General features: G+C 48.0%; 1 protein-coding gene across 5 annotated transcripts; it reads left to right on the top strand.

Moving 5' to 3' along the window:
* Positions 1–27,188: 27,188 nt before the first annotated feature.
* Positions 27,189–110,842, top strand: LOC142566711 (cysteine/serine-rich nuclear protein 2-like). Of its 5 annotated transcripts, none has more exons than XM_075677548.1 (5): positions 27,189–27,472; positions 39,066–39,357; positions 63,534–63,706; positions 76,111–76,380; positions 105,401–110,842. In XM_075677548.1, exons 2-5 carry the CDS (start codon positions 39,114–39,116, stop codon positions 106,058–106,060), a joined length of 1,347 nt encoding a protein of 448 aa, XP_075533663.1. In that variant the 5' UTR covers positions 27,189–27,472; positions 39,066–39,113; the 3' UTR covers positions 106,061–110,842. The 5 variants fall into 5 exon arrangements, with proteins under 5 accessions (XP_075533663.1, XP_075533662.1, XP_075533664.1 ...); XM_075677547.1 differs by having other exon boundaries at positions 27,191–27,472; positions 39,104–39,357; XM_075677549.1 differs by lacking the exon at positions 27,189–27,472 and adding an exon at positions 33,893–33,984 and having other exon boundaries at positions 39,104–39,357.
* The last annotated feature ends 33,337 nt before the right edge of the window (positions 110,843–144,179 follow it).

Below are 144,179 nucleotides of genomic sequence, written 5' to 3'. Positions count from 1 at the left end.
CCTCTGCGTCAAGCGGGAAACAAGAGACGGTTCATTTGGTATGCAGCAGCATAAACAACCATCTTGCTCAGTTATACCAACGGTGTCAGTGACAGCATGCGCGTTTTCGCGAAAGAACAACCCGACCTAAAAATGAGCACTTAATTTATGCGAGCACAGTTTTCTCTAATACTGTTTTATGGCACGCGCAAACTGTAAGTATGATGGAGTTACAAAAAAGCGAGAATGAGAAATAAACAGCCCGTAATATGTTATCTCAATCACAGTTTCCGTTCTTTAAGTGGATCCGCCGCTCATATTGGCTCGTCTCAGGGTGGAACAACACGGCACATATGCGCAGATATGTATGTTTCGCTACGTTTTGACATTATTTCATATCAGCGATGCATATCTTCCATAATATTTGATGCTAAAAACAATCTGCGGCTGTAGATGTCAATGTAAGCAAGTGCACCGCTTTGATAAATCCGGCGCGGAAGGCTGCGCTCGAAGACTTCTTGAATATGCGAAATGTCTAAATAATGTTTAAAAAGAATACAAAAACAAGCTCCAAGTGCAGAAATCAGCGACAACAAACTCAAGACATCCATGTCGGCAAAGGGAACTCAGCGCGCCTTTATCGGCCGCACTGTTTGCACAACACCGCACTCAGGCCTGCTTACCCAGTAGTTATTGAGTGCTTCGTGGCTTCCAGGAACGACATTGTGGCCCGGAGAAGCTATTATTACGATATTATCGGTAGATACCCGAGAGACAAGCCGCCGCGAGAGCGACGACGAAGTGGGTCTGTGCCCTTGGCGCGAGAAAATGTCGGCCTGGCGCTCTGGCTCCAGTCCAGTGTAAATAGCTTGTAAATAGCCTCTTCCGTCTTTGTATTTCTACACGTAACATTCTGGTGGAGGTGAGCGATCCCCGTCCTCGCCACGGAACTCCGGAGGGGTCGTTACATTGAGCTTGTCACCATGCCTCCCGGTGACGAGACCACCTCTGCAACGGCTTCGGCTTGTCCGACTGCTCCCGTCCTCACGGTTGCCCAACATCGCGACCCTGGTGTGTTCTCTGGTCTGGAGGGACAGGACGTTGACGAATGGATCAAGCTATATGAACATGCCAGCGCTAATAACAGGTGGGACCCAACCATTATGCTCGCCAATGTCATCTTTTATCTCGGCGGCACCCCACGCGTGTGGCACCAGACGCATGACGACGAGATAACCAGTTGGGACAATTTCAAAGAGTAGCTACGGGAACTGTTCGGTGACTCCATTGGCCGCAAGGTTGCTGCCTCGTGTTCAGACATCTACAGAGCCGTACGTTTCATACATCCTCGACGTCTTGGCTCTATGCCGAAAAGCTGACGACGCTATGTCTGAAACTGATAAAGTGTCACATGTCCTAAAAGGCATCGCCGACGACGCTTTCAATTTGCTTGTTTTCGGCAACGTCTCGACAATCGACGCCATCATTAAAGAATGCCGTCGCCTTGAACAGGCTAAGAGCCGCCGTATTACACACCACATCACGCGGCTACCCAACACTGCTGCTACGTCGACCTGTGAAGGTCGACCGCGTCAGGCTACCACCTGTGGACGTCACCCGTATTGTTCGCCGCGAGCTCGAGGCCGCCTGTTCGCCAGCTTTCGCCGTGACGCCTCCCGATCCGCCAGCAACCACGATTGCGATGATTCAGGCCGTAGTCAGACAGGAATTTGAGGACATGGGTCTGAACTCCGTGTGTACAACGTCTCAACGCAACGTTCCCCAGTTCTCTACCGGCCCTCCTCGTCCTCGGCAGTCCTTTTCTGCCAGATCTCGCCGCAACCCGTCCTAATGGCGTACCCCTGATGACAGGCCGATCTGCTTCCACTGCTGTCGCATCGGCCACGTCGCTCGTCACTGCCGCAATCAATGACCACCACCTCCTCGGACATACGCCGCCACTTATTCCCGCACTTTTGGACCTTCTGTTCCCTATGCCACCCGCCATGAACCCACTGTTGCTGATGCCCCTGCTCCGGACCTTCGCTACAGCCGCTCGCCCTCACCTCGACGCCATCAGTCTCGTTCGCCCCAACCCCGCCGCTTCTCTTCGCCGCCTATCGCCTCCCGGACCCAGCCCGAAAACTAGGCACTGCAGCTTCTGTAGGTGAAGCTGCGTTGTCGACCCTGCCCTCAAATCCTCTGCTCACGTTACCAACGAACCAAAACCTTCTTGACGTTGACGGTTATCCTGTCACTGAACTCATCCATACAGGCGCACATCTTTTTATTATGAGTGCTGCCTTCCGACGACGACTCAAAAAGCTCCTCACCCCAGCGTCGGCACGCGTCGTCCACGTTGCGGATGGCGGTACTGTGCCTCTCATCGGCATGTGTACGGCACGAGTCAGCATTGCCGGCCGCCACACCCCTGTACTCTTCACCGTGATTGCTCATTGCCCCACGACCTAATTCTCGGCCTCGACTTTCTCTCCGCGCATTCTGCCCTTATTGACTGCTCTGCCAGTACCCTTCGCCTTGAGTTGCCGATTCTCGCAGAATCTTCTGACGCACCCCAGTGCCGCTTACGCCCCACCGGCTTTCTTCGCCTGCCGCCAAAATCAATAGCCTTTATTGAACTGTCGTCTTCCCCACCAGTTCCTGATGGCGAGTACCTCGTCACTCCTCTGCCCGACATTCCACTACATTATGACGTTACCGTGCCTCACACTATACTTACTATTACTGCGAACCGCACTCGCATACCTATCTTTAACTTTGGATTGGCAAAGCAAATTCTACCGCAAGGTATTTGCCTTGCCAACGTTGATTGTCTAGGCGACCATCATGTGGCAGCGTTATCAACCGATGGTTCTTGCGAGCTTCGCAGGCCCCTCGCGCCAGCCTTGGGCGCCGATCTCAACATAGAGAAAATGGTTGCGACGGACTGTCCTCCGCGCAGGCTGAAGACCTTTGCCAAGTATTATCGTCCTACCGAGATATTTTCGACTTCGGCGATCGCCCTTTAGGCCGTACGCTCGTGGTCAAGCATCGGATTCTTACTGGCGATGCTGCGCCTATTCACCGACGGCCGTATCGAGTTTCTGCGTCGGAACGCCGAGTAATTCAAAGTGAAGCGAACAAAATGCTAGAGAAAAACATCATTGAGCCTTCTTCAAGTCCCTGGGCGTCACCTGTGGTGTTGGTTAAGAAGAAGGACAGCACATGGCGCTTCTGTGTAGACTACCGTCATCTGAACAACATTACTAAAAAGGATGTCTACCCGCTCCCACGTATAGACGATGCGCTTGACTGCCTGCACGGTTCCAGCTATTTCTCGTCTATTGATCTGCGTTCTGGATACTGGCAGATTGCTGTTGACGATATGGACAGAGAAAAAACCGCGTTCATCACACCTGATGGCCTATATCAATTTAAAGTAATGCCGTTTGGATTATGCAACGCCCCTGCCACCTTTGAGCGCATGATGGACTCCTTGCTCCAAGGTTTCAAATGGTCCACATGCCTCTGCTACCTCGACGACGTCATCGTCTTCTCGCCAACGTTCGACACTCACCTTGAGCGTCTAACAACTATACTTGATGTATTTCGCAAGGCGAAACTACAACTTAACTCGTTAAAATGTCGTTTTGGTCACCGTCAACTTACTCTTCTGGGCCATCTCGTTGACGCTTCCGGAGTACAGCCTGATCCCGACAAAACTCGCGCTGTCCGAGATTTTCTGCTTCCGAAGACAGCCGCAGACGTCCGACGTTTTGTAGGACTATGCTCGTACTTTCGTCGTTTTGTTCCAGATTTTGCGACAATTGCTAGACCCCTCACTAATCTTTTGAAGAAAGGCGTACAATTCTCGTGCGGCACTTCAGAAGCCGCCGCCTTCTCTCGTCTCGTCACTCTTCTAACCTCACCACCCATTCTCGCCCACTTCGACCCTGATGCCCCTTGTTACGTTTCGCCTCCGACGTGCGGTATAGAGGCGCGGATGCAACGGACGCCGGGGCTTCGTTCACAGCGGCGGACATTTTGGCCAGTTCAGCGCTGTCCCAACGCCTCCTGCTGAACGCGTCCAGGCATGTTTCAATGCCACGTGTCTTCGTGTGTGTGTGTGTGTGTGTGTGTGCGTGTGTGTGTGTGTGTGTGTGTGTGTGTGTGTGTGTGTGTGTGTGTGTGTTTGTGTGTGCATGTTGGTGCCCACGCTTGTCAAAGCGCGGCAGCCGGGGAGAGGAGCTCCCCAACTGTGAAGCGAGGAGGTCTGACCGGCGCCGGCCCGGCGGATACGTCACTTCTTGTCACAACGTGTCCGTGCGCTGCCGTGACGTGCGCCTCTTGCGAGCCGTTCCTTCTTGCCCTCGCCTCCGAGAGTATAAAAGCAGCTGCCCCCGGACGCCAAGAGAGAAGCTTCGATTTATTCAGTCGAGTAACGTGGTCTCCCGTTTTTCCACTTCGGTCGACCTGACCGGCCGCTCTTTTGCGATGCTAGAATAAACAAGTTGTTCTGTTAGCAGTCGACTCATCCTTTGCCAGGGCCTTCGGATGCTTCCAGCTGTGCCCCAGGCCGCCAGGCCAACGCTACCCTTGGGGCTTGCGACCCATTTGCAACACCCTACAGAATTGCGTACAGATGCCAGCGGTCATGGCGTAGGTGCCGTCTTAGCCCAGCGTCAGCGGGGCCAAGATCGCGTTATTGCTTATGCGAGCCGCCTCCTAGCACCATCGGGGCGCAACTATTCCATTACGGAACGAGAGTGCCTTGCTGTTGTCTGGGCGGTTGCGAAGTTCCGTCCTTACCTTTACGGTCGCCCTTTTTCCGTAGTCACTGACCATCACGCTCGCTTCTGGCTCTCATCGCTAAAAGATCCTACAGGCCGGCTTGGTCGATGGGCTTTGAGGCTACAAGAATTTTCATATTCCGTGGTCTACAAGTCTGGCCACCTGCACCAAGACGCTGACAGCTTGTCGCGTTACCCTGTTGACGATCCTGACTCCTCCGATATTACCAGTGCTGCTTGCGTATTCTCTGTATCATAGCTGCCTCATTTCGCCGACGAGCAACGTCGTGACGCCTACATCAGAGCACTCATCGACCGTTTGGAACACTCTCCGGCCGATGCCACTCTACGCCTCTTCGTCCTCCACGACGGTACTCTGTACCGTCGCAACCTTCATCCGGACGGCTCTGAGTTCCTACTTGTCATACCTAAACACCTCCGCTCAACCGTTCTAGAAGAGCTTCACGACGCACCAACGGCAGGACACCTCGGCGTATCTCGAACCTATGACCGTGTACGTCACCGTTTTTTCTGGCCGGGCCTTGCCCGTTCCGTACGACGTTACGTCGCCGCTTGTGAACTTTGCCAACGACGGAAGAAGCCTTCCCAGCTCCCCTCTGGTTACCTGCAGCCGCTCGACATCCCTGCCGAGCCCTTCCATCGTGTTGGCTTAGACCTTCTCGGCCCATTTCCGGAATCTACATCAGGAAACAAGTGGGTTGCAGTGGCGGCTGACTACGCGACCCGCTACGCCGTAACCCGCGGACTTCCTTCTACTTGATATCATTTTGATGCATGGTGCTCCGCGTCAATTGCTAACAAACCGTGGCCGTACGTTTTTGGCGAAAGTCATTGACGACATCATGCGGGCCTGCTCCAATCAGCATAAATTTACTACCTCCTACCACCCTCAAACGAACGGCCTCACTGAGCGTTTGAACCGCACCCTTACAGACATGCTATCCAAATACGTTTCAGACGACCACCGCGACTGGGACCTGACTCTACCCTACATTACCTTTGCACACAACTCTTCCCGTCTCGAAACTGCCGGCTTTTCCCCGTTTTACCTCTTGTATGGCCAAGAACCGATGCTACTACTAGACACTGTGCTTCCGTACACCACAGCTTCAACTAGCGCTTATGCCCGTGATGCAATCGCCCGTGCTGACCATGCTCGTCAACTTGCGCGCGTTCGTCTACAAATCTCTCAAGACAAACAGAAACGACGCTACGACCTCCGTCACCGTGATGTCCATTTTGCGCCCAGCACCCTCGTGTTGCTTTGGTCACCATCGCGTAAAGTTGGCCTTTGTGAGAAACTGCTTTCCTGTTATACCGGCCCATATCGCGTGCTCTGCCAAGTGAGCGATGTCACCTATGAAATTGTTCTAGCCACGCCCACTACGTCCTCCGGTGTGACAACCAGTGACATTGTCCACGTCACCCGACTCAAGCCTTACAACTCTCCACGTGCCTTGGATATTTAACAGCACCGTGACGGCGCTTTGCCGCCGGGGGGTAGTATTACGATATTATCGGTAGATACCCGAGAGACGAGCCGCCGCGAGAACGGCGACGAAGTGGGTCTGTGCCCTTGGCGCGAGAAAATGTCGGCCTGGCGCTCTGGCTCCAATCCACTGTAAATAGCTTGTAAATAGCCTCTTCCGTCTGTGTCTTTCTACACGTAACACTATTAATAATGATTCGCGAACCACGAAACGCAAAATTGACGCGGACTTAACGTGGGCGCATGCACACAAAAGCCGGCGAAAGCCCCCGCGGCCTTCCAAAACGTTTCCAGCTGCGTGCGGCAGAGGACAGCACAGGAAAATGAAGAAGGTGGATTTCGCTGCGAACGCTGACACCGATTACGCACGCACGCTCTTATAATGGTGCTTGATTCCAACTGCAAATTTATGTTGGCACCTTGTTGCTACGTATACATATTTGTGACATGGGGGGCAATACACTCCGACGTAACGCGCGCGCGCGCGCTCCCGTCATGTCGACGTTACGTTGGCGAAAACACGACCCTCTACAGTCTGGCGGCATCTGGCGCCGACGCGATCGGCGGCATTCAGCGCGCTCAGACGTCGTCCGGCGCCGAATGCAACCGACTGCATTTCGCGCCGACTGCGCCGAGCAAGTTAGTGCTCCTGTATATGCTCCCTGCGGGAGCAGGGACACTAGAGCAAGTTAAAATCCCTTGATAATTCGAAAGTAGCGACACTCTTTGAACTCTGCCGCCGCCGCGCGACCTCCTCGCCTCTTCCTCGCCCCTTGTGCGTTCTCTCGCCGAGGCTGTCGGCCTCGCCGACCGCCTTTAGCTCCATCACATTTCAGCGGCGTGCTGCTGTTTCTGGTGCTCTTTCTCTCCCCCTACTTTCATTCCCTACCCCCTGTGCAGCGCGGTTGAGGTGTCCTCTGCTGAGAGACAGTTACTGCGCTGCACTTTACCCCAACCTTTCCTTCCCATATTCAAGAATCTCCTTCTCTCCCGCGGCAACCAGTTTTGCCCCCGTTCTTATGGACGACGATTGGTCTCCCTGCCGTTGCCCTTGGAAACGCGCGGATCTTGAGTTTTGCTTGTGTTTTTCTTTTTCGTTCGCACCATTTTCCTCCTGAGCGCGGCTGGCTCGGCGCTTTAGCTCGGCGTAGCGAACGTTGGGCGCTGTGTTTCCTGCTCTAAGTGCTAGCGCTATGCCGGGCTCTTGCGCATGTAACTGCAGCAAGAAGCCTGAAGATGGTTACACCGTTTTTATGATACCACAAGGAAAGCGTGACGGCTTGCGCAGGACACAGTGGCTGCATAACATTGGCCGAAAGAACTTTGTTCCGGCAAAGAGCAGCGTTGTTTAGGAGTTGAGGCGTCTTTCTTATAGCTCGAAGCAAAGCATCCCGTAATACTGCTTTTTTTTTTCATTCTTCCGGCCTCCTCACCAGCGTTTTTGTTGCGGTTGTCTTGTTGTGGTCGTTGCATTTTGTTGCGGTTGCGGTTGTCTGAAAAAATTAGTGGCAAGTATACCCGTAGTATTGCAGGTGATGAGCGTTAGGTAGTCAACATTTAGCTTTTTTTTAAGTTTTAATGCGAAAGCTTGTAGGTCTCTATGTTTCAAGGTCGCGTTGTGAACTGGAAGTGTCACGTGACGCAAGGAAGGCCTGAGGTGACCCATAGCATGTCCACTCCTGTATAAGAGAATGATTACGGAATTAATGAATCATTAGTGGTTGACATAAAGTGGATTAGGGAGGCTCAGTGGCGTAGCCAGAAATTTAGTTCGGGGAGGGGGGGGAGGGGCTCAAGTTGCAACTCGGCCTCCTCCTTAAGAGGAAGCCTTAGCGCCGGTGCTCCTATCTAAATACATGTAGAAGGTGAATTCGTTTTTCTTGGCAACCACTGCATCAAATTCGACGAGATTTATTGCATTTAAAATGAAAATTTAAATTATACTGATTTCTGGTTTCGAATTTTTCAATTAGTTTGTCAATTCTTTATTAAAATTAGCAAAATATCGCAAATTTTCAGAACACGAAACTATCACGTTTAAAACTCTAACTCAGCAATGAAAAATAATATCACAATTCTGCGTATCGCATTTAATAGTACATCTACAGCGGAGAAAATTGATATGTTACAAATGAATCTAAAGAAAATCTAGAATTATCGAAATACGGCTTTTCCAGAACCCTTGTACAACACGTAACCAATTTACGTAAGGTACATATTGACATACCAAATTTGTCCGCTTTGACTCTTATAATAAATGCCGTTTGAAAAACTGCGATATCTGTTCTTGATGCGGAGCTATTAGTTTGTAAACGTCGTGCGTCTATTTTTTTCGCACTTTCGAATTTTTCAAAATATTTTAAATAAAATTCGCGCCCTAAATCGAAATTCCGCTTCCAACAGATACTAGAATTTAACTTTCTCTCTGAAATGCAACAAATTTCATTAAACGTGATCCAGGGGTTATCTCAGAAAAGCGTTTCTGCGTTTTACATGTATTTGACTAGGCCGCGTCGGAGTTTGGCCCGAGCTAACGCTTGCTCTTAAACAATTTGTCGAGAGATCAAATACATGAATAATAACTGCATCGCCATTGCCAAAGATGCTGCAAACGATTTCTTGAACGCTACGCACTGTCAAAACAAGTAATTTATGCATTTTTTCATAAAAAGATATACTCGTATGTGCCAAATATTGTGCCCAGCATAACTGACATCAATGCTTCCATGTTTTTGTCTATTTAATAAGTAAATAAAATATCACACGATCGTTAGAACTATATCAGTTCGAAGCCAGCAAAGCAGTGCATGCCACAGATATGAAAAATGTAAAGACCATGAAATGAACAAGTTGAGGACTAATATGTTAATGAAACTTCCTCATTCAGGAACCTTGTTTACATTTTTGTACATATGCATGACGCTGTCATTTATTCCAGTGTATTACGCAGGAGCAGCTGTCACCGGTTGTGTATCGTAACTGTACCGAAATTATTGTCCCAATGGACAGTACGTATATAAAGCCGTTCTGCAAAATATGCGAGGGCGAGTCAAATGCAAGTGAGCCAATGCGAATATACGACGAACGGGGCACTTTGTTTAAAAGTAGTCTCCATGATCATTTAGACATTTGTCCCATTGACTAATGAGTCGGGTGACTCCCGTCTCATAAAACTCCTTGGATTGCTGCTTCAAAAAATCTGCAACTGACTCTTTCACGTAATCGTCCGACACAAATCTGTTTCCTTTGAGCTGTTTTTTTTTCATTTGTCCCAAAATTTGGAAGTCGCAAGGCGACAGGTCTCAGCTGTCAGCTGCATGGTGGATGTTGCAGCGTTTCGCACTTGCACTTTGCCAGTTTTATATTAACCACATCATTGACGTGGGGACGGGCCTTGTCGTGGAACAATTAAAAATTAAATTATGGGGTTTTACGTGCCAGAGAGAGTAAAACATCTTTATTAATAATATTTGAATGGCGAGAGCAGTGCGGGAGGAACCCTCAGTCCAGGGTGCCTAAGATGATTCCGGCGATGTTTCGAGCCCGTTGTATCACTGCTCGGAGGACCTCGGGAGGTCCGTCGCGGAGGGCATCGTCCCACAGCTCTTTGTTGCGTAGGGGGTAAAGGAGAGTTGGCAAGGGAGGAAAGAGGTTTGCAGTGCGCTCAATCGTGACGTGGAAGATTGTGGGCGAGCTGCCACAGCTAAGGCAACGATCTGCATAACAGTGTGGGTAGAATTTATTGAGAGAGACAAGATTTGGAAAAGTTGCGGTTTGTAACTGGCGTAATGCCACTGCTTCCTCCCGCGAGAAGGACGGCCGTGGTGCGGCATGGGTGCGACGAATGCGTGTATAATAACGGAGTATGTCTTTGTAACGGAGCAAGGGACCCTCCCACTCTGAACTAGTCGCCTCACCACGCCGAGTCGCCCGGAAGGAAATTTCTCGGGCAACCGCATGTGCGCGTTCGTTACCCGGCAGCGAGGTATGACCAGGGGTCCAGAGTAAGCGGATGCGGGTAGGTGTGGCTGGTGTATTTTGCGGGATCTGTTTGAGAATTTGGTTCGCCGCTCTCGGGATACCATGTCCTGATAGGAACGCCCGGCATGCCTGTTGCGAGTCCGTCAATATATACACTTCCTCAGGAACACGGATGGCGTGTCGAATTGCAAGAGCAACACCGAGAATTTCTCCGTAAGCGGCATTTGTTCCGCGCATTGCAGCAGAGCCTCTCAGGGATTCGGTGCCATCCAAAACTACCGAGGTATAGCCCTCTTGAGTGTGTGATGTGTCCGTGTATAAATTATGTGTTTCCGGGATGTTTGCAAGCATGCGGCCAATGTATCGTACACGGGCTTTGCGCCGCCCTTTGCCATGCTCGGGGTGCATATTACGTGGCAATGGATGAATACTTAGTGCTTGGCGTATCGCTGACGACAAGATCGTTGGACGTGTTTCAGACTCAAGGGGTGGGACAGAGTATCCTAGCCGTGTGAGAAGATGGCGGCCAGTAGGAGTGAGTAGGAGGCGCTGACGATGGCTGACCCAGTGTGCCTCTAGCAGCTCGCCTAGTGTGTTATGTGTCCCTAAGTTAAGGAGACGGCGTGTGGAAGTATAATTCGGGAGGCCATGGGCTAGCTTCGTCGCTTTGCGAATCATTGCGTCTATGCGAAGTTGTTGCGCTTGGGTCAACCGCTGAAATGGGAGATGGTGTGTAAGGCGGCTGATCACGCATGCCTCCACCAAGCGCAGCAGGTCCTCTTCTCGAAGGCCCGAGCGCCTGTTGGAGACCCTCCGGATCATGGCGAGAATTTGATCAATCTGTCTGGATAGAATAAAAATAATAATAATATTTGGGGTTTTACGTGCCAAAACCACTTTCTGATTATGAGGCACGCCGTAGTGGAGGACTCCGGAAATTTTGACCACCTGGGGTTCTTTATCGTGCACCTAAATCTAAGCACACGGGTGTTTTCGCATTTCGCCTCCATCGAAATGCGGCCGCCGTGGCCGGGATTCGATCCCGCGACCTCGTGCTCAGCAGCCCAACACCATAGCCACTGAGCAACCACGGCGGGTTTGTCTGGATAGAAGGGAAACAGTGTAGTTTGACCTGTCATCCGCTTGGACGTGTAGGCCGAGGATGCGAGCACGATTAACCTGTGGTATCGGTGTGCCATCCACGTGCACAGTGATAGGGGGAGTAGAGGAACGGCTCCGGGGGCGAATGATTATGAGTGCCGACTTTTCCGGAGCACACCTTAAGCCGCATTTTCTCGCGTACTCGGAAACTGTATCGACTGCTTGCTTGTCGGTCCTGGATGGCTCCGTCGGAACCCCGTGTCGACCAGATAGTAATGTCGTCCGCATAAATAGCGTGCGCGACATCAGGGATCTGGTCGAGTAGACGGGGGAGCCCTGCGAGCACGATATTGAATAGAGTAGGGGAAAGAACTGAGCCCTGGGTTGTCCCACGTCTTACAAGGCGAATCGTACCGGATCGATGCGGTCCCATTCCTACGGTGGCTGTGCGATCTCGAAGAAATGCGCGGATATAGTTGTACATACGAATTCCACAGTGTGAATGTGCAACATTGCGAAGGATGAGGTCATGTTCAACATTATCGAATGCCCCTTTTAGGTCTAAGGCGATGAGTGCTCTCGTTTGGGCGGACGACGGAGGTCCTATGACTTCCTCCCGCAATTGTAAAAACACATCTTCGGCAGACAGATGAGGCCGATATCCGAATTTTGAGTTAGAAAAGAATGATTTTTCTTCGAGGAAGGCCTGCAGACGCCGCAAGAGTACATGCTCCATGAGCTTACCAATGCAGGATGTTAGGGAGATGGGTCGTAAGTTTTCAACCTTAACAGGCTTGCCCCGTTTGGGGATCAGTGTGATGTCGGCGTGTCGCCATGCTTGGGGAAGCATGCCCTTGCGCCAGCAATCATTGAAGATATGGGTGAGGTGGTTAATATCCGCGTCACTGAGGTTACGAAGGGTGGCGAATCGGATGTGGTCGGCTCCCGGTGCCGTGTTGCGGCGTAGGTCTTGTAGGACCACCCGCACCTCGTCAGATGTGATGTCTGCATCGAGCAATTCGTCCGCCTCGCCTACATAAGGATAGTCAGGGTACTGCGGCGGCGGGCCTGTGGGTATGAGGAGTGTCGAGGAGTGTCTCTGAGGAGTGTCGAGACATCGTCCCTGTACTCGTGCATTAGGATGTGCAGCTGTTGAAATGTTTTTCCCTTTGTAGTGGTGGGATCTGTGCGTGAGCGAAGAATCAACCACGTTTTTGCTGTGCTCAATGTGCATGAGAGGCGATCGCAAAAACCTCGCCAGTTATTACTCGTAAAGATCTCTGCGTACTCTTGAGATTCCCGTGTAATTTGATCTATACGTTTCCTAAGTTTGCAGTTGAGGCGTTGTCGTTTCCATCGTCGTGTCAACCCTCTGCGGGCGTTCCAAAGATGAAGTAAATGCGGGTCTATGTCTGGTGTCTCAGTTGTGGTGCGCAGTGTGCTCGTCGTGGCCTCTAGATCTTGTGCGAGAGAGTCAAGTCAGCGTTCGTAGCCCTGACCCTCAGGTGGGTCCTGGCGACGTTCCCTGAATTTCGCCCAATCCGTTATACGCACATTTCGCTCGGGCCTGCGCGCACCCCGTAATGACAAGGTGGTCGCCACAATGTAGTGGTCACTATCAAGGTGCTCCTCTAAAGGCCCGTGAGCAACGACTGGGCCAGTATTGCGCACGAAGGTAAGGTCAGGGCAGGTGTCACGAGATACGCTGTTGCCCATCCGAGTGGGGTGCTCTGGGTCGGTAAGCAGTGTGTATCTCATGTTACAGATGGCATTCCATAAGCGGGTCCCTTTAGCCTGCGATTTAACGTAACCCCATGCAGTATGCGGAGCGTTAAAGTCGCCGGCCACCACACAAACCCGTCCAAACCTACCAAATTCTGTTAGTAGGTGCTGAAAACAGTGCGTTCGCGAACGGGGGAAACTGTATGCATTGAGTATAAACAGACTCTCGCTGCGTTTACCTTGCGTAATTATTTCCAATATTTGGTGAGGAATGGCAATGTTAGTGGTATGCATGCGACATGTAACATGTTTCGAAACTAAGGCTCCCACAAGAGGAGAGACACCCCAGAGCGTGTTGTAGCTGGATAAAGAAGGGGTGCAATTGACTCCCTGTAAGAGGATGACATCGGGAGGGTTCGTGGATGTGGCGATATACTGCTGTAGGGAACCTCGTTTTCTGCGGAATTCCCTACAATTCCACTGCCACACCACTAGCTGCTCCGCGTTACGCTGCGCCATCATCATCGCGAGAGGAAGCAGGCGGTCGTGCATAGGGATGCGGGCGCCGGGTGCCCACACTTGAAAGTTGCGGCCGAGAGCCTTGGTCGGAAAGCGCGCTTTCGTTGTTACTGCTAAGCTCAAGAACTTGCATGCGTGCGGAAGTGCACTCTATACATGATTTAACTTGCTCCGTAATCCCTATCTGAAGGGCCTCCATTTGGCGTTCTATCCTGTCCAGAGCCGCCTGTATACTAGTGCTCATGTCTGCCACCAGCGCGTCCATTTGTTTTTGCATGTGCTCACAGCGCGCCTCCATGTCACGACGTAGGCGGGCTATTTCTATTAGAGGATCGGGATTTCATAACGAATTGGTAATAGGGGAAGGGGTAGGGAGAGATTTACGGGGCGGAGTGAGCTGTGGGGGACCCTCCGCCTGACTTACCTCCCGAGGCGCCTCCATTGCTGTTTTCTTCTCCGGGGTGCGCTGCACCCCCGAAGGGACCAGGGTCACCTTGGCTGGGGCGTTGGTCTGCAGGGCCTTCTTGTAGGGTTGTTGGGAAGGTGGGGAAGGAGGGCGCCTCTTTGGGAGGCGTACCGATGCCTCGCGGGATCGGGACCGAGCCTTGGGGCGGGTCCGGAACTTGCGACGGGATCTCGAACGGGTCTCCGACCGGTCTTGTCTGGTCTCCTTCGTTGGGGCGCGCGACGTTCGGGTCTCCGCCGTATCTGTGGTAGTGGTCGAGTCGCTGGAGGGTTGAAGTTCACGCTGCTCTTTCTCGAGAGCTTTCCGCACCCAAGCTTTGTTCAGTGTCTGCCTAGGACGCCGCGGGCAGTTTGGATCCGCTGTAGGGCGGGTCCCGTCACAGGGTCTGCAGTGTGGGGTGCACGGATGTGACGGGGTGGGGTTGTCAGTCCCGCACGTCGCGCAAATGACCACGTGCGGCGTAGGACAGTAATCAGCCCAATGGGCGAGCTTGTGACATATCTTGCAGACCAGTTGGCGGGGTCGATGGGGGTAGCAGCGGAGTTCTGCACCATAGAAACGCACGTAGCGAGGCACTTTAAGTCCTTCAAATGTTACCAACGCAACGTTGGTTTGACCCATCATTCGTGCTTGAAGTATTTGAGTTCCAGGCGCCAAAAGCTCATCCACTAGCTTGGAAGACGGTGTACCGGGCAAAAGACCAGGAACAATTCCCTTGCATGAGTTGTCTGGGGCCGCAAAATATGTTGTAATGGGATAGATCCGCTGACCAAGGTTCAGCTCCCTCACCTTGTACAATGCGTCGGCTACGTGTGACTGGGGTGTGCTGATGATTGCGAAGTTCTGCTGAGGTCGCAGTCGGTATATGATGTCCTGACGATCGGTGGTCAAGCCGGCTGCACTTCATAGAGCACTGGCGAGTTCTGGGCGCGTCCACTTATCGAGGCAAAGCCCTCCGTGAGGCCGTGAGGCAGAATTATCTTTTAATCGTGCAAAGGAAGTTGAGGCAGGTTCTGATTCCGAATGCGCTTGCGTACGGTAGGCTGGGAGTCGTCCGGAATGCCCAAGATGTTCTCGGAGTGTTGCGTCTTAGCGTGTGTTTGACGGATGCGTCGCTTATGTATGACTGTCTTCCAACAGCCACCTGTGTCGCCGTCAGTTTTGTCGTCGCAAATGTTCGGGGCAGCATCTTCCATCCTTTTCCCCGTCGGAGTGTCCACCTCTCGCTGTTCGGAGGGAAAATTGGCGACGATGGGATCGGCGGCCACTCCCGCGGTATCCACCTCGGGCGTCTTCGTTGTTGTCGAGGAACGCGCGGCGGCGTTCTCCGTCGCCGATTGCGTCTTCTGCTCGTTGGAAAATGACGTTGCGGTAGATAAATGCTCCATCGAAACAGAGCGGTGAATTGGCCGAAGGCCCTTTGCACGCCCGTTTAGAACATGGGCCTCGGAAGAGCTGGTCGCTTGGCGCTCTTGGTTCATGGTGTAGAAACGCCAAGGCAGCTATGGCCCCGGCAGGGGCAGCCGCGTTGGAACTGCTTCAGAGCTGTAGAGGCGCGGGGAGCGGCAAAAAAGTCGCCGGGAAGAAAAGGCAGTCGGTGGGAAACGGCGAGAAAGCCGCTTCCCATACGACTCCTGGCGAAAGCGGCCCGGGCAAGGGCGGTCAAGGGCGGTTGGTGAAGGTCGCGTAACCACTTTGTGATCATGAGGCACGCCGTAGTGGAGGACTTCGGAAAATTCGACCACCTGGGTTTCTTTAACGTGCACCTAAATCTAAGTAAATGGGTCTTTTCGCCTTTCGCCCCCATCGAAATGCGGCCGCCATGGGCGGGATTGGATTCCGCGACCTCGTTGCTCAGCACCCCAACACCAAAGCCAGGTCGTGGAACAAGATGACCCAGTTCTTCAATTTTCCACGTCGTTTGCTCTTGATTGCGACACGCAGCCGATCTGGCCTTTCACAATGTCGGAAACGATTGATAGTCTCTCCGGCTTTAGCAAATTCTATCACTAATGGCCGCTGACGATCGAAAAAAAAAGTCAACAACACCTTTCTGGCGGAAATGACGGCCTTTGCTTTCTTTGGGGGTGGTGAATTCGAATGTTTCCACTGTAAGCTTTGTCGTCGTGTTTCAGGCTTGTAATAGTGGCACCATGGTTCATCCCCGATCACAATTGCAGAGAAGAAGTCGTCACCCTCATTGTGATACCGGATCAGATGACTCAAGGCAGTGCAGAACCTTCTTCTGGCAGTGGTTCAAAATCTTGGGCATCCATTGCGCACACAAGAGTCGATAACCGAGATGTTCATGAATTATGGTGTGAACCGAACCGTGGCTGATGTTCGGACGCTCCGTCAATTCATCGATGCTTATCCTCCGTTCTTGTCGCATCAGCGCATCAACCTTTGCAATTTTGTTCGGGGTGATTGCACGATGGCTTTGGCTTGGTCTTGGATCGTCTTTCCAACTTTCACGTCCTTCTTTCAACCGTTTGCTCCGACGCTTCACAGTGGCCAATGAAATGCAATGCTCAAGGTAAACGGCAGCCATACGGCGGACTAATTTCTTTTTGAGAAACACCTTGAGGTGTCAAAAACCTCACGGCATCGCGCTGCTCAGCTTCGGAAGCGTCCATTATGTCACGCAACCATGTTCAACCCAGTGTATGAGAGCACAGAAGAACATTTACGCTCACACCTGCGTGTCACTTTTGTAAATGAGAAATGCCTGTGTGCTACGCGCATGCCTTACAGATAAAGAACCGAACCATTTTGCGCGGGCTGGGTAGGCTCGCTTTCACTTGACTCGCCCTCGTTCATTAGAAATGCGAAGATACAATGGAATACACAAATGATTGATAAAGGGCAAAAAAGTGTCACCGGAAAGAAAGTTCACTGCACGTATACACAAAACCTCGCAACAAGATATTTAAATATACGTATAAGTCGCCAATACATATATATATGCGTATCCAAGAAAAATTCACTGTATATAATGCGTCAAACAAGGCAAATAAACATGTTACGCAATCACAGATTCACAGAACCCTAGATCCCGCCCCCATCCATTCCATCCACTCCACCCGATGTATCGCGCGCGACGGAAGGCGACGCGCTTGCTCCCCGCTTTTTTGCTAGCGCACACAAGACTGAGCCACCATCGTCGGCTCACCCATTCCCTACGCTTTCACTCGCATATACAGCACGCAGCACGCGGTCACGACGTTATCGCCCTTGGACTTCATACGAAACATGAGGGCGACGGTGACAGCAGGAATGCGGCGTCTGGAGTGTGTGTGTCCCCTCCCCCATATAACTGCTATCGCAATAATATAATAATGGAATCCGCCAACTGAAGCGTGCCGTGGCCGATTACTTTCCGCAAAAGGAGAAATAACAAACTGTCACCATGCGACAATTCGCTGCGTCGCAGCAATGTATTTTCTTTTTTTGTATTGGGGGGGCGGGGGTGCACCGAAATGAAAAAAAAAACGCAAAGGAGACTATGTTGGCCAGAATCCAATGCCTACTTTGGGCACCTAATGTGGCTACCGAATGAATATCGAAGAAAACGTGAGACGCTTGGTCCACCGAGAACCATACGCATACTGCTCGGTATCCTACACCGGCGAGACAAGACTTTCCGGAGAGGTTGCGGTCAAGCGAACGCGGTGCAATCCGTCGAGCCTTCGCAGTGATGACGGCGAGCGACCATTGTTTCTTTCTTTCGACTGCTAGCCAGAAGGGGTCCAAAACTCTGCCAGGCGAAAATCCACTCGGCCAGAGAAAACCAAACGCGCACCGAAGTGCGCCGCGCGGTGGTCGGGGCAACACGAGAACTTCTCCTAGAACTGAATAATAAAGATCAAGCAGATAAGCTGTCTGAACTTACCTGTATTGGCGAGGCGACAGTGACTGTTTCAGCCCACAGAACACTTAATACAAGCAGGGGAGTAAAATCTGAAGAAGACTTTATTGGTTTAAGCGACGAGGAACTGCTGGAAGGTTTCCAGGAACAAAATGTTACCAAAGTACAAAGAATAGTAATCCGCAGAAACGACCAAGAAATCCCCACCAAACATGTTATACTCACCTTCGGAACAAGCGTAATGCCTACCTCGCTCGATGCAGGTTATGTTAAAGTCAATGTAAGACCATATATTCCAAACCCCAGACGATGTTTCAAGTGCCAAAGGTTTGGACATGCTTCACATGCATGCCGAGGACAAACAACTTGTGCTAAGTGCAGCTCCAATGAACACCAATCTGAGAATTGCACCTCTTCCCCACATTGTGTTAACTGCAAAGGAGATCACCCAGCTTATTCGCGGTCCTGCCCTGGCTGGAAAAAAGAAAAAAAAAGTAAATGCTCTGACTGTCAAAGCAAAAAATCTCGTTCTATGAAGCCAGAAAGCGGCTATCGTACCTTCCTCGAAGAAGCTACGCCGATGTGACGCAGATGGGGGCAGCGTCACAGAGCTCTCAGGAGTCCTCCGAGACTACTCACAGTGGTCCCGCCGTGATCCCTCCCGCCCCCGTGGTGGAAGCAGCCGGCGCTGCTCCATCCTCTTCAGAGGCCCTGCAGTCCCGCAGGGCCCTAAAATCAAGCGAACTCCAAAGTCCGAGACACGTGTCTCGGCGCCAAACTCTCGGTCCTCCAGCGCCTCAGAGAGAGCGATCCTGCGACGCAACAGAGGGTGCTAAGAATCCCTGGCTCCGGACAGGCCGCCAACGTTTAACGCTAGAACGTCATCTAGTGAGGCGAGTCTAGCAGTGCTATTGGAGGAATTAGAGGGCAGTAAATGGGATATAATAGGGCTCAGTGAAGTTAGGAGGCCAAAAGAAGCATATACAGTGCTAAAAAGCGGGCACGTCCTGTGCTACCGGGGCTTAGCGGAGAGGCGAGAACTAGGAGTCGGATTCCTGATTAATAAGAATATAGCTGGTAACGTACAGGAATTCTATAGCATTAACGAGAGGGTGGCAGGTCTTGTTGTGAAACTTAATAAGAGGTACAAAATGAAGTTTGTACAGGTCTACGCCCCTACATCCAGTCATGATGACCAGGAAGTCGAAAGCTTTTATGAAGACGTGGAATCGGCGATGGGTAGAGTGAAAACAAAACACACTCTACTAATGGGCGACTTTAATGCCAAGGTAGGCACGAAGCAAGCTGGAGACAAGGCAGTGGGGGAATATGGCATAGGCACTAGGAATAGCAGGGGAGAGTTATTAGTAGAGTTTGCGGAACAGAATAATATGCGGATAAGGAATACCTTCTTCCGCAAGCGGGATAGCCGAAAGTGGACCTGGAGGAGCCCGAACGGCGAGACTAGAAATGAAATAGACTTCATACTCTGCGATAACCCTGGCATCATACAAGATGTGGACGTGCTCAGCAAGGTGCGCTGTAGTGACCATAGGATGGTAAGAACTCGAATTAGCCTAGGCCTGAGGAGGGAACGGAAGAAACTGGTACATAAGAAGCCGATGAATGAGTTAGCGGTAAGAGGGAAAATAGAGGAATTCCAGATCAAGCTACAGAACAGGTATTCGGCTTTAACCCAGGAAGAGGACCTTAGTGTTAAAGCAATGAACGACAATCTTGTGGGCATCATTAAGGAATGTGCAATAGGAGTCGGTGGTGACTCCGTTAGACAGGATACCAGTAAGCTATCGCAGGAGACGAAAGATCTGATCAAGAAACGCCAATGTATGAAAGCCTCTAACCCTACAGCTAGAATAGAACTGGCAGAACTTCCGAAGTTAATCAACAAGTGTAAGACAGCTGACATAAGGAAGTATAATATGGATAGAATTGAACATGCTCTCAGGAACGGAGGAAGCCTAAAAGCAGTGAAGCAGAAATTAGGAATTGGCAAGAATCAGATGTATGCGTTAAGAGACAAAGCCGGCAATATCATTACTATTATGGATGAGATAGTTCAAGTGGCTGAGGAGTTCTATAGAGATTTATACAGTACCAGTGGCACCCACGACGATAATGGAAGAGAGAATAATCTAGAGCAATTCGAAATCCCACAGATAACGCCGGAAGAAGTAAAGAAAGCCTTGGGAGCTATGCAAAGAGGGAAGGCAGCTGGGGAGGATCAGGTAACAGCAGATTTGTTGAAGGATGGCGGGCAGATTGTTGTAGAGAAACTGGCCGCCCTGTATACGCAATGCTTCATGACTTCGAGCGTACCGGAATCTTGGAAAAACGCTAACCTAATCCTAATCCATAAGAAAGGGGACGCCAAAGACATGAAAAATTATAGACCGATCAGCTTACTGTCCGTTGCCTACAAAGTATTTACTAAGGTAATTGCAAATAGAATCAGGAATACTTCAGACTTCCGTCAACCAAAGGACCAGGCAGGATTCCGTAAAGGCTACTCAACAATAGACCATATTCACACTATCAATCAGGTGATAGAAAAATTTGCGGAATATAACCAACCCTTATATATAGCTTTCATTGATTACGAAAAAGCGTTTGATTCAGTCGAAACCTCAGCAGTCATGGAGGCATTGCGGAATCAGGGTGAAGACAAGCTGTATGTAAAAATACTGAAAGATATCTATAGCGGCTCCACAGCCACCGTAGTCCTCCATAAAGAAAGCAACAAAATATCAATAAAGAAAGGCGTCAGGCAGGGAGATACGATCTCTCCAATGCTATTCACCGCGTGTTTACAGGAGGTATTCAGAGATCTAGATTGGGAAGAATTGGGCATAAGAGTTAATGGAGAATACCTTAGTAACTTGCGATTCGCTGATGATATTGTCTTGCTTAGTAACTCAGGGGACCAACTGCAATGCATGCTCACTGACCTGGAGATGCAAAGCCGAAGGGTGGGTCTGGAAATTAATCTGCAGAAAACTAAAGTAATCTTTAACAGTCTCGGAAGAAAACAGCAGTTTACGATAGATAGTGAGGCACTGGAAGTGGTAAGGGAATACATCTACTTAGGACAGGTAGTGACTGCGAATCCGGATCATGAGGCTGAAATAATCAGAAGAATAAGAATGGGCTGGGGTGCATTTGGCAGGCATTATCAGACCATGAACAGCAGGTTGCCATTATACCCCAAGAGAAAAGTTTATAACAGCTGCGTCTTACCAGTACTCACGTACGGGGCAGAAACCTGGAGGCTTACGAAAAGGTTTCTACTTAAATTGAGGACGACGCAACGAGCTATGGAAAGAAGAATGATAGGTGTAACGTTAAGGGATAAGAAAAGAGCATATTTGGTGAGGGAACAAACGCGAGTTAATTATATCTTAGTTGAAATGAAGAAAAAGAAATGGGGCATGGGCAGGACACGTAATGAGGAGGGAAGATAACCGATGGTCATTAAGAGTTACGGAATGTATTCCAAGGGAAGGGAAGCGTAGCGGAGGGCGGGAGAAAGTTAGATGGGCGGATGAGATTAAGAAGTTTGCAGGGACAACATGACCACAATTAGTACATGACCGGGGTAGTTGGAGAAGTATGGGAGAGACCTTTGCCCTGCAGTGGGCGTAACCAAACTGATGATGATGATGATACTAGCGAAACGGGAAACTTCACACGACAACTGAAAGAGACCAAATGCAATACGAAAAATGATAGCCATGTATCTGACGCATTTACAGAGCATGTGCAGAAAAGTCATCACCTCATCAGTTGGGACAATGCTGCAATCAGCTAAAAAAAGAAACATGACGACTAGACTGCTCCTTCAATCTCTACTGACACAGATAACACCGTACTATCAACCAGACAGAGAGAAATTTGCGCCACGTTTACGTCCACCCATTGCGTCACATACAATGCATTTAACCGAGCAACACCGCTTGTCTGCTGCATTGTAAACAAGGAAACCATATGAGTTTTGAAATGTCACCTAACCCTTTTGGTCAGTGAAGTGTGGTATCTTCATTTCTAACGCGCTACCTCACCAGATAAGTAGATTTTGCCACAAATTGTATTATTTTAGCGCGAGCAGCAGCCGCATGCGTCTCCTGCGGTTGCCCCGCCGCCGACGGAGCGCGAAGTGGCGTCATATCACGCTTGGCACCCACGTAGTATTGGCCTCGAGCTCCACCACTGGAAATGCTGGCGCCACCGTCGGCGTGACGTGCTATTAGGGATCACGTGGACATAGCGGCCGCGTCGGCGGCTTCGGGAGCGCCGAAGCGAGTTGAAAACGAGAGTTTGAATTCCCTCGTACACTGCGCTCCTCATTTAGTGGCGAGATTTTCCCGCTTCGAGTGTCTCCTTTACAACGCTTGAAAGCACTCCAATAGGTAGTGGCTGCCTTCGAAGGCGCGCAACATGGTAGGCTACTGCTCGGTGCCGCAGTGTCGGACGTATGCAAGGGAGCCCGGTGTCAGCCTTATTCAAACGTAGCCGCAGGACAAGAAGCTGCGTGAAGCTTGGCTCGTGAAACATAAAACCGGCAAACAGTCATCGGCTACAACTCGGGTATGCAGCAAGCACAGCGCGAGGAAGATTTCTGCTGCGGCGCCCGGTCTGCGATGTTTTGAAAATGCGCACTGAGACGTTCGCCCGAGTCCGCTGCCCGACTAATGTCATGAAGGTTTGGTCTATGAACTTGTCGATGCTATAGATACTCGCAAGTTCAGTGGAGTGGAAAGGCAGCGGTAAGAAGCACATTTAAAAAAAGCATGGCATATGGTCATGTTTGTGTTATGGATTAATGCACTGGATTACAAAAAAGGAGCAGCGGGAAATTGCACGCTGAGAACACGGATAAACATACAGTGCGACGCAACTCGAGAAATAATATTGAAAGGTCAAAGAATTTAGAAGAAAAAAGAGATTGAATCGTCGCGACGGGACATCACAGTCCCCGTAGGCGTCGAAGTCTCTACAATGAAATTATTTTTGAACAGCTCCGATAGCGCCCACGCAACAATGGTTGCTTGTATGCTGTCGAATGCTCATATTCTGCGGCCTAAAGCTCATGGCACGGTGCGAAAACGCGCGCGCGGAGAAAGCGAAACAGTGCGCGGACAAGCATGCAGACGCGCAGTCGGTCGCTGCGAATCTGCGCGATCGCTGCATTGAGGCTTCGTTCTATTACGCTCAATTTAGTTATACAAATACTATAAGAACATATTTCACATAGTTTGCTCTCAGCGTTTAACTACCTTTCACGCAAGAAGCCGGTTAGGGAGACTCCATCGCGGCGACCGTGCGCAATGGCGTTCACTGTACGTATTCGGTAAGGAGATAGCGTCGGTAAACGATTGTGTGCTTTCAGTTTGCCCAAGATTATTATTTAGACAGTAAGAAACTTCTCTCGTTTCGAAAGTACTTATAGAAATGTCCGGGAGAACTCGCGCGTGGTGTTTTCAGTGAGCGCTGACAGCAAAACCTATGAGGAGCGCGCCGCATGATCCCTCATACTACGCCAGCGAGGCGCTTCCGATAGATGGCGACTCCGTAACTCCTCGCCGCCAGAGTGCCGTTGGCGCAGAGAGTAGGGAGGGGGGACACTTGTCCGCGCGTGTCTACACGCGCATTCAGGCACCCCCTGTGTCCCTTGACCATTCTTGATGATAGTGATTTAAAGATGCGAAAGACGCTTGTTGAAATACCATCGCATAAACCTCTAAACGCTTGTTTCATGCGAAGAAGAGACCTATTTGAAGAGAAAATGCGTTCTGAAGCGTCCGCGAATCTCTAGCGCAGTTCTAATCGCCCACCCTCCGATCGAGGAGTGGTGACGTCATGGTATCATAGTGACGTTGCGCCGTCGCTAAAACGGCGCCCGCAGACGGCGCTACGGCTTTTCTGCGCAAAACACAAACACGGGGCCAGAAACAGCCAAGACAGAGCCGACAGCAGCGCGAAAGCGGAACTATGGTGGCTCGCGGAAGGGAAAGCGCGCGACGATAAGCTGGTTCTTTATGACACCAACTTTGACGCTCGTTGCAATGGACGACTCTGACAACGACACAATGGCTCGCTATGCTGGGCTAGACTTCAGCGATTTAAGCACTGATGAACGTGACCTGCTGCTGAGGGCTCGCGCTGCCGGCGTCATTGCGTACTACTACGACGGCAACTGTATGTCAGGGCTGTACATATTCGCACATTTGTAGCTTTTCCTTCGTGAAAACCAAATGCCGCACTCACCGCCCCGTCTTCGACCTGCAGTTGTTCTTGCACTTCGTAGAATGCAGGCAAGACCAACGGAACAGCGCTACGGGAAAGCATTGCTTTGAAAGGCACTCCACACGACTTCAGTAAGTCGGCGTTGAACTCATAATCGTCTGGACGAAAGTGCAGCGAGCACACTATGCGATTTTTCGGCACTTTTCCAACGCGCTGTGGCAGAGGTACGGCACCCAACCACTTTGAACGGAGAGGTTCACTCGTTGGCACACAGTGATAAGTAACGTTGGATTCGCCGATGCAGCTGCCCTTGGCCAAGTTCCGCGGACCGTTCGCGCATCCCACGACATCACATGGACGTGGCATTCTCGCTGCTTGTTCCAAATGCAAGTTTCGCGAGCCAGCAGAACCAGCGCAGCACGACGCGATAATGAAACAACTGAAACTCCAAAGCGCGCGCGGGGCAGAGTCGAACGAAAACGAAACCTTTCGACCACCTATACTACTGAAGGGTAACGTCAAAATGTTTTTTTCTTAGAATCGAAAGTAGCAATTCCTTCCGTCTTATAACCTAATGAAATGATCTTTTTATACGAGTAGTTGAGTACTAGTGACATAAATTATGATGAGGAGTGCCTTCGTCATCGGGCTAGTACCGGAATGTCGCTGGGGGGTCTCAAATCGTGTCATGCGTTTACCTCAATTTCTGGGTTACTAAAGCTCTGTTCACGATTATATTGACGCCTTAGACGTTCTAGATTATTGCTTCATCACTTTAACTTAACTTCATAGCAACCTTTAGTGTCCCTTTAAATAATGGTCATTTTCTCTATTTCTTTTTGCGCAGTTCCAACACGACCTTAATAAGGCCAGTTACCGACTGGCGAAGCAAAACCTCGCCTCAAAAACTGCTCCACAGGGCTCGAACGAACTTTTCCGTGGATTTCGTCCGGTAGCGTGTTAGCCGTCGTCTGCTACGCCAGGGCCAGCATAGGCGGCGCCACTGTCGAGGCCGAGCCGAGCCGTTAACCCCATATGTTCGTAGCGCTTCCTCTCTTCATAGGATGCCGCTGTGATATTGGCGGCGAGGAGTTACGGAGTCGCCATCTATCGGAAGCGCCTCGCTGGCGTAGTATGAGGGATCACGTGGCGCGCTCCTCATAGGTTTTGCTGTCAGCGCTCACTGAAAACACCACGCGCGAGCTCTCCCGGACATTTCCGTAAGTACTTTCGAAATGAGAGAAGTTTCTTACTGTCTAAATAATAATCTTGGGCAAACTGAAAGCACACAATCGTTTACAGAGGCTATCTCTTTACCGAATACGTACAGTGGAACGCCACTGCGCGCGGTCGCCGCGATGGAGTCTTCCGAACCGGCTTCTTGCGTGAAAGGTAGGTAAACGCTGAGAGCAAACTATGTGAAATATGTTCTTATAGCGTTTGTATAACTAAATGGAGCGTAATAGAACGAAGCCTCAATGCAGCAATCGCGCAGGTTCGCAGCGACCGACTGCGCGTCTGCATGCTTGTCCGCGCACTGTTTCGCATTCTCCGCGCGCGCGTTTTCTCACCGTGCCATGAGCTTTAGGCCGCAGAATATGAGCATTTGATACAAGCAACCATTGTTGCGTAGGCGCTATCAGAGCTGTTCAAAAATAATTTCATTGTAGAGACTTCGACGCCTACGGGGACTGTAATGTGTCGTCGCGACGATTCAATCTTTTTTTTTTCTTCTAAATTCTTTGACCTTTCAATACCATTTCTCGAGTTGCGTCGCACTGTATGTTTATCAGTGTTCTCAGCGTGCAATTTCCCGCTGCTCCTTTTTTGTAATCCGGTGCATTAATTCATAACACAAACATGACCATATGCCATGCTTCATTTCAATGTGCTTCTTACCGCTGCTTTTCCACTCCACTGAACTTGCCAGTATCTATAGCATCGACAAAGTTCATAGACCAAACCGTCATGACATTAGTCGGGCAGCGGACTCGGGCGAGCGTCTCAGTGCGCGTTTGCAGAACATCGCAAACCGGGCGCCATAGCAGAAATCTTCCTCACGTCTGTGCTTGCTGCATACCCGAGTTGTAGCCGATGACTGTTTGCTGGTTTTATGTTTCGCGAGCCAAGCTTCACGCAGCTTCTTGTCCTGTGGCTACGTGTGAATAAGGCTGACACCGGCCTCCGTTACGAGCGTCCGACCCTGCGGCACCGAGCAGTTGCCTACCATGTTGCGCGCCTTCAAAGGCAGCCACTACCTGTTGTAGTGCTTTCAAGCGTTGTAAAGGAGACACTCGAAGCGGGAAAATTTCGCCACTAAATGAGGACCGCAGCGTACGAGAGAATTTAAACTCGTTTTCAGCTCGCTTCGGCGCGCGCGAAGCAGCCGACGCAGCCGCTATGTCCACGTGATCCCTCCTAGCACGTCACGCCGATGGTGGCGCCAGCTTTTCCAGTGGTGGAGCTCGAGGCCAATATTGTTTCGTATAGCACATGCCTCTAGGCCCTTGTGTTTCAAGGGCTTTGGCGAGGCATTTGTGCTTTAGGCAATTTGAGCATTTCGCAAATTTTATTTATTGCATGATTCTTTCTTAATGCATTTTAGTGATCATAGTACACGTCATTAATCATTGCCATAATTTTATTACGTGTAGATTTTATGCAATTTACATCAGCTCTTTTAGGCCCCTTTACAGCCACGTCACATTAAATTCACAGAACCTATCAGACCACTTCGAACACATTAACACTAGCATGGCGCTCTTTGGTCATACCTGGCCACGTACCTGGCCCTTGCGCCATTAAACCTCAAACATCAATCAATCAACAAAATCGAATCTCGAAGGCAATGATTTTCTGCTTTGCAGGCGCCAAAGCGATTGCAGTAGTTGAGAACATTTCGTGCATAGAGTTCCTTACGAAACTCTATGATTTCGCGACCATGATTGCCCCTTACGACATCTATAGATGGCGCTACCATACACAGTGAATCTAGACGTAACGATGACTTCTGCTTATCCACAATATCTTTCCAGACTCTTCCAACGCGTTATAGCTTACAGCAGTTCTGTTCCCTTTAGGTATGTGTTTTCTACTGGCGAACTTTCGTGATACGGTCGCCATTCATTCCCGTGGAAGCTTAAACCCGTGAGGTGTTAGTAGTGACCCATTTATGCGTCTACCAGTCTGATCACAACCTTTTTTCAATCTCATGATCCCATACATCGAGGCCACAACCAAGGTGCTGGGAAAGCCGAAGATGCACTTTTAGAAAGGTGAGTGGATCCAACGGTTCGTGCCGTTTTCCAGCGGTCGCATTTTGGCCTCTAGGAACTGCTTTTCGTACGATTGAGTCTCGGGTGGCGCGAGCGCGGATCGTGTTCGCCTGTAGTTTGTCCACGCTGGTTTCGTGTAGGGTTCGAAAGGGAGCGGCTCGTGCGACGATCGACCAAGCCGAAGCGCTCCCTTCCCGCACACACGGGCGCGACCATAACAGTGGTGAGCTGTCGAACAGCCCAAGGAGGGCGAGGGGTGGCGGCGGATGTCGCAGCTTTCCGCTAACTTTTCGTACGCATGGCAATGAGGCCAGTATAACCGTGGCTATACGAGCCTCCTGTTTTCGTGCTGAAAGCGAGAATCGCGACGTCCCGGTCTCGATCGTACGCCTCGCGCGTTCGGAAGCAACGAGCTTGAGTTCGTGTACTGCTCGGCGAAGTCCATCGCCGAGGATAATTCGAACCGTTGTTCGAGCTCAGTCGTGATTTTCAAGTGTGCGATTGTGTCTCTACCCATGGAGCGCCAGCTGATTGCGACATTCTGACCGTGGGACGCTGATATCCTGGCCATCGGTCGGTTCTCCCATCGGTTGCCAGCCGATTGCAGTGAACTTGGGACGCTGATCCCAGTCATCGGTTGGTTGCACTGATCGTACTGTGATGTCGGTATACCTAGAATCCCTAGGCATACCTGCCGATGCAGATGGTGAAATGCCATCGTATGCTGCGGGTTTCGTTGCAGCGAGTGACGGTGTAGTCGCTGACCAATCACTTTATTGAAGTGTCGGGACAGACGCATCGGCAGTCGGTTAGCGGCATCAGGGTGTGTTCAGTAACAACCTACTATTTCGGGCGAAGCGCTACAAAGGTATTCATGCCTGTCTCCGTTGTACTCCTTGTTATCGAAGATCGTTGCTTAGAGCTCGTCTAGTTAGCGCTGAAGCATTGAGTTGCGATCACATTCTCTAGTTGCGGTCTCACATCCGGCCAGCTACTTTGAATCTCGCGATTTGGGTAGGACGGTGTAGATCACCCCGTTAATGCAGATTCAGTCGCGTGTTCGCGACCTCCTAGTACTGAGCATCTCTCGTAGCTGTCACTACTTCCGAGCCATGTAAAGGATGATGTATTTGTGTCGGAATACTACTACACGCCGTTCAGCAACTAAAAGGTGTTGCTGACAGCACAATGCTGCCGGCACCATCTTCTAGGGCGCGAGCAAGTCGCCGTTTTAGTGTGGCCAGTGCTTTTATAAATGGCACTCCTGACTGTCAGTTAACACGTGCCCTGTACACGACCTTATGCTTTTTTCTGTTGTATTGCCATCGATTTTGTTATTGTTTTTATGACCAGCGGAGCCCAACGTTGATTTGCACACACAATTAAAACCAGAGAACAACTGCTAGAGAGCAGACCTCTACGGTTTATGTCAATCTAACCAAACATGCATATTCGTGAAAAAAGTGTAGTACTTGCATCAAAGGGCATTGTGCCGCTTCAACTTTTGAGCACGAGGAGATACTGCTGCAGGGCCTAGGCAAGTTTATAGGAAGCATGCATGGTATTTGTGTATGCTACCGCCTTGGGCTGTAACACGAGCACTTCAGTTTTGGGTAATGTGATGCCAAATTATCATGTTCATGAAATGTTTTATGCATATGTGCAACCATTTTTGTGCGCACAAGTCAACAGTGATACTGTATGTTGCAGGATTCATTTGCCCACTGTATTAAGAGTCCATGATGCCAGCGTTACACCTCCATGACATAACTTACATAGAAAAACTGTCATTAACATTCAATGACCCCCGCAGGGGCGTCTGCGTCAGCAGGCGTTTGGTGTGTTGCGACATCACATACCCGAGCACACGAAGGTTGGCCCCTCCCACGTATAGCTGTGCGTGGCTTAGCCGTTTCCGGGGAAAGGGGGATCCTGGGGATCGAGCCGATACTGGGTGTTTGGACCTTTAAGGACCCCCAGCGGAGGCAACACACCCCTTTGGCCTTTGCTTCACATAGACGGCACCTCCAGAATGACCCACCTGGGGGAAATCGGCAGTCGCCTTTTCCTTTTCCTGCCTCTCTCCTCAAATCATCGTCTTTATCTCTCACTTTTTGACCTTTCCTGTCTTCTTCTCCCTTCCATTTACTTCCTTTCTCCAGGGCGGCAAGGGTTAACCTTGTGTGGCTATCCTACCTTGGGTACACCATATTTGGTTATAGTGACAGCGTACAACTGGTGTCGTGCAGACTTGTACACAAGCTCTGCCACGTCCCCGCGTTGGGCTCTGTGGTGGGCGGTCGGCGCTGTAGCCGAACGTACACTTTTTCTCATGGCAGTGCAAGCCTCTGTTCTCTGTGATCGGCGTCTGAAAAGATGCCGCACCGAGGCAACGTTCCAATTCTTTTTTTGGAGTAATGCTCCATCATTTCCCAAGTCCTATGTACTGCACAGCGAAAACAATGTACCAGTAAGAAAGCTCTCTCCATTCCTAGTGGCCAAGTGTCTAAAAGAAAAAATCGGACCTACATACAAAGCCTCAAAAATGTCTAGCGGGGACCTCCTCCTAGAACTAAATGACAAAGATCAAGCGCAAAAGCTCACAGAACTTACCAGTATTGGTAATGCAACAGTGAGAATTTCACCGCACAGAATCCCCACAGGGGCGTCTGCGTCACCAGGCGTTTGGTGCGTTGCGACAGAACGTGGTTGGACCCTCCCGCGTGTAGCCGTGCGCGGCTTAGTCGTGTCTGGGGAAAGGGGATCCTGGGGGTTGTGCCTATGCCGGGTGTTCGGACCTTTAAGGCCCTCGGCGGAGGCAACACACCTCTTTGGCCTCGGCTTCACGTAGACGGCACCTCCAGACTGACCCACCTGGAGGAAATCGGCAGTCACCTTTTCCTGTCCCTCTATTCAATCTTTTGCTTTCCCTCTCGCTATCTCTTCTTTCCTGTCTTCTTATCACTTCTCACTTCCGAATTTCTAGGCGGCAAGGGTTAACCTGGTGTATGTATCCAACCTTGGGTATTTTATATGAGGTTATAGTGGCTACGTACAGCTGGCGTCTGCGTTTCATCCTGGACTCGTTACGTCCCCTTGTTGCGTTCGGTGGGGGGGCGGCTGCTGTAGCTACCAAAATTAAATGAATTCTGCATGGCTAAGACATCATTCCCCCCCCCCTTTCCTATCGTCCTCTTTCAAAAAGAGGACGCACCGAAAAACTTTTTTCAACCATTCAGCCAGCTCAAAGAAACTTTCCCCCGCTTCCATTTCCTCCATGTAATACACAGTCAAAATCCCAAAAAGACAGTCAGAACTATCTCACCTTTCATCGTAGCTAAATGCCATACCGACACACTATGTGCTGGCTACAAAGTGGCGAAAATGAGCAGTGGCGACCTTCTTCTTGAGGTCCGCGACACTCTACAGCATGGCAAACTCTCAAATCTCTTAGCATTCCGTAATGTGGCAATCACTGTTACCCCCCATCGATCATTGAACACATGTAAAGGAGTCATCTCTGATGAAGATCTGTTGAGCCTAAGCGAGGAAGAGCTCCTGGAGGGCTGGAAAGAACATGTTATTCAAGTGCAAAAGATGAAGATGAAGCGAGACAACCAAGATATCCTACCTAAACATCTCATCCTCACCTTCGCATCCAGTGTTCTACCAGAAACCTTAGAAACGGGATATACCAAAATTCAAGTCCGGCCTTACATCTCAAACTCCGAAGATGCTTCAAGTGTCAGAGATATGGCCATGGTTCGCAAAGCTGCCGTGGCTAACTGACCTGTGCAAAGTGTGGCGAACACGAACACGAATCCAACAACTGTAATGGCACACTCCACTGTCCCAACTGTGACGGTGGACACGCAGCACACTCTCGAACCTGCCCCACATGGAAAAAAAAAAAAGACATAATCACATTGAAAATCAAAGTGAACAACTCATTTCAAGAAGCGCGGAAACGTGTTTCCTTTTTCCATACCTCAGGGTATGCTGGTGCGGCGCGCAAGGGGGCAACGCCGCAGCAGACTCTGGCTCCAGCCCAGCCCACAAAGAGTGTGGTTACGGCTTTGCCACCAGCCCCCCTGGCGTCAGCAGCCAGCGCTGCTGCGCCGTCCCTGAAGGAGGGCCCATCGACCTCTGGGATGGTGGCCTCCAAGGCCCTGCTTTTCGAGGCAAGGCCTACGGTGAAAACACCCCGCTCGTGTGAGCGGAAGTCCAGCGGCTCCCAAGAGTCGATGGACACAACCCCGAGCCAGAAGGCGCATCCAGCGCCTTGGGAGCAGCACGAGTCTCGCGACCCCTCCAAAAAAGACAAAACCCGTATCATAATCACGGGGCCTGAAAAGGCTCCGTAAGTCGTTTCTCTAACTTCACTTCTCTTGACACACAGCATAAAAACACGAACAATATGGCTACACAAATAATACACTGGAACGTTAGAGGTCTTATCCACAACCTCGATGTCATTAAAGAACTCTTACACAAATATAACCCAAAGGTGCTGTGTGTTCAGGAGACACATCTTAACATACACAAATTTTCTTCATCAGTACACCATCTACCGTAAAGACTGCAACGAGGTGAATACCTCGTCTGGCGGTGTAGCAATAGCTGTGGACAAGTCCGTAGCTTGTCATCATGTCGCCCTTCAGACGCCCCTTGAGGCAGTATCAATTCGGGCAATTCTCTTTAATAAATTTATCACAGTATGTTGCTTATACGTACCCCGTAATTATCATCTCGGAAAAAGTGATTTTTATAAACTATTTGATCAGCTTCTGGACCCCTACATACTCGTAGGCAATTTTAATGCCCACAACACCATGTGGGGAGACTCGCAATGTGACAGGAGAGGTCATTTCATTGAAAATTTTCTAGTGAACTCGGTCCCCGCAGGAGCGTCCGCGTCAGCAGGCGTTTGGTGTGTTGCGACACCACGTACCCAAGCACACGAGGGTTAGACTCTCCTGCGTCTAACTGTGTGCGGCTTAGCCGTGTCCGGAGAAAAGGGGATCCTGTGGGTTGAGCCAGTGCCGGGTGTTTAGACCTTTATGGCCCCTCGGCGGCTGCAACACACCCCTTCGGCCTCGGCTTCACGTAGACTGCACGCCCGGACTGACCCACCCGGGGGAAATTGGTAGTTGCCTTTTCCTGTCTCTCTCTCCCTCCAACCTTTGTCTTTTTCTCACTTTCCATCTTTCCTGTCTTCTCCTAGCTTCCCTTTACTTCCAAGTTTCCAGGCAGCAAGGGTTAACCTTGTGTGAATAGCCAACCTGGGTTATTTTATATTTGGTTGTAGTGCTGACGTACAGCTGGCATTTGCAGGACCTGTTTTACAGCTCCTGTAGCGTCCCCTTGTAGGGCTCCACGGTGGGTGGCTGGTGTTATTGCCAAAAGCTACATCTTTCTATGGCAAGTTCCTTTCCTCCACTTCCTGATCGCCCTCAAAAAAGAGGGCGCACCGAAGATGTGTTCCAGTTCTTTGGACATCAAAGGCTGAACTTTCCGCAATATCATGTTATCCACTGAGAAAAATCCGATAAGCAAGTACGAAATATCTCCCCTTTTCTAGTTTCCAAGTCCCTAACTGATGTCCTTGGTCCAGGCTACAAGGTATCAAGGATGGCAAGTGGTGATCTCCTCTTAGAGCTGCATGATCAGAAACAATATGAAAAATTGCCCAGTATAGTGTCATTTGGGGATGTTCCATTGACAGCAACTCCACACCGTGCTCTGAACACCACCCGCAGCGTTGTCTCGGATGATGATTTGCTCCAGCTGACAGAAGCTGAACTCTTGGAGGGCTTCAGTGAGCAGAATTTTGTCAATTTCAGAAGAATTAAAATGAGAAGGGATGGTAAAGAAATTCAAATGAAGCACCTAATACTTACATTCGGTTCAAGTATTCTGCCCGAGTCTGTAGAGGCCGGGTACATCAAGCTACGTGTCAGACCATATGTGCCAAATCCCCTAAGATGTTTCAAATGCCAGCGTTTCGGCCACAGTTCCCAGAGCTGTCGGGCCGCCAAACATGCGCGAAATGCAGTGCCCATGAACACGCCACTGAAGCTCGTAAGAACGCTCTTCACTGTGTAAAATGTGACGGAGAGCACGCCGCGTTCTCGCGGTCGTGCCCATCTTGGAAAAAAGAAAAGGAAATTGTAACAATAAAAGTAGTGGAAAATACAAGTTTCAAGGAGGCACGTAGGCGGGTATCTTACCTGCCCAAAAAACCTTTGCCGATGTGGCGCGTCAGGGGGCAGCGCCACAACGGTCTCCGGCGGCTGTTCGACCCACACCCAGTGAGGCGGCAGTGACGCCATACCCCCTCCCCCCCCCCCCCGGTGGCTGCAGCTAACGCTGCTACGCCAACCCAGCAGACGAGGCCATTGACCCCGAAGGTGAGCGCAGCCGAGGCTGCCCCAACCTACCCGGCCCCTTCCAGCGCTGGCAACAGCCGGCGCAGCCAAATCCCTCAGGGAGCCCCATCGACCTTCGGGCTGGTAGGTGCAGGGGTCTTGCCCTCCAAGGCGGGACTCTCTCATGTAACTTCTCACTCGCAAGAGCATGTGTCCGGCGCCTCACAAGTGGCAATGGATAACACACCTATCCTCAAGGCGCACCAAGCGCCTAAGGAGCGGCGAGGCTCCCTCGAATGCTTCCGAAAGGGCAAAATCCCCGTTACAGGGCCTCGAAAGAGCTCTGTAATCTAAGGCATCACTTCCGTTTCCGTACACACAGCACCAATTTTCTTTAAATATGGATACACAAATTATTGAATGGAATGTCAGAGTTTTTCGTAAATGTCTGTTTTTCGTAAAGATCGTGATGGTGCCATCGCGTCATCTGGCGGTGTAGCCATTATACTCGACAAAGGTATAGCGTGTCAACATATACAACTACAAACGCCCCTAGAGGCAGTGGCCGTTTGAGTCGTACTTCTAAACAAACTTATTACCATCTGCTTTCTGTACATACCCCCGCATTATCAGCTCCGTAAACATGAGTTCCATACATTAATAGATCAATTACCCCAACCCTATTTGGTTCTAGGATATTTAAATGCACACAGCAACCTATGGGGTGACTCTTATTGCGATGTGCGAGGTCGACTGATTGAACAGTTTCTTTTCTTCTGGTGCATGTCTTTTGAATAGTAAAGCACCTAAATATTATAATACTGCACACAAAACCTATTCCTCTATAGACCTCAGTATTGCATCTGCCACCCTTTTACCTGATCTTAAATAGAACTTTATTAGAAATCCATACGGGACCGACCATTTCCCAATAGTTTTGTCTACACCAAAGATGAATGAATGTCCCCCACAGTTTCCTCGGTGGAAAACTGATTCAGCCGACTGGGAACAGTTCCGAAAAATTACCCTCATATCGTGGGCTGACGTTTCTGCTCTAAGCCTGGAAGCTGCGGTTGAATACTTCACCTTTTTTCTGATTGATGCCGCGACCAAATGTATCCCAGAATCAAAGGGATCATCTAACAAGCGCCGTGTTCCATGGTAGAACGAGGAGTGTCGTAACGCGCGTAAAAAACAGAACAAAGCATAGGGGTTGCTCCGTGATTCTCTGACTGCAGAAAACCTTGTTAATTTCAAGCATGTCAAATCTCAGGGAAGGAGAATGCGCCGACAAGCTAGAAGAGAGAGTTGGCAAAAATATATATCAGAAATTAACTCTTACACGGATGAGTTAAAGGTCTGGAATAGAGTGCACAGAATAAAAGGCCGACAACCTTACTCGCTACCCTTAGTAAATACACAGGGAGATAGTATGGAAGACCAGGCGAACTATCTAGGCGCACATTTTGAACGCATATCCAGTTCGTCGCACTATTCTGACACATTTCAAAGACAAAAAACACGAATAGAATGGCAGCCATTAGTACAAAAAAGTGCAAAATGTGAGGTATACAATATACCATTTGGTATAGCAGAGCTTCAAGCAGCACTAAACGGCTGCAACAAATCAGCCCCAGGCTCTGACCGCATAATATATGAAATGTTAAAGCACTTGCCATCTGAAACACAAAAAACCCTTCTTTTTCTTTACAATGGTATATGGTCTTCCGGCCAGATTCCCTCTGTCTGGAAAGAGGCCATTATAATTCCCATTCTGAAACAGGGTAAGGACCGTTCCTTAGCAAACATTTATATGCCGATAGCGTTGACAAGCTGCCTATGCAAACTCTTTCAAAAGATGGTGAATAAGCGCTTGCTCCACTATCTTGAAACCAAGAAAATATTAGACCCATACCAATGTGGTTTCAGGGAAGGTAGGTCGACGACAGACCAGCTTGTCCGCATGGAAATGTACATCCGGGAAGCCTTTATCCACAAACAGCTTGTCGTATCTGTATTCCTTGATATAGAAAAGGCTTACGACACTATGTGGCGCTCCGGGATCCTTCGGGATCTTTCTGGAATGGGTATACGCGGCAACTTGCTGACCATTATTGAGAGCTACCTGTCTGACAGAACATTTCGTGTTAGAGTTGGCAATGTGCAGTCTCGATCACTCTCACAGGAGACAGGTGTACCGCAGGGTGGAGTGCTGAGCAGTACACTCTTTATTGTGAAAATGAACTCCTTGCATAACATCATACCTCGCACACTCTTTTACTTGGTTTATGTGGACGATATACAAATAGCTTTTAGGTCGTGCAATCTCAGAATCTGCGAGAGACAGCTACTGCTTGGCCTAAACAAACTCCCAAAATGGTCAGAAGAAAATGGTTTTAAATTTAACCCTCAAAAAAGCACATATGTTCTATTCTGAAACAAGAGAGGCATGTCACCGGAACCCGCCATTGACCTTAACGGAGAACGATTATCGGTCAGCCTTGAACATAAATTTTTAGGTATTTTTTTGGACACAAAACTTAATTTCATTCCCCACTTGAAATATCTTAAAGCGAAGTGCCTGAAGACTATCAACCTGCTGAAGCTACTTTCTCGAACAAACTGCGGCAGTGACAGGAGGTGTTTGCTTAGCCTGTATAAGAGCCTTGTACGATCACGCCTCGACTACGGAGCCGTGGTGTACCAATCCGCATCGGACAGTGCTCTCAAAATTCTCGACCCAGTCCACAATCTACGTATACGGCTGGCAACAGGCGCATTTAGGACAAGCCCTGTGGAAAGTATGCATGTCGAAGCGAACAAATAGTCTTTACACCTGCGCGGGACATATCTAAGCTTCTGCTACTTTTTAACATGTAAATCGAATAATGAACATCCATGTTACTCAACTGTACTTGTCTTCTGCAAGACTTCACCGTAACCGCCCATCTGTTCGAGCTTCTTTGTCTGTGCTCTTAGAACAACTGGCTAATGAAACCAGTATTCAACGTCGTGAAACAGTCCTAATAACTCCCACTAATCTTGCACCACATTGGGAATGGCAGACTATCCAGTGTGATATGTCTTTCATCGCAATAACAAAGCATGTGCCTGAGGTGCATATACGTTCACACTTTCTCGAACTCCAGGCGAAGTATTCCTGCGCGGAGTTTTTGTACAGACGCTTCAAAGTCTACTTATGGTGTAGCTTATGCAGCACTCGGACCTTCATTTTCAATGTCCGGTGCATTAAATCCAAACACTAGCATTTTCACAGTGGAGGCATACGCGATCCTCTGTGCTGTGAAACATACAAAACAAACAGGTATAACAAAGGCTGTCATATTCACAGACTCATTAAGCGTTGTTAGTTGCATATCAAGTCTACAAAAAAACAAGAACTCTATCCTTAATGAAGTCTACAACCTTCTGTGTTCAGCATACATGTCTAACCAAAAGATTTTTCTTTGTTCAGTGCCTGGCCATAGAGGCCTAGAGGGCAACGTAGCTGCTGACGAAAGGGCTACATCCGTACCTTTTTGTGATGCAAACATTAATATACCTGTACCCTACACAGACCTTAAGCCATTTTTTACAGCGTAAACTACGGACATATTGGCAACGGCAATGGGGCACTCAGCTGTCCAACAAACTGCACCTAATCAAACCAAATATAGGGGACTGGATGGATCTCTTGAGAAAACGACAAGACATCAGGAAGTACTGCTCTTTAGGTTTAGAATTGGGCACACCTATAGCACTCACTCTTATATTCTAACTGGAACTAACCCTCCGACATGCATAAGGTGTGGAAGTAGACTTACAGTCCTTCATGTTCTTGTTCAGTGCCCATTATTAGAAGAGGAGAGAAAAAAGTTCTTCCCTTCCTTATACCGTCATAATATACCTCTGCACCCAGTGTTCTTTTTAGGTAATGACCCTCTATTTAATTTTAAATCAGTACGCAAGTTCTTAGAAGAAACTAATACCATAGAAATCATTTGGCCAGGCTATTTGTAGCACAGCCTCTGCTTAGAGGCTGTAGCTGCAATGAAATCACTTACAGAGCACATGCCTCGCAGACCTTGCGCTGAAGGGCTTTGTAGAGGCACTGGTGCTGCTATAAATTAACGTTTTAGTATCTAATCCTTCACAATGTACTTTTACAACCACAGGACTCACTTTTCATTGACATTATTTTAATACATATTTTACACCATTTACAGCAAATATTTTAGGCCTATATACAGCCACTCGATTACCACCATGTTCAACGATACTCATTGCCATTCATCACCAAATGTCATGGCGCTCTTTGGCCATTTCTGGCCCTTGTGCCAAGAAACAGTATCCATCAATCAAAGTCTGAGGTATATACATTTCATTTACCTCACACTCTGAACTTGACTCTGAATTTGCAACAGATGATTTATTCATTATATTTATTGTACCTTAAACTTATAGGCGTGCACAGCAGGCAGTATTTTGGGGGTCTAAATCTTGAAAAGTGACTGTAAGAATACAAACTTTTTGAATTGCAGCATAAATTCTGCTTTCAGAGCAGAATATTGCCATGTGTGCATTGCTATGTGCACCTAGTATTTCACTACTAGAATGTCTTCTGTGTTGCATGCCAAGGGTGCAACAGCTACCACTGGTTATGCTATTCATAGCACTGTCTGGTGCCATGTGGGCATGGTGTCTACTTCTATGACTTTCCGAGCAGAGGGTTGCCATGTGTGCATTGATTTATTTCTTTGCCAGTGAATAGATTCACAGAATAATCATTATGTTATTCCACTTTTGTTAAATGCAATTGTTGCACCAGAACTTTGTTCATGTTTCGACCAATTCAGTGGTGACAAAGGCTTGACTACTTGGACTCTATGAATGACATCACTAGTGTAGTGCAATCTCAAAGCTATATAAGCACCATCGATTGCTCTAAGATGTATTATTGTGCTCAGTGTGAGCTACAATGCATGACCACTTTGCCAGACGCTTTTGCATTGTAGCTCATACTGATCATGATAGTACAATGATGCATGCATTAATAGCAGACAGGCTCAAGCAGTGGGATTCGATTAGACAATGACTGATCAAGCCTGCCACTATTGTTGTCACTTAAGTGTTGGTTTGTCTTCTTTGCACAAGTTTTCCCAATAAAGAGCTGCATCTCGAATTTATTATTTGTGCTAATGTTTCTGCTCTGGTTATCATTTCAGTGGTGTTGTCCTGATAGAGTGGTGCTGTTTGTGTCCAGGGGTGCCCCTATGTCTGAAGCCATCCTGGGTCTGGAGTTTGGAAAGCCACAGGCCCCTCCATCCATGAATGGGGGGGACAACCCTGACAACAATGACGATCAAAGGCCAGAGGAGGCAGATGATGAGGATGGTCCACCCCCGAACAAGCGCAGCAGGCATCGAAAAACCGTCGGCTTTGACAGCGTCACTGTTTACTACTTTCAGCGCATGCAAGGCTTCACATGTGTGCCCAGCCAGGGTGGATCCACACTGGGTGAGCAGCTTAGGTTCTCATGAATGTTTTTGCAGACAGAAAGTCGCTCCAGGTCCAAATATAGTAACGATTTCTTATCCATTGGCCCTTCATTGCTTGCACACCTTTGTGCCATTATCATCACTGGCACGAGACACTCGTTGCTACAGCTGAGAACGAAATAAGCGAAAATAATTCTTGCAAAATATGGCTCCAGAACATGCTAGTGCCAATGGAAGTGAATCACTGTGCTGTTACTAAGCTTGAAGGGGCACTGCAGTACCTTTCCTTCAACACTGAGAACACACTAGAGTGAGTGAGAAGCTCTGCAGTGAAGATACAGTCATACCTTGTTATAACAAAATAATGGATATAATGACGTAAGTGAAATTCCCCTTGAAATTCCCATATAGGTCCATGCATTTAAGGTCTTGTTCTAACAAAATAAAATTGCCCTGCCAATGGATGTAAGTATATATTGAACTAGATTTGTCTGGGAAACTAAAAAATACTCGAGCCTTACACGCCAAATATATCGCTTTCAGCGGGGTTCGGCACACCTTCGGTGCAGAAGTTATAAAAGCTCCAGCGTCCAACATGCTGTTGAGCTACGCTGGTCTTTCTCACCGCTGCTCATAAGCATCAGCTCATTATGGCCATTGCACTTTGCTCTCTCACTGCAGTGCTGTGCAGGTTGGTGCAGCTAGGCACGAAGGCTGTCACGTCAGGTGCTATGAAGTAGTATGTTGCGCAGGCCAAATATTATTTTGTTATTTTGTTAAAACTTCATCACATGCGTGGTTGTGTAGCAGTTCTGCAGGATGCAAAGCTGTTTTCTGTGAATGTTTGAAGTTGTGCACCCCATTGGGCATATATTGCAGTAAAGGGCAGTAATGAATCTGTACCACCCCCGCAGCCATAAACAACTCCGTGGGGCATCCCGCGGGCCTGCCGGGAACGGATTTTTGTGAGCGCTCACGCCAGGCACACAGACACTATGAGCCGACCCGCTGTGCCGAACATTGTTTAATGTGTGAGCTCCCTTTTTCCATTACTTTAAATAGTGCTTTCCTTCCGCACTAGGTCTGCACACCATACTGCTCTCTGCTCCTTTTCCCTCTCCTTTCTCTCTAAAGCTCTTGCCACATCAATTCTCACCTTTTTGAACAGAAATAAACTTAACCTTGTCGCTGAAAAGACATGTGTCCACGACTCCACAGATATAATAATCTTGGCTCCCCCTTCATATTCATTGTAACATGGTTTTGCTTTATTCTAAAAGAAAGTTTTGAAAGGGACCCAATGTGAATGAAGGTATAAAGAAAAGTGCAATGTTTGCCCATTCCCCTCAAAACAGCATTTCCTCTTAGCAGCACAGATGCCCTGCCTCTAGTGCTCCTTTCTTACTTTCTGCGGTGCACTGATGGTTGGCGTCTGACCAAGGTGCACGAGAGTGACCAAGGAGCAGTGACTGGACCAGTGGCTTTCTGTTTGCTATAGATGTAGAGGATTGGAGGGGGTGTGCATGAGGGCTCATGGTCACAAACAATTGCCCAGTGCACAGTGGGGGGGTGTCTCGGCATCATAGATGGGAGCGTAAGAGAGGGGATGCCGTGAGCGATCTATTAATGTGTCTCTGCTGCATGATAATATGTGGCTTTCTTTGTTCATGGCAGTATTTACTGTGTTGAAGGCGTTTTGCAGTGCACCTTCAGTTGTCTGCTTTTGAAACCTCAAAAAAGGGGCACAGGCATACTACTATCATTCTTGATGTAATAGTTCTGCGGAAACCTGCAAGGTGGAGGGAAGTAATTAAAAAGGAAAAATGAGACATCCACCCGAACATAGCTAAGTGCTACAAAGGGCTATTTACTATCATTCTTGCACACACTTGTGTTTCTTGCTTTTCTATGATCTAATGTTTGCCTCACGATTGGGTTTTGAGGACCTGCTTCAGGTGCCTGCTATGATGACTAGCATTTGCTAGTAAAGGGGCTGGTGTGTTCAACTGTGGCGAGCACAGAAAGTTGAACAGCACAAACCACATGGGACATTGAAAGAAGGTGCAGCATGTGCTGCTGCACTTCATTAGTCAGCGCTTGTTGCAGCTATCTGAGTAACCGACACTGATAAGCAGTAGTGCTGTTTCCCATGCAGCATAGTTTGGAGCATACGTTGCAGGAATTGGGTACAGCCAAATTTTAATTTAACACGGTCAGCAGGAGCTGAAAATTATTTCATTAAGTCGAGAAGTTCAATTCAAGAAAATTTTAAACACTTGTGCAAAGAAAATTAAATTCATCAGCAAAAAAATTTCTAATTTTTGCCTGTATATGGACTTATTGTCAAAGAGCTAAGGTTGGAGCTAGTTGGTTGTACATGTTAAATGATTGCAGCATGCTACTGTGAACGATTTGGGACAGAGAAAGGACGGCATTGGACAGGCACAAACTAACTGTTTATTTCATGCAATCCTTGAGTATATATGAGCTGATATCAGCAAGTCAATACATGGCACACATAAAAAATTACAAGACATTCACTAAAGAACATAGACAGGAGAGGATTCATTCTGCGTCTCTACTCATATGCATGTTAGTGATACCTTCTATCGTCTTTTTCCCCGAATAAATGGGACCCCATCCTCAGTGAGTTGAATTGATGGCACACTGATGCACATGTCGTCACCAATTGGCCACTTTGTGAAGGCTTCAATAATTTCCTTTTCTCTTGCGTCTTTTGATTGGGAAATTATACTTGTGCACTCAAAATTTGGTTTGCACTTGCACATGCTGCAATGTATAGCTATGTTTCCGGTATGGCTGATTTGCTTACAGTTATGATTGATTATGTTGGCGCAGGCGCGTGTTAATGCATCTGACCGACAGCACAGGCATGGTCAGACCATGGGACAACGCATATGTAAGTGTGTGCGTCCTGGCTCTCTCCTGCGCAAAGTACACCTAAGGTAGAGGTGGAAGGTTAGGAACCTCTGGACATTATGGACATTTTTGAAATTTTTGAACAGGAAAGTAAAAGCCACACACGTTGGGAATAAGCGACCAGGGGGGATAAATGCTTTTTTAAGCTACAACTTGAACACTATAGAGTAGCATAGTCAAGCATGCTGAACAGTTGCAAAAAGTCCTGTGGCCGTGCTGTGGCTTGTAGTTTGATGAACCAGATTGATAGACTGAAAAAAGTGGGCACCCTGATGCCTTGATTGTGTCCTTGGCTGAAAAGCTCTTAAAGAAAGTAAATAACAAACAGAATACAGATAATGTTCCCAAGCAGAAACAAAAAAAGTGGCCCATCAAAATACCATATGCTCATATAAAGCCAACAGACAATTAAGCCAAGGAAAGCATTGGCGAAATTAACTGTAGCTGAAATTGAAATGTAGAAAATAATAAAGAGAAATGAAAGTGGACGAAAAGATAATGTGTCGCCAGTGGGAGCCTAACCCATAATTTCCCTTTCTTTATTATTTTCTACATTTCAATTTCAATTACAGCTAATGTCCCCGATGGCTTCCTTGGCTTCAGTGTCTGTTGGCTTTATATGGTCATGATTAACAAAATCAAGCCCCTCGGTTCCCCTTCTTCTCTCTTTGTTCAATGCCAGGGTCTCGAATTCGGCAGCCTTAATGTGATTAGGTAGCATGCGAGGATTTATTCGCCATGCGCCTGCTCTCCTAAGGTCACATGTTACGTGACGCCATTGGGCAAAAAAGGATGTTCGACAACTACCCACTTTGGCTCTAAGTGATGCTGGCTAACACTCCTAGGGCTAGATCTACTAAACATAAATACCCAAGTTAGTGGACGAATTCGGGGCTATCGCCATAGCACAATTGGTAGTGCAATGCATGTGTAATGTGGAGGTTCTGGGTTTGGCTCCCACTGGCGACACATTATCTTTTCATACAGTTTGATTTCCCATTTCTTTATTATTTTCTACATTTCAATTTCAATCATAGCTAATTTCCTCAATGCTTTCCTTGATTTCATTGTCTATTGGCTTTATATGGTCATGATTAACAAAATTGAGCCCCTCAGTTCCCCTTCTTCCCTCGCATATGTTCATAATGTGTCTCATGGGCTAAAAAAGATCGCAAACAGACAGAATTCTATGGTTTTCATGGCACGTAACAAATCAATTGTCCTTTGTCATAGAGTTAACAACGGCAACCAGAAATCTAACCATGAAGAGCCCAATGCGAAGCACGTTAAAAGATTTGTGGCATTCAATAAAGAAATTTAGTGTGTACCACTCTATTGTGGTAAACAATATATTAGACAAACCGGGAGTTGCATCAACATGTGCCCGTGCCAGCATAATCATAACTGTAAGCAAATCAACCATCCCGGAAACGTAGCTACACATTGCAGTGACTGCAGGTCCAAACCAAATCTTGAGTGTGCAAGCATCATTGCCCAATAAAAAGACACAAAGAAAGGAAAGTTATCAAAGCCTTCACAATATGGCAGATTGGTGACGACATGTGAATCAGTGTGCCATCAATTCAACTGACTGAGGATGGGGTTGCATTTATTCAGGGAAAAAGACGATAGAAGGTATTGTAGTGCGGGACGCGAGCGCGGCTGGAAATCAGCAGAAAGAAGTGAGTGATGCGTCCCTGAAGAAGAAGCAACAGCTGACTTTATTTTTGTGTTCGTCCAGCCTCTACGGCTCGGTTGCACACCCTCGCACCACTTCCCTTTCCCGCACACTCCACGATAATATTTTATCGAGTCAAAAGGGGAAAGGGTGTCTGGCTGCTGCTGTGCGACCGTGAGGCCGCCACATCACTTCCCCTCCTAGTGAGTTAGCGAACGTTCATAGGACGATTTAAATTGTTCACAAGTCCATACGATGGGGCGTGCTGGAGACTCGTCCACCACGTGTCCTTGTGATTTGGTGTGTTTGGCCGAGTAGAGCCTTGGAGGGTTGTGTCAGAGATGACGGCGCATGGGAAATGGTGTCTGCTTCTTCAATGTGCGCTGGCTTCAGCCGATCGAGTGATGCCACTTCGTGACGACCGCGCGTGTCGATAGTGAACTGCTTCTCACCTTGACGCAGCACTCGGAATGGCCTGTTATACGGTGGTTGGAGTGGCCGATGAACTGCGTCATGGCGCACAAACACGTGTGTGCACAAAGCGAGTTCTGATGGTACGTACACCGTGCGTGGCGCTGCCCATCGCGGTGGCGTAGTGCAAAGGTTTTCCATTATGTCTCGTAGCCTAAGTGCGTAGGCTGCGGTGGCTATACAACCGTCTTGCGGACTGCCCGTGAAGAATTCTCCTGGAAGGCGCAATGTCGTTCCGTAGACCAGTTCGGCCGCGCTGCAGCTGATGTCTGTCTTGACAGCTGTCCGGATTCCCAAGAGGATGAGTGGTAGTGCCTCCATCCAGCTGCGCTCTTCTGTTGTGGAGAGCGCAGTCTTGAGCTGGCGTGTCTGCTTCTTCAATGTGCGCTGGCTTCAGCCGATCGAGTGATGCCACTTCGTGACGACCGCGCGTGTCGATAGTGAACTGCTTCTCACCTTGACGCAGCACTCGGAATGGCCTGTTATACGGTGGTTGGAGTGGCCGATGAACTGCGTCATGGCGCACAAACACGTGTGTGCACAAAGCGAGTTCTGATGGTACGTACACCGTGCGTGGCGCTGCCCATCGCGGTGGCGTAGTGCAAAGGTTTTCCATTATGTCTCGTAGCCTAAGTGCGTAGGCTGCGGTGGCTATACAACAACCGTCTTGCGGACTGCCCGTGAAGAATTCTCCTGGAAGGCGCAATGTCGTTCCGTAGACCAGTTCGGCCGCGCTGCAGCTGATGTCTGTCTTGACAGCTGTCCGGATTCCCAAGAGGATGAGTGGTAGTGCCTCCATCCAGCTGCGCTCTTCTGTTGTGGAGAGCGCAGTCTTGAGCTGGCGGTAGAAACGCTCTACTATGCCGTTGCTAATCGGGTGGTAGCATACCTGCCAAACCTCCCGATTCGCCCGGGATACTCCCGATTTTTTACTGAACTTTCCAATTGTATGATCACTGTCTTATATGTCCTGAAAAGTGGTCTCTGTTTGCACAATAATGGTATTTGCGAAACCCGCACTGCGAAGTCTAAAGCCACATCGTAATTGTCAGCATCACCAACAACGGCCGCACTAGCACCATCGGTATCATCGACTAAGCAGCCGACTACGGTGCCTAGTAAGCCGACCAAAGCCAGAGCCAATGTAGCTCTTGCATTTCGTGGAGGCCTTCCTCCATGGTGCATCTTGTTGCTGCTGCTTGCAAGACGTTGCTGCTTGTGTGTATGTTAGTGTTGGCTAGGCCGTGTGTATGCGGTGCACCGTGTAAAGTTACAATCCTCGTGTGCTTGATGGCATGGCACGCACTATCAAAGCCCAAGAAAAGGTATTTGCAGAAGTTTTGGCGATCCTATACTTCTGAATTTCTGTGCTTTTTGACGTCAAGAAAAGGAGAACCTTATGCATTTTGTACAATGTGCGGATGTGACGTCAGCACACAGTGGCAAAGGCTACTTGAAGATGCACGTTTCCACGGCGCACTGCTGAGCAGCAAGACAACATAGTGAACTTTCTCCGGAACAACTGTGACGACAGTGTCATACGTGTGGAGTGCCTGTTTACGGGATTCCTCGTCTAACACAACCCACCCCTTAGTGTCAGCGACCACGTTGGGCCTCTTCTACAGAAAATGTTTCCGAAATGCAACGAGGTGAAGCGTTATGGATGTCGACGCAACTCTGAAACGCAACTCGGAAAAATGCGGAGGTGGCCAACCTGAAATTTATTTCACAGGCATCATTCTCGAGTCTTCGTTTTTTTGTGCAGAGCTGTCACCGCCGTGGCAGTGGCAGCTCGTGGAATGTGACATGTCGTTTATAGAAGTCAGTAAGCTCCCGCAGGGGCGTCTGCGTCAGCAGGCATTTGGTGTGTTTCGACACCATGTACCTGAGCACGCATGGGTTGGACTCTCCTGCGTCTAACCATGCGCGGCTTAGCCGTGTGCGGGGAAAAGGGGATCCTGGGGGTTGAGCCAATGCCCGGTGTTTTGACCTTTACGGCCCCTCGGCGGAGGCAACACACCCCTTTGGCCTCTGCTTCACGTAGACGGCACCCCTGGACTGACCCGCCCGGGGGAAATCGGTAGTTGACTTTTCCTGTCTCGCTCTCTCCCTCTAGCCTTCGTCTTTCTCTCACTTTCCACCTTTCCTGTCTTCTCCTGGCTTCCCTTTACTTCCAATTTTTCCAGGCTGCAAGGGTTAACCTTGTGTGAATAGCCAACCTAGGTTATTTCATATTTGGTTATAGTGATGACGTACAGCTGGCGTTTACAGGACCTGTTCTTACAGTCCCTGTAGCGTCCCCTTGTAGGACTCCACGGTGGGTGGCTGGCGTTATTTCCGAAAATTCAATTCCTTTATGGCAACCTCGTTCCCTCCGCTTCCTGATCGCCCTCAGAAAAGAGGGCGCACCGATGAAGTATTCCAGTTTTTTGGTCGGCAGAAAGAATCTTTCCCTTGTTTTCACGTGATCCACTCTGAAAAACCAGCTAAACCAGTGCGAACTATCTCACCATTCCTTGTTTCTAAGACATTGATTGAAGCCTTTGGTCCAGGTTATAAGGCGTCGAGGATGGCAAGCGGTGATCTCCTCTTTGAGCTCCTCGATTAGAAACAATATGAGAAATTGACAAAACTAGCGTCATTTGGGGAAACCTAAGTAATTGCAACCCCGCACCGTACGATGAACACCAGCCGCAGTGTTGTTTCGGACGATGACTAGCTGGAGCTCACTGAGGATGAACTCTTGGAGGGCTTCAGTGACCAGAATGTTATCAATGTTAAAAGAATTAAGATCAGGCGTGACAGCAAAGAAATCAAGACCAAACACCTTATACTAACATTCCTCTCAAATATTCTGCCCGAGTCTGTAGAGGCCGGGTACATCAAGCTCCGTGTTAGGCGATATGTGCCAAATCCCCTCAGATGTTTCAAATGCCAACGTTTCGGCCACAGTTCGCAAAGCTGCCGAGGCCGTCAAACCTGTGTGAAGTGCAGTGCCCACGAACATACTTCTGAAACTTGCGAGAACATTCTCCATTGCGTAAACTGTGAAGGGGAGCACGCCGCATACTCGCGGTCATGCCCATCCTGGAAGAAGGAGAAAGAAATAGCCACGATCAAAATAAAGGAAAACATAACTTTCAAGGAGGCGCGCAGGCAGGTAACTTACCTGCCCAAAACCACATTTGCCGAAATGGCCCGTCAGGGGGCAGCGCCACAACGGTCTCCGGCGACTGTCCAACTCACATCCAGTGAGGCGGTAGTGACGCCATTCCCCCCCCCCCCCCCCTGGCGGATGCAGCTAGTGCTGCTACGCCAACCCAGCAGATGGGGCCATCTACCTCCGGGCAGGTGACCTTGAAGGCCTCATCCAACGTGCCGAGGCCTTCACGCCAAACAAAGCGCTCGGAAGAGCGCGTGTCCAGCGCCTCTCAAGAGGCGATGGACACAACCACCAGCCAGACGGCACCACCAGCGCCTAAGGAGCGGTGAGGCACTCTCGATCGCTCCAAAAGAGATAGAACTCCCGTCACGGCGCCTTCAAAGCGTCCGTGAACTAATCCGTTCCTTAAACACACAGCACCAAACACATTTATCAAAATGGAAACACAAATACTACAGTGGAATGTACGAGGACTTCTACATAACCTCGACGACATTAGAGAAATAATACACAAACATAATCCGAAGCTGCTGTGTGTTCAAGAGACACACCTCAAACCTACCTATACAAATTTTCTTCGAAACTACACCATCTTCCACAAAGACCGTGAGGAGGCTAATGCCTCCGGCGGTGTAGCAGTAATAGCCGACAAGGCGGTAGCTTGACGACCCGTCGCCCTTAACACACCCCTTGAGGCAGTGTCTGTTCAGGCCATTTTTTAAAATAAAATAGTAACTCTGTGTTCCATTTATATACCGCCGAACCAGCGTCTCGAAAAAACAGACTTTTATAACCGCATTGACCAGTTTCTCGAGCCTTATATAATCGTAGGAGATTTTAACGCTCATAACACAATGTGGGGAGACTCGCGATGTGACGCGAGAGGTCGACTCATTGAAAATTTCCTTTTAACCACCAGTGCGTGTCTCTTTAATAAGAAAGAAGCAATGTATTGTAATCCACATCATAACTCATACTCATCAATAGACCTGGCGATCGGATCCGCTTCCATCTTTCCTGATTTAGAATGGCATGTAATTAAAACCCATTCGGAAGTGATCACTTCGCAGTAATGCTGAACTTCGTAAACAAACATGATTTGCATCCACACTTCCCTCACTGGAAACTGGCCTCAGCTGACAGGGAACGTTTTAGGGAATCCACCCACATATCACGGGATTTTATAGAGAATTTTACTATAGATCATGCTGTTTCATACTTCACCGCTTTTATCATTGACGCTGCTGAAAAGTCCATTCCTCAAACAAGAGGCACTTCATCCAAAAGACGGGTCCCCTGGTGGAATGACGATTGTAGAGAGGCGCGAAAGAGACAAAATAAAGCTTGGAGCAAACTACGCGAGAGTCCTACAGCAGAAAATTTAATAGAATTTAAACAGGTTAAATCACAGGGAAGAAGGACGCGACGACAGGCAAACAGGGCAAGCTGGCAGAGGTTTCTCTCTGGTATAAATTCGTATACTCAAGAATCTAAAGTATTGGATGGGCTGAAAAGGCTTAAGGGGCAAGAAATTCATCCGTTGCTCCTAGTAAACGGTAAAGCAAACCGCTTGGAAGACCAAGCTGATGCCCTTGGCGAATACTTCCAGCATGTTTCCAGTTCTGATCATTATCCCAAGGCTTTCCTAAAGCACAAACAAGTAGCAGAATGCAAGGCTATCGACCGCAAATGCAGACAGAACGAACCCTTCAACGCGCCTTTTAACATCGCCGAGTTGAGAGCCTCCCTGACTGCATGTCAGAGCTCCGCACCTGGACCGGACAGGATCATGTACGACATGGTTAAACACCTTCCCAGTGATACTCAAATTACTCTGCTAGCACTTTTTAACGCAATATGGGCTGCGGGATACCTCCCTACCACATGGAAAGAAGCGTTGGTCGTTCCGATTCTTAAACAGGGCAAAGACCCCACATTAGTAACAAGTTATCGCCCAATTGCCCTCACAAGTTGTATATGCAAACTTCTTGAAAAAATGATAAACCGTCGGCTTTTACACTTCCTTGAATTAAATAAATTTCTTGATCCATATCAGTGCGGTTTTAGAGTAGGACGATCTACAACCGACCATCTAGCGCGCATGGAAGGAAACATTCGCGACACCTTCGTGCATAAACAGTCCTTCTTATCCGTGTTTCTCGACATGGAAAAGGCGTACGATACAACTTGGCGCTACAGCATTCTGCGTGACCTATCGACGCTGGGGATCCGCGGCACTATGTTAAACATTATAGAAAGCTGCTTGCACAACCGTACATTCCGAGTGAAAATAGGTAATGCGCTGTCGCGTGTATTCATACAGGAAACTGGGGTACCCCAGGGAGGCATACTGAGCTGCACGCTCTTTTTAGTTAAAATGAACACGCTTCGTAAAACATTACCCCCATCTATTTTTTATTCCGTCTACGTAGACGACATACAGGTAGGTTTCAAATCCTGCTACCAAATAGTCTGTGAGAGGCAGATACGACAGTGCTTAGACAAAGTCTCCAAGTGGGCAGACGAAAAGGGTTTCAAAGTGAACCCCCCAAAAAGTTCTTGCGTTCTTTTCACCAGGAAGAAAGGGCTTGCTGCAGATCCCACTGTTGAAATATATGGACAACGAATACCCGTAAACAAGGAACACAAATTCCTAGGTGTTATACTTGACTCCAGGCTTACATTCATCCCACACATAAAATATCTGAAAGCAATATGCCTTAAAACAATGAACTTACTTAAAATCCTATCCCACACAACATGGGGTAGCAACAGAAAGTGTTTATTGAATCTTTATAGAAACCTAGTTCGATCACAACTGGACTATGGTGCCGTGGTTTACAACTCTGCCGTCGCGAGCGCGCTACAGATGTTAGGCTCCGTCCACCACCTGAGTATCCGCCTGGCCACTGGCGCCTTTAGAACAAGCCCTGTCGAAACCCTACACGTAGAGTCAGATGAGTGGTCACTCCACTTTCAGAGAACATACATCAGCTTCACCTACTTTCCTAAAGTGCGCACTAATAAGGAACATCCGTGTTTCACGACAGTAAACGACTTGACGTCTGAAACACTTTTCCATAACAGACCCTCTATGAGACTTCCTTTGTCACTGCGTGTAAGAGAACTTAATGAAGAAATGGATGTCCCAATACTCGAACATCGTCTAATGGCAATGGCTCCTGCTAATCTATTACCGCCCTGGGAGTGGCAGGTGATAGAATGTGACATATCCTTTGTAGAAGTCTCAAAGCACGCTCCTGAGCTTGAAATTGCTATGCATTTTCGAGAGCGTCAATCGGAGTACACCTGCTACGACTTTTACACAGACGCGTACAAATCCCATGTTGGCGTATCCTACGCTGCTGTTGGTCCCTCTCTTTCTGAATCTGACATGTTGAACCCCCTAACAAGTATCTTCACTGCAGAAGCCTATGCAGTACTGTCTGCAGTAGAACATATAAAGACACTGAAACTTGACAGAGCAATAATATTCACAGACTCGTTAAGTCTTGTAAAAGCACTCATTTCGTTACAAAAGCATACAAATCCTGTCTTCAATGAACTCTACACACTTATGTAACATCTACTCATCACATAGACATGTAGTAATATGCCTGGTTCTTGGCCATAGAGGAATCGAGGGAAATGTGCTTGCTGACGAGATGGCCAAATCAATGGCATCGCAGGGTACTCGGCCTGCTGCAGTCCCTGCCACAGACATGAAACCTTTCCTCAGAAACAAATTGCGAAGCCACTGGCAACTCTTGTGGGACGCAGAAACGAGTAATAAGCTTCACGTAATTAAGCCTAAGTTAGGTTTCTGGCACCCAACAACAAAAACACGAAGAACAGACGTCCTGTTCACTAGACTAAGAATAGGACACACGTTTGGCACTCATAACTTTCTCCTGACTGGTAACAAGCCTCCAACCTGTGGTAGATGCGGCGGCAGGCTTTCTGTCCTCCACGTCTTCCTGGAGTGCCGGGAAGCCGAAAGAGACGGGAGGAAACATTTTCCTTTTGCATACAGCCATCACGTCCCTCTGCATCCGGCCATGTTTCTTGGTGTAGAACCGCTTTTTAAAACCAAAGCAGTCCTCGCTTACTTGAAAGACGTTGTGCTACACGTGACAAGCCCATTAATTCCGTAGTGCATCCTCTTTCCAGAGGATACCTCTACGATAGTGTTCTTTGTATAGCACATGCCTCTAGGCCCTTGGGTTTCAAGGGCCCCGGGGAGGCAGTAGTGCTCTAGACTATTTTATACATCTAGATAATCACATATTTTATATATTACATCATTCTATCTCAATGCCTTCTGATGTTCATAGTACACGTCAATAGTCATTTCCATAGTTTTATTACTCCTACATTTTATGGAATTTGGATCAACTCTTTTAGGCCCCTTTACAGCCAAGGCACATTAAGATCACAGAACCCATCTGTTCACTGCGAACTCGTTAACATTAGCATAGCACTCTTTGGCCACACCTGGCCCTTGCGCCGTTAAACATCAAACATCAAGTCAGTAAGCGTGCTCCTGATATGCATATTCGAATGCACTTTCTTGAACTTCGGTCGAAGTACTGCTGCCCGGAGTATTACAGTGATGCATCTAAGTTACAAGCCAGCGTCTCTTATGCAGCAGTTGGTCCTTCCTTCTCCGGCTCTGGCATCTTGCATGCGCAGACAAGTATCTTTACGGCTGAGGCCTATGCATTATTATCGGCTGTGAAACACATAAAACAACTAAAACTCGGAAAGTCAATTATATATACCGACTCTCTGAGTGTTGTTAAGGCGTTAGTATCGCTTAAAAAGCACAAAGACCCTGTAAATAATAATCTTTATACTCTCTTGTGCGCTGTTTATGCATGTAATCAATGTGTCATTATATGCTGGGTGCCAGGGCACAGAGGCATTGAGAGTAATGTGCTCGCTGACGAAATCGCCACATCCACAGCAAGAAAAGATTTGAACTGTTCCATAGCTGTCCCCGCCATAGATTCGAGACCTTTTGCACGGAAAAAATTAAGAGATTATGGGCAACGCTTGTGGGACTCGTAAACCTCGAATAAACTTCACTTATTCAGGCCACATTTAGGCACCTTCCCATCTACTCGTAAACCTCGAATAAACTTCACTTATTCAGGCCACATTTAGGCACCTTCCCATCTATAGTAATATTACGAGAAACTGATGTCACGTTCTGTCGACTAAGAATAGGGCACACATACAGTACACACAACTTCTTGCTGACTGGTGAGGTACCTCCTACATGTGGTAGATGTGGTAAAAGACTGATGGTCATCCATGTCCTCGTGGAATGTAGGGAAATAGAATGCGAGAGGAAAAAGCACTTTCCCTTGGCGTATCAACACCATATCCCATTACATCCAGCACAATTTCTCGGCTTGAACCCGTTATTCAACACCACATCAGTTTTAAATGATTTAAATGACATTCAAACATTGCACATTATACGACCAAATGTTACGAAGTACGGCTTCTTACCAGAGGCTGCTGCTGCGTTTGTTACATTAGCATAGCACGTGTCTCCAGGCCCTTGCATTCAAGGGCCCTGTTGAGACATCAGTGCTGCATTCACTACATGTTTTGTTTCGTCATCCGCACGTAACATGACAGTTCCATAGTTCACATCTCTGGTCATTGTCATTGTTTAATACTTATATATTTTACGCAATCCAGAGCGACTGATTTTAGACCTATTTACAGCCATGCCACATCCACCATTCAAAGTACATTTCTTCACTTCACGAACAATTCATTGAAAACGATCACCATGTGTATGGCGCTCTTTGGTCATATCTGGCCCTTGCGGCATAAAACCCCATACATCATCAGTTTCCCTCAGCAGCTGCTCTGAGATTCCAATGAATCTGCTGGAGACGCTTTAGATGCTTTGAACCTGAGTTTGCCACACTACCGGCGTAGTCTTCAAGAGCACGTTCTGAATGAAGAATGAAGAAGGGTGGGACGTGCAGTGGTCTATGGTTGGAAAAATGAAAAACACTGATGGAAAACGTGTTTCACCGAATTGCTAAGGTGATGCTCGATTTACTCGTGATAGCGCATAGCAAGGCAGAGTGTTAGAGGATTTTAGCATGACGCGAAAAACTAGGACTGAATTCCGCTCATCAGTGTGCAACACAACCCTGCAACACCTGCTGCTAGTGAAGGGCCGTCAGTCGGGACCATGTTTTGAGCAAAGCTACTCAGACAAATCTTTGAAGTGAGCAAAGCCTTCTACTGCAAGGTCCCTGCAAATGGACTCGTCGAACACTGCCTGAAAGTTTGAACCCCCCCCTCCGGTCCCACCGGAAGTTGAAACAGTGAATGCAACCCCCTTCCCCCCTCCTTGTTGGCGCGATAAAATGTCTCCCGATTTTTTATCTCGCCAGGTTGGCAGGTATGAGGTAGGCGGTTGCTCTGATGCGAGAAGCACCAATGAAATGCGTAATGCTGACGAAAAGTGATCATTCAAACTGCCTTCCACGGTCGGTTGTTATTATAGATGGTGCACCGAAAGGAGCAATTCAGTGGCGTAAGAAGGTGCGGGCAACCGTGTCGGCTGTGATGTTCGCTATAGGTATGGCCTCCGCCCAGCCCGTGAATCTGTCAATGCACGTCAGTAAATAGGCATTCTCTTGGCAAGGCAGCAGAGGTCCGACAATGTCGAGGTGTACATGATCGAAACGCGTGTCTGGAGGCGAGAACGTTGCCAACGGGGTCACAGTATGTCAATGAATCTTGGCACGCTGACACGGTATGCATCCTCTTGCCCAGCAACGCACGTCTTGGTTGATACCTGGCCAGATGAACCTTGCTGTGAGCAACTTTTGCGTAGCTTTGATTCCAGGATGCGATAGCTTGTGAACAGAAAGGAAAATGCGGCGACTTAGATTAGCAGGCACGAAGGGGCGTGGGTTGCCTGTGGAGGTGTTGCAGCAAATCTGGCCGCCTGATCCCGCAATCTGCATCCACTGTAGCTTGAGGGCCGTTTTTGTTAGGAGACTTTTTAGCTCTTCGTCTTCTCTTCGGGCTGCCACCAGCGCATCGAAGTAAACTCCTTCTGGAGCGTTGACGATGTTTGTAGCGCTCCGCGACAGGGCATCGGCAACGACGTTGTCGCTCCCTTTTACGTGGCGGACGTCTGTCGTGAACTCGGAGATGTATGCCAGTTGCCGAAGTTCACAGGCCGTGTGCATGTCACCGTCTGAACGCATAGAGCGGAGAGCATAGGTCAGCGGCTTATGGTCGGTTAAAATGAAGAACTTGACGCCTTCCAAGAAATGCCGGTAGTTGCGTATACTCGAGTAGACGGCCAGCAGTTCGCGCCCGAAGGTGCTGTAGTGGCGCTCAGTAGGTGTCAGCTTCCTCGAGAAGAATGCAGTTGGGTGCCATTTGCCATCGCTCAGCTGTTGCAACACGGCGCCGATGGCTATGTCTGAGGCATCGACCATTAAACACTGGGGAATTCCTGGCCGTGAGTATGCCAGGAGAGCCGCATTTGCCAAGGCCTGCTTGCTTTGGTTGAAAGCCTTTTTCGCTTCTTTCTTCGCACCAAGCCAGGTCATTCGAAGATCCTTGCGTTGCCTTGAGCAGTCCGTGAAGCGGTTGTATGATATAGGCGCATTTAGGCACGAAGCGGCGGCAGAAGTTTAGCAACCGAGAAATTAACGTAGTTGGCGCTTTGTGGTTGGCAGTGAAAAATCTTGTATGGCCTGCACTTTAGAAGGGTGCGGCCATACTCCCAAGCTCAAAATGATGTGGCCCAGAGATGATAACTCAGGCACGCCGAGTTCACTCTTGGCCGCATTGACGACAGCGCCGCGCTCAGATAGGCGCTGAAAAACAATCCGCAGGTGCTCTTCATGTTCTTCTGGGGTGGTGCTGGCAATAAGCAAGTCGTCCAGGTAAGCGTGACAAAAATTGAGGCCCCATAGAACATCGTCGATAAACCTTTGGAACATTTGGCCTGTGTTGCGAAGGCCGAATGGCATGCGCAGGAATTCGAATAGACCAAAGGGTGTAGTGATAGCAGTCTTGGGGATCTCTTCCGGTGACACAGGTATTTGGTGGTATGCCTGCACGAGATCAATTTTTGAAAAAAGTTTGGCCCCAAAGTCTGGCCAGAGGCAAGTCATGGCAGCACTGAGATCTAGCGAGCCACATCAACCTCCATAGAACACTGCATTCAGTCCACAGAATCTGTGTGAAAAAACTGCAAAACAGGAGAAACGCTGCTTAGATGCACTGTACATGAAGTTGACCATGCTGCCTTACTGCCTGATGTGACTGACTTGGAGGACGGAATCGAATGGGACAATACTCGATTTGGTATTCGAAAGTTTTGAATGTTTGCACACCACTATAAAAATGTAATCTTCCCTCTCCTGGGCTGTTCAGATGAAGTTTTGCTGCAAATCGAAAGTTAATTTTTTTCTTTCTTGTCTTTAGATGCTCCAAAACTTGTGAAGTTCCTTGAGGCCTTGCAAGGATCCATGTACTTTTCATCCCCGCAGGGGCGTCTGCGTCAGCAGGCGTTTGGTGTGTTATGACACCACGTACCCGAGCACACGAGGGTTGGACCCTCCAGCGTTTAACCGTGCGTGGCTTAGCCGTGTCCAGGGAAAAGGGGATCCTGGGGTTGAGCCGATGCCGGGTGTACGGACCTTTAAGGCCCCCCGGCGGAGGCAACACACCTCTTTGGCCTCTGCTTCATGTAGACGGCACCCCCAGACTGACCCATCCGGGGGAAATCGGTAGTTGCCTTTTCCTGTCTCTCACTCCCTGCTAGCTTTGTCTTTCCCTTACTTTCCACCTTTCCTGTCTCCTTCTGATTTCTTTATTACTTCCGAGCTTCCTGGCAGCAAGGGTTAACCTTGTGTGAGTAGCCAACCTTGGTTATGTCATATTTGGCTATAGTGGCAACGTACAGCTGGCGTTTGCAGGTCCTGTTTTTCAGGCACTGCAGCGTCCCCTTGTTGGACTCCATGGTGGGTGGCTAGCGTTGCTGCCGAAAACTACACGTCTACACATGGCTACTTCCTTCCCTCCACTACCTGATCGCCCTCAGAAAAGAGGGCGCACCAAAGATGTTTTCCAATTTTTCTGACGCCAAGTCCACACCTTCCCCCGTTTTCATGTAGTACACTCTGAAAACCCAGGTAAACTAGTGCGAACCGTCTCACCATTTCTTGTTTCAAAGTCGTTAACTGAAATTTTTGGTCCAGGATATAAGGTGTCAAAGATGGCAATCGGTGATCTCCTCTTGGAGCTCCGTGATCAGAAGCAGGATGAGAAACTGCCAAAACTAGTGTCATTTGGAGAAACCCAAGTAATAGTAACCCCGCACCGTACTATGAATACCACCCGTGGCATAGTCTCAGATGATGATCTTCTGGAGTTAACTGAAGCGGAACTCTTGGAGGGCTTCAGTGAACAGAATGTGATCAATGTTAAAAGAATTCAAATGAGGCGAGATGGCAAAGAAGTCCAAACGAAGCACTTGACAATTACCTTCGGTTCAAGTATCCTGCCCGAGTCAATTGAGGCAGGGTATATTAAGCTCCGCGTTAGGTCATACGTGCCAAACCCCTTGAGATGTTTCAAATGCCAACGTTTCAGCCACAGCTTGCAGAGCTGCTGAAGCCGCCAAACCTGTGCGAAATGCAGTGCCCACGAACACACTTCTGAAGCTTGTGAGAACTCTCTCCACTGCGTGAACTGTGATGGGGAACAGGCCGCATACTCGCGGTCCTGTCCATCATGGAAAAAAGAAAAAGAAATAGTCACTATCAAAGTTAAGGAAAACATATCGTTCAAAGAGGCACGCAGGTGGGTAGCATACCTGCCAAAGAAAAGGTTTGCCGAAGTGGCGCGTCAGGGGGCAGCGTCACAACGGCCTCCGGCGGCTGTCCGACCCACAAGCAGTAAGTCGGCAGTTACGCCATCTGCCCCCACGGTGGTTGCAGCTAGCGCTGCTCCGCCAACCGAGCAGAAGGGACCATCGACCCCGAAGGTGGGCGCAGCCGAGGCTGCCCCAACCTCCCCGGCCCCTTCCAGCGCTGGCAACAGCCGGTGCAGCCAAATCCCTCAGGGAGCCCCATCGACCTCCGGGCTGGTGGGCGCAGGGGTCTTGCCCTCCAAGGCGGGACTCTCTCTGAAAACTTCTCGCTCGCAAGAGCACGTGTCTGGAGCATCACTAGAGGCAATGGACACTACACCTGTCCTCAAGGCGCACCAAACGCCTAAGGAGCGGCGAGGCTCCCTCGAACGCTCCAGAAAGGGCAAAACGCCAGTTACAGGGCCTTGAAAGAGCTCTGTAATCTAAGGCATCACTTCCGTTTCCGTACATGCAGCACCAGTTTACATTTAAAATGGATACACAAATTATTCAATGGAATATCAGAGGTCTTCTCAGGAACCTCGATGATGTGCAAGAACTCATCCACAAACACAATCCAAAAGTGCAGTGTCTACAGGAAACACACCTAAATCACAACACACAAACTTTCTTCGACAGTATGATACTTGTCGCAAAGATCGCGATGATGCAATCGCATCATCAGGCGGTGTTGCAATTGTAATTCAGAAGAACATAGCGTGTCAACATTTACAGCTACGAACGCCCCTTGAAGCAGTGGTTGTTCGAGTTGTCCTACTAAACAAACTCATCACCATTTGCTCGCTTTACATACCCCTGCATTACCAACTAAACAAACATGAATTTCAGTCCTTGATAGATCAATTGCCAGATTCTTATGTTGTTCTTGGCAATTTCAATGCGCACAGCAGCCTATGGGGAGACTCTCGTATCGATGCGCGAGGTCATCTTGTTGAACATTCCTTTTTTCGTCCGGTGCATGTCTGCTGAATAAGAAGACACCCACATATTATTCTCTCGCAAACAGAACATTTTGTTCAATTGACCTCAGCCTAGTTTCCCCCTGTATACTGCCTGAACTTGAATGGGAAGTTACCAACAATCCTTACGGGAGCAACCACTTCCCCATACTGCTAAGAACACATAAAGAAAACGAATATCCTCCACAGGCTCCTAGGTGGAAGATCGATACAGCCGACTGGGAGAAGTTCCGAACTCTCACTAGTATCTCATGGAATGAGATGTCTTTAGGAATTGATGCGTGCTGTGCAGTATTTTACAGCCTTCATTATAGATGCTGCATGTAAACGGCATGTCCCGTGGTGGAACGACGATTGTAGGATCGCTCGTAAGAAACAAAACAAAGCATGGGGGTAGCTACGTGCCTCCCCCACTGCGGAGAATCTTATCAACTTTAAAAAAGTAAAATCCCAAGGCAGGCGAACCCGCCAACAGGCCAGAAGAGAGTTGGCAGAAGTTTTTATCGGATATCAACTCGTATACAGATGAGGCCAAAGTCTGGAACAGGGTTAATAGGATAAGAGGGCGACAAACATACTGCCTCCCTTTGGTAAACACACAAGGCGATACACTGCAAGATCAGGCAGACTCACTTGGGGAGCACTTTGAGAGCGTGTCAAGTTCAAAACATTATTCGAAATCCTTCCTGAAATATAAACAAATAGAAGAATGTAAGCCACTCATAAGAAAATGTCGACAGAATGAACCGTACAACTGTCCTTTTAGTGCTGCCAAGTTGAGAGCTGCCTTGAGCGCATGCAAGAGCTCTGCACCGGGATCTGATAGAATCATGTATGAAATGCTCAAAAACTTACACAATGATACACAAGTTGCACTACTCACACTTTTCAACGCCATCTGGGATGCAGGGTACCTTCCAACTGCATGGAAGGAAGCCATTCTGGTTCCTGTTTTGAAACAAAGCAAAGATCCTTCCTCAGTGGCAAGTTACTGCCCGATCGCCCTCACAAGTTGCCTTTGTAAGCTATTTGAAAAAATGATTAATCGGCGACTCATCCGTTTCCTTGAAATGAGCAAAATGCTTGATCCTTATCAGTGCGGCTTCCGAGAAGGGCGCTCCACAACCGATCATCTCGTACGTGTTGAAGGAAATATCCGGGACGCATTTATACATAAACAGTTCTTCTTATCGATATTTCTCTATATGGAAAAGGCGTATGACACAACGTGGCGTTACGGAATCTTAAGAGACTTGTCAGAAATGGGGCATCCATGGTAATATGCTAAACCTAATAGAAAGCTATCTGTGGAATCGTACCTTCCAGGTAAAAGTCGGTAATGTACTTTCACGTCCTATTACGCAAGAAACGGGTGTACCCCAAGGAGGCCTGCTCAGCTGCACGCTCTTTATAGTGAAGATGAACACGTTTCGCGCTTCATTACCACCGGCCATCTTTAATTCTGTCTACGTGGACGACATTCAAATAGCTTTCAAATCTTCTAACCTCGCAGTGTGCGAGAGACAGGTACAGCATGGCTTGAACAAAGTGTCAATGTGGGCAGACAAGAATGGATTTAAGATCAATCCTAACAAAAGCTCTTGTGTTCTTTTTACAAGGAAGAGAGGACTGATCCCAGATCCTTGCTTAGAACTGGGTGGACAACAAATACCTGTAAACAAAGAGCACAAATTTCTAGCTGTTATACTTGACTACAGACTCACTTTCGTCCCCCATATTAAACATCTTAAAGAAAAATGTCTGAAAACAATGAACCTAATGAAACTTCTATCCCAGACTACGTGGGGTAGTGACAGGAAGTGCTTAATGAATCTCTATAAGAGCCTGATTCGTTCACGATTAGGTTATGGTGCCGTGTTCTATCATTCTGCCGCCCCGAGTGCACTAAAGATGCTAGACCCTGTTCATCATCTAGGTATCCGCTTAGCCACGGGCGCTTTCAGGACAAGTCCCGTTGAAAGTTTATATGCAGAATCGAATGAGTGGTCACTTCATCTCCAGAGAACATACATCAGCCAAACATATTTTCTGAAAGTCCACTCTAATCCTCAACATCCGTGTTTTAATACTGTTAACGATATGACATATGCTACATGCTTTCGTAATCGTCCCTCCGTAAGACAGCCTTTCTCGCTGCGTGTGAGGGAGCTTAGTGAAAAAATGCATGTTCCACTCTTCGAGCTTCGCCTAATGCATCCACCCAAGCTGCTACCTCCTTGGGAGTGGCAGCTGCTACAATGCGATATATCTTTCATGCAAGTTACAAAGCACGCTCCAGAGATTGAAATCCAAATGTATTTCCTGGAACTCCAGCTCAAACACTCCTGCACGGAGTTCTACACAGACGCATCAAAGTCACACGACGGGGTCTCCTATGCAGCCATCGGTCCATCCTTCTCGGAAACCGATGAGAGAGAGAGAGAATCAACTTTTGTACTGAGCCGTTAGTGATGGTTGGTGCGCGCTGGCACCAGATGGGATGGAACCTTCTTCTCAGGTCCCATATGAGTCCAGCAGTTCCTGGCCCCTAGCCGCCAGCGCGAGCTGGGTCGGTAGGTCAGGGCTGGACAACAAGGTCTCCCATCGCTCGGGGGGGTTTGGGCTGGGGAGGGTGGGAGGTAGGGATGGTGGGGGGTTCTTGAGCTTAGTGCACTCTGCAACGATGTGTGCTAGAGTGCCTTTTGACCGTCTGCAAAAAGGACATGAAGTGTCATGCTCTGTTGGGAACATCTTGTGCAAGAGCACGGGATGCGCTAGCGACCCCGCTTGCGTGCGTCGCACGATCGTTTGCTGCATTCGGTTGAGTTGCGGATGCGGACGGGGAAGCCTACATCTGCTGCTTCTGTACATTTGCGTGATTTCTTTGTAACTTGTCACGGGGTGCGGTAGCTCTGGCTCGTCCTCTGCCCGGATTGACAGTTCTCGGGCATAGTGGTCGGCGAGTGCGTTGCCTTCCACTTGCGAGTGAGCCGGGACCCACACGAGCTCAACAGCCCGTCCCGGTGATTTGCATTTGGTGAGGATCGCTAGTGCCGCGGGAGAGATGTTCCCCTTGCGGTAGCTTGCGTAGGCGGTCTGGGAGTCTGTGATCACGGTCCTCACTCCCGGTTATGCGAGTGCGAGGGCCACGGCCACTTCTTCTGCCTCGGCTGTATTCATCGTCTGTATCGACGCGCCTGTGACCAGTTGATTGATGGTGGTGACGACTGCCGTTGCTCTGGTTCCGTGCTTGGGAAGCGAGGCGTCCGCGTAGAGGACCTCGGGGTCCTCTTCCAGCTGTCGAGCCAGTGCCTTGGCCCGCGCAGAGCGTCTCTCGTTGTTCCTCCCCGGCTGCATGTTCCGGGGGAGGGGCTTGGTCTTAATAATGTCTCTCCACGTTGTGGGGAGCGGCTCCGTTGTCGGTAGCTGTTCAATTTGCCATCCTATCTTGCGTAGGACGGCCCGACCGTGCTCTGTCCGGCTCAGCCTGACTCTCTGGTGGGATAGCTGTGCTTCCACCAGCTCTTCCACCGTGTTGTGGGCACGCATTTCCAGCAGCTTCTGCGTTGACGAGTGGACTGGGATGCCCATGGCCAGTTTGACTGAACCGATGTACTGCATCCGGAAACTAGTGTCTTTACATCTGAGGCCTACGCACTGTTGTCGGCTGTAAAGCATATAAAGAAATCAAAACTCCAGAAATCAGTTATATATACGGACTCCCTAAGTGCTGTGAAGGCCTAATGTCACTTTGTAAGCAAAAAAATCCAGTAATCAATGAACTATATTCCGTCCTATGTAAAGTGTATATATGTAACCAGCATGTCATCATATGCTGGGTGCCGGGTCATAGGGGCATCGAAGGTAACGTTCTGGCAGACCAGATGGCCACATCAATTGCATCGTATTCTGTTAATCCTACCGCTGCAGTCCCTGTCACAGATCTGAGGCCCTTCTTGCGCAGGAAACTGTGAAACTACTGGCAACGCTTGTGGGACATGGAAACAAATAATAAGCTGCACGTAATAAAGCCACAATTAGGGTTCTGGCCTTCTGCAACAAAATCACGCCGAACAGATGTCCTATTCTGTCGTCTAAAAATAGGACACACATTTGGCACCCACAATTTTTTACTCACTGGAAATGAGCCCCTAACCTGTGGGAGATGCGGGGAGAGGCTGACCGTTCTCCACGTCCTCCTGGAGTGTCGGAAAGCCGAATCTGACAGAAAGAAACATTTTCCGTTAGCATACCGGCTGCACATTCCCCTTCATCCTGTAGTGTTACTCGGCCCAGAACCGCTTTTTGACACTAACGCAGTCCTAGACTTCCTGAAAGATGATGTGTTACATGTAATTAGCCCCTACGTTCGTAGCGTCTCCTCTCTTCAGAGGATGCCGCTGTGATAGCTGTTTCGTATAGCACATGCCTCTTGGCCCTTGAATTTCAAGGGCTCTGGTGAGGCAGTAGTGCTCTTATAGAATTTTAGCATCTCGCATATTTTACATAATGCATCATTCTTTCTTAATGCATTTTAGTGATCATGGTACACATCATTAATCATTGCCATAATTTTATTACGTGTAGTTTTTATGCAATTTACACCAACTCTTTTAGGCCCCTTTACAGCCACGTCACATTAAATTCACGGAACCCATCACACCACGACATATTCATCACCACTAGCATGGCGCTCTTTGGCAATACCTGGCGCTTGCGCCATTAAACCTCAAACATCATCATCATCATGTACTTTCCACTGTTCTCAGGATCTACAGTAATTGATGTTTCTGCAGGCACTATGGCCACAGCTGCTGTACATAAGGTCGTGGGTTTGGTTCCTGGCTGCTGTGGTCTAATTTTGACAGTGCATGAAATTCCCGTGCACTGGTGGTCAAAGCTAGTCCCTCGACTGCAGTGTGCCAGGTTTAGCTTGGGGTGTTAATACCCATCACTTACCACAGTGTGTCCTTCTGGTGTTCTTGCCTGAAACAGAGCGTGTCAGTTTACGTACCATGTTATGAACAGTGCATTTCTGGGCTGTGCGCAGGAATGAGCCCCCTGCACGTGGAGAAACGCACATTCAGTTTGCGGCAGCATGCCCACGAGCGCCGCAGGCTGCAGTTTGGCGAGGTTGACTGTAGCAACACATCGTCCTCTAGCTCTCTGTCTCCAGATGACACTGCTGGGTCTTCAGCCGGGGATGGTGGCAATGCATACCAGGTACGGCCTTTTCTCTCTACTTGCTGGTGGCACTCAAAGCTGGTTCTCTTGGAGCTTGTGGGTTGTGCACCACAGTGTTGAGCCTTGTGTATAGCAGCATGTCCAACGACGATGTGGACAAGTCAAGGAGAAATTGGCCTTGTTTGGTCATAGTCAAAGAAACTGGACCTTAGCTTTGTATGAGGGTGTCGACCCACCAGAAGCAGATCGGTTGTGTCTGTGTTCAAAGGCATTTTTAGCAGTTAGAAAATATTTCACTGAAAGTGTGCATTTGTGGCACACTGCTGGAAGGTTTGCCAACATAATGGCATGCAGAGAAAGATGTTAAGAAGAAAGATTGACTATGTATTTTACTTGCGTATCTGACTGCTGTACTGTGGTGCCCTCCTCAGTTATACAACTAGTTGGGCAAGCTGGTTTCTGTTCATAATAAAAGTAGCACAAAAGATCTCTCTCTCTCTCTTTCATTTTTGTAATACATCTGGATCCGTTCCTCGGTTTTGGCACCATTGATTGTTTATGCTGATGATGGCTATGTTGACGAAGGTACTGTTGTTTGAGGCACGTACTGTGATTGACTTTTATGGTTACAGTTCTACAAAAAAGAACACTCTGTTAGTGTGTGACCATCTCGCCAGAAGAAGAATAGCAAGTAAATTTTGATGCCTGTCTGGGGACCACATCAGTATCTAGATATACTAAATCTTGTTATAAGTCCTGTTGCGCAGGTCTTTCATAGTCTGGTTGTTATCTATGCTTTGCTGGCTCTGTGAGATTAAGCTTTATGTGACAAGCTTAATTATTGCCACCACATTGTTTGCTGATGCATTGGCCAGCCACTCCTAGCCCTCTTCTCTCAAGTTGTAAATTTATGAGCAGCTGAGAAACTGTCAGGCAAGGGAGGCTCATTCATTCTTTTTGACAAAGCATGTGGTGTCTGTCGTGCGGATCGTTGCGGCATGAGACGCCGATGCGCGTCGACCTGGTGGTGCTCCGGCGGCCCAAGATACGTTTTGTTGTTTTCCTATTGCATGGTGTTTTAAGAGCGCGACGGGAAACCGAAACGAAATCGAGCTGGTGGGCGCCACCTGATGCCCCCGAGGCAAACGTGATGCCCACATCGCGCTGCCTGCAGCAGGGAATGGCGACGTGTTTGGATTACCGAAACGGTACGCTGCCAATGGCACTACACACCACGTGTTGTAAAACAGATAGTTAAAGATGCTTATCGCAATAGGTTTGGCGGCAATAGCTGTGAATGCAGCATGCGATGACCGCAGCGGAGATTTGCTGGTACCGGAATAAGAAACCGCGCGCGTCGTCATTTTCATGCGAGACGGGTGGGCAAGTATTGCGCTGAAGCTGCCGCTACAGGCAGCTGTATACTGTTCTCGATCGCGCATGCTACGTGCATTTTCTTGTTGGATCTAGCGGCCAGAACACGTACCATACGATCGCAATTTGGCGACGTACTCAACGTTGGTGCCGAAAAATCATGTTTTCCAGGTACGTATGAACCAAGAAAAAATGACTGTAAATCTATTGCGTCATATTTTGTATTTTCGATTGCGAACGTTGGCGCCGGGAAAACGTACAATACGGGAGCATATCAATGAGGTTCTACTGTACTGTACTTGTGCAGTGTTTATAATGGTTGGGAAAAGAGTAATGTAAAGGTAATTGTTCAATTACTTTTGTGGGGCGAGTAATTACTCACTGTAATCAATTACATTTCTGATTAAAGTATAATTGTAAATTGGTTACTATTTTTCTGTAGCATGTACAATCTGATGTGTGCATAGAAATTTATAATGCTTTGGTCATTATGAGCATGTAAAAGAACAGAGGTGCTTACATTATAGTAAATATGGCAGTTCATATCGGAGTTGGCATGCGCAGCATGCACATCACATCGCATGTCAGTGCTGTGATAGCAGAAAGCTAGCAAATGTGCTCAATGATATTTGGCACTTGCAACACAACTCTTCATGGCTTGTTACAAAAACAGCTCAGTGGCCTTGGCATTGTATGGCATACAAAAATTGTCTTTTCATGATCATTATTAAATTGACACTCAAAACACTGTTGACTCCCTGAATATTCCTTGTGCTTCTTCATGATGGGAGTTCTGGTGCTGTTGCTGCTGGAGGAGGAAAAAGAAGTGTACGTGTGCAGAAGTGTGGCAGGATCTCCACTGACAGAGCTGCATTGATGTAAATCTCACGCAGAGGGTTCTGTGGCTGAGAAATGGCCGCGTTTATCAGGATTGTGTGGTTGCTGCACCTTTGAATATGTACTAGTCTGCACACGAGCTTGCAACACATTTTAATGTTCAGTACCAAACATAGTTGCCAGTGAACGTAGAGTTTGTGACTGTATTACCTAGAGGGAAAACTGGCACTATGACACTGTTGTATGCATGGCAATGTTTGGATGTGATGGCTTCGGTTCGGCATTATTCTTGGAGAGCCAGGACACCTTGAAGCAGGTACACCTGGCTGGCAGCATGTCATCTGTCACAATGGTTTGTTTTCTACTTGAAACAGCACGCAAAGGATTAGTCAAAAACACTTTTTATTTAGTCACGAGTAGTTGTGCTTGGATGTACAATTACATGAAATGTAAAAAGTTCCAGTGGGCTGCTAAAGTTGGAGAACAGACGGCAAAGTCTACGCTTGCTGTGCGACAGTTTGTCCTCTGTTTATGTTTTCCTCACGTATGCTCTACACATGAGTAAAATTTACTGAAAAATTAATACAGGAGACTGAGAACCTTTCAGCAAGATTTTATTTGAAGAAATTTTCATCATTGCATCCATGATCGTGCTTTAGGCCAAGCCACGCCTGAGACAAAATCTCACACACCCATATACAATCAAACCCCATGATGACAAAATCCCAAAACAGCGAAATTCTTGCTACAACAAAATATTTTTGTATTCCTGGCGAAAACTAGTAGGATTCAATGCATTTCAAATTTATAGACGAGAAAACGTCACTAAATTGTAAACGCGCATCAACTAAATCTGCTGGAACATTAGTCCCCATATTATCTACCTGTGTAGTGCTAACAGAGGACAAAAAGGGCTCCAATGCATTTTCTTCCCACTTAAATTACGTAAAATTCCATCACAGTGCACTTACAAGGCCCCCGCCATTTTCGTTTACAAAAAAAAAAAAAAAACGCAGGACACTTAAGCACTTCTTATGAGTTGTGTATGTGAAAGAAGTAATGTCCAATTGAACGCCTCTGAGGGGTCTTTCGAGTTACCGTATTTACCCGCGTATAACCCGCCCCTGCGTATAACCCGCACCCCTAACTTTGAACTCGGCGGAAAAAAAAAAAAAAAACTCGCGTATAACCCGCACGTTTACCTGAAAAAAAAAATGAGCGCTAGAAAGATGCAACTCACACTCAGTGATCATTTCGTTTTCAGAACATTCATTCAAACGACCGCCACCACGTCACTGGTTATCCGATTCTTAATCGTCGCCGCTCTCACTACTGCCATCCGAGGCTTCATCGCCACTCTCAAAGACGTAGTCGTCCTCGGAACCATCCAGACTATTACTGATCGCACATTTTTTAAAGCTTTTGCGCACCAAATCGGCCGGTATCGCTTTCCACGCATCCACGATCCACTGGCACAGCAATGGAATATCAGGCCTTCGCACGCGTCCCGTCGGTGTGAGGGCGTAAATGCCGTCGGCCATCAACTGGGCATACAGCCGCTTCACGTGTGCCTTGAACGGCTTGTTCAGGCACACGTCGAGTGGCTGTAGCATGGACGTCATGCCGCCAGGTATTATGACGAGGTCGGTGCTGGTCTCGGCAAGGCGAGCCTTCACCGCATCAGTGCAGTGGCCTCTGAAGGAATCTAGTACGAGCATCGACCGGCGTGCCAGCAAGGCACCTGGTCTTCGCTCCCAGATTACTCGAAGCCAGTCACCGACTCGGCCACTGTTCATCCACGAATTTTCTTCCGCACGCACAACGATTCCTGGGGGCAGTGGAATGCCAGGTGGCGTCTTGCGTTTGAAAATGACATACGGGCGCAGTTTCGTGCCGTCAGCCAAAGCGCATAGCATGACTGTGCAGCGCAGCTTGGCATTTCCGCCGGTCAGCACGCTGACTGATTTGGAGCCCTTTTTTTCCATGGTCGTGTCCATCGGCATCTCAAAGTACACAGGTGTTTGATCAGCATTTCCCACCTGAGACAGCAAATAGCTGTGCTCCTTCCGAAGTGCGATCACATATCGTTGAAAGTTCAACAACTTTTCCTCGTAGGCTTCAGGAAGCCACTGGCACATGGTTGTTCGCCGCCGCATAGAAAATCCATGTCTTCGCATGAAGCGCTGAAGCCATCCACGGCTTGCACGAAACTCACGTGGAATGTTCAATTCCCGGGCCAACTTCAGGGCTTCCATTTGCGCCATCTCAGTCGAAACAGCGTGGCCACGACTTCTCTGCTCCTCAATGAACTTCGCAAGCTGCGTCTCGAGGTGGGGGTACGCGCCAGTCTTCGGACCCCGAAACGCTCGCCTGTTCCGGTTCGTTGCTTCGAGACTCTCTTTTTTCTTCCTCCAGTCGCGAATGCACGACTCGTCGACGTCATGCTGTCTTGCAGTAGCTCTGTTGCCGATTTCTTCGGCAGCGGCTATAATCTTTAGCTTCTCTTTCGCTGTGAAACACTGCCGTCGAGTCGCACTCATGATGCCAAAACAAAGCAGGCAAACAGTGCAAACTGGGGTAAGTACACTAAACAATGCTGGCCTTTCGTTGGCCCTTCATCGGCTTGACAAGCGTCGATGACGATGGGGATGGCGGACTACACGGGGAGGCCGCCGCACATTGCGGTGAAGCCGACCCCCCCCCCCCCCCTCCCAAGGAAAAAATTCGCAGATAACCCGCACCCCCACTTTTTAAACGCGTTTTTTCACATTTTGGTGCGGGTTATACGCGAATAAATACGGTATTAACTTCTCGCGGGCAAGTGGGGACACACTTGGCCAACGCCTCCTAGATAGCACAAGGTCGGTGCACTTCAATCCATGATGTCATGCTACCTCGCCTGACTGCCATAGAATCCAGTGGGGATGTTCCCGAGTAAGCTGCGGGGATGCTGACGTCACCATTTCTGTCACGCAGGGCTTGGCAATGGAAATGTTGGTCCAAGTTGCATGATGTCATAAAGCAGAGTGCACTGGCCAGCAGGAGGCGCTGGTTTAGCCCAGTGTGTAAGACACTCGCCTTCTGAGTGCGGAGTTGTAGGTTTGAAACTCACTACCGGCAACAATTTTTATTTCAAATGTATTGTATTTTTATACAATAATTTCTTTATAGCAATTACCGAGGCGAAATTAGAACGTAGGCGATAGCTTGCACGGACAATGAACACGTGAATAACACGGGCTTCCGAGAGTGAGGGTGATGTGCAACACCGGGTGTGCCAGCATGGCAGCAGATGTTCCCTTTCGCCCGCTCTGCTCCGTTGAGCCGCACACACGACATGGCATCACTGCCAATGGGAATTTAGGTGCCATTTCGCTGCCACAGATGCCAGCTTTTCCGCTCAATGAGCCATTTGGTGGTTTCACATCAAAACAGGGAAGCAACAGAAATCGTATTTCTCTGGAAACACATCATGACCACCACCTTGATTGTTGATCACTTGTTTCAAGTGGCACAGCTGCATTTACCGACATGTGATCACTGTTTTTGTGTTCCTAGCGCGGTAAATAGTGGGACAAGTGCAGCAAAAACAATGAAATCCACATTCCACTGACGTGAACTTGTTTTGTTGCTTGAGATAGTGTCCGCATCATGGGCTGCCACGCCTCTGGTGGTGATTGAGTGGTCGTCCAAGAATGCGCGTTGCCTGCTTCAAGAACGCAAGTTTCAGTACCACCCAACAGGCATCGCATGTGGATTCAGCATCACCGCACATAGATTTGCCTGAAGGAGCAGTATGCTCAGTTGTTTGCTTTCGGGTATACGAAATACGATCACTTTTGCTCTCAGAACACCATGCATCGGCATGTATGGGCGATCGCATGCACTGGAGGAACGCTGTTGATCCGCTTATGGTCTGGTGCTGAGCTATACATGAAATCTTTCAAAAATGATCGGATCCCTGAAAGTGATTGACCGACAATACCACTTCATGGCTGTTGCGACACCACATACCCGAGCACACGAGGGTTGGCCCCTCCCGCGTGTAGCCGTGCGCGGCTTAGCCATGTCCGGGGAAAAGGGGATCCTGGGGGTTGAGCCGATGCCGGGTGTTCGGACCGTTAAGGCCCCCCGGCGGAGGCAACACACCTCTTTGGCCTCGGCTTCACGTAGACGGCACCCCCGGACTGACCCATCCGGGGGAAATCGGTAGTTGCCTTTTCCTGTCCCCCTCTCCATTCTGCATCTTTCTTCTTTTCAATCTTTCCCGTCTTCTCTTCTATTTACTTCCAACTTTTCTGGCAGCGAGGGTTAACCTTGTGTGGGTGGCCAACCTTGGGTACTCCAGATTGGGTTATAGTAGCACCGTACAACTGGCGAGGGCCGGTCTTACTCGTAAGACTTGCTCCGTCCCCATGTTGGGCTCAGTGGTGGGCGGTTGGCGCTGCTGCCGAACTCAAGACTCCTATATGGCTTCTAGCAAACCACTTTCCCTTGATTGCCCTCTAAAAAGGGGGCGCACCGATGCAACGTTTCAATTCTGTTTGAAGAACAATCAAGAACACTTTCCCAAGTACCAAGTAATCCACAGTGAAGGCAACAAGAGCGTGCGTAAATTCTCCCCCTTCTTGGTGGCGAAATGCCTCGCAAACACTATAGGACCTGGCTACAAAGCCACAAAGATGTCCAATGGAGACCTGCTCCTTGAATTCAAGGATAAAACTCAACATGATAAAATTAATGACTTGAAATGCATTGGCGATGTAGCAGTCACTGTGTCGGCACATCGAACCATGAACACGAGCCGTGGAGTAATTTCTGAAGACGACTTCTTGGAGCTTAGTAACGAAGAGTTGCTTGAAGGTTTCCAGGACCAAAATGTGATCAAGGTAGAAAGAATCCTAACCCGCAGGAACAATGAACAACTTCCAACAAAGCACATTGTACTAACCTTTGGTACTATCGTGCTGCCTAGTACAGTGGATGCAGGCTATATCAAAGTACGTGTTAGGCCGTACATCCCAAATCCTTGACGGTGCTTTAAGTGCCAGAGGTATGGACATGGATCTCAGACATGCCGAGGAAAGCAGACTTGCGCGAAATGCAGCTCAAACGATCATTTATCAGACACTTGCAACTCGTCTCCACATTGCGTGAACTGTGATGGAAGCCATCCAGCTTACTCCAGGACGTGCCCTAAATGGAAAAAAGAAAAAGAGATCATTGCATTAAAAGTAAAAAAAAATATAACATTTCACGAAGCAAGGAAACATCTTTTGTACTTAGATCACACCAGCTTTTCCGAGGTGGCGCGACGGGGGGCAGTGTCACAAATACCTCGGGAGTCTACCGCGGTCACTGATAGTGGTCCAGTAATCACTCTGCCTGCCCCTCTGGTGGCAGCAGCAGATGCTGCTCCATCGACATCGAAGGTGGGCCTGCAGACTTCGGTTCCGCAGGCTCCAAAGCTAAACCGAACTCCACGGCCTGGGACGCAAGTCTCAGCGCCTAGTTCATGATCCTCCAGCGCCTCCGAGAAGGTTATGCAGGTCGATCAAAAATCCCCGGCGTCATCGACGCCGAAAGATCAGCGCTCTCAGGCGCGCTAGGAGAGAGAAAATTCCTGTAACTGCTCAAAGAAAGGGGCCGGTAACCTAAACGGTTACCGCTCTTGTATACATATCCATCTATCTTTACCACGTGCTCTTGAACACGGACAACAAAAATCTTCCTCGATATGGCTACACAAATAATTCAGTGGAATGCCAGGGGCCTATTTCGCAATCTAGACGACGTCAGAGATCTACTAAAGGAATATCAGCCACGACTGTTCTGTGTTCAAGAAACACATTTAAAGTCGACACACGAGAACTTAAAACAATACACAGTTTTCCGTAAAGATAGAAATAATGGCAATTCTTCAGGTGGTGTGGCAATCATAGCCCGAAAGTCAGTAACATGCCAGCATGTATCACTGCGGAGTTCATTTGAAGCAGTGGCTGTTCGGGCCATATTGTTCAACTTATAACTATTTGTTCCATATATATACCGTCTGATGAACGGTTTGACACAGCATAATTTGAAAAACTGATTGAGCAGCTTCACGAACCCTATATAGTAATCGGAGACTTCAATGCTCACAGCACATTCTGGGGTGACTCAAGATGTGATGCGAGAGGACGGGTAATAGAAAACTTCCTTCTTTCTTCTGGAGCCTGTATATTTAACAAGGCAGAGCCAACCTTTTACAGTTCCGCACACAACACATATTCATGTATAGGTTTAGCCATAGGGTCAGCATCACTTCTTCCATACCTGGAATGGAGAGTTATCAGTAATCCATATGGGTGCGATCATTTCCCAACACTCCTAGAAACAACAAAATGGCACGATGGGCCAGCTTACCCCAAAAAGTGGAAACTTCATAGTGCAGACTGGTCAAAATTTAGAAACACAAGTAAACTGTGCCTGGAAGGAGTGGGCCATATAGGTGTAGAGGAACTGACCACCTACGTCACAGAACATATCCTCTGTTTTGTTAAAAACTGCATACCTCAGTCCTGCACAGATAAAGTCAATCCGAAACCGTGGTTTAACAAAGACTGTGAATCCGCAAAGAAACGTCAGAACAGAGCATGGAGTAGATTTTCACACTACCCAACTACAGAAAATCTCATAGAATTTAAGCGGTGCAAAGCAAATGGCCGCCGTATCCGCCGAATATTCAAAAGGGAAAGCTGGACACGCTACGTATCATCAATAAACTCATACACAGATGTTAGCAAAGTATACAGCAGCGTACATAAACTAAAAGGACAACGTCCGAATCCTTTTCCTCTCATCCCTGGCTCTGGCGATACAATAGAAGATCAAGCAAGCACTCTTGGTGAGCACTTTCAGAGGGTGTCAAGCTCCGAAAATTATACCGAAAAGCTCTTACACCATAAAAAAAATAGCTGGAAATGTTCCTCTGCATCCAAAGTAGTCGTTATCAGAAGGATACAACAAACCACTAACATTACATGAACTAAAGCTTGCCCTAGGCTCTTCTGGCAGCTCGGCTCCAGGCTCTGACACAATAACATGAAATAATCAACAATCTGCCTGGAGAGACCCTAACCTGCATCTTAGGTCTGTACAATAAGATTTTTGCAACTGGTCATATACCTTCATCTTGGAAGGAGGCAATAGTCCTGCCAATACTGAAGCACGGCAAAGACCCTACCTTAGTTAACAATTACAGACCAATTGCACTCGCTAGCTGTTTACTTAAAGTATTTGAAAAAATGATTAACTGTTGTCTTGTGTTCTTTTTACAATATAATGGTATCTTGGATCCTCACCAATCTGGCTACCGAAGAGCAAGGTCTACAACTGACAATCTTGTTCTCCTTGAGTCATATATACGTGATGCATTTATGCACAGCCAATACTGCCTATCTGTATTTTTTAATCTTGAGAAGGCATATGATACTGCCTGGCGATACGGTATTCTGCAAGACCTGTCGTCCTATGGAATTTGTGGTTATATGCTGAACATCTTGCAAAATGACCTATCTGAAAGGAAGTTCCGTGTAAGAATTGGCAATGTACTATCGCGCACTTTTGTTCAAGAAAACGGCGTACCACAGGGAGGAGTGCTAAGTTGCACACTTTTCCTAATTAAAATGAACTCTCTCCGCTCTGCTATGCCACCCATGGTGTCTTATTCTGTCTATGTGGACGACATTCAAGTCAGTTTTAAATCTTGCAATCGGTCCATATGTGAACGCCAGATACAGTTAAGTGTTAATCGGCTTGCGAAATGGGCTGACGAAAACGGGTTCCGATTCAGTGCAGAGAAGACTACCTGTGTGCTGTTTTCCAGACGAAGATGGATATGTCCTGACCCAAGCATTACGATGAATGGGAGAAGCCTGGTAATCAGAAAAGAACAAAAATTTCTGGGCGTAATCTTCAATTGTAGGCTAACCTTCATGCAGCATATAAAACAGTTGAAACTGAAATGTCTTAAAACCATGAACCTTTTATAGATTTTATCTTATCTGTCGGTCGTAGGGAACCAGATAGGTATTGCCTCCTGTCTCTTTTTAAAAGCCTTGTGTTGTCATGCATAGACTATGGATGTATTGTTTACCAGTCGGCTTCAATGACAACACTTAAGCTACTCAATCCTGTCTATCACTTAGGTATCTGCCTAGCACTTGGTGCCTTTCGTACGAGCCCCGTCCAAAGTCTATATGCAGAATCGGATCAGTGGCCGCTGGATTATCAACGTACATGTCTGGGAGTTGCCTATGCAATAAGAACCTTGTCGCTAAAACAACATCCATGCGAAGCACTCGTAAGTGATCAGCCCACAAATCAGTTGTACTTAAACGGGCCTTCACACGCCCCGCCGTTCCCGTTGTCAGTAAAATCTGTTGCGGAAAAACTCAGAGTACTTTTCACAGATCTGCAGGAAAGCGACAATGCTGAACCCATCCCACCTTGGTAGCAATGTACAGTTACCTGTGACTTGTCCTTTAGAGAACTTAACGAAAAGAGTTGTCCAAGTGGCCTCATCCAGCAACATTTCTTGGCCCTTGAAGACAAGTATAGATCGGTGGCATTTTTCACTGATGCTTCAAAGTCTGCAACTTCGGTATCATGTGCAGCCCATGGCCTAAACTTCTCCAACACTAAAACCTTACGTAACCATAGCAGCATTTTTACAGCCGAAGCGTACGGTATCCTGATCACTGTTGAGTTCATAGTACAGCACAAGATACAAAATTCCATAATATACACAGATTCCCTAAGCGTTGTCACAGCCCTGTCCTGCAGCAAAGCAAGCCAAAACCCTGTAATCAACCAGCTCCTCAAACACATTCACGCAGCGTATAAACAAAACCTTGCTATTGTTGTATGCTGGGTGCCAGGTCACTCTGGGATCGCAGGCAATGAAATGGCAGACAAAAACGCTGGACAAGCGGCTCATCGGGATACAATTGATGTAAGCTGGGTACCTGGTGGGGATATGAAACGTGTGGTACGAAAGGCGCTCTGTAATCATTGGCAAAGTGAATGGGACAAGGAAGTTGAAAATAAGCTGCACCTGCTTAAACCGCACTTAACCAAATCCTTTCCACTGAAGCTTAATAGACACACCGAAGTCACCCTGGCATGACTTGGAATAGGACACACTTATGGCACACACAAATACCTCTTGACAGCAACTGACTCACCTACGTGCACACGCTGCGGTGAGAACCTAACCGTCCTACATCTCCTCATTCAATGTCCTAAACTTCACCGACACCGATTGGCTCATTTTATAGAACTCTACTCACACCATAAACCCCCCCATCCCTCGATGTTCTTCTCAGAGGACGCACTTTTTAACTTGAAAAGAGAGCTTAATTATCTTGCAGAAGTTAACTTTCTCGACATCACTTCATACCATCCTAACCTTCAGATTGTGCCTCACAGGTGAGGTACAATCTGATGCACAAAAGTATGTCTGAGCTCTTGCACTTCTTGCGTAGGCAAGGATTATACAGCAAGGGATTCGGGCAATCTGCTATAATTTACTATGTGTGCCCATAACCAATGCATTTTAGGCTTTATATTTATCTTCGTAGGTATTTTAGAATGCAGTCACTAGTATGTATAGATTTGTCTTCCGTGTAGGCCTCTATACAGCCTCTACATCATAGCCCTAAACTCACAATTTTACTAAACCAAAACACATGTCATGGCGCTCTTTGGACTTAGATGCCCTTGCGCCATTAAACTTCAATCATCATCATCATCATCATCATCATCATCATCACCACTTCATGGCAGTGCTGCCATCACTGACTGGTGCATGGGGCGCACCTTTTGCTGTTGGCAATGAAGTTCTGTAGTCTCGAGCAAGGCTTTCAAAAGTAGGCTAATGGAATTTTGACAGTACAGTTTCATTTTGTGACACATTCCTTCTCTGTGCTGTCTCATTTCAAAAGAACGAAATTCTCGCGAATGAAAATTTTGTCGCTTTCCCTTGCAATCTTGTTATTGCAGTATTCAACTGTACTGGCATTCCCAAGGTGGCACAGTGCCCATTAGTAAACTCTCACATAGACGGTGGTACCAGATTTCCCTCTGGGTGATATTGTAAGAAGCTCTATGGCAGTGCCCACCATTTGCAGGTTTCTTCATATTTCTACGTTGGCGCATATGAGTAACATGCAGCATGTGATCTATGACAGGGTGGCAGTTCCACTCTAGGAGCTGGCGAGGACACTCCAGAGGAAGACGAAGGCGATGATGACGATGGGGAGACGCTGAGTTACTTGCAGCCTGTACCGACACGTCAGCGGAGGGCACTGCTGCGTGCCAGCGGGGTGCGCAAGATTGATGCATTGGAAAAGGAGGAGTGCCGTGACATCCGGGCATCGCGGGAGTTCTGTGGCTGTGCCTGCAAGGGTCGTTGCTTGCCAGAAACCTGCTCCTGCTCCATTGCAGGCATCTCCTGTCAGGTGGGGGCAGTGCTGCTTTATGCTTTAGTTGCTTTGTCACTTTGTGCAAATGAAGGCCTCATTGAATGTATAGACCAAAGGGGGCAAACATTCACTCAAAATTTACGAAGCTGAGGATGAGGGCATGGTAGTGGCATGGTAGATGGGGGGGGGGGTAGTGGATTGTCACAAAAACAAAAGATAATATGCTGCCAGTGAGGATTAAGGTTGTGGCCTTCACCATATTATGCATCACTTCCCCAAACAGGCCTTAAGCCATCATTTCAATATATTCTTGCTGTAAAAACAGCCGAACTTTACAAGGACGGAGAAAGAATAGAGACACACTGGCACTGACTCGCTAGTAAATGTTTGTTAGAGACATAGCAACATATATATATATATATATTTATATATATATATATATATATATATATATATATATATATATATATATATATTAGTCATATCATAAGAAGCCAACAAACACTGACACCAAGGAGAACATATGGATAATTACTTGTGCCCACAACCTTCGCAACTTGCTTTTCAGAGATCATATAGCACTCATGGTTATATTGCGCTCAGTTTTACAAACACGATATTAAGGAAGGACAGGACGTGGACGGACGTAGCGCAACTACCAACTGTTTAATACTGTTAAAGAACGTGCTTATATACAAGGAGATATGGTGCGGGGGGGGGGGGGGTACATTTAAAAAGATATGACAAGGTGACAAAATGTGATCATAGTTTGGGTCAGGCATACATCGTTCATGTGCACCCGTTCGCCCTGGCATACTCGACCTCAGCTTTGATTGGACGTGGATGGACGTTGCGCTACGTCCGTCCATGTCCTGTCCTTCCTTAATATCGTGTTTGTAAAACTGAGCGTAATATAACCATGAACATTCACCAACTAGCCCCCTTCATTGCTCTACTAAATCATATAGCAGTTTTACATATTTCCTCAAAGTGAATTCTAACCGCGAACACCCCTCTTATTCATGCATAAACGATATGACCAATGCATTACTCTTCAATAACCGACCTGCAGCGAGAAGACCGTTCTCTTTGCGTGCAAGGAACCTCAGTGAGGAAATGGGTGTTCCGGTGCTTGAACATTGTCTTATGGCTCCAGCGAAACTGTTAGCGCCATGGCAGTGGCATCTGATAGAGTGTGTCACATCCTTTGTAGAGGTCACTAAACATGCGCCAGAGACACATATCAAAATGCATTTCTTGGAGCTCCAGTACAAGTACTCGTGTACAGAGTTCTACACAGACGCTTCTAAGTCGCATGCCGGGGTGTCCTACGCAGCCATTGGTCCATCCTTCTCGGAATCCGGTGTACTACACTCTGAAACAAGTATATTTACGGCTGAGGCTCATGCACTATTGTCGGCTGTGAAACATATCAGAAAATCAAATCTTCAAAAAACAATTATATTTACAGACTCCTTAAGCGTCGTAAAAGCCTTGAAGTCACTGTGTAAACACAAAAACCCCGTACTTACTGAGCTCTATTCCATTCTCTGCAGAGCGTATATGTCTAACCAGCATGTCATTATATGCTGGGTACCTGGCCATAGAGGCATCGAGGGGACTGTACTAGCTGACAAAATGGCTACATCAATCACCTCGCAAGCTATTATTCCTACGGCTGCTGTCCCTGTCACAGATCTGAAGCCTCTCTTACGGAAGAATCTGCAAAGCCACTGGCAACGCTTGTGCGACATGGAAAGTACGAATAAGCTTCACTTGATTAAGCCAAAGTTAGGTTTCTGGCTCCCGAAAACGAAAACACGACGAACTGATGTCCTGTTCTGTCGACTCAGGATAGGACACACCTATGACACCCACAATTTTTTACTGACCGGAAATGAGCCTCCAACGTGTGGTAGATGTGGTGAGAGGCTGACCGTTCTCCACGTCCTCCTGGAGTGTCGGGAAGCCAAAGCTGAGAGAAAGAGACATTTTCCCCTTGTATATCGCCAGCACACCCATTTCCATCTAGCAATGTTTCTTGGTGAAGAACCATTCTTTGACACTAAAGCAGTTGTGGGTTTCTTGAACGATGTCGACTTGCAAGTTTTTAGCCCCAGAAATTCATAGCACATCCTCTTTCTAGAGGATGCCGCTGTGATGGTAGTCTTGCATAGCACATGCCTACAGGCCCTTGCATCCCAAGGACTCTGTTAAGGGAGTAGTGCTTATTGCAAAAAGTATATCTGTGAGATATTTCACTAAATCATCATTATTTCACAATGTGTATTTCGTGTCCATTGTACAGCCCATTAACCATCGGCATAGTTTTATCTTGTATAGGTTTTATGCACTTTAGAGCGACTGTTTTTAGGCCCCTTTACAGCCACTGTAACATCTGCCCTTCGTTATTCATAGCTCCATTGTGAACGCATTACCACCGGCCTGGCGCTCTGGCCACATTTGGCCCTTGCGCCACAAAACACCACATTCATCATCATAATTTCCGTATGTTGTCCTTGGTGTCAGTGTTGGTTGGCCTCTTAAAAAATTGCCGACGATTACGTTACTTCCTAATGCGAAATGTGAGCGCAGCAAATAAGCTGTTTCACCTTTTCGATAGATTGAGGCAAAGAAATCTAGCAACACATGTATGCGCTATCACAGAATTTTTTTTTTATTTTTCACACGTATTCCTTTAACAAAGACTCCACTAACAGTTCTTGACAGTCATGAAGGAAGCTTTGTGGTCGGAGAAATAGACTGATATATGTTCGACTTGGTAAACCAATGCTTGATTCTCAAAGACGAGATGTATACAAGTGCCTCGCGAGGTTGTCACAGCCGTGGGACGCGTTACGAGCGAGAGGAACGGGATGTTCTCCCGCATAAGTGTTAGGAAATTGCTGTTTGTCTTTATGTCAAGCCGCCACCGATCTGGCTCTCTGATTGCCACCGCACAGGGCGAACGGCAGCGGCAATTTCGGCTTGGGCGGTGCACATATACAGATCCGCCGCCACCGATCTGGCTCTCTGATTGCCACCGCACAGGGGTTGCATTGGAGGAGGAGCGAAGAAAGGAACTAAGTTCGAGCCGGCGCTTTGACAACCGGAGACTCGCAGGAAGAGGGGGGAGGGGGGCGGCGTGTACACCCAGCGGCAAACGATGGGGGCAGAAGCGCGCGCAGCAAGCGGACAACACGATAAAGGGAGGAGGGAAGAGATAGCAGCGACTGACTGATGCCGCTGACGCCGATAGTGAGTCAACCCCAGCTGTGGAGTTGGTTTCAGGGACAACGAATAACCGGCGCGTCGGCAACTGAAGAGCACCCTATCCGCCACACAAGAACAGGGGGGGGGGGACCCTTTCCTCCTCTTTCTGCATGGCGGCGACGGTGTTCTATGCAGTCACGTTATCTTGACTCTCTAGCGGCGTCAGCGGCATCCAGCGGTATCAGTCGATCGCTGCTAGCGCTGGGGGGATGAAAGGGGGGCGGAGCTGGTTACGAGGCCGACGCCGACGCGAAACCCAGGAACGGACGCCAAAGAGCTGCGCTCTAAAAAAATCGGTCCCCTTGGTTAACCCCCTTTCTTCTCGTTTATCTATATACAGTCGCCGACCGTTTATTCGGACCTCATGGGGACTGCGGAAATGTCCGAATAAACAGGTGTCCGAAAAAGCAGATTAAGAAAAAAAAAATGAAATCCTTTATTTCCACGCACTTATTCGGGCTCGACAGTAGGCTTGAAGAAATCGTGAATGCACCGTTGCACGCTGTTCCGTTTATGCGCAATCAGATAAGCCTTTCTCAGTTGAAGAGATTGATGGATGACTGATGCATGCACCTTTTGTTTTTTGAATATGGTATGCTTCGATCATAAGGCGAGTTACACTGTTCTTATGTTGCACAATGATGCACAATGTTTTTATGCACTTGCGAAAATGTAGCTTTCATGTACAATCTTTTCTATATACCTGTGTTAATGTTTGCATTATCAACTGTACCCACCCATTATGTAATACCCCTAGCAAAGGGGTCTTTAAGGAAATAAAACTGAACTGAACTGAACTGAACTGATACTAGTATTGGCTTAGTCCAGTGTACACCCTCATGCGTGGTAGAGCAGGTAGAGGCGAGCAGTGGCATAGCTAGGTCGTCTGGCACCCAGGGCCCATAGGTCTTCTGTCACCTCCCCCCCCCCCCCCCGGGTGTAGTCGAGAGTCGAGGAAGTCAAGGATATCAACAATTTCCGGGTGTCTTCAGACGTATATGACACCTCCCCCCCCCCCCCCTTGCTACACCACTGGAGGTGAGCCTGCTCATTATTATTTGAATTTTTTTTCTTTTACTCCTGCATTGATCCGCCTTTGTGGCTGTCCCTACACAATAAGTGCTGTGGGCTGCGACTTGTATGTGGCCTTGCAGATTCCCTCACCCTTCACCCTGCTGCTGCAGTAGGGGAATCAACTTGCCCAAATGCCAGCTCCAAAAGGGGTTCACTTTTTGAACATAGTGAGAAAAGGTGCCTGTTAACGAGGCTTCTGTGAACACTTGAGGGCAAATATTGTTGCGCTGCATGCAGCAGGCAATTTACAGTCTAGTGTCAAAAGCGGTGAAAAATTGTTTGCTCTCTTAACTATGTTGTCATGCAGCATCATCACAAGCAGCGAAGCCCGCACGCGCTATTGGCTGAATTTTCAGATAGTGAGAACATTCTCAGTTATACAATTATTGCTCGTTTGAGTTCAATAAATAAAAAATATGTATGTCTGCGATCTCAAAACGACAGGAAAATAATTTCATCTTTGCACTGCCGGTCTACACACTGCTGTGCGTAAACCGGCAGTAGTGGTGTGTTGCTGCATTGGCTGCACGTGGCCCCAGAGATGAAAGGCACTGCTGAGACGTTCAAACTTTGGGCGAGGCCAGCGGGGCATTTCTTCCTTGCGGCTCCTTGCAGTCTTCCCTGTGTAGCTTCCAGCACACTAATGGAAACAAAAGGAGAGAGAAGCCAATCATTGGTTCAATAGCTTCACTTCACTTTATTACCTTAAAGGCCCCCAGGATTGGGGGTATTACATAAGGGGTGGGTCGCAAATATAAAAGAAATTACATACACAAAGAAAATATGTTTAGGTACACATTTGCTTGCTGTTAAATATGGTAATTATTCAGTTCAAAAACGTGGATGGTGTTGTATTGAGTTTCGTTATTCATTTGAGTTCTTTATTCCCCAGGGGGCGCTTCTGTTCTTCGTTATATATATGGTTGTATGTGTTCAGTAAATGGCTTTTTACATCGGGATGGCTGGAGTCTTGACTTCCACCTTTGAAAATACCACATTGGCGACGAGGATGTTGTGAACGTACCCCCAGCCCCGCTGCACCATCTGGATCCGCCCACCATGAGCTTTACCGGGCTTGCTCCGCCACCGTTTTTCCTTCCGACGCCCGTCCGTCCGTCATTGCAATGGGAGCAGTGGGAGCAGATGTTCAACATGTACTTGCTGGCATCCAGAGCCGCTGCATTCAAGCCGGAGCAACGCAAGGCTATTCTTTTGCGTTGTTCGGGACGGAGGGCCAGCGTATTTATCAGACGTTACATGCAGGGACCAGCGCCGCAGCACCGGCAGCGCCAAGTGCGGCAGTACTCACTGATGACAAGTCTGTCATGGCCCCTCCTGACAAATACGACTCTGCACTCGCCGCATTACGGCACCAGTTTTCGACGTCATGCAACGTTATCATCGAACGTCATCGCTTTCACCGCCACAACCAATACACAGGCGAGTCCGTTCATGACTTTGTTGCCGCTCTACGGGAGCTAGCATCATTGTTCATTTGCTTCACAATATGATGCTCTGCGGGATCAATTCTTTGCCGGCATAGCTTCCAATCGCGTACGTGAGCGGTTGCTGCTCGAGGGTTCCACACTTTCATTCGAGAATTCAGTTTGAATTGCACTTCAGTTTGGGCAGGCGGCTGAAGAGCTAAAGGAACTTTCTGCTTCGGTCGAGGCAATTTCATTTCGGCAGCATCGTAAACCATCCTCGCATTCTTCGAAAAAAAGGAATTCACAACTGGCAGCCACCTTTCAGAAGAATTTAACGAGGAGCGCAAGCTGCTCACGTGCGCTGCAGCGGAACTGCACCCCTGAGCAGAACCGAGAACAGAGTAGCCGCTCCGGTTCGCCACATTGTTTCCGATGCGGCTCGCGGGACCACTTCGCATCAGTGCCGCAATGCCCAGCGCATGGCAAGACTTGTTCGTTTTGCGGTCGCAAGGGCCACTTTCAAAGGGTATGCAACCGCAAACGAACTCAAATGCAAGGCCGAGTTCGTGAAGTTGACTTTCATGAAGATGTTTCGTCATCTAGCAGTGCTGAGCAAGTGTTGACTGTGCAACCTTCCGTGCATAGCGAAATTCATATTCAAGTGCAAGTCGCGAATGTCACTTTGACATTCCTTGTCGATTCAGGGTCGTCTGTTTCAATCCTGTCGGAGCAAGAATTCAGTCGATATTTTCAGAGCATTCTGCTCCTGCCTGCTCTGCATGTTACTTTGTGTGACTACTCTCAACGGCCGATTTCCGTGCTAGGTTGTTTCCAGGCAGACATTCGGTTTAAAGGCCGCACAGCGTCGCTTCGCTTTTATGTGGTTCACCGAGGAACTTGTCTGATCGGTCTTGACGGCCTTGAATCTTCGCATTGAAGGTTCTGCTCTCAAGTGCTTATACATGTCCGGTGCTCCGCTTCCGACTGTCACTAACGTGCTATCCTGTTCCGTTTCCACACCGTCAAGCGCGCAGCCCCGTGACAAAGATCTTCCGCCAGCCTTTGCACATGAGTTCAGTTCACTTTTCAGTCCCGAGTTGGGTCTTGCTAAGGGGTTCATGCATTGCATCAAGACGCGGCAAGGCATGCAGCCTGTAACTTCAAAGCTTCGCCATCTGCCATACTCTCTCCGGTCACCAATATCAAATGAGCTTCAGAGTTTGCTGAGCCTTGACATCATTGAGCGCATTGATGCTTCTGAATGGGTGTCCCCCATTGTTGTTGTTGACAAGAAAGTTGGCAGCATCAGGATATGTGTAGAGCTTTGAGAGCCGAACAAAGCTATTGTTCCAGACAGTTTCCCGTTGCCCCACACAGAGGAGCTGCTTCACGCTTTGGTAGGCGCTACACACTTCTCAAAACTTGACTTGGCTTCCGCTTACCATCAGGTTCTCTTGCACCCTGACAGCAGGGATCTGACAGCTTTCATCACTCATGACGGCCTTTCCGTTTTGAAAGAGTTTGCTTTAAGTAGGTTTCTGCCCCAGCGGCATTTCAAAAGATGATGCCGACAATCTTTCACCGCTGCCCTGGCGTGTTGTTCTACATTTATGATGTCATCATTTTGGCAAGACCGCAGAAGAGCACTTTTCAAACTTGAATACCGTGCTGCAAAAGATCAAAAACAGAGGTCTGAAACCGAACAACAAATGCCTCTTCGACTTTCCAGAACTTGTGTGTCTAGGGCACAAGGTCACTGCACGTGGTATCTCGCCACTTCCAGAGAAGGTAGACTCCATAGTTAACACACCAGTGCCAACTGATGTTGCCACCCTTCATTCGTTCCTGGGTCTCGTAGAATACTACTCCAAGTTTGTTACACACTTGGCACAAGTGGTTGAGCCTATGAGAGTCTTACTTGGCAAAAATGAGCCATTCATCTGGTCTGCTGAAGCAGACAGCAGTTTCAGGAGGGTCAAGGAAATGCTTTCGTCGAGTACAGTCCTCCAGATGTTCGATCCGTCACTGCCAGTCATTGTGTCGACCGCCGCGTCCGACTGTGGGCTGGGAGCATTCCTGCAGCAAGAAAGTGGCGACGAGCTCTGCACAGTCACTTTCGTATCTCGTTCACTGTCGCCTGCGGAGAGAAAATACTCAGTCGGTGAATGAGAAGCCCTTGCATGTATTTGGGCATGTGAGTGATGGCACCCATACCTTTGGGGTCGCCATTTCACAATTCGAACAGACCACCAGGCACTGGTGTCCTTGCTGTCGTCACAAGGACATGGAAGACGTCCACTCCGAATCGCACGCTGGAGTGCACGACTACTTTGCTACAATTTCACTGTTGAATACCAAAAGGGGTCCATAAACACTGTAGCAGGTGCACTTCCTCGGCTACCAACACCTAGCTCGGAGGCAGAGATTGCTAAGGAGGAAGAAATGTCTCGTTCATTGAGCCAGCTTGCGTGACAAAGGAGAAGTTCAGGCAGGACACCCTCGAGGACAGTTGCCTCAAACCATTAAATCATTTGTGCTGAGTTCCTGGCCGTCAAAGAAATCCATACCAGAAGGGGCAAAACCATTCTACACTATTCAGGAAGAACTTTCTGTTGCCGATAACCTACTACTGCGTGGAGAGCACCTCGTTGTTCCGTCCTCCCTCACGGCTCAGATCATCAGCACCGTGCACGTGACGCATCCAAGTATCACGCACACGAAGGCGTGACTGCGTGAGCGGCTCTGGTGGCCACGAATGGATAAGCAAGTGGAAAAGGCATTGCCACAAACGGCAGTGCCGCATCTGCCTGGAGGCAGATAAGTCTGTGAAAACATCAGCAGCACCGTTGCAACCTGTTGAAGGGCCTGAGCGACCGTGGCAAAAGCTTGGCCTAGACATTGTAGGTCCTCTGGAGCATGCAGCCCACAACAGCAAATTTGCTGTAACACTTGTTGACTACCATTCTAAATGGCCAGAGGTATGCTTTTGCAGTGAACTGTCCACGAGCACCGTGAAAGACTTCTTAACAAGTGTTTTTGCCCATGAAAGCTACCCAGAAGAGATCGTTTGTGACAATGGACCTCGGTTCACTTCACTTGAATTCATCACTTTCCTGCAAAACAGAGGCATCAATCTTTCACATTCTTTGGTGTACTACCCTCAAGCCAATGGGCAAATAGAACATTTCAATTGTACTTTGAAAAACTTCATTCAAGTTGCACTCCTCGAAAGATGACCACTTCGACAAGCTGTCACAGAATACCTTGCCATTTACCGCTGTACTCTGCATGCCAACACTGGGGTCACCCCAGCAGTTCTGCTGCATGGCAGAATGCCCCGAATCAGGCTGGATGTCGTCGGTTTCTCAGCACCAGCATTTGCGGAAGACCCAGCCAAGGAGTTGACGCGACTTCGTCAAAGGGTTCGGCATCAACAGCAGAGCAGCAAGCACTACACGGACAAAAGGAGAGCTGCCAAGAAGACGAAGGTAGCCGTAGGCGACTTTGTCCTTATCAAAAAACCTTCCATTCGTTTCAAGGGAGACTGCGCCTTTTCTTCACCAACTAAAGTGATCGAGAGCAGGGGACCAGCCTCTTTCAGACTTGGAGACAGCTGTACGTGGAATGCCTCCAAGCTTTCCAGGGTTCCGGAGAGGGGCACCTGTGAACCAGGCCAATTTAGTGGCATACTGCAGCCTGCCACGCCGCAGCCGCAGTCTCCTGATGCGCTGCAGCCTGCCACACCGCAGCTGCAGTCTCCTGATGTGCTGCAGCCTGCTGTGCTACAGCCGCCTTCCCCCAGGACACAGGCGCAGTCTCCTGGCATACTGCAGCAGCAGTCTACGAGCCCATCGCCAGTGTGACGTCCAAAACGGCCGACCTGAGAGCGCCGGCCACCGGCCTGGCTCCAAGACTATGAGACCAACTAGTTGGCGGTCTGACGTTATACACATACTCTGTAAATGTGTGTAAACAAGTACAGTGTGCATGCCTTGGGGTTTCCTTACTAATACTTACTAACAACTAATCACTAAAAATAAGGGAGGGAGTATGTTGTATTCAGTTTCGTTATTCATTTGAGTTCTTTATTCCCCAGGGGGCACTTTTGTCCTTCGTTATATATATGGTTGTATGTGTTCAATAAACAGCTTTTTACATCGGGACAGCTGGAGTCTTGACTCCCACCTTCGAAAATACCACAGATGGGCAGGTGATTGTGGTGATGTCATGTGAAAGGTCGTTCCAGTCCGAGGCTGAGCATGGAAAGAATGATGAGGCAAAAGTGGTAGTGTGCGCACATGGCCGGACGACTTGAAGGGTATGACCAATGCAGAGTAAAATGCGTGCACGAGGACTGATGTCGGGTGGATGATGAAGTGAGCTGTAGAAGAACCTATGGAATAAGTACATACTAGCGATACGACGCGGACAAACCAGAGTGGTTAGGCCAGATTCTGCTTTTAACGATGATACACTGGCATTATATGAATAGCATAAATGAATTAATCTTGTGGTACGATTTTGTTCTGATTCTAGACAGTTTGTTCTATATTTTTGGTTAGGGCTCCAGATGGCAGAGGCATATTCCAGCTTAGAGCGTACAAGTGACTTGTACGACAAGCTTTGCTTGTGCTCAAAGGGTTTGAAAAACTTGTGCTGCAGGAGATTCGTGAGGCGACGTAATTTAATAATGATGTCATTTCTTGATTATTTAGAAAAGTGTTTCAGCACCCCTTTAAATATATTATCTTTGAATACAGTGGTATCATTCTCCACTATCTGATGGTATCACTGCTCAACCAATGATGAGATTTCTTCGTTCTTGCTTTTTGCTGGAGGAGCTGCTTAGTTAGGTCATCAAAGGAAATCTGTCCAATTGCTTACAATGCTTAGGAAGATACACAAGATGTGGTGGGGCTTTTGCAAAGCTGAATGAAAGTGCAGGCTTTCTGTTATGAGTACTGGCATAACATTTAACAGTTGTTAGTGCAACATCCAGTTTGGCCGATACATACTTGGCTGCAACTCAGGTATTTTGTAGAAAGTGCCGATGGCACAGTGCAGAAAAGGCCTAGCATGCTTCTTTGCACATGCAGTCTTGGCCCTTTGAAAGGCAATGTGGGCGCAGAGCCTCGACAGCTTATTGAGTGCGGAGAAAACCACAGGCATGTCGTGCTGATTCGCAACCTTTTTTAGGTTGTGCGAGACCTTGTGCATATAGGGCACAACTTGTGGTCTTTTCTTATTTCTCTGCATTAGACCGGGCCCTCTGCTCACACCCTTCAACCTCTGGAGCAGCATCTCGGACACACTAATTAGGGCAGAAGTAAGGAAACCGACTGCAACCAGCCGTGATTCTTGTAGTCGTGTGTTCGCATGACTTAATGAGCGCAAATCAAAGACATAGCCTCGTTGTAGCTTTTTTCAGTAGTTTTGAGTTGGTGGATTCGAATGACAGTAAATTTTTTTGTGCTTGGGGGCTATATTGCCAGCAAACATGTCGCTCGCCTACGGTCAGGCTGGCATCTAAAAACAATGTTTGCATATTCGAAGGTAGTTCATGGGTAAAGGTTAAACCTTATCCATGGTGTCTGAACAAGGACAACACAGAATTTACCTCATGACACATAGTCACAGAGTTTGAACTTTTCAAAACCACAAGGAAATTGTCAACGTATCTAAATACGCATATATTGAGGACTGTGTCTGTGTCCATCACACTCTCTTAAATACAGTCAATAGATGAAAGAAACATGTTGCATAAAACAGGAGCAACGCATGAGCAGATGCAAATCCACTTTTACAGCGAAGCTTCTTTTGCCTCTTCCTTCGACTTTCCCACTGCTGCTGCTGCTGCTGTCTGGCACACTGCACTGGGGGGTGGTTCAGAGCATATGTATACATGACACGAGCGGGGCAGAGAGGAAAGGCTACATGAGAAGCTCATTCGGACCTTTGCACCATATCGAATGTGCACAGTGCCCTCAGGAGCTCCCTGGACATTGCCACATTACCCTTATCTGTGAGCCCCCACAAAAGCATTGCAGAAATTGCAGCGCTTACCTTTCTACCAATGTGCAAATCCAGAGGGAAGCTAGATAGGATGGTAGAAGACAACAAGCGTAGTGATGGGGGCTTGTTGGTGAATCATCAGGGACTCTTTTGATGCAGCGCGAAACATGACACAGTTACAAGAAGGCACATATAAAAAGACAACACATAGTGCTGTGTGTTGTCTTATTATATGTGCCTTGTTGTGTCCGTGTCACATTTCGCCCTGCATCAAAAGTGTTCCGAATGGTAGAGAGGAGAGGAGAGAGGATGCAGAGAATGGGTAGAACTGACGAAGTCGCAAAATGGGCAACTAACAGCCTTGCCACTCATCGCTCGCAATTCCCATACAAGGGGAGAGGGGAGGAATAGGGAATAGAGAGAAGGTGACGTTAGAAGGCAAGGAAACGCTACTACTATAGACATGACAGTGGTTGCGGGGAAACTGGATAAACTTGAGTTCTAGGTACATAACGGCACATTTCATCAATTTCAGAAAAGTAAACACCATTCAAATACCGTATTTGCCCGAATGTAACACGAGTTTTTTACCAAAAATAAAAGTGAAAAGTCACTCCCCCCGTGTTACATTCGAATACTAGGTATAAAAATGCTAAGATGGGCACCAAACACTCATTATTAAGCTCGCTTAATGTGCTGCATTAATGTGCTTGTCGATTGACCTGCTCCTTCAAACTCGAGTGCTCTCCAAATTCAGTGGTCAACCAATACGCGAACCACGGCCAGGGTGAGTCGTGAATGCAGTGCAAACGCGAAAAAGGCAGAGCAAATGACACCAACGAGAGCGCGCCAGCGATTAGTCGCCTTGGAGGGACCACATGCGCCAACGAGCACGTTTCTATGACGAGCACCCCTTGGCGCACGAAATAGATGTGCCTTTTTCTCACCACTAGGTGATTCTAGTGATGTAGCGATCCGTTTGGGCCACTGGCGGCGCATCCTGGGCACTTGTTTACACTATAGTGCCACGTGACCTACGCCACCAACTCCTCAGGCAGTGCATAGCCGCATTATCTGTTCAGCGCTTTGACACGTTGGTCCGTTCTTGCCTGCTTAATGTGCCTACATCCAAAATGGAGTGCTCTCGCACTCCGTATACTGCTAGCTTCAAACGCAACGCTATTCTACTCGCAGAAAAAGTCGGTAACTCAGCGGCCGCAAGAGGCCTGGACATCAATGAATCGACGATAAGGGGGTGGAGGAAACATCGCCAGGAGTTGTTAAATTGCAACAGTCATAGAAAAGGTTTCCATGGGCCCAAGAAAGGCCGCTTCCCGGATTTAGAGCGTTGTCTTGCGGACTGCGTTGGTGAACAACGCTTCTTGGTGAGTATTGTTGGTGTGAGTATTGAAATGATTCAGTGCAAAGCACGCGAACTTGCACAAGACGCGGGTTTGGCGCCAAACCAATTCAAGGCATCGCACAGCTGGATACAGAAGTTCATGGGAAGGGCCAGTTTTTCCCTTTGATGCACTACCTCGATTTGTCAGAAACTACCCGAGGACTCCGAGTCGAAACTTCTCGCGTTTCAGCGGTATGTCATTGATCTCCGCCGCTCTACCAACATGCCACTTGGACACATCGGGAATGCGGACCAAACCCCCGTGTACCTTGATATGCCAATGGTTAGGACAGTGCACACAAGTCTGGTGAACACGAAGTTCGGATTAGAAGCACTGGAAACGAAAAGAATTGGATAACAGTTATGCTCGCATCTTTGGCTGATGGTCGCAAGCTCGCTCCCTTCATAATTTTTTGCCGGAAGACTATGCCGAAAGAAACATTTCCAAACAATGTTGTCATACGCTGCCACGAGAAAGGCTCTTCATAGAAAGGAACTCTTCATAGATTGGATTTCCAGCGTTTGGGACCGAAGGCCAGGTGCATTGCTGCATGCGGAATCAATATTGGTGCGGGATTCTTTTCGAGGTCACCTCACACCCATCGTGAAAGAAAAGCTGCAGCGTGACCGAACGCATTTGGTTGTTATATCGGGTGGAGTGACGTCCATTCTTCAGCCCTTGGATGTTTGCTTGAACAAGCCATTCAAGGATCGCTTGTGGCAGCTCTATTGGGCGTTTCAGTCTCCCTGCAGGTGTTGAGGTAGATCCGCATTCAATCCAGTCCCAAGTGCATCTACTGCTGCCCAGTGGGTTTAGCTGCTTGGTTCGGGCTGTCTCATGAAACAGTCTACCACGCGTTTAAGAAATGTTCTATTTCAAATGCTCTCGACGGAAGTGAGGACGATCTGCTGTGGGAAACAACTAGTGACAAAGAGGAGTCCAGCTGTGATGACGACAGCAATGGCGACATCAGTGGCGAGGATGAAGATTAGGCATAGTTTGCAGGTACTTCAATAAAGCTGCTCTCGACCTTTCCTATAGTTTGTTTCCTGTGTTACATTGGTGTTCTATAGTTTCGGTTTCTCGCGTTACGTTCGCGTTTTTGCGTCTTTGATTTTGCGTGTTCGCAAAGTCGACCCTCACGTTACAATCATGTACTTTTTTTTTTCTGGTTTCGCCTTCGCAAAGTCGACCCTCGCGTTACAGTTGGGGTCATGTTACATGCGGGTAAATATGGTATGTCAAGTGAACAACTTAAGCAGGGCATGCAGATGCAGAGCCACATTAAAGCGCACCGTAGTGTCTAGGCGACACAACGGAAGCGGTCACACGTCAAATCAACACTTCTGTGCCCGCTGTGGTAGCTTTGCAGCTATGGCGTTGCTTGAGGTTGCGAGTTTGATCCTGACCACGGCAGCCGCATTTTGACAGAGGTCAAATAAAGAATGCTTGGTCACTTAGATTTAGGGAGAAGTTATAAAACAACAAGTTGTCAAAATTAACCTGGAGTCAGCCACTACGGCATGCCTCATAATCTGATTGTAGTTTTGGTACGTACAGCCCCAAAATTCAATTAAGAGTTTAATACTTCTGCCACAATGCGATGTGTCATGTGAGGCAATGAATGTGCTCATAGTTGCATACCAACTATTTCTTGAGAGGGAGGGGGGAGGGAAAACTGCAAACGATCTGATGACCCTCTCTGATGACCCCCCGCAGCTAAAGGAGAGACCACGCTGAAGGAGGTTTCACTGACTGACGCAGAAATCAAGAGGCACCAGTGTATGTGGCAAGGAGGACGACATGGCGGCCATGAAGAAGCCCCAGCCAAACGTGCATCAGTCTCGCGCCATTTGTGTTGATGAAATTACAAGGACAGTTGAACACGTAATTCAAGGCGTCTAGGGTGCGTTCACGAGAAACAGATGAGGATTTACCCTTAAGCAACGCAACAAACGCCACGAGAACTGCAACGACAACAGTCAAGGAGAGATCACAACGGCGACAGGTGGTCCCCGGCAAATGCAACCAAACACCGGGTTCGCACCACCAGCACCGTTGGACTTCCGAGACAAGAAGAGTGGACAACATGGCGACAACGCTTCATGCGATACAGGCGAGTCTCGCATTTGATGGAGCAGATCAAGCAGACGCTCTGATTTATTTCTCGGGGGAGATGCGGAGGATATTCTAGCGGTGTTGACACTAAGCAAAGAAGAGCAGGAAGACTTTTATAAAGTGATTGACATGCCAGGAAATCATTTCATCGGTAAAAGAAATATCATATATGAAAGAGCAAGATTCAGTCAGAGGGGATAAGAACCTGGAGAGACAGTGGAAGCGTTTGTAACTGCTTTGCACAGACTTGTGCCCACTGCAGATACGGAGCACTAAAAGATGAAATGGTCTGTGACAGACTATTTGTGGGCTTCCAGGATGCAAAGTTGTTCGAAACATTGCGAAGCTATCCAGATCTCAAGTTGGAGAAGGCTGTACAAAAAGCCCAACAGACAGAAGCAGTCCGAAAGCAACAAGCTATTGTAAGACAAGAAACCAGAGAAGTGTCTGTTGATGTCGTGCGATGAGTGAGTAGTGGAATTCTACGAAGGCCAAACAAGCAAAAGTGGTCACCAAAGCAGGGGGAAATGCAGCATGGCTGTGGCAGATGTGGAGGACATGAGCACAATGACAAAACAGCTGCCCGTCATCGAAAACGAAATGCCATTCTTGTGGAAAAAGAATGGCACTGGAGAAAAATGTGCAGCACTAAAACACTTGGAGAAGTAAAAGAAGAGGCAACCCCAATGCAGATATGAACTTTGGGAGCCCTGCGTTCGAACAAAATGGCAGAGGCGTGGAGAAAGATTATCTACATCGACGGAGAACAGACGAGCTTCAAGATAGACACTGGAGCAGATGTAAATGCAGTGCCACCTGGAATAGTAACTACTTTGAAAACTGTTACTCCAACCACGATAAAACTGTATGGTGCCACGGGACAGCCGCTAAAAGTATTAGGCAAGCTAAACGCCACGTTTAGTTGTCGTGAAACCAGCGTCCATGATGGACTGTATGTAGTGGAAGGCCTAGACGAAGCTCTCCTTGGACGTCGAGCAAATTTGGTTTTGCAGCTTTTGCAACTTCTACAGCCGGTCATTGAAGATCGTCGAGAGAAGTATAGAGCCAAGTTCCCTGAACTATTCACTGGTCTTGTAGAAATGCAAGGAGTATACCAGATCAAGCTCAATGCCGAGGCCAGTCCAGTATCCATCAGTGCTTTCCGCAGAGTACCCTCGGCATTGCTTGGCAAAATCAATGTCCAGCTGAAAGACATGGAGGGGAAAGGCATTATCTGAAAAGTGGAAGGGCCAACTCAGCGATGGTAGTAGTTCCCAAATCGAATGGCGATGTCAGAATTTGTGTAGATCTGACTAACCTCAACAAAGCCATCGAAAGGGAGAAACTGATACTTCCTTCAGTGGAAGAAACATTAGGAAGACTGTCAGGAGCAAATTTCTTTTCTAAACTGGATGCAAAAGCCAGATTTTGGCAGGTCAGACTCTGAAGATTCACAATTGCTCACAACATTCATAACCCCATTTGGAAGGTATTACTTTCAAAGGTTGCCTTTTGGGATATCCTCAGTGCCTGAACACTTCCAGAGGAGGATGACTCAGATTCTTGAAGGCATACCGGGAGTGGTCTGTCACATGGATGACATTTTTGTTACCAGAGCTACACTTACAGAACACGACAGGCAGCTGGAGGAAGTTTTATCAAGGCTGAAAGCTGCAGGGGTGACATTGAATGAAAAATGCGAGTTGGCAAAAACTTCAGTGAAGTTCTTGGGTCACATCCTGAGTGAAAACGGGATTCAACCAGATCCAGGAAGAGTGAAAGCAATAGTAGATTTTCCCATACCATGCACATTAACAGAGGTGCACCAGTTTATTGACATGACAAACCAAATGGGAAAGTTCATACCGAACCTGTCCGACAAGAAGAGACACCTCAGAGAACTCCTCAGAAAGGACATGGAGTGGAGGTGGGATGTGCAACAACAGCAAGCATTCGACCAGGTGAAGAAACACATTCAAGAAGCAGCGGTATTCACTGTGTATGAGCCGAAACAACAGCATGTATGCTGTGCAGATGCCTCTTCCTACGGTCTTGCTGCTGTATTATTGCAGAAGGACAAGGACGGTCGTGTAAAACCAGTTGCTTTTGCGTCGAAGGGACTGAGTGCAATGGAGTGCAGGTATGCTCAAATCGAGAAAGAGGCATACACTGTTACATGGGCATGTAAACACTTCGAAAAGTTCCTTATAGGGATGAAGTTTCATGTGCAAACCGACCATAGACCTCCGATTCCACTGCTAGGAGATCGAGACCTAGACAAGATCCCAGCAAGAATTCAGAGATTCAAGCTTAGACTCGTGTGTTTAGACTACTCCATCGAGCATGTTCCTGGAAAAGAGATGTGGATGCTTGGTGCTGTTTTCAGTTAAAGTGGATCTAAAGGGCTTTTCTGGCTTATGCATTTTAACCATGAAGGACACTTCAAAGCTAGTGCCCCTACATTTGCTAACAGATTTTGCAAGAGGCTGCAAGTTCAGTTTCTGGCACATGGCCACACCTCAACTTTTTACCTTGGATGCAGAGACTGACGTGATGTGAAGACCTTGATGTTCATGTAGTCATTTGTAAATCTGTTAATAAAAGTCAAATCAAACTGTCTATGTGCAGTGCAGATGCATTCTGAGTACTTTAAAAATATAGTCGTCGATGGGGGGGAGGGGGCTATCCTTTCCGAGAGATATTCTGCCTCCTCCCCCTCCCCCGGATTCCGGATTTGGTTTCTTCGAACTTGGCAGATATGGGTATATCAGGATCTGTATGCCCTAGGACAAAAATAAGTACATTTTAGAATCAGCACACCGATATACACACAACGTGCAAATTTGGTTAAGATCTATTCATAAATAAGAAAGTTGGATTTCAGGTGTAGCCTCTGTAACAAGCATGTTACAGAGGCTACAGAGGCATAATTTTGGTTGGCCCGCCAGGCTCGGTAGGCAACATTTGTCACCGCACCAATAAACACCAATGAGCACAGCTGCTCGGCGGTCAGTCATCGTTCATCACCACGACGCTGCGGAGCGTCTGTCTAACGGAGGGTGCCTCGAGCCCTCCCTTGTTCACGAACTCGGGCCGATCGTGACACTGGCGACGAGTACCTGCGGATCGTCCCACGCCACCTCGACAGCGAAACACTGCCCCCCATTGCTGCCGCCATGCCGCTGTACTGAAGGCATGAGCCGTTCGAGGGAGATGGGTCTGCCTGGCCAATTTATGAGGAGCAAGTCCACATCTTCTCCCAGGCAAACGACACACTTGGGTGTGTCCTTTGCCCGAGGTCAAACCGAGGCCATTTTCCCGAGGCCAAGCACTGGGACGTTTTCCTGGCCAGCTGCGGGTCCCGCATCCTCGTTTCCTGCTCGACCTTCTCAAGCCAGCCACGCTGCATGTTAAGATGCTGGGTGAGCTGCTTGCCATACTGTGCTCGCATTTCAACCCAGCACCGTCCACACTAATGGAGCGTTTCCGCTTCAACAGCCGGAGCCGCTGGAAAGGAGAGACCCTCGGGCAGTTTGTTGCTGCTCTACGAGGGTTAGCGAGTGCCTGCGCCTTTGGGGACCAGCTGGACTCGCTGCTGCGGGACCATTTCTTCTGCGGCATCAACAACTCTGCCATGCAGACGCGACTCCTGGAGCATCACGACCCCTCGCTGGACGACGCCGTTAAGGCAGCGCTGGCATTAGAAGCTGCCACCAAGGACGCCGGCGAGATTGCCCGTGCGACTGGCTCACCGTCGGCGGAAGCAGCGGTCAACGAGTTGGCGACAAAGGGCAGTACCTGCGGGCGCTGTGGTGGTGCTCACTCCCCCTCACGGTGCCAGTTCTCTCAAGCACAATGCTTCACGTGCAGGAAAACTGGCCACCTGGCACGGGTATGCCGAAGGGGGAGGATGAACAGCAAACAGCAACAGCAGGCTGTTGCTGTTGCTGTTCAGCCCAGGTAACACACAAGCCCGTGGCCAAGGGTAGTCGTCGCAAGGGTACGCAGCGGGGGCATGCGGCAGCAGGCTCGAGTTCTTCTGAGGCCAGGCTCCACGTCGTGGCCGAGGACCTGCCAATTTTCGACATGTGGCACACAGGCTTTGTTCCGTTCTCTGTGCCACTGTACATGCTGACCGTCGAAGTCTGCGGGCACCCTATTTCCATGGAGCTGAACACAGGGGCTAGCATGTCAGTTGTGGCCAGGAAACTCTTCAAGCTTACTTTGCCCGGCCTATCCGTCGAGGCTTTGGGCTTGATGCTGCACAGCTACTCCGGGCAGCTCTCTAAGGTCCAGGGTCAGGCACAGGTCAATGTTCGCTTTGGCTACTGGGAGGCAACCCTTTCCCTTTGCTTAACCAAGGGGGCGTTGACGCTGCTTGGCCGAAACTGGATTCATGCACTGGGCGTTCGTCTGCCAGAATACCAGGAAGCCAGCCTGCATGTGATGAAAGAGGTCCCCAGCCTCCTGACCAAGTTCAAGTCCCTGTTCCAGCCAGGGGTGGACACATTCGCCGGCATGATGGCTGGCATCTATGTACCTGAGGGAGCCCGGCCACGTTTTCTCAAGCCTCGCCCACTGCCGTTTGCCCTGAAGGATACCCGCCGTGGTTGCTCAGTGGCTATGGTGTTGGGCTGCTGAGCACGAGGTCGCGGGATCGAATCCCGGCCACGGCGGCCGCATTTCGATGGGGGCGAAATGCGAAAACACCCGTGTGCTTAGATTTAGGTGCACGTTAAAGAACCCCAGGTGGTCAAAATTTCCGGAGTCCTCCACTACGGCGTGCCTCATAATCAGAAAGTGGTTTTGGCACGTAAAACCCCAAATATTATTATTATTATTGCCCTGAAGGATGGGGTCACCCAGGAGCTGCAATTGCTACAGCGAGAGGGCATCCTGGTGCCTGTCAAGACGTCTGAATGGGCCGCTCCCATCGTACCAGTCCTCAAGCGAGACGGCAGTGTCAGGATCTGCGGGATTTCAAGGTTACGATCAACACCGTCGCTACCGTCGAGAAGTACCCATTGCCCCGGATTGAAGATCTCTGCTCAGCGTTGTCCGGTGGATAGTTCACCAAGCTTGACCTCAGAGATGCTTACTAGCAACTGGTGCTCCAGGATGCCTCCCGGAAGCATGTCACAATATCGACAACTTTGGGGCTCTTCCAGTACACGCGCTTACCGTTTGGCGCTGCCTCAGCCCCAGCCATACTTCGGAGTGAGATGGATAACCTCTTCAGGGGCATGAGGCACGTGGCGGTGTACTTGGATGACATGGTTACTGGCAGCGACAACGGGGACCATCTGCAGAACCTGCACAATGTCCTGGCACGACTGCAGGACGCCGGTCTCAAGCTCAAGCTGGAAAAGTGCATTTTCCTGGCCCCAGTGTTGAGTACTTGGGATGTCATTGAGTACTTGGGACCCAGACTGTCCTAGCCCCAGCTCCCCGCAGAGTTGATGCTGTGCTCAAGGCGCCTAAGCCCCTGAACAAGAAGGAGCTTCAGAGCTACCTCGGCCTCAACTTCTACAGGAGTTTTCTGCCGAACCTGTCGGAACATATACAGCCGCGCTCCATCTTCTGCTTCGAGATGGTCAGCAATGGGTCTGGAAGAAGGAGCAGCACCGGGCATTCCAGCACAGCAAGGAGCTAATCATGAAGGCTACAGTGCTGGTACACTTCGATCCTGCCAAGCCTGACGCCCTGATCGTAGATGTGTCGCCGTACAGCGTGGGAGCCGTCCTGGTGCACCGAGACAAAGATGGCCAGGAACGCCCATGTGATTTGCTTCTCATCGGCTTCATGCTGCAGAGCAATGTTACAGCCAGCTGGACAAGAAAGGCCTGGCCCTCATGTTCGAGGTCAAACGCTTCCACCAGTACCCGTCGAGCTGGAAATTCGAGACGGTCATGGTCCGCAAGCCGCTGTTGGGGTTGCTGGGGCCTGACAAGGCGGTTCTCGTACAGGCATCGCCCCGAGTGGTACGCTGGGCCTTGAGGCTGGCAGCCTACAGCTACCAGCTGGTTTACCTTCCGGGAAAGGACCTGGGACCTGCTGATGCCCTGAGCCGCCTGCCCCTGCGAGAGGTGCCTGATGGTCTTCCAGAACCTGCTGAAGTGTTCATGCTGGAGCACACGTGCCCAGAGGTACTCTTCAAATCTGCGGTATCGCAAGCGACCAGCCGGGACCCAGTCCTGTCTCAGGTGGTCAAGGTGGTATCCCGTGGGGAGGAATTGGTCTAGCAGGCCTATAGCCACAAGGCCGCCAAGCTGAGCTTGCAGCAAGGCTGCCTACTGTGGGGTTCCAGGGTGGTGATCCCACAAAGTCTCCAGTCCAGGCTCCTGCAGTTGCTGCACGCAGGTCATCCTGGCGTGGAAGTGGAAAAGACCAAGGTGGCGGCCCGGTCCCATGTTTGGTGGCCTGGCCTGGACCAGGACATCGCTCACATGGTGCAGAGCTGCCAAATCTGCCAGGAGCATCAGCGGGCCTCACATCATGTGTAAATCACCCCCTGGCCGTTCCCACAGAGACCTTGGTCCCGCCTGCATGTGGATTTTGGGGGGCCCTTCAAGGGCCATTATTCCTGGTGGTGGTGGACGCCCTTTAGAAGTGGGTGGAGGTTCTACTTGTCACCACTCCATCAGCAGGCGCGACCGTAGCAGAGCTATGACAGGTCTTCGCCACCCAGGGGTTGCGGGGCGTCATAGTGTCTGACGATGGTCCTGCTTTCGCCAGCACAAAGTACCTGGCCTGGCTGATAAAGAATGGAATCCGCCGGATGATGGTTTTGCCATACCATCCTGCTTCAAATGGTGCAGCCGAGCGGGTGGGTGCAAACCATCAAGGACAAGCTCAAGAAGAGCCAGACTGAGGATTTTCAGATGTAGATTGCCCGGATACTGTTACAGTACCGGACAATGCCCCACGATGTCACTGGCCGTGCCCCCTGTGAGCTCCTGCTGGGTTGGATGGTCAAGACACCCTTGGACGTCTTGCATCAGGACCTCCGATCCACAGTGCTCCTGAAGCAACTGAAGCAGAAGCTGGCTGCTGACCGAGGGTGCCGTCCCAGGCCTTTGCCAGAGTTGGGAGCTGCAGTTTTCACCAGGAACTTCCATCCTGGCCTACCCTGGTCCGCTGGACAGGTGGTGTCTCCTGCCAGCGCCTCATCGCTGCTTGTCCGCATGCCAGATGGGGCCACGTGGCACATACACGCCGACCATGTTGGGCCTCGCCTCGGGACCTGGCCAGTATCCTCGACTGCCACTTAAGAGTTCCAGCCCGCAGGAGGACTAGCGGCAACACCAGCCGCTTCCAGCGGAGCACCGCCCACCTAAGAGGCGGGAAGCATCGCCAGTGGTGCGGCGCTCATTGGGCCGGTGTCAACTCCAGCACCACTCACAAGGCTGACCACTGCGGACCCTCCGGACGGAGCGAGGCTGGCTCAGGCAGCACCCGGCATTGCCACACCCCGCCCGTGAACACCGATGCGCAGGCAGAGTACTCGACCGCGGAGACCGCCGGACCATTACTCGCCTGGATAGCAGGCACCGTCGACTTGGCTGCGACGGTGGCGGAGTCTTATGCTCTGAACATGGACGTTTGTTTGTTTGTTTTATTTAACAAACAAACTATGGGTAAGGGGCTGTAACAAGCATGCGACGCCCGCTCTGGCATAATTTTCGTTGGCCCGCCAGGCTCGGTAGGCAACATTCGTCACCACACCAATAAACACCGACGAGCATAGCTGCTCAGTGGTCAGTCAGTGTTCGTCAACACCACGTTGCGGAGAGTCTTGTCTAACGGAGGGTGCCTCGAGCCCTCCCTCGTTCACAAACCCGGGCGGATCGTGACAGCCTCCCGCCTTGATGTTGTCTATGAAGAACCACAACTTATCGTCCTCCATATGCTCCATTGCACATTTGATATTCTGTATTTATCAAAGGGCTCCATAACAATTGCCAAGGCATGGTTGCCCATTCCTAGACTTGCCCTGTAGTAATCCATCGTTGCCATCTTGTGATGGCAATGATGATGACACTCACTAGGCTGGCTCTGGCGTTGTGAACATGGCTTCAGTTTCATTAATCTCAAGTTTCGTATTGGAGTGCGCTGCCCAAGCAATTTCCAGGTGAATTTTTGTGGGGAAGAAATAAAGAAAGGGGAACACGAGAATTGGGTAAATGCAGTCAACATATAAGGGGGGGGGGGGGTATTTTTTGGATTCCTTATGGGCTGCAAAAGCATACGAAAAATTGGTCAATCAGAAGAATTGAATGCATGTCTTTTACTGCCGCCAGAGGCTCAAACCACCACAGACAGGTCCAGTACCACTCTGGAGGCCTGCCAGCGCATTAGGCATATTGGCGCTCATGCTGTTACAGGAGTGCACGCTTGTATATTTAAAGGGACCCTGAAACGATATTGACAATTTTGTACAAACATGCCAAGTCATTAGGGTAGGTCCTCTTCTGATCTTTAAGTGACGCATCTTAAGTGCTCTGCATAAAGCGTGTAATTTATTATAAGGTTTTAAAAATGTACTTCACTACCGATCGCAGCACGCCACTTGGCTGAGTTTTCAGCCACCCCTGACCAGGTGACGCGAGGTGACCATATGACGCCAGTAGGGCAAGCTATCCGATTGGCTACCCAGGGTGTGTCATAGATAATTTTTCCAACTCGAACAAATGTTATTCGTAATAGTTGGAATGTTGGTTAATTTGTTTCTATAAAAAAAAGAAAGTAACAGAAAGAGTATGCAGAAGAACAATTTGTCACTACACTCAAGACTTCCGGCACACAGCAAGTGCCGTCTGCTTGGGTTAGAATGTGCTCCATGTTGACGAGAGCTTCGTGGTCAGTGTTGGTGTCAGTCTTTTCTTTCACGAGCACCATGGTTTGCCCTTGTTACATTGTGGGATGCAAACGTAGCGACTGGCGATATGCCAAACTGCGACATTGTGTCCCTCTGCAAGGCAGCAGACGAGCGGAGTGGCTGCAGTGCATCAGACTTTCGATGTTCGATCAGCAATGAAATTTGCGTGTCTATGGCCATCTCTTTACGCTGGAGGATTACTACCGCAATAGTGTTTCACGAGTCCGGTATTCAGGTAAACGCAAGCGCAAGGGGACTGGATGTGGGCATTTGACGGGATGAGCGGAGGTGCAGTGTGGTGATAGCAACTTCATTTTTGCAGGAAGAGGAGGAGGGGTACCAGGCCATAGGAAGGGCCAGGTCGGGGCCCATGGGGCCACAACTTTCGCCACCCACTCTGCCAGCCTGGCTCAAACGTGAACAGTGCAGCCGCTGGGTGTCACAGAGCTCAGCCAAACACAGATCTAATATAGCAGTAACAAAGCGTATTCTACATTGCTGTTGGTGTAAATTTTTGGCAGAAGGGTACTTGCGAACACATTGTTCTTCTAAATGTTTAAAATGTTTTACACTTGGTTAGAGCAATATTAGATCTTTGTTTGGCTGGTTAAGCTCTGCGCCACCAGGTGGCTGGACCATGCAAACCGATCAGGCCGCTCACATATGTCTACGCTAAAGCTCCTTCATCACAGCAGTAGTAGTATGCAGGGACTTTAGTTTACGCTCCCACCCATTTGTTGAAACACCCAACTCGCCTGTGGTTATCGGAATACTGTACACCCTTGGCATTGCGACAGAATGCTCACAACGCACACTGCTTCGATAGCTCTCGCTTGGGATCGACTGCCAGGTGGCTGGCAGAGAGGTTGGAGAGGCTTTGCGCACTAGCTCCAAGACAACCGGAAGTAGATGACACGACGTATCATCATGACGCAGAGCCAGTGAAGGCGCAGCTTACCCTCGATCGCTCGGCGAATGAGTTGAGGAGAAAAGGCTGGCTATAAAGGAGGGTAACTTGTAATCGTCCTTAGCTCTCTTAATATGAGACGCTTCTCACAAATTGTGGTGCGAATGATTTACTGCAGCTGTACCCTATACGTCTACAAAATTTATCCAAACCGTTTCAGGGACCCTTTAAAGAATATATACGGTGTGCTGTGGCAGTGGCCCTGTTCTGTCCTTGGTATGCTTCACTGCAATACATTGGTTATGTTTGACTGCGTAACTTCGTTGTAACGCTTGACCGTTGCCGTAGTTTCTGTGCTTCAGTGCCATCAGCGAGGATGACAAAGTCGGTGCCATTGCCGACAGCGGTGAATTGTTTCAAGGAAAAACGCATAAAGAAACAGCAGAAACCTTGGCAGCGAGCATTGCTAGGCCTAGCGTTGCCGTGGTGGCTGCAGCTGCTAGCGAGTGGGCATGCAAGAGGGCTCTTCGATGTTGCGAGGCAATCAAAATGACAGTTGTGGTGGCTTTGATAATTGTCGTTTCAGGCCTGTGGTCATGGCAAAAAGTTTGGAAAGTCGGACAGCAAAGAGTTTCAGCGCGTGATGCTGCGAGATGATCAAAATGGCCGTGTTGGTGGCTTTGATTGTTGCCATTTTGCACATGTGGTCACGGCAAAAAGTTGCATGGCAAGGGATTTCAGCGTCCGAAATTTCAAGTGTCCTTATACATTGGCTCTATGGGGTGGCAGTGCCATGAAGGCATCTGAATTATCAAGCATCTGAAAAATCCGTGGCTGACTGTACTGTAATAATTCATTGTGAGCTACCATTTTTGCTTCCTGAGGCATGCTGAGGCAGGCGAGAAATCGTCTTTTGTTGGAGATGACACATGTTTGACACATTCCCCGTTCCTCTTAAGCGCTGCCAAGACGGATGCTGCCGCTATTGGCATCATCATTGAGGTCAGGTGCATGTGTGATGAGTAGCCAAGGTTGAATTATCCGGCAACGGCCAACTTCAGCATCGAAATAAGAAAACTTTGGTCCCATAGACATGTATTGGCTCTGACCGGGACCTTCGGTCGGTCAGAGCACAAGAGCAGAGAGCAGGTTCCCGTTTTTTTTTTTTCGAGAGCACAGAATTGGAAGGGCCGAGGTGGCAGCTTTTGTCAGACTAGTACGCAACAAATTATATGGAATTAGTTGCTTGTCATCAGTTACATTTCTTGATAATGTAATTAATTGATTGGTTTCTTTCCTCGGTAATGCTCACTGTAATTCAACTACTTTTTTTGGTAACCAATTACCATGTAACCAGTTACAGCCAAAACCTGTAATAACAAAATCACCGGAAAAAGCAAAAAGTTTCGCTTTTATGGGAATTATCCTAGCACGAGAATGTGAAAGAAAAGACTTGCAAGAAAAACGTATTGCCAAAAGTCAGTATGCTTACTTTGCCAAGCCTTGTATTGCACCAATTTGACAGCTCTGAACTTGCACTGCAAAAAGTAGTCCATTGCCACATCGTCATTGTGCTTGCTGAAAAACAAACAAATTTTGCCAAAGGTGTTCAACTCATCCCGTGGGTTTGTCATCTCTTGATTTGGTTTTTGGTGGTCATCAGCGTCATCAGTTTCGCACACGTTGCTTATGATGGCCTCATTGGTGGTCATCTCTTTGGGCACGACGTCTTCATCCGCATGAACAAACTCATACATGCTGTGGCCATCTGGGACTGTTTGCCACGGCACAAAGTTCACCCCATGCGTTGGTCAGCAATGGTGGCACTGCGCCGTCAGCACTGTCATCGAGTGCTTTTTCGGGCAAATCGTCCTCCAGTGCTGCTGGATCAGCACATGATGCCTGCTGAGTGGCAGTGAAGCCTGCGTGTTTAAAACAATTTGCTATCATGGCTGGACACATCGCAACCCATGCGGCGGCCACCATCTCAAGTGCCATGAACATGTCCATGGCGGTGGGTCACTTGAGCTGGAGGTTCGGCAGCAGACATTGAATCAGCTTCTCTCTGTAGGCACACTTGACGCTGCAAATGACACCTTATTCGAGCGGCTGCAGCACGGCAGTGCAGTTTGGTGGGAAAAAAAACCAAGTGCATGTTTCCAAGCTCCGCATCATCAACATGATAGATGCTGCAATTATCAAAAAAAAAAGAGGGCAGACCAACCTGCCTGTCTTCCGCATGTCAGCATCGAAAGTCTTGAGCCAGCTGTCAAATATGGCCTGGGTCATCCATCACTTCAGGTTCGCGCTGTATTGTACGGGCATGCAGCCTATGATTTCCCTCATTCTTGCCTCTTGCTTCTGCCAATTACAAGCAGTGGCCATTTGGCTGTGCCATCCATGTTAGCGCACAACAAAATTGTTACATGCTGCTTGCTGTGTTTTCCCCCGAGGCATTTGTGGTCTTGTGAGTCCAGGGTCTTCGATGGAAGCATCTTATAGAATACGGCTGTCTCATCTGCGTTGTAAATGTCCAAGGGCTTGTACTGGTTCAGCACTTCTTTGTTGGTCAGCAGCCACGACGATGTTGCCATAGGGTCGACAGCTGCTGCCTCCCGGGAAATGACTTTGGTCACTGTGTCGTGGTGGGCTTTGAAACAGCTCAACTAGCCAAGGATTCCCTTAAAGTTATTGTGCTTGAGCATGCACGCGAAGTATAGCACCTTCCGCTGAAGCACTCTGCCAGACAGCGACACTTTGTTGGCACGCAATAAACATCAATAAAGGTGGGGGAGAAAGTAATGTAAAAGTAGTCAATTACATTTTAGTAATTGCTCAGTTACTTTAATGAGGCAGCAGTTGGTCAATGCAACCTATTGCATTATTTAATGAATTGTAATCAGTTACATTTTTTTATCTAACGTTCACAAGTCTGGCCTTTGGCAACGTGGTCATCGTATGGCTTTCAACCACTGCACCAGGCTGACAGGTGAACTGTTCGAGTTGTTTGTGTGACCACTAACTCCGTTTTCAGTCACATGAATAGTCTCCTTTTTTGCATCCGAAGCTTTGCTGCACTTGGCAAATGTATTGAACGGGTTGCACAAAGGTGCTGTAATTATTTGTGATGTTGTTGAGGAACTGAGGCTTTGCACTATTATGAAGTCAACAGCTATAAAAAGAAAGCAAGAAAAGTGGGACACAAAATAGTTGTCAGTGTTCTCTAATAATAACATCTCCCTGTCTTAATCAGCAGCAATTTGAATAATACTTCCTTCAAGACTGCCGTCTTGAACATGATTTGTTAACTTACCACTCCTCTGTAACACTGTAGTGGAATCGAGAGTATTTCAATAAATGCATCAAAAATCCTTGAAAATGAAAGTATATAATTGTGTAATAATGTGGTAGTACTAGCCCGTATGGCTGAAACTTCAGAAGATGCAGACTGCACTTTGAGGAAAGGAATGAAAAATGATGGTCGTTAAGAGACAGAAGACAGTGGTGTAGATTAAAAAGCAAACACGGGCAGTTGACATTAAGAGGAAGGAGTGGCAGGGCATGCAGTGCATATTGTGTGGTCTACTAGTGTAGCAGCATTGGAAGAATGTCAAGGGAAATGCAGTCGAGGGTTAGGAAATTTGCAAGGTGGAGTCATCTGACCTTGAGAGGCCCTGCAGTGGATATAAAATAAGGTTGGGATGATAAATATGTCATGGCAGCTGAAGTTGCTTTCTAATTTGTGGAATTTCTTTTTTTTTTCTTGAATGTTGACAGGAGGAGCTGTTAGGAGCACTAGGCTCTTTGTAGTGCCAGCACTGCGTCCACTTGTTGCTCCAGATGGTGTTGTGTCAATGGCGGGTGGTACCTATCGTGGCAAGTGAAGTACTCTTGGAGATGGTTGGGTGCGTGTGTGATGGAAACATTTGGGCCAACAACTGTGGGGACATTCTCTTATGCTCAGGTGGACCGGCTTTCGTTCCCATGCGGCTGCACCCAGGAGGGCTGTGGCAACACTTCAGGCCGTACTGAGTTCAATCCAGTACGAGTGCGTGCCCACTTCGTGCACACACTCATGCGGCTTGAATTTGAAAAGCAGCAGGCGGCAGGCAACCTAGCCGCTTACCAATGTGTCGACCCACACCGGCTGATCTACTACAATGCAGCTGCAACGGCAGCTGCAACTGTGAATGGGACTGCAGCACCTGGTGGCATGGCTCTTCCTGCTGCAGCATGCCATTACAGCTCAGAAGAGGAAGACGAAGATGACAGTTCTTACTCGGAGAACTCTGACTACTCTACCGAGGAGGAGGAGGGCGATGGTACTGATCTGGCTGATGGCAGGCCTAGCTCTCCACACCGGGACTACACGGACCTCAGCTGTGCAGTGGCCAGGGGAGGTGGAAGCCCCGCACTGGCATCGCGTGGTGTCGTGCCGGTGGACCCTGTGTTTGTGGGTTGTGGAGACTGTGCTACTGATGGACTGCTGGTGTCCCCAGCAGAAGGGTCTCAGGCGGCCTCTTCAACATCAACCACTGAGGAGGGATCCTCATCAACAGCAACTACGGACAGTACATTTGGTGAGATCATCAAGGCGTCACTGGGCGAAGTGGCCACCTTGTGAAAGACGCCAGGACACTTTTCCCGTGTGAGTGCGGGAGGACCACCACGTGATTCCCCATTGAGTCTTTAGAAACTGGGTGTGCTGGACTTGCCATTCGCATGCAGCTTGCAGTGCCCATTTACCTCAGGCACGCCCATGAACATTTCTTTTGTTTTCCTGTTTTTGTTTTCCTTAGTGTTGTTTGCGTGGCTTTCCCTAATTGCATTCTTATGGTCTAGAAACCGTATCTGCCTTTGGCAGTAGTCAGTCAATAGCTTGCTATTTTTTGTCCAGGAAATGTGCAAGTTGTATGTGAGCGGTCTGTGTGCCAAGTACATGCATTATATGGTGTAGTATAGTTCATGTACTTGCATGTTCAGTGCATGTCTGTAGAGTGTGCACAGTATATATTATACTGTGTACATTGTGGAGTATACAGGGTGCAAGGAATGGTGTGTAGGTGCTTAAAAGAAAGCCACCCAGTATGGAAAGTCAGAGAGTGACGCACAGGCAGCGATGCTGTGCCATTTTTTTGTTTCCTCAATAACGCCCGCAGATGCAGCGATCACAAACCGTTTTCACAAAGAGCAGGATGGTCATTTGTGGTATCGAATGCGGCTAGCGTGCATGCCTCTGGCATTACTCACTGCCAATGCTGTGAGCAGAGTGGGCTTAGTAGCATAAGTCTGAAAGCTTGTGATGGCAATGACTGCAGCTCAATGCTCGTGGCATAAAAATTGATCTCTGTCATGCTAGCTAGCAAGTCTTGGCAGTCATAACTGGTGTTACAGTAATGGAACTCTCTTGGACATCATGGTAGTCGCAGAGAGATGCTGAACTTGCCTTCGAGAACGAGTGAAGAGTTTCGGGAAAAGGCAGGTGCCAGGGAATATTGTTGTGGGGGGTGGTTTCTTTCCAGCATGCCACAGTTGTTAAAAATTTAAATAAATTTATGCGTGGAAGGGCTTATTAATCACAAGTAGCTGAAAGATAACGTATAGCTAGGGTTCATAGTTCTCAATGTGTTGTTTGTTGGATGTTTGGCATACTTTTTTAATTTGAAAGAACAATTTTCAGTTTTTGTTTTCTTCAGTGACTAGTACTTTAATTTTCATCAAAGCTTACCTTTTCTTTTTTGCAGCTGTTGATGTTTCCAGATTGGTATTGCTGCAATATTTGCCACCACATATTTAACAGTACCTGGTTTCTTTTTTTTTTTGTTCAAGTGAGTGGGAAAATGTCTTACTTTGTAAATGTGCCACAATAAGTGTATTGTTGTGTACAGGTGTGCACAGATGGGTGTTCTTTAAAACAGTTTTTTACACCTCGTAGAAATTTCTTTTGTGGTTTTTGGTCCAACTGAAAACTGAACCCCAACTGTAGTAGCAATACTCGCTGTACTGCAGTACACACTAGGTATGGGTACCTCATGAATGATATACAGAGAAATTAACTCCTCCATCACACTGTGTCAATCTTCAAAGCATGAAAGGCTTTCCAACGACGTCCCATAAAAACATGTACTTAGTGCCAGGAAAGAAAAAATATCAAATTTATGCCTGCCCATCAGTGGAAGTGATTAGAGTTGCCCTGGACCATAGTTTTCCAGAACTACTTTAGGAAGGCAGCATTGAATTTTCGGATGTTTTTGGTTCATGGAGATAGAAAGTATCACAAATCTACCAATGCTTGCTGCCAAGCACCGGACAACCCTGCTATTAGACTGCAGCTTGCAACATCATTGATTGCTTTTATATGTTGTGGCCTACGCTGTGCAGTGTGTTTCTCTTCCTTACTGTGTCATCATTTTACAGTGCACATAGTCCATGCAGTACAGCTTCCTTTTTTGCCATTAATGCTGTCTGCATCTGTGTGCTAACAGCAGTTTTGCTACTAATGCTATGCACATCTAAGCACACATTACTGAAGAGAGGAAGTGCATGTAAGATTGGTGGTTATTGTCATGACACGAGAGTTCATCCACTAAGGGCGTAAAATTTTTTTAGCAAATATTCCCCAGCTCAGTCTTTTGTGTGAGAGTCATAGTTAAGAGGTCCGAGAGTACTTCAGTTCAGTGGCAGTAATAATGGTGGGAAGGGAGCATGGGTGCAAGTTCTGTGCATACTTGCGCCATTTTGCAGGTCAAGAATTCAAGCGCACAAATCGCAGGCAACCTCAGCCTTGTGTGCAATTGTTTGACTGTTGTTCTAGCTGGACATCACTAAGGCGTAACTATGGTGGCGATGCCCACATATGTGTTGTCAAAGCTTGACTTGGAGAGAAGTCATTTCATGCTTCATACCTACCCTTGACCGTGTGGCAGTCTGCTGATTTTTTTAACTTTTCTTTTGTGTCTGTGGTGTTTCATGCTCAAGAATGCTCCAATGTCAAACATGCCAGTCATATTCTATCAGACAAAAATGCCTGGTAGTACCAGGAAAACCGGATTAACTTTTGCTAGTTCCTTACCATTGTGAGTGTAGTCGGGGATGCTCACAGAATCGAGTGTTGTTCAGGGGATGTACAGTTAACGCTCTTTGACGAGGGCTACTTTATTGAGCATTACTTTTGCAGAGTGTGTAGCTTCACATGGATAAGTAGTAACCTAGAAAAGGAGTGAGTTTGTAATGGCGCCATTATGTTGTTGCCTTTATTGTAATTTTCTCGCTTTGCACACTTTTGCCATCTATTGTCATGGAGACCACCTAAAGGTGCACGTTCTACCAATGTGCCCTCATTTTTCCATCACAACGTTACATTTTCAAGATGTGCTTGAGTGCATGTGCTTTGTTAATGCAGACTGACACATCACCAAACTGTGCTTAAGGAAACCTCTTAGCTGGCAACAGGGCTTCACTAGTACCTTTACAGTGGGTTTTAGTGATACCCTTGCAGTGGAGGCCAGTGCTGCTTACCGTAATGTTGCATATTTGATGCCTGTCAGATGAGCACTGCCAGCCCGTCAAGTCAATCCTGCCCATCTTTCAATCCGGAAGCTTCCTGTATGCCCACAGTCCTTTTGGAAAATGTGCTTATTCATTTACATTGAAACAGTATATTTTTAACTGAACAAAAATTTTCAAATTAACTACACACAGACCTGTTTAAATTAAAAACAATTATGGGAGACCTCAAACAAGTTTTCTACACTGCTCAGAAGCTCTGAAACTATTTTGTAACACGTTGAGCCTAAAAATTAATGGATATGCAGTTTTACATTTAATTGAACTAATGTCTGTGCATGGAACAATCAAATCAGTATAGGCACAGAGAAGGCTTTTCCCCCACTCGCATCTAAAACATTGAGATGATAACAGTGCAAATCAAGTTGGTAGAGTGTACCAATCTGTGCAGATCATTGTTTTGCTGAGAACATTGCCTCAATAGTGCAAGGTTCAGCACTTGACCATCACGTAACCTTAACCCCCTCCCCCCTCAATTCTTAGGACTGTGTTTCAAAAGAAAACTTTCATCTAGGCATGCTTTAACCCTTTTTTTCTACTTCAGGGATTGGCTGTTTGGAAGTAAGAAAAGGTTGCTTAGATTTTTCATAGTAGTAGTGTTAATACATAGCATTTACATAGACCACTAACTTGTCATTTGTTGGCATTTATCGGTATCCGTCGAAACCATTTTCTAAAAGAACACTGCATTATGTTACAGTAGGTTAAACGCATATGTTATTAATTAGATGCTTTGTTGTTGCTGTTCATGCTCTTTCTTTGTATACGAGTGATAGCGTGCATGGAGCCTTTAATTCTGAGGGCACAGCATCCGTCCATTAGCCACTAACTGTGTAGTATGCCTTGGGGAAGGCCAACTCCCCTCAAACACAAACCTGCCATAGGAAGGCCACACATCCAAGTGGAAGCACCACATATTCACTGAAGGTGTGAGCAGACTCCGTTATTCCAAGCATTGAAACTAGCAGGCCATATTTTGCAACCCATATAGATGTACAGTGTGGATGTACCAAAGTGAAAGTGTATATATATTTGCTTCTTTGAGCTTTCCCATAAAATTTTAGTAAAAATGAAAAAAAAAGAAAATATTGTACTTGTAACATGAATTTGCAGCTCAGAAAGCCTGACACAATCCTCATATGCCAGGATTGGCAAGTAATTTTTTTATTTGGCAAGAAAAAAGAAATAAAGAAAAGTTCACAATTCCTTTGCAACAAACTGAGCACTTGTTGAGACTTGAAGAGATTCAGTGTGTTCACTAGGTTTGACTAACAGAAAGCAAGCATTTGAGATTCCCCCGTTTAGGGGAACAATAGGGTTGGCAGTGCTGCATCAAACGGCCTGTTATTCCTACTCTCTCTCATTTTCCCCTATTGTGTGTTACCTCGTCTATCTTTTCCGTATCTTTACACCATTGTCTGCCATGTGGAAAGCTTGTTCCATGACTTCAGTGGTGGTGTGTACACTGCTGGTACTTGAGCAAAACTGTGATGACGGGGCTCCTTTGTGTTGCACTTAGTTTGAGACTTCCAGGGCACACGATAGAAGCCACTGGTTCAAAGTGAAGAGCCATATGATACTGTCTTATGCTGCACTGTGACCAAGCCCCTCCCCCCTCATACACACAAAAAGGTCCCAATGCTATTGCAGGTATTTGATGTTTGTTTTCCATTCAGGCTTGTGCGTTTTTTTTTTTTTCCATGATGACTCTGAAGGAATTGCAGAGTGTTTATTTTGAATATGTGTGCAAGCAGGTTCAGTACAGTGTCCTGAGTGCAGTGACGCTGCTTCTGTACGATTCATTGCATTAAAGATTGCAGAAGAGTTCTGCACTGAGATTTTTCTGGAAAAAAAAAAACAGTGACATTCTTAGCTTTTCGGAATAGAAGAGGTGTAATGGCAGTAATCGAGAAGAACCAGTGCTTCCTCTCATAAATGCATTTGCACAAGCGCTTTATGATGCATTTGTCATTTACAATGTGACACAACACTGCAGTGTATATGTTGGATGTCTCAGCTAACTTTAGCGAAGGCTTAAAATATATGTCGAAGCACACTAGGAGTACGCAACCAAGCACATGTTGTTGGCTATTGTATCGAGTAAGTTGCACTATTTTTTGCATTCTGTTAAATCGCCTAATTAGTCAAAGAATAATCAACCAACTTCAAAAGTAATAACATTGGACCAGAACTTTTCCATCAGAAAGTTGTGCAGTGTTCTATGAAGCATACAATTCAGCAGCTTCAAACTTTCTACTTGTTGCATCACCATTTTTTTTTTGTACCATAAAGAAAGCCAGTGAAATATGAAAAAAAAAAATTGCGGGACATGGCCGCTTGTGCATTGCGACTGCAGTGCTTTCAACCATCGAACAGCGGGTCCATAGCCTGGCACAACCTAAGAAGGCAGTAGCCCCTCAAAGGCCGATGCACACAAGCTTCCACCAATGGGCGCACGCTCTAGTCAAGCGCCAAACGGTTGGAGACCTCGCTGACGGAGTCCACGCTTCGAACTGGGCCAAGTTGTGTCAGTTTTTAAGTCATGTCGGTGGGACTATTTCTTTAGTTTTTTTTATTGAAACATGAAACATGTTTATTCCAGACAACCAGTGTGCATAGTTGCCTATAGGGGATCAGCATAAATGCACAGAAAGCCTGACAGAGCGCCGATCACCCACTTACACACCAGTGATACATAAATATGAACATAGGTTGGAAAAGAAAACACATCGGGATTTTTAAGCAAATCATGCCATTAGACACAAAATATGTATATCAATATTATTTGCACATAAAAAAAAAACTTATACACAGCTAAAACTAAAAAAAAAAAACAGAAGTGTAGCATATGCAAGTTACATAAGATAAAAAAAGGAATTGAAAGTTGTGTAAGGTTAGCTTTGGATTTTTAAAAGGTAGGCATGCATCTTCTTTTTGAAGATATGAATGGAAAAGCTTTCTTCAAATAATGTCATTACAGTGATGTGTTTGTTAAGGAAGTCAGGAATTTGGTATGTTTATATTTGTGTGCTGTAGTTAGTACGAAGCATATCTTTCTTGTAGATGATGTGGCGTAAATTGTGGCTGTGATCTTTCTTGAGAAATTTCTTTAGAAATTCAGTTGGGTTAGATTTAACTTCGTCGTATACAGCCACAGCTAATTTTTATATCAGATGTTATTAATTATTAGCAGTCGATGCTTTTTGAAAAGTGGTGCTGTATGTGGCTGAAAGGGCAGCAGTTCAGTTAAGTGCAGAGCTCTTTTTTGTAGCAAATGTAAATAGCTGAGGTTCGTTTTTGTCGTCCCCCATATAAGAAGGCAGTAGTGAAGGTGCAAATGGTATGGTTGTGTGGGAAATCTGTTTTTTGAGCCATAGTGGTAATAAGTGACATAACATGGAGAGTGTGCCAACTGCTCAGGAGATGTTTTTTCATAAGTAGTTGATGTGAACAGACCAGTATAAATTTTTGTGAAAAAAGACACAGGAATTTGTGTGACGTAACGCAATCAATAGGCTGTCCCTGAACGCTAATAATATTTTTGCTTGTATATGTCTTATTACGGGGTCTAAATACAATATACTTTATTTTTTCCTTCCCTTTTGTCTCTCTCTCTTTTTAGTGCTTAAATTTAACCTATTTGCCCTTAGCCAGGTAGATAGATTTCTTAACCACAGATTGGCCTGCGACTTAAGGACATCAATATCTGGCCCAGAGTAAAATACATTGGTGTGGTCTGCGTACGAAATAATGCCAGGTATTGGGGGTATTTCTGCTCTAGGTTACTAATGTATATCGTAAACAGTAGAGGGCCAAGGATTGACCCTTGCGACACTCCGCATGCAATTTCACCGAGGTGAGATTTCGCATTGGCAATGTTAGTGTATTGTAAAGGCTTTTCTAGGTAACTCCACGTTGTCTAAAGCTGTCCCTCTAACACCGTATCGGGATAGTTTGAGCAGTGGAATGTCATGTTTGACAGAATCGAAGGCTTTTCTAAACTCAAGAAACATTCCTGCAGTAAGTAACTTATTTACTACGTTGTCACTTTTATCCTTAATTTCGAGTTAAACCATTTCTGTGGATATTTTCTTTTGAAAACCATATTGATTTTTTACGATGTTCTTCTGCTGCAACAAATGAGTAATTCGTCAGTTTATCATTTCTTCTATAATCTTAGAAAACATAGGTAAAACAGAGATTGGCCTGTAATTACCAAGATCGTTTTTATCTTCTCCTTTGAGAGTGATTGTTACCATCGCGATCTTAAGTTGGTTAGGAAAAGTTCCAGAGCTTAAAATAAGATTGCATATGTGTGACAGAGGTAAACAAATAGCATGGGTGACTGCTTAGGAGGCGCTGCCTTAATTTTGTATACACCGAGGCACTATTATTTTTTCTTTTTTTTATCAGGTCATGTATTCCTTCTGTTGTAGTAGGCGACATCTAGTCTAAACTATTAATGTAAGATGTGCAGCTAATACTATTGGTTGGCGAAGAGGTGCAAACAACTGCCTCTAGGAAATACTCACTGAATTTATTTGCCAGGGAACTAATTGTTAAGTATGCTACGCCCTCAATTAATATTTCTGATATTCATTCTCTCCCGTTCTTGTTCCATAGTTCATTTATGCAATTCCATACTTTCGTAGAAGTATTAGAAATACTAGTAAACCTATTCTCGTAATACATGTTTCCTGTGCGTGCAGTATCGTATGTTAATTTATTTCTTATTTTTTTGTACTCTGCTACTTGATCAAGATTCCTGGTTTGTATAAATGATGCTTACAGTTTATGACGTGTTTTTATTCTCTTCAGTAAAATGGCATCAATCCATGGTTTCTGGATTTTTTATGCTTTTTCAGCTGTTCTGTGGGAAAAATGCGGTATCATATCGTAGTTCTTTAAATATTTTAAGAAATAAGTCATAGGAAACGATAGGATCATTTATCTGCATTAAAGAGTCCTAGCTAGTTTCTTCAATCAGCTGCCTAAAAAGGTCACTCTTTTCTGCAGATATCCTTCTACGCAGAATAGGCGAGTGTTCTGTACGTTGGTTGCGTTGGGTCATGTAGGGCACAAAAGAACGGCATGTGATCACTTATGTCTGATATTAGCACTCCGGCATCAGTTTGATCCATTTCATTGTTTGTAAAACATACGTCAAGTAAAGGTTTGGACATACTTGTTACTCTTTTTGGTATGTCAGTAATACTTCCACAGCCAAAAGAAACAAAAACATCAAGTAGGTTTAAAACAGATGATTCCATCAAGAGCAAGTTAATAATCAAGTCACCACTATGGTGGGTAGACCAACGCATAAACTAATATAAAACATGCTCCAAAAATTTGATAAATTGGGTTATAGCACCATTTGGAGGTCTATAAAGAACTACCAGCATCGCGTTGAGGTACTTCACAAGCACGCATTCGTAGTGGATATCTGTGAATGAGTATCCTGAAACCACTTCATAATTGTAGTTACTTTTGACTTATATAGCAATGCTACCTCCTCTTTTGTTAGATTGTGACACTGAAATGCAGTTGTACGTAGCCTAAAAAGTTTACAACAGAGTATTCATTGGAAAACCAGGTTTCAGTGAACGTTAACACGTCTAATTGATGACCTAAGGTGTCTAAAAAAGGTTGACAGAATCATCGTTGTTTTTCGAACTTTGCATGCTAAGGTGAAGCAAAGAAAATTGTTTGGCACTGCGCAAGGCCTTAAGATGCCTAAATGAAGCAGCATCATGGTAACTGCATGTTTTATCATGTGTAGCTATATGCTTTATGGTGCAAGAAAATTAGTGAAATTCCTGGTCCTGTCTTGTTTGTTCGAGGTCACTGGTTGCCTTAATCCTCGGTACTCTGTCACGTTTACTGCGCCGAACAAAGAATTTATCATCCTTGACCCAGGCGAACTGGTATTCCATTTCTCTTGCCTTTGTTTTCGTCTGCCAGAACAAGCATTTTTTCTGAGCAGTCAAATTTTCGTTGATGAAAATTTTTTATTGCTTTCTTCTTAGTTTAACTCTTTTGAAAGCTAAGCGTCACGAGTACAGCGGGCTGAAAAGCGCACTATGATAGGCAATGGCTTATCGGTCCCGTCTGTGCCTGCTCTAGGGCGCAGCCAGTGGGCGGCTTCAGTATCTTTTTGAGATAGTCTTGGAAGCTCCAGGTCATCAGCCAAAAGATTGAGCTTTTCTATCAGTTTCGCACTAGTTTGTTCAGGAAGTCCATGGATTTCTAGATTAAGACGTCTGCTATATTGATCAAGGTTATTAACTTCTTGCTTAAGCATTTATACATCTCGTTCATTTGCCTGCACTTCGAGTTTTGCCATGCACTTTCTTAAGCTGCTCACCATCAGTGCTCTGTCTTTTCATTTCGGCAAGCACTTTATCATACTTGCTTGACATTTCCTGTAATGACCTTTCAATGCCACACACAGTGGCAGCCACGCCTTCCAGAGCACCTACTTGGGATTTCATTGTAACGACACTTTTCTCTGAATTTCACCTATTTCTTTTGTAAGATTTATTCCGTGTTCCACATTTTCCAGTTTGGTGTTCTGACTGCATCAAGCTTTCGACGTTTTACATGGTACACAGTTCCACGAGTTCTTCATTGCTGTAGATTTCTTTTGATATGCTGCTTCTGTAACTCCTGAACATGCACCTACATGATACCTGTATTTGCACTCTGAACACGACAAATATGTTGTGTCCCCCACAGATTCATGACAAGAAATGCAAGTGTCTGCCATGTTAGTCATTCAGCAGCAGTGGCAAATCGTGTACTCAATTGACATACGCTAAATTTCATATATATAGGTAAGCACCAACCTGGGGAAAGGAAGATGGATTTTGTTTAGGAGCCAGTCGATGAGCCACATGGCTCCACTGCTGCTGAATATTGTCATGAGAGGAAAAGACAAGCAGTCAATTCCAAGCGAACGGTCGTTTATTGTTGGTTTCTGCAGCAGCTACCACACAATTCTTCATCCTCGGCTTCCAGCGTCACTAGCTAGTGGCATTACCCCTCCCTCCCCCAAAAACAAAAAGAAAAGAGGCTACTCGATGCGGCTACACAAAAGTTAGGCCAAAAAAATTTGGGGACGGGTTAAATGCCACAAGGAGAAAAAAAAGAAATAAGAAAGACAACGGACATGAGCAAAGGGACTACACCACAAAGTTTGTAAATGGGATTCGGCACGAGTGGTAGGACTTCATCCTGGTAACATGAACAATGTCAGAGGAACGTGGTCTACGGGAGTGGTGCAATGTTTCGGATGGAACGACTTTGTAGTTGACAGGACTTAGGTGATGCAAAACTATGTGGGCTCCAAAGTATCTGTGCAATAATTTTTCTAAGTGGCCTCATTGACGTATAGGGGTCCAAACCCATACGAGATCTCCCGGGTTGTATGTTACATCTCGGTGGCGTATGTTGTATCGACAAGCATCTTGACTTTGTCGGGATAGAATTCGTTGCCGTGCAAGGTGCCGTGCTTCTTCGGCACGCTGAACAAAAGCATCTGTATCTGGTGTGGTAGGTTGAGACGAAGTTGGTAGGAGCAACACGCTGAGCATAGTGGTGACGTTGCGTCCGTAGACCAGATGAAAAGGATGAAACCCGGTGGTTTCTTGTAGCGCAGTGTTATACACGAAGGTCACATATGGGAGCAGTTCGTCCCAAATTTTACAATCCATGGCGACATACATAGAAAGCGTATCTGCAATTGTTTTGTTAAGACGCTCAGTTAAACCGCTAGTCTGCGGGTGATGCACAGTTGCCTTACAGTGCGTTGTTCCACTCAGCTGTAGAGTATCTCGGACCAACTGCGCGGTGAAGGCCATACCACTGTATGTGATGACGACAGCGGGAGCACCATGTCGAAAGACAATATTTTTTAAAAAGAAGTTGGCTACATCTGAAGCAGTAGCTCGCTGGATGGCTTGTGTTTTGTAGTATCGAGTGAGGTAATTGGTGGCGACAACGATCAAGTGGTTATCATCCGAAGACGTGGGAAAGAGCCCAAGTAAATCCATCCCGACTTGTTCAAAAGGTGAGCAAGGAGGTTGTACAGGCTGAAGCAGGCCGGCTAGTTTCATTGGTGGAACTTTGCGATGTTGGCAATCTCGACAACTTTTCTGATGTACTGCTTCAGGGTTTTGGCGAGTTTTTGCCAGTAGTATTTCTGCTTTATCCTCGCCAGAGTATGCGTGAAACGAAGATGCCCGGACGTTGGATTGTCGTGGCGTGCACGTAAAATGTTGTCGTGGAGAGAAGCGGGAACAACGAGCAGTCAAATGGTTTCCATAGAGTGAAAGATGTCACTGCATAGGCAGAAAGAGGACAAGCGACGCGCGAACTGCCACGGGGTTGTTGGCAGCTTCGTTCAAGGTATTTAGTCAAGGGTTGCAGCTTGGAATATTGGCATTTGCTGTTGAGCTAGGTTTAAAGACGGAAGAGTACAAGGAAAACCACAGTCGTCGGCATCTAGTGGTGCAAGTTTGACGGGGGCGCGGGAGACACAGACGGCGTCCGTGTGTTTCTGACCAGACTTGTAGACGATTGTCACGTCAAGGGTTCATCTTGCGAGACAGCGTGAAGGATCTTTTGACGGTTCGCACGACAGCCGGCCTCACCCATGGAGGTCGCTGTTTTCAGTTTCCCTGGCGCGGGCTTTCGCCGTTGACTCCGGTGGAACCAAAGGCGGGTCGCGCACGGTTTGGTGACGCATGCCGACGAGGTGATGGCGACCGTGGCTGTCTTCACTGTGAGGCAGGAGGAACACGGTTGCTTTCCAAGTACTCCTCGGTTTCGTGCGGGCATTCACCATAGCGCGGATAACGGGCGTTCCGGTGTTCTCCCCGCAGACCAATCCGTCGGTACTGGTAGTCGCGATACAAGTTTCCAGCCTCCCCACAGTGGCAGCACAGCGGACTGCTGTCGGGAGCGCGCTATACCATAGACCTGCACGGACCAGGATGAAAGGCTGCTTGCAGAGTCGTTGGTGGTTGGACTTAGGAAGCGTCAAGGAATCCCATCAGGCGGCTGTGAGAAACAGACCGTCGATGACGCAGAAAGCCGAAGAGCGTCCGCGTACGAGAACGCGGGGGTTCGGTACGTGTTGGTGGCGAGGGATGAACCACCTGCCTGATTTCCTCCAGAATGACGTCCGTAAGAGCCGCGGCACTCGGAGGGGCCGGAACCGATGCACAACACTTCTGGAGTTTTTCTCGAACAATCTGCCGTATTAGTTCGGTAAGGGACTCCCTGTCATAATTTGCAGGTACAAGCGCGCCTGCAGCAGTTATGGTGGTCTGGTATTCGTACTGCGAGAGGCGCTGCTGAAGCATGCGTTCCATGACTGTGGCCTCACGAACGAACTGAGACACTGTTGTAGAAGGATTGCGCACGAGGCCCGCAAAAAGCTGTTCTTTTACGCCTCGCATTAACAGACGCACGTGGTAAGGGAATACATCTACTTAGGACAGGTAGTGACTGCGGATCCGGATCATGAGACTGAAATAATCAGAAGAATAAGAATGGGCTGGGGTGCGTTTAGCAGGCATTCTCGGATCATGAACAGCAGGTTGCCATTATTCCTTAAGAGAAAAGTGTATAACAGCTGTGTCTTACCAGTACTCACATACGGGGCAGAAACCTGGAGGCTTACGAAAAGGGTTCTACTTGAATTGAGGACGACGCAACGAGCTATGGAAAGAAGATTGATGGGTGTAACGTTAAGGGATAAGAAAACAGCAGATTGGGTGAGGGAACAAACGCGAGTTGATGACATGTTAGTTGAAATCAAGAAAAAGAAATGGGGGGTGGGGGCATGGGTGGGACATGTAATGAGGAGGGAAGATAACCAATGGTCATTAAGGGTTACAGACTGGATTCCAAGGGAAGGGAAGCGTAGCAGGGGGTGGCAGAAAGTTAGGTGGGCGGATGAGATTAAGAAGTTTGCAGGGACAACATGGCCAGTATATATGGCCATGTATAATTAGTATATGGCCGGGGTAGTTGGAGAAGTATGAGAGAGGCCTTTACCCTGCATGCAGGGCAAAGGCCTCTGCAGTGGGCGTAACCAGGCTGATAATGATGATTATTAACAGGCGCACCTTCTTGTCTTCTGGAATTAGTGGGTCGGCCCGACGAAACAATCGCGTCATGTCTTCGGCAAACATGGCGACGGTTTCGTTCGGCATTTGGAACCTCGAAGACAGTGCTTGCTCGGCTCTTTCTTTCCTTTCGGGGGTGCTGAAAGCTTTGCGAAGCAGTCGGTAAAGCTCCTGCCAGCTGGTAAATGAAGCTTCGTGGTTCTCGTACCACCAGCTTGCCGTGTCTAAAAGGGAAAAGTAGACGTTCTTCAACTTACGGCAATCGTCCCAGTCATTAAAGGCGGTGACCCGGTCGAAATGGTCCAACCAGTCTTCAACGTCCTCGAAGGCGTCGCCGTGGAACGGATTAGGCGTGCGAGGCGCTTTGACAATGCATGGTACAGCAGCATTTGAGATCCCCTTGGTTTGGCTTGCGGTTGTTGACATCTTCCTCGCAGAGCTTGCCAGAGGACTGTATTGCGGTGGAAGATCTTGGAGGCGACGGCTGCTTCGATGGATTTCTGCTGTCCCCGAGGTACTGGCGTCGGTAGCTTCTGGTTCAAGACCAGTAAGCATAGGGCGTATGCGTACCGAGCACCTCCACCAGTTTGCCGTGAGAGGAAAAGACAAGCAGTCAGTTTCAAAAGCGAATGGTCGTTTACTGTTCGTTTCTGCAGCAGCTACAACACACACTTCATCCTCGGCTTCCAGCGTTACTAGCGCGTGGCAATATGTGTGTGTGAGGACATACAGTGTCTTCTCCTTTTATACCTTCTTGAGGATGACGTCAGGATTGTTATCCGTTGTGGGCACCACTGGTCGTCGCATCGATGGATGATAGCTCTGAGTTAGTTGGTACACGTCAATTCCTGGGAAAAGGAAGACGGATTTTTTAGGAGCCAATCAATGAACCATACGGTGCCACTGCTGCTGAATATGTGTGTATCGTAGGCAACAGAGTTGCGGAGGCAATCGGCTGTTGTGCTTAGGTCATCTAGGCGAGGCCTGTCCTGCCTCTTTAAGTGCTGCAGTGCTTAAAGTCAGGGCGGGCTCAGAGGGGCTTGGCCCCCCTCGGCAGGTCAACTGTAGTACTGCGGCATCCATTTGACAAGCGCTGGGGCTGATTTCGTTACCAGTAGTGCTTCGTGTGGGGCAATACTAACTCTCATTTTTTGATTAATGATTTAATCGCAATTAATCGGTTGATGTGGCATGAGCAAAAGCAGATATTGTCGTACTGCTGCATGCATTTCCCCGAGGCACTGCACATGACGGTCACCGCTTTTTTTCGGCTAAGATTCTTAGCACAGCATACTGCTTCATGAGCGCGTGAAGCTACCTGCTCGTGAATCAGGGAATGTTCACCTTGGTTTCTTTAGATTACCAGTTAATTTTTATTCATTCATTTGTGCATTATGAGAGCTGTGTTGTACCAAAGACGCATGCATTTTGTCTGCTTTTGTGGGTAAGTAGGCGTGAAACCATCAAATGTATTATTGTTGTAATGCCTGAGGTTGTCAATGAAGCAAGGCAACTAATATTCTATGTTGCAGCTAGGCTATTTGCTCTGAGGTCACATATCTTTAATACTTTACTTCCCGAATTACAAAAAAAAGGTTTCCCAAATGCAAAATTTTTAAAGTGCTTGGTTGAATCGGCACATAAAATAAATGCCCAAAATACACTCAGAATAATATATTTGCAGAACGCCCATAAAAATTTATTTAATTCGAGATTAAGCTGGGCTTCACTACACCTACTTGAAGTTGGCTGTTCCGGCGCCAAATAAGTAAAGAAAAAGTTAACGTCCCAAACAACTTCTGTGGCCTACACTCTTAGGCAAAGTTACACCCTTTGGCTGGCCCCTTCTGCCACACAACAATAATCGTTATCTGCCTTGATGCGTTTCCTTTCTTTAACGCTGCGAGCCCGGAACTTTCCAGTAACGAACGGCACGCGCATTATCAGAAGGGGCACTCCAAAGGGTGTAAACTGTTCTATGCTGATAACGCGCGTGCCCTTCGTTACTGGAAAGTACCGGGCTCGCAGCGTTAAAGAAAGGAAACGCATCAAGGCAGATAAAGATTATTGTTGTGTGGCAGAAGGGGCAAGCCAAAGGGTGTAACTTTGCCTAAGAGTGTAGTTGGGACGAAACCGACTGTCATGTAAAATCATATTTAGTCATGTAGGAAGGCCCTAGTACGGTATACTAAAGATAACTTTACTAACGTTTCGACAGGTGGTCCTGCCTTCGTCAGGGTTGACTTTAAGCATTGCAGCACTTAAAGAGGCAGGAGAGGCCTCGCCTAGATGACCTATAGGTCATCTAGGCGAGGCTGTTGCGCTTATAAGCGCAACAGCCGATTGCCTCCGACACTGCTATCATCCGGTGTATATATATATATATATATATATATATATATATATATTGACACGGTCTGGCAAGGTAAAGGTTGCAGGGGACCTGCGTAACTCTGATGAGGAGGGGTCTTGCGGCTTTGACACGTAGCGCATGAACGGACGTACTGGCGAACGAATGTGTACAGACGGGAGAAGACGGGAGTATGTTTTGAAGACGCCAGCGTGGCTGCATTGGGCGTCATCGTGAAAAGCTGCGCAGACGTGCGAACGCAGGTGACGGAATATAAGGAGGAGCTACCGTCGGCGAGGCAATGCCGGCGATATAACAGACCTTCGCGGATGGCAAAGTGTTGCGCTTGACGACGAACGATCCGTGAGAGAGACTCAGGTGAGCGGTGGGACGGGAAATCGAGCAGTGAAGAGATCCAGGGAGCTTTACGCTGCTCGTCCAGTACGTCGTTGAAAAAAAAAAGAGCTCACAAATCACAGGTTAGTGAGCAAGCAGGGTCAGAAAGCAGCGTAGAACAGGATAGGGCGTCGGCATCTGAGTGTTTGCGTCCAGAGCGATAAATGACACGTATGTCATACTCTTGAAGGCGTAAAGCCCAACGAGCAAAGGAGCCAGTGGAGTCTTTCAAGGATGATAAGTTGATAACTAGGATAAGTCATGATGGTCAGTGACAACGTCAAACTGACGGTCATAAAAGTAAGTACGAAATTTACCAATTGTCCAAACAATAGCCAAACATTCTTTTTCAGTCACGGAATAGTTTCATTCTGCCTTCGTTAGAGTACAGATGGCATATGCGACAACGTACTCGTCAAAGCCGTCTTTGTTTTGGGCGAGAATGGCGCCAAGTCCGTCACTGCTATCATCCGTGTGAATCTCGGTAGGCGCATTGGGATCGATGTGGTGCAGTACTGCAAGGGAAGTGAGGAGCCGGCGGAGTCTCGTAAATGAGTCGTCACACTCTGAAACAAGCCGTGAGGTCAGACGTGCCCGTAAGAAGCTGCGTCAAGGGGCCGATGAATGAGGCGAAGTTACGGTCGAAACGCCGAAAATGGGAAAACATACCGAAATACATACGAAATAGGAAAACAAACCGGTGAAGTTCCGTATAGTGCCTTTAGAGTATAGTGGGCCTGGGGCACTCAGCAACGGCGCGAAATTTGGCAGGATCTGGCAGAATACTCTCCTTCGAGATGTGGCCTAGTATCGCAAGCTTAGGGCACAAAATGACTTTTTTTTTCAAGTTTTGTTGCTACCCAGCTGACACGAGACACACAAGAACTTGGTCGAGGCGGGTGAGATGCAATGCGAAATCTGCAGAGATGACCGAAATGTCGTAAAAGTAGCAAAGACGTGTGCCATTTAATGCCCGTAGTGCCGGTATGGGCCTTTAGGGTATTTGAATAAACAAAAATTTAAGACCGCTGAGAATAGCATCCATAATTCTCTCGAAAGCGGAAGGCGCACTGCAAAGGCCGAAAGGAATTACATTGAACTCGTATAATCCATCAAGAGTTGCAAAAGCTGTTTTTGGACGGTCGGCTTCAGCCATCGGCACTTGCCAGCACCCGGAGCGCAGGACCAGCGAAGAGAACTCAACTCCTTGTAGGCAATCCAGGGCGTCGTCGATGCGTGGTACAGAATCAACATCCTTGCGGGTAATCTTGTTTAGCCGGCGCTGATGGACGCAAAATCTAATTGAGCTATCCTTTTTCCGCACCAGCAGGGCCATGTCGTCAACGTGTTCACACGGCGTTCGGCAGCGAAAACACGGTATGGATACTGGCGCAGCGGAGCATGGTGACCACTGTCAATACGGTGAACAATCGCTGACATACGCACCAAGGCATGTTGTTCAAGGTCGAAAGAAGCATGAAAACGTTCAAGTTCAACAACTTATTTTTAATATATATTAACGACCTACCCAGGTAGCACAAAAGAGATACGTAACGTTTTCGTAGCGTTTATCCAAGACGATAAAAACGGGTTAAAGAATACACGAATGAGAGAACTTCGGCGGGAAAACGTCGGATATCTCTGCTAATGTCCGGCTTAATTACTTTCTTGAGAAGATCTAGAACAGGTCTGCAAGACGTATTCGAAAAGCTGGTCTAGAAATAGGATTGGGAAAGACACAAGTAATCCCTTTGCCAAAACTGTTCGTAACCAATTTCTAAACGTTTTTAGGACGTTATCAAAAAGCTGGTCTAGAAGTGGTCTTGGAAGGTTTACGATCATCTGAAGCTAATTTTCGCGGGTGACGGGCGCGTGAGACATCGTTGTTCAAAACAAGCGTTTAGTTTCGCCTCACGCGACTGGCCTATGCCGCGCAGACGTCGTCAGCCGCACCCGTTGGCACGGCCTAGGCCAATCGCGTGAGGTGAAACTGATCGGGCGTTTCGAACAACGATCTCGAATCGCGCCCCAGATGAGTAGAAGCGTCGGTGTTGACTGTAAGAGCCATGGCGCAGTGCCAAGTACTGTTCCCCGCATGGCCGGCGCATCCTCTACCAAGTCGCACGAAAATGAGCCTGTTAGGAATAATAAATCCTTAATACCGCCTTTAGTAAGCTACGATGCTTACAACCACAATGGGAATGACATCCTGCAAAGAACAAATGGCCACGTCTTGGCAGGTGGCCAGACCAAGCCCTTCATGCCAAGAGTGCATGAAATGAGAACATTGTGACAAAGCAAGAACACTTTATTAAAATGTAATGCTTATGCAAGGTTCGAAGAAACTGTGTGAGAAATGCAAATAGAAATAAAAGTACATCAACAATGACAAAAGTCGCAGAAAGGATTCGTAATGAACTCGAAAGTGAACATTCACTAGCACATAAACAAAATTCCAAGTACACATACAAAAATGAACAGAAAAACCTGGAGTGTACTAAAGTGTCTAATTTATCATAGTAAAGTGCGCGTGCTATTAGATGGTCTAGAGTTATGCAGAAGTGACATCGGAGCGAATGGAAGAAGTAGACTGAAAAATGCAAGAGTATGAATTGGATGGTAACTGCCTCCAAGCAATGTTACCAATCATCTAGAAGCTTGAAAAGAGCACAAAAGGAAATACCACCGCATACCATCATAAAACAATCCTGTGACAGAAATAAAAAAAATGGGAACAATGCAAAATTGGAAATATTGCCTTTAGGATATATCAAAGAAGGTAATGGCGAGAAAAAAATAACCATACAACAAAAAAGCAATAAAGTGAAATTAGTACAGAATACTTAAACGGGGGATTCAGTGTAACAAGTGAACACTACTGTAGTACAGCGAACGATGAGACAGTAATGCTGCATCTTGCCACTCCAGAACGTGAGAAATGAATATGCAAGCCTCATATTAGAAACTTACATAAACATGGAAATAAACTGGAATGCACTGGAAGCTGCATTTGTGTAACAAAGGAAGCAATGGTCATAATAAATAGTAAGTGTTTTATCTAAAAAGCCCTTTACAAGAGGCAAAGTTGTACCTCTCTGGCAAAAATAAAGTTGCAACGAATAATTTGCAAACCAGCAAATACATTAATTAGCACACTGACATGTCACACTTTGCGCACATCTCCAGTCTCCTAAAGTAAAAAAAAAGCACTCTGAATGAGAAAAAAGTTTAACACATGTAGCCCAGAGCAAATTCTTTGCCAGTTCACTCACACTTTCACATCCAAAAACATTTGCCACAAAGTCCAGGCACAGTTCCACTGATGTTTACCAATTCACCCCCACTTTCACGTCCAAAAATATTTGGCACACAGTCCAGGCAGAGCTTCATAGATAAACAGCTTGAGAGCACCCTACTGATTATTGTGCAGTCCCGCTGCTGGAAATAGAACTGCCGCACATGCTGGTAGTGGTTTCAATCTAGACACACTTGCTGCCCTGGACAGGTATGTTCAGATATCTGCACTGGTGCTCTAGCTATTTTGTCGAAGTAGGCACATTGATGCACTACGCTGGTAATTGAAATGTTTTGAATGCACAAGTATTGGCTTCACCAGAAAGACTTGCCCACATACCACCACTGGCATATATATGCACTTGCTCTTCACTCAGTAGCATTGAACTTAAAGTGTTCCCTATGTGGGAGCCATGTGTAAAACCTGTGTCACACGACCACTCTCGATCGCGATCAAGCCCGATCCGGATCGAAATTATCGATGCGACTGGCTCACTCTCGTAGCTTGCGCAGAGGAGCCATCACGACCGAGAAATTCGATTTGTAACGGACTGGATAGCGGCTAAAAGAGCCCCGTGTGAAACCGTACGCTAGGAAAATGTGTTGCACAAGGACAAAGAACTGCGACATGCCCTGTTGTGCGAAGCGCGCGAACAGAACACATGTATATATATATTAAAACAAAATTAGAGGACGCTTAAGCTTCGCCTTCAAGAGTGGAACGCGACAGCGTTCCCATCGACCCGCCAAGGGGTGTAAAACAATGCGCTACGGCGCAGGGATCACTTACGAGGCGCCCCGCATCGGACTTTGCGCCCACCTATCACACGGAGAGCGTCGAGCAACGCAGCGTTCGGCGCGGCAACGAAACGTGCGCCTGAGCAAACGGAACGAACCAAAGAACTCGGTGTCTCGGAGGGGGAAACGATCTACGCCTGCCAAACGTCGTAATCGGCACGGGCAGAGAGATAGATAGATAGTAATCTAAAGGAAGGAACGGCGCTTGATTCTGCAACCCGCGTGGGAGCACAGCGAAGCGTCTTCAGGGGAGAGGGAGTCGGGGCTGCGACGCGCCTGGCACCGGTCCGCGCACAGCCCCAATGCGCGCATGGCGCGCCACATGTCGGGGCAGCGCCGTACATTGAGAGGAGGGGGTCTTCTGTGTTTGCCGCAAGATGGCTATGCGTGTGCGGTAAGCGCAGAAGAAATGTAGAGGAAACGTACTTCGCTACTCGTGTAAATGCGACTTCTGTAAGTTACATGCTCATAATTACCGATATACACCGCAGTATAACTTTCTACGGCAAGTTTTTAAGGCAACACCGCGTTCACTAGAAGCGCGTTTGTACCGCTTTCAAGTATCGAACTCGTGGCTCAGTGGTAGCGTCTCCGTCTCACACCCCGGAGACCCTGGTTCGATTCCCACCCAGCCTATCTTGGAAGTTGCTTTTTATTTATGAAGTGCCTGCCGTGATTTATCGCTCACGGCCAACGCCGCGGACGCCGACACCGACGCCGACGACACCGGCTTTTCTGCGACACGAGCTCCTTAACGCTATCGCGTTAAAACTGCGAGAGCGCTTCGCGAACTTCATGCGCACACATGGCACCCGCACGAACTCGGCAGGCCGCCGTAAAGCGCGAAGGGCGCACAGCGTACATTCCGACACATGTCCCAAACTGCAAACAATCGTACTACCTAAAGCATACAAGTTATTTTATACCAAGGGCATACTCGACTCACGTATGCAGTATGCACAAGCGAGTTATGCAGCGTACATGCTGTATCCATTCGCCAAATAGTAAAATTGATAACAAGCACAAAGCTACAAGGGACTCAATACATTACTACCATTTGAGGCGTCAAATAAAATCGAATTTGGCCGTTTCATACATTGGACACATGTGGTACACGGTAATACCATGAAATACCCATCACGTGGGTAAAGGGGGCGAAAACGCAATCGAGAACCTGAAGCGCAAACGATAAAAGCACGGTATGGTGCACGCAAAATTCTGTCAGTGCGCTGTAGCGCGAGGGAAGAAAATAGGGTGAGCACTTGACCTCACCTTTTGGGATACCGCACTAGTAGTGAATCATTAAAAAAAGCCTGTTTGAACCAGTTCCCTTGTCTGCAACACTCTTGCTAAACGGGAGACTAAAATACCACGATGATGGCTCTATTGCGGAGATCGGCAAGGTGCGCACAGATAGAAATTTTGCCGCCTTTCTTCGCATTCTGCAAAATGCTTTGTTAGGATCACGCATAGCGGCCGACCCCGACGCTAGGGACACACAGGCACGATTTCGTCCCTCTAACTTTCGTCCTTATACTGCCCTTAACGCCTTAATTACAGCGTCAGTGAAAAGGCGCCTCACATAACATGACAGTGAACTTGAAGAGCTGATTAGTGCCCTCCACTCCGCGCCCTCCAATTGAAAACACTACTGATTTCCAAATTAAACTACACAAACAGATCGCACAACCCAAACTAATCACAGAACGTCGTTTTCTTGACGGCAAAACCCTGCAACACTTACATGACAAAGGGCAGCGGCAGCACATTCAGAACAGTCGCAAACAGGCCATAGTGCCATGCGAGTGCGATAACGTAACTATGCCCGGCTTCACGAATAACGTGGCCGCCTTGATCAAATAACAATTGAAAACACTACTGATTTCCAAATTAAAACCACACAAACATATCGCACAACCCAAACTGATCACGGAATATCGTTTTCTTGACAGCAAAACACAGCAACACTTACATAGCAAAGGGCAGCGGCAGCACGTTCAGAACAGCCGCAAACACACCACAGCGCAATGCGAGTGCGGTGACGTGACGACGCCATGACGACGCGACTATGCCCCGGCTCGCCCGGCTGCCCGGCATCACGAATCACGTGGCCACCTTGGTCACATGATTTGACGACGGTATCGCCACCTTGCGCAAGGTTGGATCGCGTTGATGGGTTGTTGAATATTGTAGAAGCCGCTAAAGAGGCTGACGCGCCGTGGCGTGGCGGTGGCGTTTTGAGTCGTTTGCAAAACGTATTCACCCCTCGTTTTTAAGCTGTCTGGCTTCCAACGTTATCAAAACGTATTCACCCCTCGTTTTTAAGCTATCTTGTTTGGAACGTCTTTGATGCGTCGATTTTGGTCAAAAATCCGTTTCAGACGTTGAATCCCTTAATACGACGTTTTCAAGACTTTGTGTGCTACCTGGGTACCAACACAGGTCTCCTGTAACGTTCGCATCTTTGCCGATGACTGTGTTATCTATCGCACAATCAGTAACCCCTCTGATCAACTAAATCTTCAAAGAGATTTAACTTGCGTCCAGGACTGGTGTAACCAATGGCTCATGGAACTAAACCCCGATAAATGCAAACTCATGTCATTTCATCGAAAACGTAATCCTCTCCTGTTCCCTTATACAATCTCGCACGTCACAATAGCATTAACACAGTCTTACAAATACCTAGGCGTAACGTTGTCTAACGATCTAACCTGGAACGTGCATGTCACTAGAGTGATATCATCTGCTGACAGAAGACTTGGTTTCCTAAAACGTCATCTACGTCTAGCGCCACCAAACCTAAGATTGCTTGCATACAAGTCACTCGTACGCTCTAAGCTGGAATATGCCTCTGCCATCTGGAGCCCTAACCAAAAATATCTAACAAACTGTCTAGAATCAGTACAGAATCGTGCCACAAGATTCATCCATTCATGCTATTCATATAATGTCAGTATATCATCGTTAAAAGCAGAATCCGGCTTAACAACCCTGACTTGTCGGCGTCGTATCGCTACTATGTACTTATTTCATAAGTTTTTTTACAGCTCACTACATCATCCACCCTACATCAGTCTTCCTGCACGCATTTCACTCCGCATTGGTCATCCCTTTCAAGTCGCCCGTCCACGTGCGCACACTACCATTTTCGCCACATCATTCTTCTTACGTTCAGCCTCGGACTGGAACGGCCTTCCACACGACATCGCCGCAATCACCTGCCCATCCACATTTTTGAACTGTATAATTAACATATTTACCAGCGAGCAAACTTGTACCTAAACATATTTCCCTTGTGTATACAATTTATTTTATTAGCTACCCACCCCTTATGTAATACCCCCAATCCTGGGGGCCTTTAAGGTAATAAAGTGAAGTGAACTTACTCATAATGGCAAAGCCTTTAGCGCAATTAAAAAAGACAGGGACGTGACAGAGACACAGGACAGCGCTAGAGTACTGTCACGTCCCTTTCTTTTTTGAATTGCGCTAAAGGCTTTGCCATTATGAGTAAACCGTACGAACTAGCCCAAGAATCAGCCTTGTTTAACAACTTGGCTGCGTTCAGCTGGCGTAAGCGCGTCATCGACTGTATGCAAGAAAGCATCTGGGGAACGTGAGGCTGGTGGTAGCAAAGTGACGGCACCCATAGGGCAGTGGTGCCTTATCGGGAGGTAGGCCAAATGAACGAATAACGTCAAAGTGTCGAGACGCCCCACACATTCACCGTGTAATAGAGTTGAAGGACAGGGAAATTGATTGCACACATAAATAGTAGCGGAACGATCGGCGCGAGTGTGACCACGACAAACGGGAGCAGAAGGTTCCGTCGACGCGCACAATCTTCAGATGGTGTAAAAAAGGGCAGTCGTGGCGGAGACAGAGTCACAAAAGGCTGGCATCATGACGGCAGAAAAAGGAGATAATCACGTCAGCGGCGACGACCACTATGGGAGAACAATTGATGAGATCGACAGTAGTGTCACTGAAAGGAGACAAAGCGAGTTGCGCACGAGCGCAGTCGACAACAGCATGATGCGCAGGAAGTCCAAATCCAAAATAACGTCATGCGAAGCACGGCATAGAACGCTCAAATTCCACACACGCGCACACACATACACACGCACACACGAACGCTCACACACAAGCACGCCGACGCCGCATACTCCACACACGCACACACACGCACACACACACACGCACACGCATCCATACGCATACACGCATACGCATACACACGCATACGTGCGCGCACGCACGCACTCCATACGTACACACACATGCATGCATACGCCGCATACACGACGCGCGCACACTCCACACACAAATACGCGCGCACGCACACGCCACACAGATTCACGCGCACACACGCGCGCGCACACGCCGCGCACGCACATAAACCATGCTCACAATCCACACACGCAGACACGTCACACACGCGCGAATATGATACACACGCACAAAATCCACATATACACGCACGTAAGAACGCGCCAATAAACGCACGTGTACGGAAGACACGCACAGACTCCACACGCAGAAACGAATGCACGCATGCACACGACACATACGCACACAAGTACAAAATGCACATGCACAAACGCGCATACACGCGCACGCATGAACACGCACACACACGTACGAGTAAGCCGCATACGCCACACACACACACTCCAAACGCACAAACGAATGTACGCATGCACACGACGCATACACACACATACACGCATGCACAAAATCCACACACACACGCATATGCACGCACAAGCACAAGTACGCCGCATACGCCAGACACTCCACACGCACATACGAATGCATGCGTGAACATGTCACATAGGCACACGCATATACGCACACGTCACGTACGCGCAAATTCGACACACATATACACGCGCACGCATAAACACTTAAACACGAGTACGCCTCATACGCCAGACACGAACACTCCACACGCACAAACGAATGCACGCATGCAGACACGTCACACGCACACACATATACACACACGCCTCGCACACACGAAATCCACAGGCGCACACAAATACACACTCAAGCATAAACGCTACACACGAATATGTGTTGCGTATGTGGCATACACACATACACGCACACGCCACGCACGCACGATATCTACACGCACGCAAGCACACACACACGCGCACGCATGGACCCGTGCACACGCGCATGAGTACGCCTCATACGCCACACAAGCAGACTCCACACCACAAAGAATGCACACACGCCACGCACGCATGCACACACACGCGCACGCGTACTCCGCATACGCCACATACGCACACGCTCCACATGTACAAACGTACGCACACATGCACGCACACACACATATACGCGCTCGCATGAAAGCGTACACACACGCACGAGCGCGCCTCATACGCCATACACCACACGCGCAAACAACGCACACACGCACATGTCACATACGCACACACATACACGCACATGCCACACACGCACACTTAGACGCGCACGCATGAACGCGTACACACACGCACGAGTACGCCTCATATGCCACACACGCACTGTCCACGCCCACAAACGAATGCACGCATGCAGATGCCACATACGCACAAACATACACGCGCACGCATGAACACACACACACACACACACACACACACACACACACACACACACACACGCGAGTGCGCCTCTAACGCCCCACACGCACACTTTCCACGCGCACAAACGAATGCACGCATGCAGATGCCACATACGCACAAACATACACGCACACGCCACAAACGCACGAAATCCACCGCACAAACGCATGCACGTGAACGCAGGATACGCCTCACGCGCCAGACACGCAGACACTCCGCACGCCCGAACGAATGCACGTATACACACGTTGCGCACGCGCACACGCACGAGTATGCCGCATGCCCCACACACTCCATACTCAGAAATGAATGCAGATACACACACACACACACACACACACACACACACACACACACACACACACACACACACACACACACACACACACACACACACACACACACACACACACATGAACGCGTACAGAGACGGATGGATACGTGGCATACGCCACACACGCACACACACCACATGTACAAACTTACGGACGCATGCACAAAATCCACATGCGCGCACACACACGTACACGCGCTTGTATGAACGTGTGCACACACGCACAGTCCACGCGCACAAACGAATGCACGCATGCGCACGCCCCACATACACACACGCGCGCGCACAGTACACAGGTACAGGCACACACACGAATGCACACACACCTACATGTACACACTGCACATCTACACAAACGCACGCGCCACACATGCAGACGCTCCACATTTACACACACATACACGCGCACACTGAAATGGAAGAAAAATTCCGTGTGAAAGAAATGTATTATTTTACTAATCTTGAATATCAAGCATGTTAATTACTTCAATGAAATTGATGTAGTTTTACCACCTTGCTTTAAGCAAACAATATTTAAAATTCTGAAAGACTGTTCCATCGCGATACCCAATAGTCCTGGTTGATTTTTTAAGTAACAACTTTCGCGCCAATCAATACAAGCGCTGATTGTCACAGATGATTGTACACTCAACGAGGGCACTGGAAGGGACAAAGTGCCATTCGATGGAGATAGGCATTACGGTGTAATTCTTGACGGCTTTGTCATGTGTCCTTCTCTCCTGGCGCCATTAACCATCTCTTCACCTGGCTTTACCCTAAAATTCATTTTTTTTTGCTTCTTCAAGTGCCCCCATGTTCGGGCATGGCTTCTTTGTCAGCAGATATTGCTGCACTGTGTTGAATTTATCAAGCACTACCGCGCGCCAAAGCTTCGGGTAAACCAATAACCTTAAGTCACATACAGCTGGTGCTCCACCTATTACGTCGACATATTATTCTGGGGCCAACAAAGGGATTCTAAAGGCGCCATATATGACCGGCTTCACGCAGCATAACGCACTACAGCGTACTTCTTTGATAGCCTTGGCTAGGACACTCAAGCCTGGCCAATTAGAACTCCCTGTTTGTCTGTGGGCGCGGCAAGAAATAACTGACATAAATTGAAAGGCCTAACTACGTACCGTGACTGCGCACTAGGTTATGAGGAAAGCTGTAGTCGAAGACGGCTCCGTATTAATGTTCACCACCTTGGGTTCTTCAATTACATCTGAGGAAACGAGCGTTCAGACCCCATTGAGATACTGCGGTCGGACCCGCGACCTCTCGCTCTGCACGTCCTAACTCTGAGTGAGGCGTACCAATGAAAACGTTGACTCGACAGTTGCAACGAAAGTGACGTAAGACAAACTTTTGTCTAAAGAACGATAGCAACACTGCGTTGAGCATATGATCCACAAAAAAATGCTTCCCTCTTTATCTCCCTAGTGATCCCCAGTGCGTTAGATTTTTCCATACTAGCAGTATTGTTAGTGCTACATGTCATCGTATCCAAATCGCGGTTGGGACTAAAGTTGAAAAGTGGCGCCAAAAGCCTTTTTCCCTTAAAACGAAAATATCGCAAGAATGCCTCTTCTGACTAGTGTTCGCTGCTGATTATTTTTCCCATATCGTATGACTTCACCTACATCTCGTCAGAATGGGGTGGAATGCTGCGTGTGCCGTGCACGTAAAGAGCCCCGTGTGATAAAAAAATTGGAGGACGCTTAAGCTTCGCCTTCAAGAGTGGAACGCGACAGCGTTCCCGTCGACCCGCCAAGGGGTGTAAGACAATGGGCTACGGCGCAGCGACTACGCGCCCCGCATCGGACGCGGTGAGCGTCGAGCAACGCAGCGTTCGGCGCGACAACGAAATGTGCGCCTGAGCAAGCGACGCACGCCTGAGCCTTAGAAACAGCTCGTTTCTAAGGCAACACCGCGTTCACTAGAGGCGCTTTTGTACCGCTTTGAAGCATCGAACTCGTGGCTCAGTGGTAACGTCTCCGTCTCACACTCCGGAGACCCTGGTTCGATTCCCACCCAGCCCATCTTGGAAGTTGCTTTTTATTTATGAAGTGCCTGCCGTGATTTATCGCTCACGGCCAACGCCGCGGACGCCGACGCCGACGACACCGGCTTTTCTGCGACACGAGCTCCTTAACGCTATCGCGTTAAAATTACTCCTGAGCCCTTCCCATTACAGCCTTCCCTATAACCAACTACGTAGTTTCGGGACTTTAAATCTCATTTCCTTTTACACATAGTGGTCTTTAAAGGGACACTAAAGGTTACCAGAAAGTCAAGTTAAAGTGATAAAGCAATGCTCTAGAACGTCTAAGGCATCAATATAATCGCGAACAGAGCTTTAGTAACCGAGAAATTGAAGTAAATGCATGACACGATTTGAGACCCCCCAGCGACATTCCGGTATTAGCCCGATGGCGAAAGCACTCCTTATCATAATTCATGTCACTAGTATTCAACTACTTGTATTAAAAAGATAACTTCATTTGATTATAAGACGGAAGAAAATGCTACTTGTCTACTTCTATTCGATTCTAAGAAAAAATAACATTTTGACGTTACCCTGGAGTAGTATGGGTGATCGAAAGGTTTCGTTTTCGCTCGAAGCAGCGCGCTCGACTTTGTGCCGCGCGCGCTTTGGAGTTTCAGTTGTTTCTTTATCGCGTCGTGCTGCGGTGGTCCTGCTGGCTCGCGAAACTTGCATTTGGAACAAGCAGCGAGAATGCCACGTCCATGTGATGTCGTGGGATGCGCGAACGGTCCGCGGAACTTGGCCAAGGGCAGTTGAAGCGGCGAATCCAACGTTACTTATCACTGTGTGCCAACGAGTGAAACTGTCCGTTCGAAGTGGTTAAGTGCCGTACCTCTGCCACAGCGCGCTGGCAAAGAGCCGAAAAATCACGTAGTGTGCTCGCTGCACTTTCGTCCAGAGGATTAAGAGTTAAACGCCGACTTACTGAAGTCGCGTGAAGTGCCTTTCAAAGCAAGCTGCCGGCGTCGTAGTAGTACGCAACGACGCCGGCAGCGCGAACCCTCAACAGCAGGTCACGTTCATCAGTGCTTAAATCGCTCAACTCGAGGCTAGCATCGCGAGCTAATGTGTCGTTGTCAGGGTCATCCATTGCAAAGAGCGTCGAAGTTGGCGTCATAAAATAAAGAACCAGCTTACCGTCGTGCGCTTTCCCTTCCGCTAGCCACCATAGTTCCGCTTTCGCGCTGCTGTCGGCTCTGTCTTGGCTCTGTTTCTGGCCGCGCGTTTGCGTTTTGTGCAGAAAAGCCGTAGCGCCGTCTGCGGGAGCCGTTTTACTCACCGACGGCGCAACGTCACTATGAGACCATGACGTCGATACTCCTCGATCAGAGAGTGGGTGATTTGAACGGCGCTAGAAGTACGCGGACGCTTCAGAACGCATTTTCTCTTAAAATAAGTCTCTTCTTCGCACGAAACGAGTGTTTCGAGGTTGCTGGGATGGTATTTCAACAGTCCACGTTGACTTAATATTAACCTTTAGTGTCCCTTTAATGCGTCGTTCTGGAAAGTTCTTGGTCACCCTGCCGTCCTTCGCCAAGTTGTACTGAATGGCGTCCAGCTTATCGCGGTGTCGTGAGGCGGACATCGCGCAGGGCGGATGGCAGGGCTACGTCGAAAAGGCTTCTTGAAGGGCATGTGCGGATACAGGCGCCGGAGCATGGGCAGCATCTGCTCCCCCTGCTTCAGTATAGGTGTCGACTATGGCTGGGAGCCCTTATGGATGAGGTATGTCTGCGCCTTGGTGTTTGGGGAGTCACAGCCCCATAACAAGTTGGGGGCTGTGATATTCGAGGGGAGCATTGGAGGCCGACCGTTTCAGGTGGACGAGGTCTATGACAAGTTGTAAGGTGTCCTGCACGAGACCTAATGAGCGCGTGTTATACAATCTCTACGATCAGCGTATATAAGCTGTAAAAATTCACGAAGAAACTCTTCTGGGAATTGTCTAAGTATGCTTAAGCAATGTGATCACTTGCTCATTTCTACGCAGCCCGGTGGCGTTATCAATGTTATGAAACTTGATCGGGCCAGTACAAACGACAGCGCTGCTGTGATACGAACTGCTGCGGACGGCGGCGCAAGGTGAATTGATGACACAAGCAAAGTACTGCAGGTGGGGGCACCAGGTGCGCTGATGACGTTCCGGTCATTATAAGCCATTATCGCTCTTTAGCGCCTTATCCATCCGTGTCGAACCATCATGAAATGTGATCAGGAGTACTCTGGTGGCGACTGCGTATGGCACGGCCGCGCAGGCCGTAGCTTGCAAGCGACCTGCAATGGGGACAGTGAGCGCCGACTGCTGATAGCTTCGCGCGCTGTGTTCCCGCCGCTTGGTTAACGTTGAATAGAGACGCGCGGGCCCCTAACTTGAAAGTGATCTGCCATGTGGGCAGAGTGCGGCTAGTGCTGATAGCTTCGTGAGCGCTTTGTTCCCGCCGCTCAAGCGAGACGCAGCGAGAAGGTGCATGCGCTCGCTGCTGCGCGCTGTCTTGAAAGCGATCGTCTTACGGGATGTACGGACGGATGAACGGAGGGACGGTTTTCCTCATTGGGTAATCATAAATATGCTTACGCATTTAAAAGTACGCTTTTCACGCATCATTTCCTTTAAAATTAAGGCATTATGTCTATACTGAGAGAAAACGGCGAGATTCCGTTTATGGATCCACGTGCATGCGCACTGTCTGAAGAGGGAGGAAGAAAATACCAGCAAAATGATGAGAGTACAATGCCTGTAGGCTGTAGCAAAAATTGTGGGATCGCCGCCTGCCCTGACGAGCCTGGGCTCCGCTGTAGCAGATGCTGCAAGCGTTCTACCGTGTGAAAAAGTGAGCGACTGAGCGTGCTGTGGTGGTGGCAGCAAAAATTTTTATTGTTTCACCACTTGACTGGACCTAGGATTGTGTCTTCTGCGCCTGCCGAGCAACTGCGGTTTGATGAGTACGCTTTGAGTTTGAAAGTGTTTTAAGAGTGGCGCTTACCTAAAAAAATATTGACACTAGTGAAGTAAGAAGCAGTACTTTACATTTGTAGTAAACACGTGGTCGTCGAACGTTCATTGGTGTTGCGTGTCTCGAGAAAATCGTTGCCCGGTGAGGGAGGCGTTATCTCACTGCCATGCTCTGATATTGATTGCTCGCGTAGGGTAGCGGTAGTATTTTATATTACGTTTCTTGTTCTCAGTTGTGTTAAACTGTGCCAGCACGTGAGCCCGCTCCCATTTTTTCGCTTTATGTAGCGCTGAGCTCGGAGCATGCATCCATGACTTCTTTTATTTGTCATTCATGTCACGCGGGGCAGCATCATAGGAACTTGCCACTTTCCGGCAGTCACTCTTTTGGGATATGCTTGTCTTTCGATAACGAGAACTGTTATTCCACGTATGTATACTTTGCACTTCGGTTTCCTGCTCTAGCGAAATTACGGATTGTGCTGCATGGAAGGGGTCACATTTTACGGATTCGCAGAAACGAAGTTGACGAATGCCGTTGTTTAGACCTCAAGGTATATGATCGAGCTTGTGGGGATAATGATAAAGTGCCTACGCTATCGAAAATTTTTGCACCTGGAGGGAACTTCTAATTTTGTCTGTCTTCTTATAAATTCCCACTAAGCAAAGGGAAGTCCCTCACTGTAGCTAAACCAAAAGTTCAGCATAAGATTATGGTTTAGGGGTCAGTGCATTCTTTACAGCACCAGCTGTCTGTGTTTTATCGATGAAGCGTGGTGCCTTTCATACGCACTGTTCTCTTTCATCAGTGTTAGTATGCACGAGCTGCAACTTTACCATATTGCAACCTATTTCACAAATATAGGAACTTCGGATTTCTATTCGGTTTAGGGGTCATTGCATTCTTCACAGCGCCAGTTGTCTGTGTTTTATCGATGAAGTGTGGTGCCTTTCATGCGCACTGTTGTCTTTCATCAATGTTGCTATGCAAATGGATATATATATATATATATATATATATATATATATATATATATATATATATAGATAGATAGATAGATAGATAGATAGATAGATAGATAGATAGATAGATAGATAGATAAACTTTATTAAAAGAATAATGAGAAGAATCGCTAATGGTAGGGGCCCTTAGTCCAGGGCTCCGGTGGCTCTTGCCATCTTCTCAGCTCTCTGTATCAGCTTGAGCTGGTCGTCGAGGGCCGAGCTGGACAGCAGTGCCTCCCATTGCTCCCTCGTGGTGTTCCTGTTGGGGTGTTCTATGTTGTGTAGTGTGCACTCCCACGTTATGTGGCATAGGGTTGGTGTGGCCCCGCACCGCGGGCATTCGTCCCTGTAGGCTGTGTGGCGATGCGATGTAATATGTGTAGGTTCGTGTAAGTGCCTGTCTGGAGCTTACGCCAGGCAGCGGCATCTTCTGTCTTTATATTTCGATGGGGTGGTGGATATCGCAAGCGACGCCCTCTCTGGTAGTTCACAATGGCTGAATACTCGAGGTCGACAGGGTCCAGGTCTTCTGCAGCCGGCCTGATGAGTGCTCGGTTATGTACGAATCCTCGAGCTGTTCTGTCGGCCTGCAGGTTCCGCGTGATGCCAGTGTGGCCCGGTATCCAGATGATGGTTTGGGTGGTGATGCCCTCAGGGTCATCCTTGAGTATTTGGGCTAGGATTTGGGCAGCAGGTCTTCCAATTCTTCCCTGTAGGAAGTTGCGGCAGGCCTGCTGGGAATCCGTGAGGATCGTCAGTGGTTTGTTTGCGTGTTCGCCTTCTCAGATGGCTAACGTGATGACCAGCTCTTCGGCTTCCGTAATCGTGCAGGGGCGGGTCGATGCAGCGGAGGCAACATCGCCTCGGTGGTCGCATGCCACTGCCACTGCGCCCTTGTTCGTCCCATACATGGCGGCGTCCGTAAAACAGGCCGTACGTATAGAACCTGAAGGCTTTCTCCATGTACTGGGCCCTTGATCTCCTCCTGTCGGAGTGTAGGTTAGGGTCCATGTTGCGTAGTATCGGGGCAACGGGATACCTGTCCTGGGCGTGACGAGGTATCGAGCAGGTTTCTTGGGTTCGTGTTATTATAGCTTGGAACCCCAAGGTTTGTTTGACCTACCGGCCCGTGCGAGTCCGTGCACGTCTCTGTTGTTGCTATGCGTAAAGGGCTTCTGTCAGTTCGCTGATGGTGTAGTGCAACCCTATCGCCAATAATTTTTCAGTCGATGTAGGGATCGGCAGGCGGAGAGCGGTCTTGAAAGCCGTCCTCAAAAGTGTGTCGGTCTGCTTTGTCTCGGACTGTGTGAGATGGTAGTAGGGCAGGCTGTATGGGATTCTGCTCTCACCAGGCTTCTGACCAGTCGGAGGGTGTCCCTTTGCTTCATGCCTCTGTTCTTGGATGTTACGCGGGAGATCATGTGTCATATCGCCTTGACACTGGTTTTGAGGAGTGTAAGGGTGTGTGTGGCCCGCCGGTTGGACTTCCGCCACATGCCCAGCACCCTGAGCAATGGCTTCTCTGGTATGAGGGACCCGTTGAGGCGTACCTCGAGTTTTCTTGTTGGGTCTGTGGGGACTGTGTGGTTACCCCGGCCTCGCCAGACTCGTAGGAGCTCAGATTTCTTGGGGGAGCATTTTAGTCCCCGTTGACTGACGTATTCTTGGATGAGATTCGCTGCAGTTCGCAGCCGTTCTTCTTTTTCAACGAGGGACCCTGTTGTGGTCCAGAGTGTTATGTCGTCTGCGTAAATTGCGTGCCGAAAATCTGCTACGTCCTGCAGTTTGCTTGCGAGGCCAATCATGGCGACGTTGAACAGCATGGGTGAGATGACAGCACCTTGTCGTGTACCCTTGTTCGGAGGGTGGTACACTGGAGTCTGGATCTCTCCCATCTCCAGCTCCACCGTGCGGCGGCTCAGGAAGGTCTGAACATACTTGTACGTTCGCTCGCCGCAGTTGGTGTTCGCCAGCCCTTCTAGGATTCCTTGGTGGCTGACGTTGTCGAAAGCCCCTTTGAGGTCGATTGCTAGGAGGACTTGTTCGCCGCTGCGGGAAACGTTGCTGAGGACTTCTTCCTTGATTTCTAGTAGCACATCTTGTGTGAACAGGCCTGCGCGGAAACCGAACACGGTGTCCGGCAGGTGTTTGTTATCGTCTAAGTGTCTCTGCAGCATCGTGTTTTTAATTTTCTCGTACACCTTACCGAGGCAGGACGTGAGAGAGATGGGTCTGAGGTTTTCAATTGCCAATTTCTTGCCCTGTTTGGGGATCATGATTATTCGTGCGTATTTACACATCGCTGGCACCGTACCTTGTTCCCAGTGTTGGTTGAGAAAGGCCATGAGCGCGGAGATAGACTTGTCGCTCATGTTTCTGATCATGGAGTTCGTGATGTGGTCCTTGCCCGCCGCTGTGTTACGGGTGGTGGCTGCGATGACAGCTCTCATTTCGCTTTCTGTGATAGGTTCGTCCATTAGTGGGTTGGGTTTTCCTGTGTAGGGTGTTGTACATGGTTGTGTGGGAGCGGGATCTCCATAGCACTTAGTCTTGATGGCGTCGATGAGGTCTTGTTGGCTACCTGGGTAGGTGTGTAGTAACCACTCCAGAGCCTTGTGTCCTACTCCTTTGGTTTTGGTGGGGTCCAGGATGGCTTTGAGGATGTTCCACGTATTGGCCGTATCCAGGGCGCCACCGAAGGAGTCGCAGAACACGTACCAGTTCGCCGAGGCGAGTTGCATGGCATATTCTTCTGCTTCCGGTGTTATTTGTGCTATGCGCGTCTTCAGTTTCCTGTTGTTTTACTGTTTTTTCCAGTGGCGGGCGAGACCCCGTTTGGCATCCCACAGGTGTAGTTAGTGGGGATCCACCTCTGGGGTCTCTTCCGTTCTGGCAATTTCCTTTGTGTGGTATTGTTTATGTCGACACGACGGTAGTTGTCGCACCAGTCATCCCGGTTCGTGATTGTGTCGTCTTCCTGTTCTTGGGCTTCCATGATTTTTCGCCAGTCAGTGGGTTTAGCTGTGCCGATGTGCCTTCATAGGCGTCCAGTCTGTAGTGTTATGTTTAATATGTAGTTATCGCTGCCTAAGTTTGCGAGTGTGTTGAGCCATTCGGCGCGCGTGGTTTGAGTGGTGAAGGCGATGAGGGCTATGCAGGAGCTGAAACTTTACCATATTGCAAGCTATTTCACAAACGTAGGAAATTTGACTTTCTAGTTGTTTTAGGGGTCAGTGCATTCTTCAAAGTAGCAGCTGTCTGCGTTTTATCGATGAAGCGTGGTGTCTTTCATGCGCACTGTTCTCTTTTATCAGGGTTGCTATGCACGAGCTGCAACTTTACCATATTGGAACCTATTTCACAAATTTAGGAACTTCGACTTTCTATATGGTCTAGGGGTTTCATTTTGCACCTAGTGATCTTTTAATGCGTCGCTCTGGAAAGTTCTTAGCCACCCTGCCGTCCTTCGTCAAGTTTTACTGAATGGCGTCCAGTTTATCGCGGTGTCGTGAGTCGGACATCGCGCAGGGCGGGTGGCAGGGCTACGTCGCAAAGGCTCTGTTCTATTTCATCAGGGTTGCTATGCAGTAGCTGAAACTTTACCATATTGCAAGCAATTTCACAAATTTAGCAACTTCGACTTTCTGTCCCCGCAGGGGCGTCTGCGTCAGCAGGCGTTTGGTGTGTTGCGGCACCACGTACCCGGGCACACGAGGGTTGGACCCTCCCGCGTGTTACCGTGCGCGGCTTAGCCGTGTCCGGGGAAAGGGGGATCCTGGGGGTTGAGCCGATGCCGGGTGTTCGCACCTTTAAGGCCCCCCGGCGGAGGCAACACACCTCTTTGGCCTCTGCTTCACGTAGACGGCACCCCCGGACTGACCCACCCGGGGGATATCGGTAGTTGCCTTTTCCTGTCTCTCGCTTTCCCTCCAACCTTCGTATTTCTGACACTTTTCATGTTTCCTGTCTTCTCCTGGCTTCTCTTCCAATTTTTCCAGGCAGCAAGGGTTAACCTTGTGTGAATAACCAACCTAGGTTATTTCATATTTGGTTATAGTGGTAATATACAGCTGGCGTTTGCAAGCCGTGTTTCACAGGACCTGCAGCGTCCCCTTGTAGGACTCCATGGTGGGTGGCTGGCGTTACTGCCGAAATTACTATCTCCTATGGCTACTTCCTTTGCCCCACTTCCTGATCGCTCCCTGAAGAGGGGGCGCACGGATGATGTCTTAGAATTTTCGCTCGTCATAAAGAAACCTTTCCTCGCTTCCATGTAGTCCACTCCGAAGCACCAAACAAACCCGTGCGAACAATCTCGCCATTCCTCGTGTCCAAGTCTCTGACCCAAGTTTTTGGTACAGGTTGTACAAAGCATCCAGAATGACAAGCGGTGATCTCCTCTTGGAGCTTCGCAAGCTGAAGCAATATGAAAAGTTACCCAATCTAGTATCATTTGGCGACGCCAAAGTAACATCAGAGTCCTTCCATGTTTTTCTGGTCACGAAACTCCGCCGTCACGCTATGGGAGAGGTTCATATGCTGCCCAAAGGTGCCGCGACGCGGCGCCACTGTGCCACAGAGGGCATCGTTCGCGTACCGAAATGCGTGCGCAGTGCGAGGCGAGCTGACTTTTCGGGTACGTTCTGTGCATGTGCTGTGCTATTTTTCGAGTGTTGGGCTGTTTGGTTGAAGTGGTGGGGTGGGACAACGATGCCGAACACGTGTTGCGTGCCTGGGTGCCGTTCCGGCTACAAGGGCACGACCGAAAAGGTGTCGTTGTTCTGTTTACCTAATAACAAGGAGCAGCGCGAGAAATGGAAGCGGGCCATACCGCGGCAGGAAAGTGGCGGTTTTAATTTCGAATCGAAGTATACACGTGCGTGCGCGAAACACTTTGACGCCTCGGACATCGTCACTGCGTACAATTTCAACATCAACGGCGACGACGTGTCCCTGGAGCGTGAGAAGCCGACGCTGAACGCATTTGCTTTATGCTTTGTTGCAACCTCAATTTGTGTTATACCAGGATAGAGTAGTTCACAGCAATAGCGCCCTTACCCCGACCATCTATGAAAGGTATAGCATTAGAATTCCTTTAAATGCAAGTGTTAAAACAGAATAATATGCATTGTTTTATTTTCCATTGTCCTTTAGTCTTGGCTAATGATGGGCTACAATTCTTCAATTGCACGTACTTTTAAGTCTATAAGCTGCTATGAGTAAGAAGGTTATTAGCACACTGTTAGCTACATTTGTATTGTGATTTGCTGAGCAAGTTTTGTCTGCATGTTTAAGTAACAGCTGAAGAAGTAGAAAGGTGGTATCTCTAACAAGCCATTTAAAAAAAATTGCTGTATTTGTGATGTGGCTACTTCTGTTCGTTTGAGAGTTCTTTAGCCGTGTGTTATGAAATGCTTATGCCTACACTTTCTTGTTTATAGAAACAATCGACTATGCATTCTGTACTTATTGCCATTCGTTTGCTGGTGTTTGTTTCCCGCCTCCCAATGCATACCTCTCATGTTTGATCTTATTTCTTTATGCGTATTATATCAGTGTCATGCTTTTAACAAACTTCTTGCATTGTGAATGGTGGACCATTTGTGACCGGACGCCTCCGTGCTATCTGTATTTCGCTCCGCTTATTTTACATGATAAATAAATGATCGTGCTTGTATTTTGTTTTTGCACCAACACGTTTTATTTATTTTCTTAATCGAATTATAAAGTTTTTTTTTTTTCATTTTTCGACCATGATAAGAATATCAGGACCGGTGATTGCAACATTTTAACATATTGTAAATAGTTGCGAATTAAGAACCAAAATACCTAGTCTCGTCGTTTCTGCGTCGAAACCACGAGCAGTGAAGTGCTGGGCTTACTGACGCTTCTAAACGACTGCTTGCTAAGGCAATTGCCTAATTACAGCTAGTTTCAACTGTGCAGGTCCTAACACTTCAGGTTCGCCTTAATCCGTTGTTAAAAGCCGCACCGAAGGCATTTAGCAGGATGCGTTGTTGGACAAGTTGGTTCATTGTAATAGGAAACATTGGTTGCGCTTTCTAGACAATCACATGTAAGAAGACAGGACAGGTCTGTCTGTCTGTCCTGTCTTCTTACATGTGATTGTCTAGGAAGACATTTAATAGCGAAGTTCGTCTTGCATTAATTCTACCTAAATCTTATTCAGAAATGACATCGCTTTGCAAGAAATCTTAAGCGCATGGAGCAGCTCAG

Source organism: Dermacentor variabilis, unplaced genomic scaffold (assembly GCF_050947875.1).
Source record: "Dermacentor variabilis isolate Ectoservices unplaced genomic scaffold, ASM5094787v1 scaffold_13, whole genome shotgun sequence".
Lineage (NCBI taxonomy): Eukaryota > Metazoa > Arthropoda > Arachnida > Ixodida > Ixodidae > Dermacentor > Dermacentor variabilis.
The sequence above is the reverse complement of the archived record's forward strand: the minus strand, read 5'-3'. Positions and strand labels throughout refer to the sequence as shown.

Coding starts and splice junctions, on each gene's coding strand:
- LOC142566711 (XM_075677548.1), top strand. CDS start 39,114: ATGTCTGAAGCCATCCTGGGTCTGGAGTTTGGAAAGCCACAGGCCCCT. Junction 39,358..63,533: donor CCAGGGTGGATCCACACTGG/GTGAGCAGCTTA, acceptor GGCTGTGCGCAG/GAATGAGCCCCCTGCACGTG. Junction 76,381..105,400: donor TTGCAGGCATCTCCTGTCAG/GTGGGGGCAGTG, acceptor TCTTATGCTCAG/GTGGACCGGCTTTCGTTCCC.